The sequence below is a fragment of the Pseudophryne corroboree genome, chromosome 2, assembly GCF_028390025.1.
Source record: "Pseudophryne corroboree isolate aPseCor3 chromosome 2, aPseCor3.hap2, whole genome shotgun sequence".
Lineage (NCBI taxonomy): Eukaryota > Metazoa > Chordata > Amphibia > Anura > Myobatrachidae > Pseudophryne > Pseudophryne corroboree.
The window spans coordinates 361,603,341-361,725,236 of NC_086445.1; the positions used below are offsets into that span (position 1 = coordinate 361,603,341).

General features: G+C 47.0%; 1 protein-coding gene across 3 annotated transcripts; it reads right to left on the reverse strand.

Moving 5' to 3' along the window:
• Positions 1–42,177: 42,177 nt before the first annotated feature.
• Positions 42,178–120,610, reverse strand: NAXD (NAD(P)HX dehydratase). Of its 3 annotated transcripts, XM_063953169.1 has the most exons (11): positions 104,268–105,229; positions 91,998–92,363; positions 79,437–79,587; positions 65,360–65,405; positions 63,242–63,330; positions 62,925–63,033; positions 48,763–48,813; positions 48,580–48,684; positions 45,640–45,760; positions 43,806–43,926; positions 42,178–42,577 (listed from the first exon to the last, which is right to left on the reverse strand). In XM_063953169.1, exons 1-11 carry the CDS (start codon positions 104,899–104,901, stop codon positions 42,427–42,429), a joined length of 1,944 nt encoding a protein of 647 aa, XP_063809239.1. In that variant the 5' UTR covers positions 104,902–105,229; the 3' UTR covers positions 42,178–42,426. The 3 variants fall into 3 exon arrangements, with proteins under 3 accessions (XP_063809239.1, XP_063809241.1, XP_063809240.1); XM_063953171.1 differs by lacking the exons at positions 91,998–92,363; positions 104,268–105,229 and adding an exon at positions 120,539–120,610; XM_063953170.1 differs by lacking the exons at positions 91,998–92,363; positions 104,268–105,229 and adding an exon at positions 120,427–120,532.
• Positions 120,611–121,896: the final 1,286 nt, after the last annotated feature.

The following is a 121,896-nucleotide window of genomic DNA, read 5'->3' on the forward strand; positions in this document are numbered from 1 at the left end:
AGGTGATGTTTTAATGCCAACAAATAGTTCTGAAAAGAACTCAGCAGTACAGCAAGATGTTACAGCAGAATGAAACTGGTATAATACACTTTTCATGGGGCAACTGCCCTCCTTTTATCTTACTCCAATACACAATACCACAGGGGGTAAGTCCGCCCTGTGGTTTACAACCAATCAATGTTTACCCATGGGCTGTGCATGCCTTGGTCACATGCATAGCTAACATTGTCCTCTATGGACAGTGGGGAGTGGTCACTCTCCTTTGACTGTCCCATCCTGAAGGATCAGGATACGCCCCGGTGCCGTTCAGTCTAGGTTGGGGGAAGTTTTCCCGCCTAAACTGACTTCCAGAAACCTGTCCGGGACCTAGCCCACTGTCTGCAGCCTGGATTCGGGCTCCAGAGCTGGGCAGCCTAGATCCCCGGTCTCCACATACCCAGGCACTGCAGTGCCTTACAAGTCATGGAGCTCCAGAAAACCACTCAGCTTGTTTCAAAGCTGAGCTTCTCCTCTCTCTTCCAATGCCACTTTCAAGTCTGAGGCTGGAAGGGAAAGTATTCAGTTTTTGGGGAAAAGGTCTGGGAGAATCCATCAGCCTGCACAGCCCATGGATTCCCCCCTCCTGGGACACACAACCAAGTAAGTGCATTTTACCTTTAAATACATTACATTTAAACACGTGTTTCCCTTTAAATATACACTGAGCCTGTGCCCTGCACAGGCTCCACATACCCAGGCACTGCAGTGCCTTACAACACACTATTTTTATAAATGCCTAAAACAATGTTTTTGTTTTAAATACTGTGCACAGTGCTCAGCGCTGGGCTCCCCTAGCCCTGCAGCCTGGCTGCTATGGCTCTCTCAGTGCTGGAGGTATGGGGCTGGCTTCCCTCATCCTCCAGCCTGCCTGCCACTGGGGTCCAGGGAGCTGGCTCTCCCTGTCCCCCCAGTGTGGCACTCACTTTGTGGCCTCACCGCACGGTGCGGCGCACCCCCCTGATCTAAAGCCCGGCGGCTCAGGACGCTTGTCCCGACCGCCGCAGCTCTGTGTTTCTGGAGCGCTGAGGCACAGCACAGCGCGCCGGGGGGGCTCCCTCACTGCCGCGGTCGCCGGAGAGGTCCGGGACCGTGGCACACAAAATATACTTTGAAAACATTTTAAAAACACGGCGCCTAGCGCCCATTACATGTTAAGTATGGCGCCAAGCGCCCATTATCCCTTAATATGGCGCCGGACACTGAGGGTTAACCCCTTCAGTGCTGCTGCCGACATTGTCCACGTGGCTGGTTAGTCTTTCCGGCCACACCACGTCTCTAGTATTAGCGAGTAGAGACAACTGGTCCTTGGTGGGATCAGATGTGAAACAATGTTCAAGGTTGTCGGCCCAAGTCTCGATGGCCTTAGCCACCCAGGCTGTAGCCGGTCTGGCCGTTGCTCCTGTAAGGGCAGTACGGATGGTGTAATGGTTAGCATTACTGCCTCACAGCACTGAGGTCATTGGTTCGATTCCCACCATGTGTGTGGAGTTTGTATATTCTCCAAGTGCTTGTGCGGGTTTCCTACAGGTACTCCGATTTCCTCACACTCCAAAAATATACTGGTAGGTTAACTGGCTCCCAACAAAAATTAACCCTAGCGTGTAAGGTAATTAACCCGGAATTGGATGTGGAGTCCTTACAGACTGATCTATCTAAACTTGAACTCTGGGCGTCTAAATGGAAAATGAGGTTCAATACAGACAAACGCCAGGTTATGCAATACAGACAAACGCAAGGTTTCAGCCTACATACTAAATGGGGAACGACTAGGTAAAACAGATTTGGAAAAGGATTTGGGGGTACTCATTGATAATAGGCTTAATAACCATACACAATGTCAAAGCGCAGTAATAAAGGCAAGTAAGGTGCTAGCGTGCATAAAACGAGGAATTGAGTCAAGGGACTTGGATGTAATCCTGCCGCTGTATAAAGCATTGGTACGTCCGCACCTGGAATATTGTGTTCAGTTTTGGGCACCACTGTATAAAAACGATATCGGTGAACTCGAAAGGGTCCAAAGGCGAGCTACTAAATTGATTAAAGGCCTAGAGGGACTGGATTATGAGGAAAGGCTTAATAGGTTGCATATGTATACACTAGAAAAGAGGCTTCTAAGAGGGGATATTATTAATATCTTCAAATATGTAGAGGGGCACTACAAAGAGTTATCAGAGGAATTATTTATTAAAAGAACACAGTTTAGGACGCTGTGGCTGGAAGAGAGAAAGTTCCGAACGTGACGGAGGAAAGGGTACTTCACTGTTAGGGCAATTAGGATGTGGAATTCCCTGCACGGAAGGTGGTAATGGTGGACTCTGTAAATGGATTTAAAAAAGGAATGGATACATTTCTGAATGAAAATGATATCCAAGGTTATAATATTTAAAATATCAAAATGGTTAATCCGGGGGTTATATGAGTTAACTAGTCATAACGGGTATGAAGATTCATCACAACTTAATACAGGTTGAACACGATGGGCAAATTGCCTCTTTTCAACCTTAATTACTATGTTACTATGTAATATATGTGTACATGTGATAGGGAATATAGAATGAAGCGCCAATGGGGAAGGGACGGATGTGAATGGCCAAATATGCTCTGTAAAGCGCTGCAGAATATGTGTGCGCTATATAAATAACTGGTAATACAGATTTCAGACACGTATCCAGTTATCTATCCGGCAGTTCCTTAAGAGAGGATGCAGTCAGAATAAGAAGTATGAAACTCTGAAATAAATGTCACAAGGGCATCCACTAGAGCAGGGGTGGCCAACCAGTCAGTGGCAAAGAGCCAGAAAAGATCTGTAGTCAAGGGTAGGAGCCATATCATGCCGAAGGCGCGTGAGCAAAAATAGGATTTTAATACCTACCAGTAAATCCTTTTCTCCTAGTCCGTAGGATGCTGGGGTCCACTTCAGTACCATGGGGTATAGACTGTTCCGCAGGAGCCATGGGCACTTTAAGACTTGTCAAGGGTGTGAACTGGCTCCTCCCTCTATGCCTCTCCTCCAGACCTCAGTATAGGAACTGTGCCCAGGGAGACAGACATTTCGAGGAAAGGATTTACTTTTAATATAACGTTGAGATTCATACCAGCTCACACCTCAACCATGCCGCACAACATGGCATTCAACATAACACACGCCACAGGCATGAACCATTTGCAGCAACATGCTGAAAATAATTGTAACACAAAACTTGTGTAACTACAACAAAATAACTACTGCAGGTAAAGTTACGCACTGGGTCGGGTGCCCAGCATCCTCTACGGACTAGGAGAAAAGGATTTACCGGTAGGTATTAAAATCCTATTTTCTCATATGTCCTAGAGCAGGCATGTCCAAACTGCGGCCCTCCAGCTGTTGAGAAACTAAACATCCCAGCATGCCCTGACACAGCTTTAGCATTCTCTGACAGCAAAACTGTGGCTGGGCATCCTGGGATATGTAGTTTCACAACAGCTGGAGGGCCGCAGTTTGGACATACATGTCCTAGAGGATGCTGGGGTCCACTTCAGTACCATGGGGTTATACCAAAGCTCCAGTACGGGAGGGAGAGTGCGGATGACCCTGCAGCAACGATTGACCAAACTTGAGGTCCTCATCGGCCAAGGTGTCAAACTTGTAGAACTTTGTGACCCTGACCAAGTAGCTGCTCGGCAAAGTTGTAATGCCGAGACCCTCCGGGCAGCCGCCCAGGATGAGCCCACCTTTCTAGTAGAATGGGCATTTACCGACTTCGGTATCGGCAATCCTGCCGTGGAATGAGCGTGCTGAATCGTCCCTCTGATCCAGCGCGCAATAGTCTGCTTAGAAGCAGGACACCCAATCTTGTTGGGAGCATACAGGACAAACAGAGCCTCTGTTTTTCTTATCCGAACTATTCTTGCGACATAAATTTTCAAAGCTCTGACCACATCAAGAGACTTTGACTCAGTGAAAGTTTCAGTAGCCATTGGCATCACAATAGGTTGGTTCATATGGAAAGACGAAACCACCTTTGGAAGAAATTGTTGGCGAGTTCTCAACTCTGCCTTATCTTCATGGAAGATCAGGTAAGGGCTCTTGTGAGACAAGGCCCCCAACTCAGACACCCGCCTTGCGGATGCCAAGGCCAAAAGCATCACCACTTTCCAAGTGAGAAACTTCAATTCTATCTCCTGTAGAGGTTCAAACCAATCCGATTGAAGGAACTGCAACACCACGTTAAGGTCCCATGGTGCCACTGGAGGCACAAATGGAGGCTGGATGTGCAGCACCCCTTTCACGAACGTCTGAACTTCTGGAAGGGGGGCCAATTGTTTTTGAAAGAAAACTGACAAGGCCGAAATCTGGACCTTGATTGAACCCAGTCTTAGGCCACATCCACACCAGCCTGCAGAAAATGGAGAAAACATCCCAACTGAAACTCCTCCGTAGGAGCCTTCTTGGATTTACACCAAGACACATATTTCCTCCAAATACGGTGGTAATGTTTAGACATTACTCCTTTCCTGGCCTGAATAAGAGTGGGGATGACTTCTTTGGGAATACCCTTTCGGCTAGGATCCGGCGCTCAACAGCCATGCCGTCAAAAGGAAGCCGCGGTAAGTCTTGATCCTCACATGGCCCCTGCTGCAGCAGGTCCTCGCGAGGAGGAAGAGGCCGAGGATCTTCTATAAGCAACTCCTGAAGATCTGGATACCAAGCCCTCCTTGGCCAGTCTGGGGCAATGAGGATTGCTCGAACCCTTGTTCTCCGTATGATTTTGAGAACTTTTGGTATCAGTGGAAGTGGAGGGAAGATATATACCGACCAAAACACCCACTGGGTCACCAGTGCATCCACTGCTATTGCTTGAGAGTCTCTCGACCTGGAGCAATATCTCTGAAGCTTCGTGTTGAGACGAGATGCCATCATGTCTACTTGAGGAACTCCCCAAAGACTTGTCACCTCTGTGAAGACTTCTTGGTGGAGGCCCCATTCTCCTGGATGGAGATCGTGTCTGCTGAGGAAGTCTGCTTCCCAGTTGTCCACTCCCGGAATGAAAATTGCTGACAGAGCCCTTGCATGCCTTTCTGCCCCGAAGAGGATCTTTGTCACCTCTGCCATTGCCGCTCTGCTTTTCGTTCCGCCTTGACGGTTTATGTACGCGACTGCAGTTACATTGTCTGACTGGATCTGCGCGGGTTGATCTTGAAGATGATGTACCGCTTGTAGAAGGCCGTTGTAAATGGCTCTCAATTCCAGAACGTTTATGTGAAGGCAAGTTTCCTGACTTGACCATTTTCCTTGGAAGCTTTCCCCCTGTGTGACTGCTCCCCAGCCTCGGAGACCTGCATCCGTGGTTAGTAGGACCCAGTCCTGAATCCCGAACCTGCATCCCTCTAGTAGGTGAGAACTGTGTAGCCACCACAGGAGCGAAATTCTAGGTTTGGAGGACAGGATTATCTTCAAGTGCATGTGTAGGTGGGATCAGGACCACTTGTCCAACAGGTCCCACTGGCATATTCTGGCATGGAATCGGCCAAACTGTATGTCCTCGTAGGCCACCACCATTTTCCCCAACAACTGAATGCATTGATGTATTGACGCTCTTGTTGGTTTCAAAATCTGTTTGACCATTCTCTGGATTTCCAGAGCCTTTTCTACTGGCAGAAATACTCTCTGTACTTCTGTGTCCAGTATCATCCCCAGAAAGGACAATCTTGTCGTCGGTTCCAATTGTGACTTCGGAAAATTCATGATCCAACCGTGTTGTTGGAGTATTGACAGGGAGAGTGAAATGTTCTGCACCAACCATTCCCTGGATCTCGCTTTTATCAGGAGCTCGTCCAGGTAAGGAATTATATTGACTCCTTGTTGTCGAAGGAGGACCATCATCTCCGCCATCACCATGGTGGATACCCTCGGTGCCGTGGAAAGCCCGAATAGCAACGTCTGGAACGGGTAATGGCAATCCTGTACTGCGAATCTCAGATAAGCTTGGTGAGGATAAATGGGAACATGTAAGTAAGCATCTTTTATGTCTACTGATACCATGAATTCCCCTTCTTCCAGACTGGAAACCACTGCCCTCAGAGATTCCATCTTGAACTTGAACCTTTTGAGGTAGAGATTCAGATTTTTCAGGTTTAAAATTGGTCTGACCGAGCCGTCCGGCTTCGGAACTACGAAAAGGCTTGAATAAAAACCTTCTCCTTGCTGTGACAAGGGTACCAGGACAATGACTTGATCCTGACATAATTTTTGAATTGCAGCTGTTACGACTTCTCTGTCTGGAAGAGAAGCTGGCAAGGTCGATTTGAAAATTCGGCATGGGGGGACGTCTTGAAACTCCAGTTTGTATCCATGGGACACTATTTGTAAGACCCATGGGTCCAGGCCAGATTGAAGCCAGATCTGACTGAACAGTTTCAGACGTGCTCCCACCCGAGCAGACAACCGCAAGGGAGCCCCAGCGTCATGCTGCAAATTTGGCAGAAGCAGGGGTTGAATTCTGCTCCTGTGATCCTGGAGACGCTGCGGATTTCTTTCCTTGGCCTATTTGTATTTGTTGGGCCGAAAGAACTGCATGTGAGAGTGCTGTGTCTTTTTCGCCGGTGCAGGAGCATAAGGCAAGAATGTCGACTTACCTGCGGTAGCCGCAATGACTAGCGCATCCAGCCCATTTCCAAACAAGGCCTCACCCTTATACGGGAGAGCCTCCATATTTCTTTTGGAATCTGCATTAGCATTCCACTGGCGAATCCACTACGCCCTCCGAGCTGATACTGCCATGGTAGCGGCTTTTGAACCCAAGAGTCCAATATCTTTGATGGCTTCTAGCATGTATGCAGCAGCGTCTTTGATATGACCTAACATTAGGAGTATCTTGTCTCTATCTATCGAGTCAATTTCCGATGACAAGTTAGCTGACCATTTTTCGATAGCCCTACTCACCCACGCGCAAGCAATGGTGGGCCTGAGCAACGTACCGTTGGCCACATAAATAGATTTTAACGTAGTCTCCAACTTGCGGTCTGCCGGCTCTTTCAGTGAAGCCATCCCAGGTGCAGGGAGAATCACCTTTTTAGTTAACCTTGACAGGGTACTGTCTAATACGGGGGGTGACTCCCATCTTTTCCTGTTCTCTGCCGGGAAAGGATAAGCAACCTGAATCCTTTTGGGAATCTGAAATTTCTTTTCAGGGTTTACCCAAACTCCCTCAAATAGAGTATTAAGCTCATGAGGAGGGAAAGTTACATTAATTTTCCTTTCTTTATGAAAATAAGCCTTCTCCTGAGGTACAGGAGGGGCTTCCGTAACTTCCAAAACTTACTTTATAGCAACAATCATATATTGAATGCTTTTTTCCAATTTAGGATCTATCCCCCTGGAATCACTATTGTCGACACAGGAATCAGAGTCCGTGTCTTTATCAGTATGTACTATTTGTACAAATGGTCTCTTATGTGACCCAGAGGGGTCGCCTGCGGATGAAAAGGTAGAACTATGAAATATCACATCTTCCACTGATTTTCTCCAGCTCTCTGCATGAGACTCAGACTTATCTAATCTCTTACTGATATGATTCACACTATCACGTAATTCTTTCACCCATTCAGGCTCGTGGTGTGCCGGCAGCGCCACCACATTACAACTCTGTGTCCCTAAAATGGCTCCCTCAGGAGATGAGCTCCCTGCCTCAGACATGTCACACACGTGCACAACCACACCACAGACACTCCGGGACTTATAGGGGACAGACCCACAGCAAAATCTGTCAGGAGGACACAGATAGGATTTGCCAGTTCACAACCCAGCGCCAGTAATAAATTGTCTGTGAAACACAAAATGCCCACTGACATGCAGCGCTTTTATAATGGTAATCACACAATATATAGCACCAAATTTCACTGAGCCCCCCGTTTTGCACCCTGATACTTGGTTCAGCAGTGGAGTAGGACCAGCGTTCTTCTCTGCAGCCTGGAAGGAGAGAAAATGGCGCTGAGCAGTGTGCTGGCTGACTGAGGAGGAAGCCCCACCCCCATAATGGCGCATTTCTCCTCAGCATTTATGAGGTATTTTTTTATACTGGTGGGGGTAGGACTGTACCTCAGCATCTTACGTCCCTTTATTTGCCAGTTTTACTAGGTATCATGCTGCCCAGGGCGCCCCCCACGCCCTGCAACCTGCAGTGCCTGTGTATGTGTGGGTAGCATGGCGCGCAGCGTTCCCGCCCGCTGCGCGGTACTTTTTAGCCGTCACGATGTCTGAAGATTTCTTCTTACACTCACCTGTCTTCTGGCTCTGTAAGGGGTTGATGGCGGGCTGTGGGAGTGAGCACATAGCCGCAGCTAGCGTTCAGTTCCCTTCAGGAGATAATGGTGTCCTGTCAGCCAGAAGCAGAGCCATGAAACTATTCAGGAAGTTGGTTCCTACTTCTGCCCCCTAAGTCCCACAAAGCAGGGAGACTTGCCAGCAGTTCTCCCTGAAAATAAAAAACCTAACATAAGTCTTTTCAGAGAAACTCAGTAGAGCTTCCCTGGAGTGCATCCAGTCTGCCTGGGCACATTTTCTAAACTGAGGTCTTGAGAAGGGGCATAGAGGTAGGAGCCAGTTCACTCCCTTGAAAAGTCTTAAAGTGCCCATGGCTCCTGCGGAACCGTCTATACCCCATGGTACTGAAGTGGACCCCAGCATCCTCTAGGGCGTATGAGAAAATGGGTGTGTGGCATGGTTGTCACAAAGCCACACCCCATTTTTATGCGCACACCTTTCGGTTTGACGTTTGTAGTATGACCTTGTGTCATAACCTCATTTTTAGTCATGTTGTACAGTGCCACATAAATATAAAATCACCAAAAAATGGGTGCCTCCACAGTGCCAAATACATATATGCCCCCACTGCCAGATACACGTCCCCCAGTGCCAAATATGCCCCCACTATCAGCTACATGTCTCCCCAGTGCCAGAGACACATGTTCCTCCAGTGCCAGCTATGCCCCCAGTGTAAGATACACATGTCACCACACTGCGACCCCCAAGTGCTGCTCACCGCCGCGCTGCTGCACTGCTCAGTCTGCTGCTTGTGAGGGGAGGAGAGCACAGCATGCGCCTCTCCTTCCCCTCAGTCTCCACTCTCCGGCGGCGTTGATTCTCTCTAATTAGGCGCCGGTCCGTGAGCCAATCAGAATTCACGGACTGGCAGCTAAGACTCCTAATTGGCTGGCGGTCCGCAAGCTCTGATTGGCTCACAGGCCGGCGCCGGGCACTGCAGACTAGGGCAATGGGAGCTTACGAGCTGCATGCGGAGATAGAAAGAGCTGCATGCTGCTCGAGAGCCGCGGATGACCACAGCTGCACTAGAGTCTCCCACTTCCACTGTGGGCAATGGGGAAAAGGAGCTGCGCTTTTTAAGAACCGTAAAATTTCTTAGTAGGTGTTTTCCATGCCTCGTTCATAGCTTCAAAGAAGTGGTCAAAGTGTGGGAACTCAGCTAAGACTACCTTCTGCCATTTGCGCAAATGATCTTTAGTGGCAGGGACTGGTTCATCATCTTGAAGTGAAAATTTGACCGCCAGAATTAATGCAGCCACATGAAATTTAGGTGGGGCCTCCTCATCCCCTGAGGGGGAGTCAGCATCTGAAATCTCATCCTGATCAGTAGTAACTGGTGTTTTGGAATCAGAGAGGGGAGTAGACGGGATTAGTATGTGATCCCAGCGCACGGGATGCTGGCTGTCAGTATACCAACACTGGCATCCTGTGCGGCAGAATGCCAGCAGGGGAGGCAAGCGCAATGAAGCCCCTTGTTGGCTCGGTGGCAAACTACTCTTGCCACAGGTTCTATTCTCCCTCTATGGGTGTCATGAACACCCATAGAGGGGGAACCACCTACCTTGCCGGTATTCTGGCGGCAGTATGGTGACCCTGTCGGAATCTCGGCATCGATATTAAGACAGCCGGGCTTCTGACGAGCGGAATCCTAACCGCATACAGAGTAGACTGTGAGGAATGCACAGTACGCTTAGATGTAGGGTGTAGGCAATGTACCCTGACCCTGCACCATGTTATTAAATGCAGCAGAGGAAGCAGTCAAGCTCTGTATAGAGCAGGCATGTCCAAACTGCGGCCCTCCAGCTGTTGAGAAACTACAGATCCCAGCATGCTCTGACACAGCTTTAGCATTCACTGACAGCAAAACTGTGTTAGGGCATGCTGGGATATGTAGTTTCACAACAGCTGGAGGGCTGCAGTTTGGACATGCCTGGTATAGAGGTAGAGAATGAGTCCAACCACAGAGGAGGGTCGGATGGGGCTACAATGGCTGGTTAAACAGGCTGCAACGGCTGTTGGAGACCCATAGGGGGAGCCGCTGAGGGCTGCAGTGGTTGTGGTATACCCATAGTGGGAGCCACGGGTAGGGTAGCAATATGGTTAGCAATGTAGTGAAAGATGCCCACGGGGGTTCTTGCACAGGTGTTGGGGGGCTGAGGTGCTGGGAGGAACCAGACAGGCTGTGCACTGACCCATCCTGTGACAAATCCTGAGGTAAAACCTCCATATTACAGGTTTTACATGCTACCAAGGTAGGAGCCCCTGTCTGCTTGGTCTCAGACTTGTTAGACATAGCAGAAAGTGTCCACACACATATATAGCAATGTGCAGCATGTAACAGGAACAGTATGTGACAAAGTACGCACACAATGGTCCTCATTCCGAGTTGTTCGCTTGTTAGTGGTTTTCGTAACGGAGCGATTTGTCGCAAACTGTGCATGCGCAATGTTCGCAGTGCGTCTGCGCCAAGTAAATTTGCCAAAAAGTTTGGTATTTTACTCACGGCTTAACGAAGAAATTTCTTCGTTCTGGTGATCGGAGTGTGATTGACAGGAAGTGGGTGTTTCTGGGCAGAAACAGGCCGTTTTATGGGTGTGTGCGGAAAAACGCTGCCATTTCTGGGAAAAATGCGGGAGTGGCTGGAGAAACGGGGGAGTGCCTGGGCGAACGCTGGGTGTGTTTGTGACGTCAAACCAGGAACGAAACTGACTGAACTGATCGCAGTGGCAGAGTAAGTCCCGAGCTACTCAGAAACTGCAAAGAAATTTCTATTCGCAATTATGCAAATCTTTCGTTCGCAATTCTGCAAAGCTAAGATTCACTCCCAGTAGGCGGCGGCTTAGCGTGTGCAAAGCTGCTAAAAGAAGCTAGCGAGCGAACAACTCGGAATGAGGGCCAATATATAGTAAAGTGTGACAAATTCAACCCAAAACACACCAGAAACTGAAGTGCCTGAGCATAGGGGGCGGGGTATGTGTGGAGAGGAGCCCAGTGCTTCGTGGGAGGCTCACAAAGCTGTATTATTTGGTGTCAGTCCTGGTCTCCACCAGCCATACCCAAGGTTAACGCTGTAGAGACCATGGATATGCAATTTGTGAATTTTCCGACAGTCGGAAAATCGGCACTAATTTGACCTATGTGTATTCAGTAGCGGGCGTTTTTGGATCCATTTTAGCCTTTGCCTTTTAGTTTTGTTTTTTTGTTAAATCGGCATGGGCGAGAACGCCCGCAAATTCGACAATCCACATGGTTTTCGCCAGTACCGGATTTTTTGATCAGTAATTTGCCCTAGAAATGGGCGAAAAGTGCATATTTTCCGACTGTAGGAAAATTCAGCACTCATTGAATACCCCCCATTGAAGTTAAAGGGCAGTAGTGCCAAATGTAAAGCATGTTCTTTTGAAATTGATGTGTATATCTCCTAAAAACATGTGCATTCTGTATCTACTCTTAGTAAACTTAGCTGAGTATTGCAATTTTTAAGACATTTTATTGGAGCTGATAAACATTTACTTGTTTCCAAGATGCCGACATCTACTTTTTATCTTTCTACTAGCAGATTAGTGCAAATGCTTATCTGTTCTCTGGCTGTCATGAGTTAAGCCCCAAGATCACCCAGTGCTTGCTACCAAAGCCAAATAGTCGTCACCACCTAGAAGGGTTCCGCTATGAATGGTCGACAGTCATTAGGTCCACCGTGGCATGGTCGACATGGACAAATGTCCGACACATGAAAAGGTCGACATGAATTTTTTTACCTTTTTTGGTGTCGTATTCTGCGTAAAGTGACAGGGAACCCCAATTAGTCCTCGCTCCACTACCGCTGTTTTCGGCCCAGATTACCGTTCCCAATCGTAGTGCACATGGATCATAAAGTATAGAAAAGTTCCCCAAAAGATTAAAAAAAACAAAAAAACAACCCATGTTGACCTTTTCATGTGTCGACCATGTGTTCATGTTGACCATGTCAATGTCGACCAGAACATGGTCGACCATCCAAACGGATACCACCTCGAAGGTGGTACTGCAGTGTGAATGTTCACATACCCAGAAGGGGTTCTAGGTGCTGGAGCATGGTGGTCGCATTACTAACATGCATACAATGCAGGAGTCAGCAATAGGTGTAAAGGTGCATACACACGGTGAGATATTTTGACGAGCTCCGATTTTGACTATGCGATTACCCGTGAACTCCCTAAGAGCCCAGAAGCACCGATTTTGGATATGTGTGATTTTGACTATACTCTGTACACTATATAGTCAGCATTGACTTGCCTTCATAGGCTAACTTTCCATGCGATACTGACCCTGTGGGAATGCGCATCGATATCGCAAGCTGGCTAACTATATAGTCAAAATCGCAAGGATAAATCTCACCGTGTGTATGCACCTTAAAAAGGAATTATTATACCCTATGGCAAGTGAACCTGGTGGTGATTAAGTCATGCAGACACAAGGAGTAAGACCATCTGGTCACAGGAAATAAGAAACTATTCAAGTCTTAGTAGACTGCCTGGCACAGTCTGAAACAGTTTATATTATAATTCAGAAAATAAGCATATAGGAAAATAGGATTTTAATACCTACCGGTAAATCCTTTTCTCCTAGTCCGTAGAGGATGCTGGGGACTCCAAAAGGACCATGGGATATAGACGGGATCCGCAGGAGACATGGGCACACTAAAAGGCGTTGACTGGGTGTGAACTGGCTCCTCCCTCTATGCCCCTCCTCCAGTCCCCAGTTATAGGAACTGTGCCCAGGGGAGACGGACATTTCGAGGAAAGGATTTTTGTTAAACTAAGGGCGAGAGACATACCAGCTCACACCACAAACACACCGTACAACTGGATTATCAGGAATACCAGATAACAGTATGAACTAACAACAGCAACAAGCTGAACATAACTGATACTTGTTGTTTCGGTTACACAAAGGTTGTGTATCAATACAACTGCAAGTAACAGTCCGCACTGGGATGGGCGCCCAGCATCCTCTACGGACTAGGAGAAAAGGATTTACCGGTAGGTATTAAATTCCTATTTTCTTTTACGTCCTAGAGAATGCTGGGGACTCCAAAAGGACCATGGGGTCTATACCAAAGCTCCAGACCGGGCGGGAGAGTGCGGACTACTCTGCAGCACCGATTGAGCAAACATGAGGTCCTTCTTAGCCAGGGTATCAAACTTACAGAACTTAGCAAAAGTGTTTGAACCCGACCACGTAGCTGCTCGGCAAAGTTGAAGTGCCGAGACCCCTCGGGCAGCCGCTCAAGAAGAGCCCACCTTCCTGGTAGAATGGGCCTTTACTGACTTCGGCAACGGCAACCCAGCCAAAGAATGAGCGTGCTGAATCGTATTACAAATCCAACGTGCAATATTCTGCTTGGAAGCAGGATTTCCAATCTTGTTGGAAGCATACAGGACAAACAGAGCTTCCGTTTTCCTAACAAGAGCCGTTCTGGCGACATACATTTTCAAAGCTCTTACGACATCAAGAGATTTTGGGACTGCCACAGCATCCGTAGCCACAGGTACCACAATAGGTTGATTTATGTGAAATGAAGAAACCACCTTCGGCAGAAATTGTTGACGAGTCCTCAATTCCGCTCTATCCACATGAAAAATCAAATATGGGCTCTTGTGAGATAAAGCAGCCAATTCTGACACTCGTCTGGCAGACGCCAAAGCCAAAAGCATGACCACTTTGCAAGTGAGAAACTTTAACTCAACCTTTCTCAAAGGTTCAAACCAGTGAGACATAAGAAACTGTAACACCACTTCAAGATCCCACGGTGCCACGGGTGGCACAAATGGAGGATGGATATGCAGCACTCCCTTCACGAAAATCTGAACCTCAGGAAGGGCGGCCAATTCTTTTTGAAAGAAAATAGATAAAGTCGAAATCTGCACTTTGATGGAACCCAATTTCAGGCCTGCATCCACGCCTGCCTGCAAAAAATGAAGGAAACGACCCAAGTTAAATTCCTCTGCAGGAGCTGTTTTGGTTTCACACCACGACACATATTTTCTCCAAATACGGTGATAATGTTTTGCCGTGACCTCCTTTCTAGCCTTAAGGAGAGTGGGGATTACTTCCCCGGGAATACCTTTACGAGCTAGGATTTGGCGTTCAACCTCCACACCGTCAAACGCAGCCACGGTAAGTCTGGAAACACGCATGGTCCCTGCAGTAACAGGTCCTCTTTTAGAGGAAGCGGCCAAGGATCTTCTATGAGTAATTCCCGAAGATCTGGATACCATGCCCTCCATGGCCAATCTGAAACGACGAGTATTGCCTGAACCCTTGTTCGTCTTATGATCCTCAGCACTCTTGGAATGAGAGGAAGCGGGAGGGAACACATACACCGGCTGAAACACCCACGGGGTTACCAGGGCATCCACTGCACTGGCTTGGGGGTCCCCTGACCTGGAACAATACCTCGGAAGCTTCTTGTTGAGGCGAGACGCCATCATGTCTATTTGAGGAATTCCCCAACACCTTGTCACCTCTGCAAACACCTCTGGATGAAGGGCCCACTCTCCTGGATGGAGATCGTGTCTGCCGAGAAAGTCTGCTTCCCAGTTGTCCACGCCCGGAAGGAAAACTGCTGACAGAGCGCTCACGTGCTGTTCCGCCCAGCGGAGAACTCTTCTGGCCTCCGCCATTGCCGCCCTGCTCTTTGTTCCGCCCTGGCGGTTTACGTACGCCACCGCTGTTATGTTGTCAGACTGGATCAGGACAGGTAGACCTTGAAGAAGGTTCTTCGCTTGCAGAAGGCCGTTGTAAATGGCTCTTAACTCCACAACATTTATGTGGGGGCAAGATTCCTGGCTTGACCATTTTCCCTGGAAACTTCTTCCTTGTGTGACTGCATCCCAGCCTCGGAGACTTGCATCTGTGGTCAGCAGGACCCAATCCTGGATTCCGAATCTGCGTCACTCTAGAAGGTGAGAACTTTGCAGCCACCACAGGAGAGAAATTCTGGTCCTGGAAGATGGACTTATTTTCTGGTGCATGTGCAGGAGAGACCCGGACCATTTGTTCAGCAGATCCTACTGAAACACCCGGGCATGAAACCTGCCAAACGGAATGGCTTCGTAAGCCTCAACCATCTTCCCTAGCACTCGAGTGCATTGATGAATAGACACTCTTGCCGGTTTCAGAATCTGCTTGACCATGGTCTGGATTTCCAGAGCTTTTTCCGCCGGAAGAAACACTCTCCGTAGTTCCATGTCTAGGATCATGCCCAAGAAGGGCAGCCGAGTTGTCGGAATCAACTGAGACTTTGGCAAATTGAGAATCCAACCATGATGTTGCAGAACAGTCAGGGAGAGTTCTACACTTCTTAGCAACTGCTCTTTTGATCTCGCCTTTATCAGGAGATCGTCCAAGTACGGGATAATTGTGACACCCTGCTTGCGTAGGAGTACCATCATTTCCGCCATCACCCTGGTAAAGACCCTCGGGGCCGTGGAAAGCCCAAACGGCAACATCTGAAATTGGTAATGACAATCCTGCACCGCAAATCTTAGGAAGGCCTGATGAGGAGGATATATCGGGACGTGTAAGTAGGCATCCTTTATGTTGACTGACGCCATAAAATCCCCCCCTTCTAAGCTGGAGATCACAGCTCGAAGAGATTCCACTTGAAAGTTTTCAAGTATGGATTGAGAGATTTTAGGTTCAGAATCGGTCTGACCGAGTCGTCCGGCTTCAGCACGACAAAGAGGCTCGAATAGAACCCTTCCACCCGTTGGGACGGGGGAACCGGGACAATGACCCTCTGTTGACACCGCTTTTGTATCGCAGCATTTACTACTTCTCTTTCTGGAAGAGAAACTGGCAAGGCCGATTTGAAAAAGCGGCGGGGGGAGCGGCATCTCCTGAAACTCCAGTTTGTACCCTTGCGACACTATGTCCAAGACCCAAGGATCCAGGGCCGATTGAAACCAGACCTGACTGAAGGTTCGGAGACGGCCCCCCACCGGCACGGACTCACGTAGGGGAGCCCCAGCGTCATGCGGTGGACTTGAAGGAGGCGGGGGAGGACTTTTGGTCCTGGGCGCCAAACACAGCAGGCAACCTTTTTCCCATTCCTCTACCCTTTGAAGCGAGGAAGGACGAACCCCTTCCTTTTTTGTAACAATAAATAAGAAAAAGCGCTAGGAAACTGGATGAGAAATTTCTGACAATTTTAATAAAAAATATGAATTAGTTTACTGTTGCAACAGATGAGTAGAAAATTCATTAGAATAAATTAAAAATAGGGCCTTTTATAGCACTGCAAAATTTTAGAAAGTCCCATATGCTGTATATGGTGTATATAATTAGCCGGTACTCAAATGAAACAGTACATCCCAAAAGCTTGTTTGCCACAGTCCAGGAACAATATTGCGAATGGAAAGAAGAATACTGCAGTTAGTGACCTTACGTAGCTAGGTTCAAGACGCTGCTTGGTCCAGTAATTTTTGCTCCGGTCCAGTGATGCAGTTATCCAAATCGCAGATATAAAAAGTTCCTTTATCCGACTTCTAGGCGTTTGTATAGGGATGTATGGTCAGAGTCCAGCTGCTGCACCGACGCGTTTCGCTGTTTTACACAGCTTTCTCAAGGTGATTGTAATGCAGTGACTAGAAGCCCTTTATATAGCAGTGCTAATGGCCCATTCAAGACAGGTGTTATAAATTAAAAACATCTAAATGTTATTAAAATGAAATTTCATCCAGTTTCCCTAAATAGTGACAGACACTAGGACTCAAATATTCAGAAATAGTAGAATAACTAGCAGTGCAAAACCTTTTTTAAAAGCATTAATATGATCATGAAGATCGGTTTCCGATCACATGATCGCAGGTTCACTTCCTGGATTTGGAACGCAAGCTTGTCTCTACTTCCTGTGTGTGGAACACAGTCTCCACACACAGGAAGTAGAGACAAGCTTGCGTTCCAAATCCAGGAAGTGAACCTGCGATCATGTGATCGGAAACCGATCTTCATGATCATATTAATGCTTTTAAAAAAGGTTTTGCACTGCTAGTTATTTTACTATTTCTGAATATTTGAGTCCTAGTGTCTGTCACTATTTAGGGAAACTGGATGAAATTTCATTTTAATAACATTTAGATGTTTTTAATTTATAACACCTGTCTTGAATGGGCCATTAGCACTGCTATATAAAGGGGTGGTCTTCTGTATGCCGGCGGTCGGGCTCCCGACGCTCAGTATACCGGCGCTGGGAGCCCGACAGCCGGCATACCGACACTTATTTTCCCTTGTGGGGGTCCACGACCCCCATAGAGGGAGAATAAAATAGTGTGGCGTGCGTAGCGCGCCACCGTGCCCGTAGCGTGGCGAGCGCAGCGAGCCCGCAAGGGGCTCATTTGCGCTCACCACGCTGTCGGTAAGCCGGCGGTCGGGCACCCGGCGCCGGGATGCTGGTCGCCGGGAGCCTGACCACCGGCCAGCCGTAGTGAACCCATATAAAGGGCTTCTAGTCACTGCATTACAATCACCTTGAGAAAGCTGTGTAAAACAGCAAAACGCGTCGGTGCAGCAGCTGGACTCTGACCATACATCCCTATACAAACGCCTAGAAGTCGGATAAAGGAACTTTTTACATCTGCGATTTGGATAACTGCATCACTGGACCGGAGCAAAAATTACTGGACCAAGCAGCGTCTTGAAACTAGCTACGTAAGGTCACTAACTGCAGTATTCTTCTTTCCATTCGCAATATTGTTCCTGGACTGTGGCAAACAAGCTTTTGGGATGTACTGTTTCATTTGAGTACCGGCTAATTATATACACCATATACAGCATATGGGACTTTCTAAAATTTTGCAGTGCTATAAAAGGCCCTATTTTTAATTTATTCTAATGAATTTTTTACTCATCTGTTGCAACAGTAAACTAATTCATATTTTTTATTAAAATTGTCAGAAATTTCTCATCCAGTTTCCTAGTGCTTTTTCTTGTTTATTGTTTCAGTTTAGGGTCTAACTAACCCTGTTATATTAGCTGCTTTAAGAAAGACCACTCACTACGAGCGCCAAAGGTTTTACTTGTTAAATCCATTTTCTTACCTTCCTTTTTTGTATTTATTAGGCCGAAAGGACAGCATCTGAGAATGGGGTGCCTTTTTCTGTTGTGCGGGAACATAAGGAAGTAAAGATGACTTACCCGCAGTAGCAGTAGACACCAGGTCAGCAAGGCCGTCACCAAACAAGACACTACCTTTAAAAGGGAGAGCTTCCATAGCTTTCTTTGAGTCGGCATCAGCATTCCATTGATGAATCCACAGCGCCCTCCTGGCCGAGACCGCCATGGCATTGGCCCTTGATCCCAAGAGGCCAATATTCCTCGCCGCATCCTTCAGGTAATCTGCAGAGTCCTTGATATAGCAAAGAGTAAAAATAGGATTTTGGTACTTACCAGGTAAATCCTTTTCTTTGAATCCACTAGGGGGCACTGGAGTACTCTTGGGGATATGGACGGTTCCACAGGAACTAGGCACTGAATAGTTAAACTTTGATTATACCTCCCCTCCATATCCCAGAGTACCTCAGTGTTTTTTTTACTGAGCCGAACTGGAGCTATAGAGGTTGACAATGGAGAAAAACATATAACCAAAAACAAAACGGACAACAATAAAGTTGACACAAAACAAATCTGACAACTAACCGTTGACACCAACCCGATAAATTTCTAATTTGAAACAGTCGGTAAGAGTGTGTTACCATAATATTCCCTGCACTTACCACAACTAGGTAACAACTGCTCTGGGTGGGCGTCCAGTGCCCCCTATGGATTCAAAGAAAAGGATTTACCTGGTAAGTACCAAAATCCTATTTTCTTTTTCATCCACTAGGGGTCACTGGAGTACTCTTGGGACGTACCAAAGTTTCCCCCGTGGGCGGGAGAGCTATTTGGCACCTGTAACACTAAACTGCCAAAGCTAGATGCTGATGCCGCAAAAGTATCAAACTTATAAAAGCGCACAAACGTGTGCACTGACGACCATGTAGCCGCACGGCAAAGCTGTGTCGTAGAAGCTCCACGACCAGCTGCCCATGAAGTTCCCACAGAACGTGTGGAATGAGCGGTTACCGATGTAGGCGGCTGTAACCTAGCCTGAAGATAAGCCTGACGTATGGTCAGTTTTATCCATCTGGATAAGGTCTGCTTAGAGGCTGGCCAACCTCTCTTGGCAGCATCATAGAGAACAAACAACGTATCCGTCTTACGAACTGTAGACGTTCGGGATACATAAACGCGTAAAGCGCGTACCACATCCAGAGTTTCAGAATGTCCTGTCAACACAGGAACTACTATTGGTTGGTTGATGTGAAAAGATGACACTACTTTTGGTAAGAAAGCGGGATTCGTCCGAAGTTCCGCTCTGTCATCATGAAACACCAAATACGGTGGCTTGCTTGACAAGGCACCCAAATCTGAAACCCGCCTTGCCGAAGCCAAGGCTAGGAGAAAAATCGTTTTCCAAGTGAGAAACTTAATATCCACTTCTTGTAAGGGTTCAAAATATGAAGACTGTAAAAAATCTAACACCAGATTCAAGTCCTATGGCGCAGTAGGTGGAGTGAATGGAGGCTGTACTCTGAGGACACCCTGCATAAAGGTGTGTACCGACGGTAATAGAGCCAATCTTCTTTGAAAGTAAATTGACAAAGCAGATATCTGCACCTTGGCCCTCATTCCGAGTCGTTCGCTCGGTATTTTTCATCGCATCGCAGTGAAATTCCGCTTAGTGCGCATGCGCAATATTCGCACTGCGACTGCGCCAAGTATCTTTGCTATGAAGATAGTATTTTTACTCACGGCTTTTTCATCGCTCCGGCGATCGTAATGTGATTGACAGGAAATGGGTGTTACTGGGCGGAAACAGGCCGTTTTATGGGAGTGTGGCTGAAAACGCTACCGTTTCCGGAAAAAACGCAGGAGTGGCCGGAGAAACGGGGGAGTGGTTGGGCGAACGCTGGGTGTGTTTGTGACGTCAAACCAGGAACGACAAGCACTGAACTGATCGCACAGGCAGAGTAAGTCTGGAGCTACTCTAAAACTGCTAAGTAGTTTGTGAGCGCAATATTGCGAATACATCGGTCGCAATTTTAAGATGCTAAGATACACTCCCAGTAGGCGGCGGCTTAGCGTGTGTAACTCTGCTAAATTCGCCTTGCGACCGATCAACTCGGAATGAGGGCCCTTTAGTGTAGATAAACGTAGACCTCCATCTAACCCCATCTGTAGAAATAACAAAAGACGGGATAACTTGAAAGAAGATGTCTGAACCATCCGAGCTTCACACCAACCTATATAGGCACGCCAGATTCTGTAATAATGAGCTGCCGTAACCGGCTTCCTAGCTCGTAACATGGTTGGAATGACTGATTCTGGAATGCCCTCTTTCCTTAAGAGGGCGGTCTCAACAGCCACCCCGTCAAATGCAGCCGTGCTAAATCGGGGTAAAGAAACGGACCCTGTTGTAACAGTTCCGGACGTAGTGGGAGCGGCCAAGGATCGTCTGCGAGTAATCCGCGAAGATCCGAGAACCAAGCTCTCCGTGGCCAATGAGGCGCCACTAGTATGACTGTGACGGACTCTCTTTTGATCCGTTTTAGCAATAGAGGGAGCAGCAGAAACGGTAGAAACAGATACACTAGACTGTATGGCCACCTGACTGTGAGAGCATCCACCGCCACTGCCTCTGGATCTCTCGTTCTGGACACATACTGGGGCGTTTGATGATTGTGGCGAGATGCCATCAGATCCACCTGCGGGCAACACCACCTCTGGACCAGCATGTGAAACACTTCTGGATTTAATGCCCATTCTCCTGGATGAAAATCCCGACGATTGAGATAATCCGCCTCCCAGTTGTCCACTCCCGGAATGAACACTGCTGACAATATCACTTGGTGATATTCGGCCCAATTGAGGATTCGAGCTACTTCCCGCATTGCCATGCGGCTTCTCGTTCCGCCTTGTTTGTTGATGTATGCGACTGCCGTCGCATTGTCTGACTGCACCTGAACAGCTTGAGCCTGCAACAAGTGCACTGCTTGTCGCAAAGCATTGTAAATTGCCCGGAGTTCCAGGACATTTATAGACAGCAATCTTTCGTGATCCGCCCAGAGGCCCTGGAGCTGAAAATTTTGAACTACAGCTCCCCAACCTCTGAGACTTGCGTCTGCCATGAGAATTATCCAATTCCAGGCGCCGAACCGTTTCCCTGCGGTTAGATTCTGTACTTTGAGCCACCAGAGTAGAGATACTCTGGTCCTTGGAGACAACCTTACCCTGTGGTGAATCTGTAAATGCGAGCCCGACCACTGTGCGAGCACGTCCAGTTGAAAAGGACGTGAGTCAAGTCTTCCGAACTGAAGCGCTTCGAAAGCCGCCACCATTGTGCCTAAAAGGCGAATGCACAAATGAACCGATACCGTGCGTGGCTTGAGCACTAATTGTACCAGATGACGAATGACCTGTACTTTCTGTTCGGGTAGGTAAATTCTTTGATCTACCGTATCGAGAACCATACCTAAGAATTGAAGTCGTTGAGATGGAACTAGATGCGATTTCTTGAAGTTGACAATCCAACCGTGGTGAACCAGTACATTGTATGTCAGCAATGCCTGTTGAAGGAGGATTTGTTGAGACGGAGCTTTGATGAGTAAGTCGTCCAAGTACGGAACTATTATCACTCCTAGGGATCTGAGATGAGCTACCATCACATACATCACCTTGGTGAATACCCGAGGCGCTGACGAGAGGCCAAACGGTAGAGCCTGAAACTGGTAATGGTTCTGTCGTATTGCAAACCGCAAAAACCTTTGATGAGGAGGCCAAATCGGAATGTGTAAGTACGCATCCTTGAGATCCAGCGCAATCATGAATTCCTGTGGCTCTAGACCTGCAATTACTGACCGTAGAGATACCATCTTGAATCTGTAGTAAGTGACGTACTGATTGAAGCCCTTTAAGCTCAAAATTGGCCTGACCGAGCCATCCGGCTTCGGTACCAGAAACAGACTGGAGTAATAACCCTGACCCTGTTGGTGCACAGGGACCGTAACCAAAACTGCTGCGTCCAGCAAAGACTGAATGGCAGTCTGCAGAATCGCCCTCTTGCCGTCCGACAGAGACAGTCCTGTCCTGAAAAACCGCATTGGCGGGAGACAGTCGAACTCTATTTTGTAACCTGTTAAAACTAAATTGCGGATCCACCCATCTGTGGACGTCTGAAGCCACGCCAACTGGAATGACTGAAGACGTGCTCCCACAATAGGAGATCCGAGATGGGCTGGGAGCCCGTCATGCCACTGGCTTACCGGTGACTTTAGTATCCTGACGAGTGGTATTGGTTCGTTGGAAACCACGTCCCCGACCTCGTCTACCTGGTGGGGCCGTTCCCCTGCCACGCCCGCGAAAGGACTGAGGTGTAAAGGATTTGAACGCCGGTCCAGAATACCTTTTTCTAGGTACTGTTGGAGGAAATGGTAAGAAAACCGACTTTCCTCCCGTGGCCTCAGAAATCCATTTGTCCAATTCAGGACCGAATAACTTCTCGCCCTTGTAAGGTAACGCTTCTATTCCATTTTTGACCTCTGTCTCCGCTCGCCAAGAACGTAGCCAGAGCGCCCGCCAAGTTGCGACTAGCGACGATGAAAGGCGAGAAGTAAGCTGACAGACGTCAGTAGAAGCTGTACATAAATAGTCAGCCGCTTCCCAGATTTGATCAGCGAGAAGTATAAGATGATCATCAGTTAAGGCAGATCTGAGTTCTGTTATCCATACCATTAGGGCCTTAGTTACCCAGATGCCACTCAACCCAGGTCTTAGCAGCACTCCTGCTGCTGTATACATGGACTTCAGCATAACCTCTATTTTACGATCCGAAGGGTCCTTGAGTGTAGTTGCAGCTGGTACTGGTATGGTTAATTTCTTTGTAAGTTTCGACACAGATGAATCCACCAACGGCGGATTCTCCCATGTAGCTGTCACAGACTCTGGAAACGGATAACTAGACCTAAATCTGTGAGGTACAGAAAACCGTTTATCCGGATTCTTCCTTGTTTCTAGTAATATTTTATTAAGAGATTCTGAAACAGGGAAACATATTGGAGTTCTCTGTCGTTTAGTAAAAACAACCTCATCATTTGTCAGAGGCTCCTCAGTTTCTGTAAAATTCAGAGACTGACGCACCGCTCTGATGAGATTATCAATGCCTGGGCTGTCAAAATGGTCACCCTCTGACTGCTGGTCTACTTCGCCCTCCTCACCCACATCTTGTACAGTGAGGTCTGGCGAAGAATCATCAGACAGTAACATAGCAGAAACCGGTACTTTATAAGAAAAATTAAACTTATCCCCCTTAGTCAAAGAGGATCTGGACCTTTGGTAAGGCTGAGACCCCTCTGGTAGTTCTAGCGGTCTCTCCCTAGATTCAGATCTTGCTGCCTCTCGCTCCTGCCGAGAGGCGGCCAACTCTGATTGCAATCCAGCTAAGACATCTGCTAATATAGCCCATGGTGGGTCCGGGGTTGAAATTAAATTTGAAAACCGGAGCAGAAATTGTATTTGTTTCTGAATTTACAAAACATACTTTACATGTGGTAAATCCATCAGGTAATACACCCTTACAGATATGGCAGTAAAACTGCTTTTTGGACTTTGTTGGTGTTTTACTCATTATGCAAACAGACAAAACAAAATACAAAGACAAACAACCTGCGCGACTCAGTAAATAGCACTAAGGTGTCTCTATATCTCTGGCCAAGTGTGCCAGTAATATGCCTGATCCCAAAATCCCCCTAACACCCCTGCGCCTTCAATGGTGGAGAGATGTAATACAGGAATTCTGGAAAAGAAAACAGGAAAAACAGGAAGCATGGTTTAATATGTCCCCATGCTCACAGAATATCACAAAAGTGCAAACTTATAACTATGTTGCAGATTTAGATTTCTTTTATATGCATTAAAGCACATATATCCTGTTACAAAGGCTTAATCCTCTATGTAGCGCTGCTGGCCTTGTGCTAGGCTTCATACACACTCTATGTATTTAAGTGTGTCTCCCCCTCTCCCCCGTGCTCCGTGTACCGCTCTCTGTACACGGAGACCGGGCTATGACACTGCGCCTTCCGGAAGCGCATCGGAGCAGGTGAACATGCCGCATAGAGCCGTGGAGCGGCCGGCGTGGCTCCGAGCGGCGGGAGAGGCACATACACAGCGGCGCTGGAAGCGGCGGCGGGCGGCACATACACACACAGTAATCCACACAGCGGGGCGGCAGCATGAGTTGACCGCCCCGAACACATACCTGGACCCTGTGGTGAGGGCAATGACGGGGCTTCTCTGTAAGCACTGTCAGCCTTTACTGCAGGTGTCCTGCACGTGGTAGTGAGGGAGCTCTTCTAGAGAGGTCCAACACCCACAGCTGCTTCAGCAGCTTTCACTATCCCAGACCCTCGCCTTCTTGGAAGGGGGAAAGGGATTCCAAAAAAAAATAATCAAAAAATTCAGTAATTGTGGATCAAGTTCCACAAGCCTAGTCTCGGTGAGCACCGAAAAAACACTGAGGTACTCTGGGATATGGAGGGGAGGTATAGTCAAAGTTTAACTATTCAGTGCCTAGTTCCTGTGGAACCGTCCATATCCCCAAAAGTACTCCAGTGACCCCTAGTGGATGAAAAAGAAGATTGTTCTCCTTATCAAGGGTATCCATATCAGAAGCTAAATTATCAGCCCACTTAGCAATAGCACTACTTACCCACGCCGACGCCACAGCAGGCCTGAGTAGTGCACCAGTAGTAACGAAAATGGCCTTCAATGTCATCTCCTGCTTGCGATCCGCCGGATCCTTGAGGGCAGCCGTGTCAGGAGACGGAAGCGCCACCTTCTTGGACAGTCGGGACAGATCCTTGTCCACGTTGGGTGACGACTCCCATTTCTCCCTGTCGTCAGAGGGGAAAAGATATGCCATAAAAATTCTCTTGGGAATCTGCCATCTTTTGTCAGGCGACTCCCAAGCCTTTTCACAAAGAGCGTTCAGTTCATGAGAGGGGGGAAACTTCACCTCAGGCTTTTTCCCTTTAAATAAACAAACCCTTGTATCTGGAACCGGAGGTTCCTCAGGAATATGTAAAACATCTTTAATAGCCACAATCATGTACTGAATACTCTTAACCACTTTTGGATGTAAACTGGCCTCATTGAAGTCGACACTGGAATCAGAGTCTGTGTCGGTATCTGTAATCTGGGTAAATGAACGTTTTTGTGACCCTGAGGGGGTCTGTACCTGAGACAAAGCATCCGCCATGGATTTTCTCCATGTTTGTGTCTGAGAATCAGATTTATCCAGCCTCTTAGACAATAACGCCACGTTTGCATTCAATGTACCCAACATATTTACCCAATCAGCAGTTGGCTGTGCCGACAGAGTCATTCCCAAATCTTTCTCCGCGCCCCCAGTAACTTCCTCCGGGGAGGAACACTCAGCCTCAGACATGTCGACACACAGTACCGACACACCCACACTCACACCGGCCAAAAGGGGACAGACCCACAGGGAAGCCTGTAGAGAGATCACAGAGGGAGTATGCCAGCTCACACCCCAGCGCCCATATACTACTAAATAAATAATATATGATGGCTGCGCTGTAATTATATATACATATATAGCACCAAATTGCTTGTGCCCCCCCCCCCAGTTTTGCTCCCCAGTACTTGTAATGAGTAGAGGTCTGGGCCAGCGTCTGTGAAGAGAGAAAATGGCGCTGGTGAGCTGTGCGGCTAAGCCCCGCCCCTTCCCAGCACGCTGTAGTCCCGCTTAAATTTAAAAAAATTTACATTGGCGGGGGTATCGTACACGGTGCCCGGGCACCGCATATGCCTCTTTTGCCAGTGAAATGACCCTCAGTAACTTGCTGCCCAGGGCGCTCCCCCCCAGCGCCCTGCACCCTGTGAGTACCGTTGGTGTGTGGGAGCATGGGGCGCAGCGCGACCGCTGCGCTGTACCTCCGTTACTGAAGTCTTTTGCAGTCACTGAAGTCTTCTGTTCTTCTAACACTCACCCTACTTCTGGCTTCTGTGAGGGGGGTGACGGCGTGGCTTCGGGAACAAGCAGCTAGGCGCACCAAGTGATCGAACCCTCTGGAGCTAATGGTGTCCAGTAGCCTAAGAAGCAGAGCCTTTGAACTAAGAAGTAGGTCTGACTTCTCTCCCCTCAGTCCCACGAAGCAGGGAGCCTGTAGCCAGCAGGTCTCCCTGAAAATAAAAAATCTAACAAAAGTCTTTCCAGAGAAACTCAGTAGAGCTCCCCTAGTGTGTGTCCAGTCACTCCTGGGGACAGAATCTAACTGGGGTCTGGAGACGGGACATAGAGGGAGGAGCCAGTTCACACCCAGTCAAAGTCTTTTAGTGTGCCCATGTCTCCTGCGGATCCCGTCTATACCCCATGGTCCTTTTTGGAGTCCCCAGCATCCTCTAGGATGTAAGAGAAAGAATAGATACAGCTTGCCTTACACATGCCTACAATAAATAACTTCTTAGGAGGATTTCTGGGGTGGAGAAGATTAGCTGCAAGCAGCAGATATACAGATCTGCAGACGCCACACTGCACATGTGCAGATTTGGGGCTGTGACATCACTTGCAGTGACAAACTCTGTAGCCTGATTAACATGTGCTGGTGTTTGGGGGCAGCGACCAGCAGCATTGCAGAAAATGGGATCATGCGGGATCAGCTATTACTACAGTTACAACTGACATAAATGAGATCATAAGTTGCTCTAGATATCACTTCATTCAACTAAATGCAAATACTTTGCAGGTTAGTTCCTTCTAAACATTCCATTTTGGTTGGTTAAATACAAATGACACTTGCATGTGCTTTGTGGCCAGAAGTCTGGTGCAGTGGTGCTCTGGGTAAACCACATGGTGCCTGCATTACATGTACATAGCAATGGCATAGACCAGAGGTTCCCAAACTGTGTGCCGTGGCTCCCTGGGGTGCCTCTGGACACTTGCAGGGGTGCCCTGGGTTGGTGGTCCAGGACCAATTCAAATTATTCATGGTCAATATAATAGGCAAAACCAGTGCTGGTGGCTGTTGGTCATAAAATATGTGTCCAAACAGAAGCAAATCTTGTCCCTCACCACACAACTGACCCTAAGGATGACATATAAACGCGATCTACTTAATGTAATATTTCTTTCTAATTTTCTCAATAAGAAATTTTTGGCCTAGGGGTGCCGTGAAAAAAAAAATAAGAATTTACTCACCGGTAATTCTATTTCTCGTAGTCCGTAGTGGATGCTGGAGACTCCGTAAGGACCATGGGGAATAGACGGCTCCGCAGGAGACTGGGCACACTAAAAGAAAGATTTGGTACTACCTGGTGTGCACTGGCTCCTCCCTCTATGCCCCTCCTCCAGACCTCAGTTAGGATACTGTGCCCGGAAGAGCTGACACAATAAGGAAGGATTTTGAATCCCGGGTAAGACTCATACCAGCCACACCAATCACACCGTATAACTCGTGATATTTTACCCAGTTAACAGTATGAATAACAACTGAGCCTCTCAACAGATGGCTCAACAATAACCCTTTAGTTAGGCAATAACTATATACAAGTATTGCAGGCAATCCGCACTTGGGATGGGCGCCCAGCATCCACTACGGACTACGACAAATAGAATTACCGGTGAGTAAATTCTTATTTTCTCTGACGTCCTAGTGGATGCTGGGGACTCCGTAAGGACCATGGGGATTATTACAGAGCTCCCAAACGGGCGGGAGAGTGCGGATGACTCTGCAGCACCGAATGAGAGAACTCAAGGTCCTCCTCAGCCAGGGTATCAAATTTGTAGAATTTAGCAAACGTGTTTGCCCCTGACCAAGTAGCAGCTCGGCAAAGTTGTAAAGCCGAGACCCCTCGGGCAGCCGCCCAAGATGAGCCCACCTTCCTCGTGGAATGGGCTTTCACTGATTTAGGATGCGGCAAACCAGCCGCAGAATGCGCCAGCTGAATTGTGCTACAAATCCAGCGAGCAATAGTCTGCTTAGAAGCAGGAGCACCTATTTTGTTGGGTGCATACAGGATAAAAAGCGAGTCAGTTTTCCTGACTCCAGCCGTCCTGGAAACATAAATTTTCAAGGCCCTGACTACGTCCAGTAACTTGGAATCCTCCAAGTCCTTAGTAGCCGCAGGCACTACAATAGGTTGGTTCAAGTGAAAAGCTGATACCACCTTAGGGAGAAACTGGGGACGAGTCCTCAATTCTGCCCTATCCATATGGAAAATCAGATAAGGGCTTTTACACGACAAAGCCGCCAATTCTGACACACGCCTGGCCGAAGCCAAGGCCAATAACATGACCACTTTCCACGTGAGATATTTGAGATCCACGGTTTTAAGTGGTTCAAACCAATGTGATTTTAGGAAACTCAACACCACATTGAGATCCCAAGGTGCCACAGGAGGCATAAAAGGGGGCTGAATATGAAGCACTCCCTTTACAAAAGTCTGAACTTCAGGCAGTGAAGCCAGCTCTTTCTGGAAGAAAATCGACAGAGTCGAAATCTGGACCTTAATGGAACCCAATTTTAGGCCCATAGTCACTCCTGACTGTAGGAAGTGCAGAAAACGACCCAGCTGAAATTCCTCTGTGGGGGCCTTCCTGGCCTCACACCACGCAACATATTTTCGCCAAATGCGGTGATAATGGTTTGCGGTTACTTCTTTCCTGGCTTTTATCAGCGTAGGAATGACTTCCTCCGGAATGCCCTTTTCCTTTAGGATCCGGAATTCAACCGCCATGCCGTCAAACGCAGCCGCGGTAAGTCTTGGAACAGACAGGGCCCCTGCTGTAGCAGATCCTGTCTGAGCGGTAGAGGCCATGGGTCCTCTGATAACATTTCTTGAAGTTCCGGGTACCAAGCTCTTCTTGGCCAATCCGGAACCACGAGTATCGTTCTTACTCCTCGCCTTCTTATTATTCTCAGTACCTTTGGTATGAGGGGCAGAGGAGGGAACACATAGACCGACTGGTACACCCACGGTGTCACTAGCGCGTCCACAGCTATCGCCTGAGGGTCCCTTGACCTGGCGCAATATCTCTTTAACTTTTTGTTGAGGCGGGACGCCATCATGTCCACCTGTGGCCTTTCCCAACGGTTTACCAACAGTAGGAAGACTTCTGGATGAAGTCCCCACTCTCCCGGGTGTAGGTCGTGTCTGCTGAGGAAGTCTGCTTCCCAGTTGTCCACTCCCGGAATGAACACTGCTGACAGTGCTATTATGTGATTTTCCGCCCATCGGAGAATCCTTGCGGCTTCTACCATCGCCATCCTGCTTCTTGTGCCGCCCTGTCGGTTTACATGGGCGACTGCCGTGATGTTGTCTGACTGGATCAGTACCGGCTGGTTTTGAAGCAGGGGTTTTGCCTGACTTAGGGCATTGTAAATGGCCCTTAGTTCCAGAATATTTATGTGCAGGGAAGTCTCCTGACTTGACCATAGTCCTTGGAAGTTTCTTCCCTGTGTGACTGCTCCCCAGCCTCGAAGGCTGGCATCCGTGGTCACCAGGACCCAGTCCTGTATGCCGAATCTGCGGCCCTCTAGAAGATGAGCACTCTGCAGCCACCACAGTAGAGACACCCTGGTCCTTGGAGACAGGGTTATCAGACGATGCATCTGAAGATGCGATCCCGACCACTTGTCCAAGAGGTCCCACTGGAAGGTCCTTGCATGGAACCTGCCGAATGGAATTGCTTCGTATGAAGCCACCATTTTTCCCAGGACTCGTGTGCAGTGATGCACCGATACCCGTTTTGGTTTTAGGAGGTCTCTGACTAGAGATGACAGCTCATTGGCTTTCTCCTGCGGGAGAAACACTTTTTTCTGTTCTGTGTCCAGAATCATCCCCAGGAACAGTAGGCGTGTGGAAGGAACCAGTTGTGACTTTGGGATGTTTAGAATCCAGCCATGCTGTTGTAGCACTTCCCGAGATAGTGCTACTCCGACCAGTAACTGCTCCCTGGACCTCGCCTTTATTAGGAGATCGTCCAAGTACGGGATAATTAAAACTCCCTTTTTTCGAAGGAGTATCATCATTTCTGCCATTACCTTGGTAAACACCCTCGGTGCCGTGGACAGTCCAAACGGTAGTGTCTGGAATTGGTAATGACAATCCTGTACCACAAATCTGAGGTACTCCTGGTGAGGAAGGTAAATTGGGACATGCAGGTAAGCTTCCTTGATGTCCAGGGATACCATGTAATCCCCCTCGTCCAGGCTTGCAATAACCGCCCTGAGCGATTCCATCTTGAACTTTGATTTTTTTATGTATGTGTTCAAGGATTTCAAATTTAAAATGGGTCTCTCCGAACCGTCCGGTTTCGGTACCACAAACAGTGTGGAATAATAACCCCGTCCTTGTTGAAGTAGGGGTACTTTTACTATCACCTGCTGGGAATACAGCTTGTGAATTGCCTCTAGTACAGCCTCCCTGCTCGAGGGAATTGTCGGTAAGGCCGATTTGAGGAAACGGCGGGGGGGAGTCGCCTCGAATTCCAGCTTGTACCCCTGAGATACTACTTGAAGGATCCAGGGATCCACCCGTGAGCGAACCCACTGATCGCTGAAATTTTTGAGGCGGCCCCCCACCGTACCTGGCTCCGCCTGTGGAGCCCCACCGTCATGCGGCGGATTTGGAAGAAGCGGGGGAGGATTTTTTGTTCCTGGGAACCTGCTGCGTGGTGCAGCTTTTTTCCCCTTCCTCTGACTCTAGACAGAAAGGACCCGCCTGTTTTTCTGGGTTCGAAAGGACTGCACCTGATAGTACGGCGCTTTCTTAGGCTGTGAGGGGACATGGGGTAAAAATGCTGACTTCCCAGCTGTTGCTGTGGAAACAAGGTCTGAGAGACCGTCCCCGAATAACTCCTCACCCTTATAAGGCAAAACTTCCATGTGCCTTTTAGAATCTGCATCCCCTGTCCACTGCCGAGTCCATAAGCCTCTCCTAGCAGAAATGGACAATGCACTTATTCTAGATGCCAGCCGGCAGATCTCCCTCTGTGCATCTCTCATGTACAAGACTGAGTCTTTTATATGCTCTATGGTAAGCAATATAGTGTCCCTGTCCAGGGTGTCAATATTTTCTGACAGGGAATCTGACCAAGCAGCAGCAGCACTGCACATCCACGCTGAAGCAATAGCTGGTCTCAGTATAACACCAGTGTGTGTATATATAGACTTTAGGATAGCCTCCTGCTTTCTATCAGCAGGTTCCTTTAGGGCGGCCGTATCTGGAGACGGTAGTGCCACCTTTTTAGACAAACGTGTGAGCGCTTTATCCACTCTAGGGGGAGTTTCCCAACGTGACCTATCCTCTGGCGAGAAAGGGAACGCCATTAGTAATTTTTTTGAAATCACCAATTTCTTATCAGGGAAAGCCCACGCTTCTTCACACACTTTATTTAATTCTTCAGATGGGGGAAAAACTATTGGTAGTTTTTTCTCCCCAAACATAATACCCTTTTTTGAGGTACCTGGGTTTATATCAGAAAGGTGTAAAACCTCTTTCATTGCCTCAATCATGCCACGAATGGCCCTAGTGGACATTAAATTTGACTCATCGTCGTCGACACTGGTATCAGTATCCGTGTCGACATCTGTGTCTGCCATCTGAGGTAGTGGGCGTTTTAGAGCCCCTGATGGCCATTGAATTGCCTGGGCAGGCACAGGCTGAGAAGCCGGCTGTCCCGTATTTGGCCTGTCGTCAAATTTTTTATGTAAGGAGTCGACACTTGCACGTAATTCCTTCCATAAGTCCATCCACTCAGGTGTCTGCCCCGCAGGGGGTGACATCACATTTATAGGCATCTGCTCCGCTTCCACATAAGTCTCATCAAACATGTCGACACAGCCGTACCGACACACCGCACACACACACACAGGGAATGCTCTTAAAGGAGACAGGACCCCACAAAAGCCCTTTGGGGAGACAGAGATAGAGTATGCCAGCACACACCAGAGCGCTATATAATGCAGGGACTAACTGAATTATGTCCCCTATAGCTGCTATAATATTTACTGCGCCTCAAATCTGTGCCCCCCCCCCCTCTATTTTTTACCCTTTTCTGTAGTGTAGACTGCAGGGGAGAGTCAGGGAGCTTCCTTCCAGCGGAACTGTGAGGGAATAATGGCGCCAGTGTGCTGAGGGAGATGGTTCCGCCCCTTTTTCGGCGGACTTTTCTCCCGCTTTTTTTCTGTATTCTGGCAGGGTAATTACCACATATATAGCCTCTGGGGCTATATATTGTGGTTATTTTGCCAGCCGAGGTGATATTATTGCTGCTCAGGGCGCCCCCCCCCCCCCCCCAGCGCCCTGCACCCTCAGTGACCGGAGTGTGAAGTGTGTATGAGGAGCAATGGCGCACAGCTGCAGTGCTGTGCGCTACCTTGGTGAAGACTGAAGTCTTCTGCCGCCGATTTTCCGGACCATCTTCTTGCTTCTGGCTCTGTAAGGGAGACGGCGGCGCGGCTCCGGGAACGAACACCAAGGACGGGTCCTGCAGTCGATCCCTCTGGAGCTAATGGTGTCCAGTAGCCTAAGAAGCCCAAGCTAGCTGCAAGCAGGTAGGTTCGCTTCTTCTCCCCTTAGTCCCTCATTGCAGTGAGCCTGTTGCCAGCAGGTCTCACTGTAAAATAAAAAACCTAATATATACTTTCTTTCTAGGAGCTCAGGAGAGCCCCTAGTGTGCATCCAGCTCGGCCGGGCACAGAAATCTAACAGAGGTCTGGAGGAGGGGCATAGAGGGAGGAGCCAGTGCACACCAGGTAGTACCAAATCTTTCTTTTAGTGTGCCCAGTCTCCTGCGGAGCCGTCTATTCCCCATGGTCCTTACGGAGTCTCCAGCATCCACTAGGACGTCAGAGAAATTCTGTTACTCTAGGGCGCCGTGATTCAAAAGTTTGGGAACCACTGGCATAGACACTCATCAATCCTGCAGACACACTTCTGGCATTATATCACAGGAATGACGTCTTTATATGCAGCAGATCAGAGTTTTCACTGTATTACTCTATACATTTATATACACAATGTGGTCACACCACGGTTTTCTATCCAGTCATTAAATAGTTGTGGGAGAGCACAAGGCTCTGTAGTTTTTGTGATAAAACCATTATTGTGGGGCCCTCCCCATGCAGGTGTCAGCTGATTTTTTTCTGTGTGTTTAATTAGAACTGCTACTGCTTGGGCAGTACATGCCTTTATATGCAGGGAGGACTAAACAAATAGCAATGATCATGTTGCATTAATGTTTATATTACATGTAAAACAAGCCAGAAGGGGAAGACTTTACTATGAGATTGTCAGGTTACCATGTATTGCAATCTGTGCTTTTAGTAGCTAGAACAGCACTGTGTTTGAGCATGTGTAGATGACACAATGCCTTTTTGCCTACACAATGTGGCCACAGCACTTTTGCACCCCAATTCTCAGTTCATTATATCCATTAATAGCAGTAGTGTTGTTTCTCTCTATAAATGTTTATTTGCATAAGACAAAGGACTCCAGAGTTTTGTATATTTGCCATTAATTCACATGGGAGCTGCTTGCCGTAATAAACCTGCAGCAGGCTTTGAACCACTGCAGGAAACAGGAACTAAACAGCGAGCCAGCACTGTGATTTGGGAAAATGCTGGCTACACCTCTGCCATCGACTCATTGGCTGTTGGAGATCACTGGCAGTCTACTAATCACGTTGCTGGTTGTTTGAAAAGGTGGGAGTAAAACCCATAATCGTGGGTAAGAAAAGCAGCACTGCAATAGATAGGCATTGTTAGACTGTGGTCTCTGTAAACTTGCCAAATGGGTGCAATGTTACATACTATGCTATGTATGGGGTACAACACAATTTTGAGCTACTGCTCTTAGTGTACCTAGCGTATAGCCACCTACCATGGCTTTGATGTGGGAACAGGCACTGTTTCTCTGAAAACTGCTGGTATACCAAGTGATAACTGGAAAAGGCAGCATTCATTATTCATAAAAGTACCAATCTGTTACACAAGAACATTATTTTCAAATGAATGGGCTCAATGGTGACACATTAAACCAGTACATGAACTGCCATTGTGCAATATGTTATGTTCAGAATCTAACCGATGCTGTGACGGAAGGGGCATTGAAGTAGCTGCACTATGTATTCCTTGCAGAAAGGGCTGTTTGTATTATTGGAGCTTTGTGCTACATTTCTTTATTACAATCAATTTTTGCCTTCATGAAACAAAATAATTGTGATTGTCCCAAAACATTATGATGTGTTTTAAGAGAACAGAACGGTATAAACTAGAACTTTAGGGTACATGGATTCCATATCAGTAGTTTGTTGGAAAGCAGTTCTGCATTTCATGGGGTTAAAGCTATTAAATATCCTACAGCACACTCTGAAAATACTTACGAGGTAGTTAAAAATACTGGGGCAGATGTATTAAGCCTAGAGACTGCATAAAAAAGTGATAAACCAGTTATATGTGCAAGGTGATAACGCACCAGCCAATCAGCTCATAACTGTTAATTTACATACTGGAGCTTATTGGCTGGTGTGTTTATCACCTTGCACTTATCACTGGTTTATCACTTCCTTATGCCTTCTCCAGGTTAATACATGTGCCCCATTGCCCTAGAACATGCAGAGGTGGTCTCATGACAACATACATTGAAATAAAATACAGTTCCTGAGATCAGCAAATATAAAGTACTGCTGCTCTAATGTTATATATTTCTGCAGTTGTAGATCTAGAAAAAGGCTATATGCAAGGGTATGGGTCATTAAGTCGACTACTATTAGTCAACATGGAAAAAGGTCGACATGAGGTTTTTTTTTTTTTAAACTTTTTCGGGTGTCGTTTTCTTTGTAAAGTGACGGGGAACCCAAATTAGTGCACCGTGTACCCTCGCAATGGCGAGCATGCTTCGGGCAAGGTGTTGCGCTGCGCTCGCCAAGTTGGCACAGGTTACTATTCCCAATTGTAGTCCATGTGGATCGTAAAATATGAAAAAGTAAAAAAAAAAAGAATAAATAAGATTTTACTTACTGGTAAATCTATTTCTCGTAGTCCGTAGAGGATGCTGGGGATTCCGTAAGGACCATGGGGAATAGACGGGCTCCGCAGGAGATAGGGCACTTTAAGAAAGCTTTGGATTCTGGGTGTGCACTGGCTCCTCCCTCTATATCCCTCCTCCAGACCTCAGTTAGAGAAACTGTGCCCAGAGGAGATGAACAGTACGAGGAAAGGATTTTTGTAAATCTAAGGGCAAGATTCATACCAGCCACACCAATCACACCGTATAACTTGTGATAAACTACCCAGTTAACAGTATGAACAATAACATAGCCTCGGTTCAAACCCGATCAACTATAACATAACCCTTGTGTAAGCAATAACTATATACAAGTCTTGCAGAAGAAGTCCGCACTTGGGACGGGCGCCCAGCATCCTCTACGGACTACGAGAAATAGATTTACCGGTAAGTAAAATCTTATTTTCTTTAACGTCCTAGAGGATGCTGGGGACTCCGTAAGGACCATGGGGATTATACCAAAGCTCCCAAACGGGCGGGAGGGTGCGGATGACTCTGCAGCACCGATTGAGCAAACAGGAGGTCCTCCTCAGCCAGGGTATCAAACTTATAGAACTTTGCAAAGGTGTTTGACCCCGACCAAGTAGCAGCTCGGCACAGTTGTAGTGCCGAGACCCCTCGGGCAGCCGCCCAAGAAGAGCCCACCTTCCTAGTGGAATGGGCCTTAACCGATTTAGGCAATGGCAATCCTGCCGAAGAATGCGCCTGCTGAATCGTGTTACAGATCCAGCGAGCAATAGTCTGCTTTGAAGCAGGAGCGCCAACCTTGTTGGCCGCATACAGAACAAACAGAGCTTTGGGTCTTCCTGACCCTAGCCATTCTGGTCACATAAATCTTCAAAGCCCTGACCACATCCAGGGACTCGGAATCCTCCAAGTCCCGTGTAGCCACAGGCACGACAATAGGTTGGTTCATATGAAAAGATGAGACCACCTTGGGCAGAAATTGAGGACGAGTCCTCAACTCTGCCCTATCCACGTGAAAAATCAGGTATGGGCTTTTATATGATAAAGCCGCCAATTCCGAAACCCGCCTTGCACAAGCTAAGGCCAACAACATGACCACTTTCCAAGTGAGGTATTTCAACTCTGTTTTGAGTGGTTCAAACCAATGTGACTTGAGGAAACTTAATACCACGTTAAGGTCCCAAGGGAGGCTGAATATGCAGCATGCCCTTCACAAAAGTCTGTACTTCAGGAAGAGAAGCCAATTCTCTTTGAAAGAAAATGGATAAGGCCGAAATTTGAACCTTTATGGACCCTAATTTTAGGCCCAAATTCACTCCCGTTTGAAGGAAGTGAAGCAGACGGCCCAACTGGAACTCCTCCGTAGGAGCAGTTCTGGCCTCACACCAAGAAACATATTTTCGCCATATACGGTGATAATGTTTCGACGTCACATCCTTCCTAGCCTTGATCAAGGTAGGAATGACCTCCTCCGGAATCCCTTTTTCCGCTAGGATCCGGCGTTCAACCGCCATGCTGTCAAACGCAGCCGCGGTAAGTCTTGGAACAGACAGGGCCCCTGCTGCAGCAGGTCATGCCTTAGAAGAAGAGGCCACGGATCTTCTGTGAGCAACTCGTGCAGATCCGGATACCAAGTCCTCCTTGGCCAATCTGGAACAATGAGGATTGTTCTGACCCTTCTTATTCTTATAATCCTCAACACCTTGGGTATGAGAGGTAGAGGAGGAAACACATAGACCGATCTGAACACCCAAGGTGTCACCAGAGCGTCTACCGCAACCACCTGAGGGTCTCTTGGCCTGGCGCAATACCTCTTTAGCTTTTTGTTGAGGCGGGACGCAATCATGTCTATCTGAGGCAGTCCCCACCGATCCGTGATCTGTGTGAAGACTTCTTGATGAAGTCCCCACTCTCCCGGATGCAGGTCGTGCCTGCTGAGAAAGTCCGCCTCCCAGTTGTCCACCCCCGGGATGAACACTGCTGATAGTGCGCTTACATGGCCTTCCGCCCAGCGTAGAATCCTGGTCACCTCTGCCATGGCCACTCTGCTCCTTGTGCCGCCTTGGCGGTTTACATGAGCCACTGCCGTGACATTGTCTGACTGAATCAGAACCGGTTTGTTCCGAAGCCATTCCTCCGCTTGGCGTAGGGCGTTGTATATGGCCCTCAACTCCAGGACATTGATCTGGATACCAGTCTCTAGGCTTGACCAGAGACCCTGGAAATTTCTTCCTAGTGCGACAGCTCCCCAACCTCGAAGGCTCGCGTCCGTGGTCACCAGGACCCAGTCCTGAATGCCGAACCTGCGACCCTCCAGGAGGTGAGCACTGCGCAGCCACCACAGGAGACACACCCTGGCCCTGGGAGACAGGGTGATCCGTTTTTGCATGTGTAGATGGGACCCGGACCAAGGGGATGGCCTCGTATGAAGCCACCATCTTCCCCAGAACCCTCGTGCAATGATGCACTGAAACCTTTTTTGGCTTCAATAGGTTCCTGACCAGAGCTACGAGCTCCTGAGCCTTCTCCACTGGAAGAAAAACTCTTTTTTGGTCTGTGTCTAGAATCAGGCCAAAAAGGTCAGACGCGTTGCAGGTACTAGCTGGGATTTCGGTAAATTGAGAATCCAGCCGTGCCTCTGCAACGTCTTCACGGACAGAGACACGCTGTCCAGCAACTTCTCCCGAGATCTCGCCTTTATGAGGAGATCGTCCAAGTACGGGATAATTGTGACGCCCTGCCTGCGCAGGAGCACCATCATTTCCGCCATTACCGTGGTGAAAATTCTCGGGGGCCGTGGAAAGACCAAACGGCAACGTCTGAAATTGGTAGTGACAGTCCTGTACTGCAAATCTCAGGAACGCCTGGTGAGGAGGGAAAATCGGAACATGAAGGTACGCATCCTTTATGTCCAGGGACACCATCCAATCCCCTCCCTCGAGGCTGGCGATGACCGCTCTGAGCGACTCCATTTTGAACTTGAACCTCTTCAAGTACAGGTTCAGGGATTTCAGATTTAAAATGGGTCTAACCGAACCGTTCGGTTTCGGTACCACAAACAGGGATGAATAATAACCCTCTACTTGCTGGAGATGAGGAACTTTGACTATCACCTGTTGAATGTACAATTTGTGAATTGCAGCTAACACCAGCTCCCTCTCCGACGAGGAAGCCGGCTGAGCCGATTTGAAAAAACCGGCAAGGAGGCATGTCTTCAAATTCCAGTCTGTATCCGTGGGAAACAATCTCTATTGCCCAGGGATCCACCTGTGAGAGAACCCAGACGTGGCTGAACAGACGAAGACGTGCCCCCACTTGATCTGACCCCCCCCGGAAAGCCCCAGCGTCATGCGGTGGACTTTGCGGAAGTAGGGGAGGACTTCTGCTCTTGGGAACTAGCCCAGTGCAGCTTTTTTCCCTTTACCTCTGGCAACAAAGGACCATCCTCGTACCTTCTTGCTTTTATTGGAACGAAAGGACTGCATTTGATAATGCGGTACCTTCTTAGCATGCTGCGGGGGAACATAAGGTAAAAAATTCGATTTACCGGCCGTAGCAGTAGAGACAAGGTCCGAGAGGCCTTCTCCAAACAACTCCTCCCCCTTGTAAGGCAATGACCCCATATGCCGCTTTGAGTCGGCGTCTCCCGTCCACTGTCGGGTCCACAAGAGTCGCCTAGCAGAAATAGACATAGCGTTTATTCTGGAGCTTAGTAAACAAATGTCTCTCTGAGCATCCCTCATATACAAGGCAGCATCTCTGATATGCTCAATGGTCATTAGAATGGTATCCCTATCTAAGGTATCAATCTCCGCAGATAAGGAGTCTGCCCATGCCACGACAGCACTACAAACCCAGGCCGACGCCATGGCCGGTCTGACGATAGTTCCTGAATGTGTATAAATGTGCTTCATGGTAATTTCCTGCTTGCGATCAGCAGGATCCTTGAGGGAAGCAGTATCCGGAGAAGGCAGTGCCACCTTCTTGGATAAGCGTGTCAGTGCCTTGTCTACTTTAGGCGAAGATTCCCATCGTATCCCATCCTTCTGTGGAAAAGGATACGCCATAAGAATCCTTTTGGGAACATGTAGTCTCCTATCTGGAGACTCCCATGTCTTTTCGCACAATTCGCTTAGCTCAAATGAGGACGGAAACGTGACCTCAGGCTTTTTCCCTTTATACATGTGAACCCTCGTGTCAGGGACAGGGGGTACCTCAGTGATATGCAAAACCTCTTTTATGGCAATAATCATGTATCGAATACCCTTTACCACCTTCGGCTGTAATTTTGCATCCTCATAGTCGACACTAGAGTCAGTATCTGTGTCGGTATCTGTGTCAGCGACCTGGGATATGGGGCGCTTTTGAGACCCTGAAGGTCCTGGCGCCACAGGGACAGGCACGGTCTGGCTACCTGACTGATCCCTAGCCTCAGCCTTGTCTAACCTTTTATGCAGGAGATTCACATTTGCATTTAAGACATTCAGCATATCCACTCAGTCCGGTGTCGGCGTTGCCAACGGCGACCTGACATTCAAACACTCCCCCTCCACATTAAGCAATCCTTCCTCATCAAACATGTAGACACACACGTACCGACACACTTCATACACACAGGGAAACTCTTTTCTGAAGACAGTATCCCCTTTAAGGCCCTTTGGAGAGACAGAGAGAGAGTATGCCAGCACACACCCCAGCGCAATGACACTGGAGACCAACACAAAATGTTTTTCCCCAGCAGCGCTGTATAATATCTTATCCGCCAATTATGTGCCCCCCCCCCCTCTTTTAAACACCCCTTCACCGTGTGTAAGCAGGGGAGAGTCCGGGGAGCTTCCTCTCCGCGTTCTGTGGAGAGAAAAATGGCGCTGGTGAGTGCTGAGGGAGAAGCACCGCCCCCTCGGCAGCGGGCTTCGGTCCCACTCAAATTTGTGTAAAAATGGTGGGGGCTCTTTTATATATATGTACAGTGCCCAGCTGTACATGTATATATCTTTTTGTCATGTTTTGAGGTGTTATTATTGCTGCCCAGGGCGCCCCCCCTGCGCCCTGCACCCTTACAGTGACCGGAGTGTGTGAGGTGTGTGGAGCAATGACGCACAGCTGCGGTGCTGTGCGTTACCTCAGTGAAGCCGCTGAAGCCTTCTGCTGCCTGATACGTCTTCTTGCTTCTGTTCTTCTGGCTCTGTGAAGAGAACGGCGGCGTGGCTCCAGGGGTGGACACCCAGGACGAACCTGTGTTCACCCCCTCTGGAGCTAATGGTGATCAGTAGCCGAGGAAGCATATCCTATCATTTAAGTAGGTCTGCTCCTCTCTCCCCAGTCCCTCGATGCAGGGAGCCTGTTGCCAGCAGTGCTCCCTGTAAAAATAGAAAAATCCAAACAAAAATGCTTTCTAATGCAAAGAACTCAGGAGAGCTCCTTGCAGTGCACGCATCTTCCTCTGGGCACAGTGTAAAACTGAGGTCTGGAGGAGGGACATAGAGGGAGGAGCCAGTGCACACCCAGAATCCAAAGCTTTCTTAAAGTGCCCTATCTCCTGCGGAGCCCGTCTATTCTCCATGGTCCTCACGGAGTCCCCAGCATTCTCTAGGACGTTAGAGAAAGAAAAAAAAAAGTATGTGGAAAACACGTCAACCTTTTTCCATGTTACCTAGAGACCATATCGACCTAATGCATGTCAACCAATAGTGGAAGACCTAATAACCGTATCCCATATGCAAGGGCTGATTCAGATCAGCATAACAGAGAATTCACTCACACCACAAACAGGAGGACACAAAGCTGCACTGGAAATATGGCAGGCCCCGGGAATAATGATCATAGGGGCAGATGTACTGTATTAAGCCTGGAGAAGTGATCAAGCAATGATAAGTGGAAGGTGATAACGCAGCAACCAATCATTTGAATCACGGGTTTGAAAAATGAGAGTTAGGAGTTGATTGGCTGGTGTATCAAGCCTGTAGAAGTGATAAAGAAGTGATAAGTGAGGGGTGATAACACACCTGCCCCATTATTCTTGTACTCCTCTACCAGATTTTCTGAACAAGGCCTTAATCGAGTCAAAACAAACAGCAGAGCAATTGCAAAAGCCTCTACTAGGCATAAAAACACAAGATAAAAAAAATGTACGTGTCCAAATCTTAAACATAGTGGAACTGGATTTCTGCATTTAGCACAATATTTTATAATGATACTCTGCAATGCTTATACACACATACTCTTCAATTCACAAAGGTATAATCTCCCATAGCACTGGACTAATCATCTATGTATATTTGTAATTAAAGGTCTTGTAGAATTGTTTTAAATGTAGCGTACATTTACTGGGTTTACCTAGAATGATTCACTGTAAGGGAGAAACAGAAAAGTTTTGGTGAACAGTCCAGTTTTTTTTCCCATTTGTAGAATTTGATACATACTAAAAGGCCAGACAATAGTTTACAGTGCCCAACAAACAACATAGGAGGCAGAACAATAGCAAAATACATTACTCTTGAGATAAATATTGTAACCCAAACACTTGCCAGGGTGTACCACAAGGGGCTCTAATGGTCTCCGATGGAAGTAGACAAGCCACATCTAGGTGTCCCCCACCACCCACCTTTCCTGTAGTGGAACACCATTCTATTTCCAGAGCACCAGTAGTGCACTGTACTATTGCCTGTGAATCGCCTAATAAGTTCCGCACTCAGCCAGAATGGGGGGATCCAGTCACACTTTTATTGTGATTGTTTCAGCAATATCCAAAATTCTCTGTTTTTGTATTTTGTTTTTTTAAAAATGTATCTACAATCTTTAATAGGTATTTCTCTAGCCAAACCAAAAAGGATTACTTCTGCCTTGCATGTTTTACATGCTGCTACAGCACAGGTAGAGGTGTCTTTTGTGCATCCTAGTATAAATCTTATGAAGAAAGTCAATCGTTCACATTAACCATATCAGTAGTATCATGTTTCAAAGAGCTTGTTAAAAGCTGTTCCAACTTCTGAAATCATGTCGCCTGTAGTCATTGATCGTCCGTACTTCTGAAAAGCTTGGTGGTTGCATTGTCTTGTGAGAGAACAGGCACCGAATGCTGCCACCACAAAGGGATTTTGACTGTAATAAAGGACAACCACAGTGGAGTTAATAATATTCCCTTTTATGTACAGATTATTGTAGTTATATGGGATAGAAAAGGCACTGCAGACTATTTGCTAAAAGACACAATCTGTCATGCCACAGTTCTATTGAAGCTATACAAATACTTAAGTGACTGACAGAGACAGCTAGCGCGAGAGATGTACATAGAAGTACACACACAGATCAACCATAACATTACAACCACCGGCTAATATTCTGTAGGTTCCCCCCCGTGCCACCAAAACAGACCAGTAAGTTTCCAGGTGGAGCCTCCATGTCTGGGACCTGTTTCCAGCACACCCGATAGATGCTCATCTTCTTGAAATTTGGGGAATTTGGAGGCCAAGTCAACAAACACCTTGTACTCTGTGGGGTCTAATTCTTATTTGTACACAAACCCAATGGTTTCACAATGTACGATTACTTTATGATCCGGTTCTCATGCTCACGTGCCCATTGTAGGAGCTTTCAGCGGTGGACAGGGGGCAGAATGGGCAGTCTAGCGCCATACACAGCAAGCTGCGATGTACTGTGTGTTCTGTCGTGTTTCTATCATATCCAGCATTAACTTTTCCAACAGTTTGTGTTACAGCAGCTCTCTGTGGGATTGGACCTGACAGGCTAGTCTTTGCTCCCCACATGCTTCAATGAGCCTTGGCTACCCATGACACTGTCACCGGTTGCCCTTCTTTGGACCACTTTTAATAGGAACTAAACAATGCACACCGGGCACACCACGCTGGAAATGCCAGTCGTCTAACCATCACAATTTGGTACTTGTCAAATGGGCCATATCTACCGTCTGAGTGAAAGGAATCATAACCTTTATTTGCAAATGCCTGGCCTCTACCTTTCACAACCAGTAGTAGTTTTGGACAAGGAAAGCGATGGCATGGCTGTGTACTGAGAACATTCAGTCTGCCCTTGGTACATCCCTTGAGCATGGAGGAAAAGCTGTGAGAGGGCCTAGCGCAGTAAGTGTTCAGTTTATTGCAGTAATAAAGATAAACAATTACTCTGTCACATCAATAGTCACCAATGTTAAAGACTTTGTTCAAATCTACTTATTCACATCACCCACATATTATACTCTGTAACTGGCCTTTCCACTTATACATTTATATGTTATCATCACAATTGTTTCAGCAAAACTATAGTTCATACTTATAGTACTAGAATTTAACGGTGATCCCTTTTAACATACCCATTTATCTTTTCTGGTCCGGCAAGAAATGCCCAGTGTACCAAGACTCCCAGGGATCCAGCCAGGAGATCTCCCTGTCCTCCACAGCGCCGGCTGCTCCCTTCATGAGTGCACACCAAGACTTTAATATAGAAGAAACTTAATTAGCAGGTAAGTTGATATCATACAACTATATATAAAACAGAAATTAATATAAATACCAAACTAAGCATATCTAATTACAATGGCCTGGCTTAGTTACGAAATCCTATCTTTAGCTTTCAAATTTATTAAGTAGATAAATGTAAAAGGGAGAATGCAGCAGTAAGAGTGATGGACCCCTACCTTCGGGTGGACTCTATGTACCCTACTGATATGTCGGAGCTAGGCATGGGGAATGTAGTAGTTAGGGCCCACAAAGAGTTAATAGAAAACGTATATGGGAAAAAGACCTTGTGTCCATCCAGTGTTGTGTGCAGGACAAACTCATCCACTCATATGGTTATACAGCAAGTAGTAACGTGGAGTCTAATTAATCAGAATATAGCCTCTGATACTCCTCAAGCTGTGCTGGTCTTTTTCCATTAAAGCTGTTCTTCAGTCCCCTCTAAATTGCCTTCATCTAGTCATATTTCTATTTATAAATATGTCAGAGTACGAATGGGCCATTCTAACAAATACTAATTGTGCATGGCAGACAATCCTCAATACATGGCCAATGTTGGGGAATGTGAGAAGATCTGCTTTACAAGACACAGCTTTACTTACCAAACACACAAGCAAAATATATGTCCGATAAAACACCAATCTGCATCGGCTAAGCACTCGGGAACAGTCAATCACCTCGTTCCCTGGGGCAGGCAACTGTCATGTTGATCATCCACTATCTGCACTTACCCGACCACCCACAAGTAATACAACAGAAATGTCAGACATAATGGGTGGAATGCAATCGTTATCCTGCCCTCCCGCACCCGCCAGCAGCTATTCAATTGTTTCTGCTGTTGGGCGTGATAGCATCATTTCAGCTCGCTACCCCCAGGGATAGCGAGCTGATATGCAAAAAGAGTGACACGTTTGGGCACCCAAATGGGACTTTTCGCGATTGTGCCCATGTCTTTAGTTGGGTTTTGCCGCTTTATGCGGCTAAAGCAGACTGATATGGGCGCAATCAGCACAATAAGGGGGAACAATTGTCTATCGCCCTGCGATCTCCTGTCACTTTAGGCAGGAGATTGGTTGCAAGTAAACAATTGAATTCCGCCCACAGATTTTTTTATATTCTTGTATACCAGTTCATACATCGATATTAGCCATCTCTTTTAAATAAAACTGACCCATAGAAAAACAATATTTTTTAATTTTTCAAAATACAGGTTGAGTATCCCATATCCAAATATTCCGAAATACGGAATATTCCGAAATACGGAATTTTTTGAGTGAGATACTGAAACCTTTGTTTTTTGATGGCTCAATGTACACAAACTTTGTTTAATACACAAAGTTATTAAAAATAATGTATTTAATGACCTTCAGGCTGTGTGTATAAGGTGTATATCAAACATATATGATTTGTGTGAATGTACACACACTTTGTTTAATGCACAAAGTTGTTAAAAATATTGTCTAAAATGACCTTCAGGCTGTGTGTATAAGGTGTATATGTAACATAAATGCATTCTGTGCTTAGATTTAGGTCCCATCACCATGATATCTCATTATGGTATGCAATTATTCCAAAATACGGAAAAATCCGATATCCAAAATACTTCTGGTCCCAAGCGTTTTGGATAAGGGATACTCAACCTGTATCACCATGTAACTATGGCTAATTACACTAGGCATATGTACAAACCTTTATCCCCATCTGATATCAGGTCCCACTCTCCTTTCTGAACAATCGTTATATTTCCCATTGCTTGGCTAAGTCTTAGTACACTTCCATGCTGGTCACTGCTATCCACTGGCTCAGTCAGCTGGAAGGGTAAAATACATTTATTTTACACACATTTTTAATAAAAAAAAATATTAACATTAACTTTTAATATATGATCATTACATTTTTATAATATATATATATATATATATACATATACATATACACATACATACATACATACACTGCTCAAAAAAATAAAGGGAACACTAAAATAACACATCCTAGATCCGAATGAATGAAATATTCTTATTAAATACTTTGTTCTTTACATAGCTGAATGTGCTGACAACAAAATCACACAAAAATTATCAATGAAAATCAATTTTATTAACCCATGGAGGTCTGAATTTGGAGTCACCCTCAAAAGTAAAGTGGAAAAACACACTACTGGCTGATCCAACTTTGATGTAATGTCCTTAAAACAAGTCAAAATGAGGCTCAGTAGTGTCTGTGGCCTCCTCGTGCCTGTATGACCTCCCTACAACGCCTGGGCATGCTCCTGATGAGGTGGCGGATGGTCTCCTGAGGGATCTCCTCCCAGACCTGGACTAAAGCATCCGCCAACTCCTGGACAGTCTGTGGTGCAATGTGGCATTGATGGATGGAGCGAGACATGATGTCCCAGATGTGCTCAATTGGATTCAGGTCTGGGGAACGGGCGGGCCAGTCCATAGCATCAATGCCTTCATCTTGCAGGAACTGCTGACACACTCCAGCCACATGAGGTCTAGCATTGTCTTGCATTAGGAGGAACCCAGGGCCAACCGCACCAGCATATGGTCTCACAAGGGGTCTGAGGATCTCATCTCAGTACCTAATGGCAGTCAGGCTACCTCTGGCGAGCACATGGAGGGCTGTGTGGCCCCCCAAAGAAATGCCACCCCACACCACTACTGACCCACTGCCAAACCGGTCTTGCTGGTGGATGTTGCAGGCAGCAGAACGTTCTCCTTGGCGTCTCCAGACTCTGTCACATCTGTCACATGTGCTCAGTGAGAGCCTGCTTTCATCTGTGAAGAGCACAGGGCGCCAGTGGTGAATTTGCCAATCTTGGTGTTCTCTGGCAAATGCCAAATGTCCTGCACGGTGTTGGGCTGTAAGCACAACCGCCACCTGTGGGCGTCGGGCCCTCATACCACCCTCATGGAGTCTGTTTCTGATCGTTTGAGTAGACACATGCACATTTCTGGCTTGCTGGAGGTCATTTTGCAGGGCTCTGGCAGTGTTCCTCCTGTTCCTCCTTGCACAAAGGCGGAGGTAGAGGTCCTGCCGCTGGCTTGTTGCCCTCCTACGGCCTCCTCCACGTCTGATGTACTGGTCTGTCTCCTGGTAGCGCCTCCATGCTCTGGACACTACGCAGACAGACACAGCAAACCTTATTGCCACAGCTCGCATATATGTGCCATCCTGGATGAGCTGCACTACCTGAGCCACTTGTGCGGGTTGTAGGGTGGTCATACAGGCACGTGGAGGCCACACACACTACTGAGCCTCATTTAACTTGTTTTAAGGACATTACATCCATGTTAGATCAGCCTGTAGTGTGTTTTTCCACTTTAATTTTGAGTGTGACTCCAAATCCAGACCTCCATGGGTTAATAAATTTGATTTCCATTGATAATTTTTGTGTGATTTTGTTGTCAGCACATTCAACTATGTAAAGAACAAAGTATTTAATAAGAATATTTCATTCATTCAGAACTAGGATGTGTTATTTTAGTGTTCCCTTTATTTTTTTGAGCAGTGTATGTATGTATGTATGTATGTATGTATGTATGTATGTATGTATGTATGTATATATATATATATATATATATATATATATATATATATATATATATATATAGTACTTCAAATAAAAGCAACATTTATTATTATCAGGTTATTCTATAGCTCAGCAAATAAGCTACATAACATTTGCTTTTACAGCATGGCGACCGCTTCCGCATACCTTACAGAATACCAAGTATTACATGTGTACGTTGCTATTGGTTTTAACGTTTTAGCATTAAACCATGATAAATGTAACAGGTGGTATTTTTTAGATTCATTACACCATTAGGGTGAAAACTGACATTATACTGTACATAAAGTAACAGACAGACAGCCTCCATACAGTATCAGTATCTAATATAGCTATTTCCATGAATCGGTTTTACAAGGTAGGTCTATTGTAATTTCAAAGACAGCTGAGCCCATATTAAGGGGGGGGAGAGAGTATAGCAGCTGTCCGATCAGACTTTTGGATCCCTTTCCTGCATTTATTCTTGAGCATAGGTCCTCAGTACTACAGAGAATACAGCTGACAGGTAGTGGGGTTGTCACTGAAGGGAACAGTGTACAACAGAAATATTTTACATACCTACTAGTTTGCAAATTAGAATATGCACCGTTTTATTAAAAAACAAACAAACCATAAGTAACATTTTGATTAATGAAAGGTATCCCCAAATCTGAACCATTTCCTAGAGTAATGTGGTTGGTACTTGTCATACAGTTATCTGGAGACGCATCACTAGCCCACTGGAAAATAATGTGTTGGCGTCACTGCGACTGAAATAAAACAACTAGTCACAAGCTTCCAAGGAGCTCATTAACTTTATACAATTTATATTTATGAATTCTTAGTATTTAAGGTCTGAACTGCCTTCTTTTATGTGACCCACCACTGCTTACCCATCGAGATACAGCGAGTTACCCTACCTAGTTTGTTGATTTCTTGCTCTGTGTTGTTCTTAAGATATGTCAACTTACAAGTACTTGACCTATGATATAATCAAGCTTCACTCACTTCATATATTATTTGTACTTTAGAGTATATGGAGCTTTAAAAATAAAAGATAACTATGCATTTACCATAGCTTCATACAGTCGGCTGAATTCCATAAAATTTGGAGTGAGGACAGCCCTCTGATAGCCTTGAATAATAGAAGGTTGTTGGGCAATTAGCCAAAGTCCATCCTAAAATGGGAGGCAGCATCTGCTTAGTATTGTGCCAAACACGGTAATCTTGTTGAGTAACAGACGTGGGATACTTACTGCATCTATCACAAGAGGAATACCTTTCAACTTGGCTTTTTCAATAATACCCTACAAATTAAGCACAAACATTACAGCAGTTACACAAACTACTATTAAAGAGAAATAAAACATGTACCTAATGTAATGCCAACAAATACAATTCATTTGGATTGGAATAAATTAAAACCCAATAAAATACACAGTTCTGCGCCTCATACTATAAACTGAACACCACCAAATCTGATGCCCGCCCTATTAATGCTACTACAGCCTTGAAGTCCTTAAAGACGTGTTTCCCATTTACGTGGAAGGATTCTTCCTTAGTATATTTGGGAGTTTCAATTCCTTCTCATATTCAGAATGTACTTACTGTTAACTATGTACCTCTTCTCCCTGTACACAAATGACTGTACCTCAGAGGCACAATCAGTAAAGATCATCAAATTCGCCGATGACACCACAGTCATCGGCCTCATCAAGGACGGGGACGAATCGGCCTATAGACGGGAAGTAGACCGGCTGACCCAGTGGTGCATCCACAACAACCTTGAGCTCAACCCCCTTAAAACTGTTGAGATGATAGTGGACTTCAGGAAGAAGTCATCTAGTGCACCTCCGCTAACGATTGCTGACAGTGTGGTATCGCTAGTGGACTCCTTCAAGTTTCTAGGGACTACAATCTCCCGGGACCTTAAATGGGGGTCCAACGCTGATGCCACTGTTGGGAAAGCGCAGCAGAGGTTGTTCTTCCTCAGGCAACTAAGGAAGTTCAACATCCCACAGAAGCTTCTGCTCCTCTTCTACTCCGCGATTGTGGAGTCGGTACTGTGCTCCTCGATACTCGTATGGTACAGCTCCGCCAGCGCGAGGGACAGATGCAGGCTCCAAAAGGTGGTCAGAACCGCAGAGAAGATCATCGGGGCCGACCTTCTCTCAGTCCAGGACCTGTACCTTTCCAGAGCTAAAAAGCAGGCAATGAAGATAGTAAAAGACCAGCTACACCCCGGCCACAGCATGTTTAACTTGCTTCCTTCAGGCAGGCGTTACAGGGCTGTCCCCGCCAGGTCCACCAGAAGCCTCAAAAGTTTCTTTCCCCAAGCGGTCCGCCTGCTGAACTCCTGAACATTGACTGACTAGACGTACATGTAACTAACTTGTGTCCCTACGGTATACCTGTCTGTGTGACTTTACTTGCCCCCCCCCCCCCCCCCCCACCTGCTTATCTGTTACCTACTTGGCTGTTGTATAGCAAACCGAAGACAAATTCCTAGTATACGCAATTATACCTGGCCAATAAAGCTGATTCGGATTTATTGACTCAGTTGACTTATTTAACTTCTACCTGGATGAACAACGAAGTCTCTTGGTTGGGCCACCTAGCGGCATTTAAAATGATGTTGCTAGCAACATTGATGTACTTATTTTGCGCTATCCCTTATGCTATTCCCTGTATACTATTATGACAGAGGAGACAGTTGATGTTGTCTTATGTGTGGAAACGTAACCCTTCCCGGTTGGCTAATACTTGTATTACTCGCCCTAAATCACAAGGAGGCCTCACCCTTCACGATTTAACCAGATATCATGAGGCCTCTATGCTTTCTCAGTTATGTCACCTGTTTCTTCCCCCTCATTTTAAGTGTAAATTTGGAACATGCCCTTTATCAAGATTTCCCCCTTGCTGATCTTCTCTGGCTCCCTTGACAACTCCACCCACACTTCCCATTATCCCCTTCTGCTGTTCGTGACCCTAACAGTCTGGGATCTAAGAACCATGGCTCATTTTGATCTTACTCTCCCTACTAGCAACCTTTCGAGCATTAGCGATAGCATTGCCTCATCTTCACATTTCCTATTGTAGGAGTCTAGGCATTGAGTCTCTTGCTGATGTTTTTCCCCAGCCTCTATTTTATAATTTACAGATTTGAGTGTTAAATTTAATCTTGACCCTCAGCTTGGTTTTATTATTTTAAACTTAAGCACTGGTTGGACGCCTTGACTACTAGTCCCAATGTCTTCCAAATACTTTCAGGACGTGTTTTGAATAGATTGACTAGATCTTAAACCCATGGTTAAATCTTCTGCTCAAATTAAATGGGAGACTGACATCCATCGCATATTTCCTCTTAAACAGTGGGAATCCTTCCAGCTCTCCTCTTTCTCCTTATCTAAATGGACCAATCACGCTGAAATGCATATTAAACTTTTACATAGATTGCACTTTGCTCCTTACACAAGATGTGCCCTCTACTACTAAATTTTGATGGCACCGTTGACATTGTAAAGGTACAATTTTACATTTTTGGGGAATGCACTGCCCTACGTCCCTTCTCGGTTAAAGTGTTCGGCCTCATACAAGCTCTTATTGGCCTTACATTAATCAGAGATCCTTCTTAGCTCTTCTACATTGGTACCCTAATATTGTTCCCAAATCCTTCCTTTATGTCCTTGGTCACATTTTAATATCTGCCAGAGCCACTATTACCCAGCACTGGAAATCTCCTTTCCCTCCCCCATTTGAGAAAGTTCTCTCTAAAATCCAATTCCACTTTGAGATGGAGACTACGGAGACTGCATATTCTACTGCCCTCTCTTCCCCTATTGTGAAGTGGCTTCCGTTGCATATGTTACAGTATAATCAGAGGGTAAGGGAGCACCCCCTCCGCACCCTATTTCACAGAGCCCTCCTTTTGTTTTAAGCGAACCTCCGACAGAGGAAAATACTTGATTTGTATGTAACCTTTTGTGTTTTACTTGATGCTATTGGATGACCTGCCCTCCCCTCCCCTTATATTTTTGCCTCCCCCCTATTGTTACCTTCTTTCTTTTCTGTACCCCCATTTTACCTGCATAATCTTAATAAAGATCTAATTATATAGTTCTGCAAAACTTTAGTGGATGTTCTTGTCAGAGCCAGTGCCCAGCTGGCTCGTGAGGAGTACTTTTGCAGCCTGTTTCTACATTCAGTGCGCAAGTGCATATAGTGGGAGACTATAACTGTACTTTATAGTATGCCGCACACTACCTGCAGTGACTATGGAGTTTTGACTTGCCTAATGTGGCAGACATTAACTGGACGGTATATGGTTAATCTCTGACCTGTCATTTACTAGATACATTACAGTTTGCTATATGCCTTAGATGTGAGAAATAATCCTTCTTTCTATACAAGTATTGTACATATCAGTGAACAATATCTCTAACCTGATATGTGTCTTATAGAATGGGATCTGGTCTCTAGGTCGACATGAGTTTTTCACAATTTTTTTTTTTTATATACTTAACGATCCACGTGGACTACGACTGGGAATAGTAACCTAGCCTGAAGCATGGCGAGCGGGCCATGCGAGGGAACATGGTGCACTAATTGGGGTTCCCGGTCACTGTACGGAGAAAACGACACAAAACCCCCCATAAAAAAAACTCAACATAAAACACATGTCGACCTAGGCCATGTCGACCTAGAGACCCTGTCGACTAATAGTGGTCGACCTAGTTACTGTCAACCTAGTTACTATTGACCTTCCATAACACAACCTTTAGAATGCCTATAAGTGTTTATACATAAGGTATTGAATATTGTGTTATAGTTTGTAATATAATGTTTATTAGTATAGGATGTGAGAGACTGGGACATTCCACAAAGTCAGTCTTAGATTACCAGCACATACAACCCCCCTCATTCTCCCGCACACAATGGATTCAAAAAGACATTTTATAAAATAGGATTTTAATACCTACCGGTAAATCCTTTTCTCTTAGTCCGTACAGGATGCTGGGGATGCTTCAAGAACCATGGGGTAGAGACGGGATCCGCAGGAGACATGGGCACTTTAAGACTTTAAATGGGTGTGAACTGGCTCCTCCCTCTATGACCCTCCTCCAGACCTCATTTATAGGAACTGTGCCCAGGGAGACGGACATTTAGAGGAAAAGGATTTATTGTTAAACTAAGGGTTAGATACATACCAGCTCACACCACAAACACGCCGTACAACATGGGATTAAACAGAATTCCAGTTAAAGGCATGAACAAAATCAGCAACAGGCTAACCATAACTGAAACACAACCTTTGTGTGACACAAGCAATAACTATTAAACAAGTACTGCAGATAGTGTCTGCACAGGGACGGGCGCCCAGCATCCTCTACGGACTAAGAGAAAAGGATTTACTGGTAGGTATTAAAATCCTATTTTCTCATACGTCCTAGAGGATGCTGGGGATGCTTCAAGAACCATGGAGTTGATACCAAAGCTCTAGAACGGGCGGGAGAGTGCTGATGACTCTGCAGCACCGATTGACCAAACAAGAGGTCCTCCTCAGCCAGGGTATCAAACTTGTAAGACTTCGCAAAGGTGTTTGATCCCTACCAAGTAGCAGCTCGGCAAAGCTGTAATGCCGAGACCCCTCGGGCAGCTGCCCAGGATGAGCCCACCTTTCTGGTAGAATGAGCTTTCACCGATTTCAGTAACGGCAGTCCTGCCGTAGAATGAGCCTGCTGAATCGTATTACAGATCCAGCGTGCAACAGTCTGCTTGGAAGCAGGAGCCCCAATCTTGTTGGGAGCCCACAGGACAAACAGAGCCTCTGTTTTCCTAATCTGAGCCGTTCTGGCGACATAGATTTTCAAAGCTCTGACCACATCGACAGACTTCGAGGTCTGAACTTTTGGAAGGGAGGCCAATTCTTTCTGAAAGAAAATAGAGAAGGCCGAAATTTGTACTTTAATGGAGCCCAACTTTAGGCCCGCATCCACACCTGCTTGCAAAAAATGGAGCAAAACGCCCCAGCTGAAATTCTTCCGTAGGAGCCTTCTTGGATTCACACCAAGACACATATTTTCTCCAAATACGGTGGTAATGCTTCGCCGTTACTTCTTTTCTAGCCTGAACTAGTGTGGGAATGACTTCACTGGGAATACCCTTTCGGGGTAGGATTTGGCGTTAAACCGCCATGCCGTCAAACGCAGCCGCGTTAAGTCTTGATACACGCACGGTCCTTGCTGTAACAGGTCCTCTCGTAGAGGAAGAGGCCAGGGATCTTCTATGAGTAATTCTTGAAGATCTGGATACCAAGCACTCCTTGGCCAGCCCGGAACAATGAGGATCGCCTGAACCATTGTTCTTCTTATGATCTTTATCACCTTCGGAATGAGTGGAAGTGGAGGGAACACATAGACCGACTGAAACACCCACGGTGTCACCAGGGCGTCCACCGCTATTGCTTGAGGGTCCCTCGACCTGGAACAATATCTCTGAAGTTTCTTGTTGAGGCGAGACGCCATCATGTCTATTTGAGGAATTCCCCAACGACTTGTCACTTCTGCAAAGACCTCTTGATGAAGACCCCACTCTCCTGGATGGAGATCGTGTCTGCTGAGGAAGTCTGCTTCCCAGCCGTCCACTCCTGGAATGAAGACTGCTGACAGAGCGCTTGCATGTGTCTCCGCCCAACGAAGAACTTTTGTGGCCTTCGCAATCACCGCTCTGCTCTTTGTTCCGCCTTGGCGGTTTATGTACGCCACTGCTATTACGTTGTCTGACTGAATCAAGACGGGCAGACCGCGAAGATGATGTTCCGCTTGCCGAAGGCCGTTGTAAATGGCCCTTAATTCCGTAATGTTGATGTGCGGACAAGCTTCCTGGCTTGACCATTTTCCCTGGAAATTTTCCCCCTGTGTGACTGCTCCCCAGCCTCGGAGACTTGCATCCGTGGTCACCAGGATCCAATCCTGGATCCCGAACCTACGTCCCTCTAGGAGGTGAGAACTGTGCAGCCACCACAGGAGAGAGATTCTGGTCCTGGAAGATAGGATAATTTTCCGGTGCATGTGGAGGCGAGACCCGGACCACTTGTCCAACAGGTCCCACTGAAACACCCTGGCATGGAACCTGCCAAACTGAATGGCCTCGTGGGCCGCCACCATCTTCCCCAGCAACCGAGTACATTGAAGAAACAACACTCGTGCCGGTTTCAGAATCTGTTTTACCATGTTCTGTATTCCCAGAGCCTTTTCCACTGGAAGAAAAACTCTCTGTAATTCTGTATCCAGAATCATACCCAAGAACGACAGCCGTGTTGTCGGAACAAACTGTGATTTTGGCAAGTTTAAGAGCCAACCATGTTTTTGCAGAATTGCCAGGGAGAGCGTAACGTTGTTCAGTAATTTCTCCTTGGATCTCGCCTTTATCAGGAGATCGTCCAAGTACGGGATAATTGCGATTCCCTGCTTGCGCAGAAGAAACATAATTTCCGCCATAACCTTGGTGAAAATCCTCGGAGCCGTGGACAGACCAAACGGCAACGCCTGAAATTGGTAATGACAATCCTGAACAGCAAACCTCAGATAAGCCCGATGTGGAGGATATATGGGGATGTGCAAGTAGGCATCCTTTATGTCGACCGAAACCATAAAATCAACCTCCTCCAGACTGGAGATCACTGCTCGGAGAGATTCCATCTTGAATCTGAATTTTTTCAGATAGAAATTGAGGGATTTTAGGTTCAGAATCGGTCTGACTGAGCCATCCGGCTTTGGGACCACGAACAGGCTCAAATAAAAGCCTTCCCCCTGTTCGTGACGGGGGTACCGTGACAATGACTTGATTTTGACACAGCTTTAGTATTGCAGCTGGCAAGGCCGATTTGAAAATTCGGTGAGGGGGCACGTCTTGAAACTCCAAACCATAACCTTGGGTTACTATTTCCAATACCCAAGGATCCAGGGCCGAGCGAACCCATACCTGACTGAAGAGTTGGAGACGTGCCCCCACCGGTGCGGACTCCCGAAGAGGAGCCCCAGTGTCATGTGGTGGATTTGGTAGAAGCCGGGGACTCGGAGGACTTCTACTCTTGGGAACTTGCCACAGCCTGTGACCTTTTTCCCCTTCCTCTTGTAGCAAGGAAGAAAGACCCTCGTCCTTTTTTGTATTTATTGGGCCGAAAGGACTGCATCTGATAGTGGGCCGTTTTCTTTTGTTGTGCAGGAACATAAGGTAGAAACGATGACTTACCCGCGGTAGACGTAGATACCAGGTCAGTGAGGTCGTCACCAAACAAGACACTACCGTTGAACGGCAGAGACTCCATAGCCTTCTTAGAGTCAGCATCAGCATTCCATTGATGAATCCACAATGCCCTCCTAGCCGAGACCGCCATGGCATTGGCCCTTGATCCCAAAAGGCCAATATCCCTCGCAGCTTCCTTTAGATAGGCTGCAGCGTCCCTGATATGACCCAGTGTCAAAAGCACGCTATCCCTGTCCAGGGAATCCATATCAAATGACAAGTTATCTGCCCACATTTCAATGGCGCTACTCACCCATGCCGATGCCACGGCAGGCCTGAGCAGCGTACCTGTAGTGACATAAATGGATTTTAGTGTATTTTCCTGCTTACGATCCGCAGGATCCTTTAGGGCTGCCGTGTCAGGAGACTGAAGCCCCACCTTTTTGGACAGACGCGATAGAGCTTTGTCCACCGTGGGGGTTGACTCCCACTTTTCCCTGTCCCCAGAGGGGAACGGATATGCCACCGGAATTCTCTTGGGAACCTGTGACTTCTTGTCAGGATTTTCCCAAGCTTTTTCAAAAAGAGCGTTCAGTTCATGAGAGGGAGGAAACGTCACCTCGGGTTTCTTTCCCTTAAACATGCAGACCCTAGTATCAGGAACAGCAGGGTCTTACATAATATGTAATACGTCTTTTATCGCCACAATCATGTACTGAATGCTCTTAGCCAGTTTAGGATTCAATCTGGCATCACTATAGTCGACACTGGAATCAGAGTCCGCTATCTGGGTAAATGAATGCTTCTGTGACCCCCGAGGGGGTCTGAACTTGTGATAATGCATCCTCCATGGATTTTCTCCATGTCTGGTTCTGAGACTCAGATTTATCCAATCTTTCGTTCAATCGAGCCAAATTAGCATTCAAAACATTTACCCAATCAGCCGTCGGCGGTGCCGACAGTCACTCCCACAGCCTTTTCTGTCCCCACTCCAGCCTCCTCCTGGGAAGAGCACTCGGCCTCAGACATATCGACACACGCGTACCGACACCCACAACACACTGGGGCTATAGGGGACAGACCCACAGCAAAGCCTGTTAGAGAAACAGAGGGAGTTCTGCCAGCTCACAACCCAGCGCCTATCCCGGCTCTGAAGCGTGTAATATACTGCCCAGACCTGTTAGTGCTTTTAATATCAATAAAATAGCACCAAATCAACTGTGCCCCCCCCCCCTCCCCCCCCCCCCCCGTTTTGCACCCTGTTACTTGTAAAGCAGTGTGGGAGGCCAGGCTCAGCGCCTCTGCAGCTGTGAAGAGAAAATGGCGCAGGTTGCAGCTGTGAGGGCTAGGCCACGCCCCCTTTATGGCGCGCTTCAGTCCCGCTTATTTTTATATATTTATACTGGCGGGGGGGTCTGTATTTAGTGCCCAGGCACTGTATACTCTTATGCCAGTTGCTATTGAGATTTTATGCTGCCCAGGGCGCCCGCCCCCCCCCCCCCCCTGTTCCCTGCAGTGCCGTTTTGTATGTGGGAGCATGGTGCGCTGCGCGGTACCTCAAAAGCGGTCACTGAAATCTTCTGCCGTCACTGAAGTCTTCTGATCTTCTTCTACTCACCCGGCTTCTGACTTCTGACTCTGCAAGGGGGGTGACGGTGCGGCTCCGGGAACGAGCATCTAGGCGTACCAGGCCCTCTGGAGCTAATGGTGTCCAGTAGCCTAAGAAGCAGAGCCTTGAAACTCACAGAAGTAGGTCTACTTCTCTCCCCTCAGTCCCACGATGCAGGGAGCCTGTTGCCAGCAGGTCTCCCTGAAAATAATAAACCTATCAAAGTCTTTTTTCTGAGAAACTCTGGAGAGCTCCTCAGTGTGCATCCAGTCTCACTGGGCACAGACTCTAACTGAGGTCTGGAGGAGGGGCATAGAGGGAGAAGCCAGTTTACACCCATTTAAAGTCTTAAAGTGCCCATGTCTCCTGCGGATCCCATCTATACCCCATGGTTCTTGAAGCATCCCCAGCATCCTCTAGGACGTATGAGAAACCTAATTAAATGTCCATTGTTGTGGAAGGGCCCACAGCAGACGTGCAGGCACCGATCTTATAGGGGATTAAGGCTATACCTGGGCACATTTACATGCTGGATTGAAATGTCATCCAATCCCTGCATAGGGCTGATCTGTTAAAAGCAGCTGCTTCAGTTACTGGAGGTCATTTATTGGAGGTGGAATTGCAGTTCCTTCCAACAGCGGTGGGCCCATCTCCAAGCAGGAGAAGCCCACTGACCAGTGATCCAGTGTACCCACAGGAGGTGGGCTGACTGGTAGCTGGTTACTACCAAGATTGGTAGGCAACTATCAGAGTGATTTGGAACCCGGTATCTTCACATTAGGTGGCAGCAGTGGGAACACTCAGGTTACAAGCACGGAAGCAAGATATTGCAGTAGAATGGAGGCAGCAGCACAAACCTACAAACACAACAAGAAGGGAGTCCTGCAAGAACGGTGTCATTCAAGAAAAATTGTAATCAACGCAGTGGATACCAAGGGGTACCTAATTGGAAAATTGGCTCAATGGGACTTGGAGCACCTGTGTGATGAGGAGGAAGAGGAGGATATGGTCCAGGACCCAGCAGAGGGGACCAGTGATGGAACCAAGGCAGTGGCGCTTGTGGATGTAAGTTCGTCAGCATATCGGCAGGTTGGGAAGCCGGAAAAGTTATTTATATTTACCAAGATGCAGTACATTTGGGAGTACTGGAATGAAGCTCAGCAGGTGGAGAGTATCCAGTATACAGGACAATTGTGTCATCTGGGGAATGCATTCATGCACTGCAGAAGTGAAGCAGCCCCATGGAATCTGCTGGGGGAGCCAGAGTTTGTGGAATTCAGGGAGGAAGTGATCGCCACAGTGGCCCAAATGACACAAAGAATACAATATACAGAGATGGAAGGGCAAGTCCAGGGTAAATGGTCTTCCTGGACAGAGCCAGACAAAGTGGCATTGGATCAGAGGTCCCCTGGATACCCCAGCATGGCGAGACCAGTGTCGCAGGGTTGATGCTGAAAGGCACCATCTGCAACAGCTTCTCCCATACCCAAGGGAAGAAGCTACCCAGTGTTCTATATGGAAAGTGGCTAGCGCTGAAGTGAAAAAAGCAGTGCCCACAATCCAGGCACCCAAGGATGAACTGCACTACAACTTCCCTTTTGCAGAGATGGAAGTTGAGGACTTAGTGAGAGAGTGCCAAGAACTGTGTGCCCAGTATGTTACACTGGGGAAGGCTGACCTTGACCAAGTGGATGCTATGAAGCACTGCTTGCAACCTCTTATCTCCTCCCTGGGGGAATGTCACAGCGAAACATTCTGTGACCAGCCTGAGCTGTGTTACAGCTGGCACTTTGCTGGCTCGGAGGATATGGAAACCATCGCAGAGTGCCAGTGAGACATTGAGGAAGAAGTCACCATGGTCACCCTATCATCACTCGAGCAACAGAACCTCCAAGGGAATTCCTCAGGTGAGCACTTACCAGTCCTGGCTACTGAGCCATTCCCAGTGTTGTGCTTGGGGGAGGAGGAATTGGCTTTTGAGGGAGAAGACCTGACCAGGGATCAGTCAGTCCTGTCCGTTCCTCTGCAGCCACATGGTGAATTACCTGAGGGAACAGTGGTAGTGGCTTTTGAGGGGGAAGAGTTGAGAGTCAAATTGTCGGATTTTGCTACTTTCCTGCAGCCTAAGTTCAATTTGCTTTTGGCAATAGGGCAGGAGCCCGAACATGGTACTGCCATTGGGTAGATTTTGGCCATGCAATCCGGGGAGGGGGGAGGAGAGCACAACACTGTATCTGGAGCCATGGCCAAGCGCCAGCATGTGCCCGTCCTTATGCAACTGACAAATATATGTTTGGGACACATGGATAAAATACCCACTCCTGAAGTGCCAGAGGCGAGGGATGTAATGCACCACCAGGAGGGAAATCGATCTCAGCCAGCATCCCATTATTTGTTTGTTCTCAGGTGGGAGACCATGGAACGAGTGGGAGAGGAGCATTTACAAGTATGTTTTGGGCCCAGAGTTATTTGCTACTGTGGACATTTAATTGGGAATCTGGTGAAGAACTGAACAGTTGTGGATTGCTAATCATAATTCCACCAGACCCAAAAGGCCGGTCACTAGACTCTTCAGGAAACATGGCCCTCAGTCCTTTTGACCCAGGTGGTATTAAAGTGCCAGCTAGTTTGTACTGCCCAGGCAAGGGGCTAAAAAGTTGTGAAGGAACGCCTGAACTGCTAATCACACAGCCTCGCTTGGACATTGAGGACTTTACCTACAGTTTGCTGGGACATTGGGTCTAAAAAGTGGGAGAGGAAATGAGAGGTCTGTGACAATTAATATAGCTATGCCTCATTTCCCTTGTCAACTACAGATGGGTCCACGGTTATCTTGACAAATTTTCTGCGCCTAGGCACAACATGACTTATTAGCATAAACCCTTCATCTATTGTTCTCAATTGCAATACAATACAGAGAACAATACAGCAGGGGATTAAGTCCGACTGGCCAGTCTCAGTTAATCCTATTAAAAAGGTAAAGATAAATGTGGACTCATCTGTATGTACCTTTTATACCCATATCTGTATACCGGTGATCGCAAAAACGCGCTATGGCTCGTTTTTTTTACCCGTTCTTGAAGACATGGGACTCCAGTTTACAAAGTGGGAGGGTCCCCGGGGACGCGCTCCTCATTAGCCAAATCCTAAGGGGGATTTGTTTTAACTGACACGCTGGCCTCGGGCTGAATGATATAAAGAGGAGGTGGGGCCAGTTTCCCCTCCTCTTTGGCGCCTGGCTGCTTGCGGAGGCCGGGTGACTCGGTGTCGGTGAGTGAATAGTGCAGCTGGTGGATGGGTTGGGGGGTGAGGTTGCCACAGGGACTCTGAGAGGTGCTGGCAAAGTGCAGGGATCGGCGTCCTCCGTGATCTAGTGGGTAAAGCTGGGCTTTGTGACTGGGGCTTCCCGCGGTGCCGTCTGAGGCAGTGGCCGCGCTGCCGCTCTTGCTTTGAGGTGTTCAACCCCTCGAAGCAAGAGCGGCAGCGCGGCCACTGCCTCAGACGGCACTGCGGGAAGCCCCAGTCACAAAGCCCAGCTTTACCCACTAGATCACGTGCAATAACTGGCGCAACGTGTATAAGTCCTCTACCTGGTGCAAAGTGTATAACGTTCTGTACTTGGTGCAAAGTGTATAACGTGCTGTACCTGGTGCAAAGTGTATAACGTGCTGTACCTGGTGCAAAGTGTATAACGTGCTGTACCTGGTGCAAAGTGTATAACGTGCTGTACCTGGTGCAAAGTGTGCATAGGAGGTTCTACCTGGTGCAATATGTATAAGCGGCACTACTGTGTGGTGTAATGTGAATTGGCACTATTATGTGGTCACGCTCCTTCCCCATGAAGCCACGCTCCTAAAATTTTGTGGCGCGCCTTGCCTATACTTTGCGGTCTGGGAGGTGGGACACCAATTCACTTTCTGCCTAAGGGCACCAAAATGTCTAGTTACAGCTCTGGTGCAGGGTGTCCTTCATGCTACACAGCCCAGCAGCATTGTCGCCCCATCCTCCCACCTTGCAGCACTTTTGTAGTGTCCAAACAAGATTAAGTTTAAAAGAACCTTCATTCCGATGGGACCCAGAAAAAGACCGGTAGGACCCCAATTTTCAAAAGTGAGGGGTCCCTGGGACCCACTTTTTTTTTGGCTCAGCGCGATCACTGTATACATTCAATTAGTCTGTTTGTTCATTCTCCATAACATGTCCATTGCTGCTCACCTAATATTGTGTTTAAATCAACCTTAATATTGTTAATATATGCAATTGTGTCATGTTATCCCTTACCCTTTAGATAATGTATTCATTTTAGACCTAGTTTCCTATTGTTTACTAACACCACAGTGAACACTCAAAGGGTGAGTCATATAAAGGTACCATTGTCCCTTTTTGTTTACTCCCTCTTGTCCAACAGTGAACTGACCAGACATGGTGGCTCTCTGGCTGATGTAATCACCTTGATTAGAATATGTATTGTATTCCAATGCTTTAAGATCCTAAGGCAAAGAAGTCACACACCCCTGCAATATGAAGCTTCTGGGGGTAGAATAGAGCTAACCAGAGAGCTGAAGGAGAGATTCTGTGCTCCTTGACTAAGAAGTAATGTTCTATCAGGAGTTTGTGGTGGGAACTGTGGTGGGAACTGTCGTGTGGAATTGGATTACAGACGTGTGCTGAGCTGTTTAGAACCCATTCTGTTTAATAAACCACTGTTGGTTTTTCATCTACCACCGTGCCTGAGTGATTTGGAACCCGGTATCTTCAGAGTCCTCATATACCAGAAAGTTTAAAACTCAGTGATGTTGTTGATGACCCTTATGTTATGCAAGTTCTTAGAAAGTTTATGGGGAGATGCACTGACAGGGTAGTAGTAGTAAAAATAAGAAGAGCACCAATACACTGCTAAAGCATCATGAGAAGAACTATATTTTACCATGTCTTTGGGAAATCCATCCAAAATATAATTTTTACATTTTAGGCGAAATCATTTGAGTTTTAAGTACGAATATGACAAAAAGTAAAAATAACCAATTTTGCCCATCCTTGCTTCCTAGTTCCATCTCCTGGCTGTGGCTGTAGTTTTTGAGGAAACACCAGCAATGGTGCCACAGAATCCTGTTGCACAACAGCACGTGGACAGCTACATTTTAAATTTTTGGACGGTTTTACTATGGATTCAATGCACTTGTATCAAGCAGTTTTTCTGGTAATTACTGGACATTCAGGGAAAGACGTTCCTTAGACATGGCATGCAGCATACTGAAATGTGTTAAGTAAGTTAGCAATGGAACTTCTTTACAGAAAAGGATCTGCCTGTGTCATGTAAAGTCTTGCCACGGAAGGAAGCCACAAATAAAGTTACAGGAGGGCAAGTACAAAACAATATTTTAAAGTCATTTGAAGCTGGGGAACCAGGCTGTTAATATTCTTGCTTCAGCCTCAGCAGTGCTCATGAATGTGTTGTACAATCAGTTCACTAGTCAGCTGTTGTTTATAATATAATTTAGAAACCAATGAAGATTTCCATATGACAGCAAAGCTTTGTGTTTTGTTATTAAGTGCCATTACCTTTGCTGTTTCCAGTATCGAAATATCTCTTCCCAACCCTGGTCCTATAACAAGGGTATGCAGTCTTGGGAGCCATTTCTCAATCTCTTGTAAAGCATTAGGATGGTCCCTGTGCGAATATAAAAGGTCACGCAGAAGGAGAAGTGATTAAAAAAAAAAAAAAAAAAAACAAGCTAAAACATATGCTGGCATGTTTGCTAAGCCTTCGAGCAACAGCTTGGTTTGTATTAAATATTTAAACAATATGTGCTAAGAAGCACAGGCTATTTTGGCTAGCCAGCATTTGGTCAATAAGGAGCAGAAAAGGTTAAACTTACAAGACTGGATGTACAATCAGCTCCGGACTGTACGACTTAATGACACTTGCTGCATCTTTGGTACAAAATACTTGGGATAAATCTGCACCCTATGTAGAATAAAGTACAGGAGATCAGAGAGAAACTGACTTTGGGGTATATTCAATTAGCGTCAGATCCATTCCGACATGTATTTGTAGGACTGGATCAGACAACCCCTATTCATTCTCATCTCAATTCGACTTTTTCAATCGAATCAATCGAATTGCGATGAGGGACGCAGAGGAGGAGAGGGGGGGCGAGCTGTGGGGAGACCAGCTGGGACAGCCGGCGGGCAGACGGAGATCAGCACTACAGTAGTGCTGCAGGAGGATGTCACATAGCCGCCCGGCCTCACAGCAGTGTCCACCTGGCTCTAACAAGCGTGACCTCTCCTGCTGGAGCCGGGTGAAAGCTGCCGTGAGCGGCGTGGCTGTGCGACATCCTGCTGCAGCACTACTGTAGCGATGATCTCTCCTGTATGCCCGCGGCTGTCCCCCCGTCTCCCTGCAGCTACCCCCCCCCCCCCCTCCTCCTCCTCCTCTTGGGTCCCACATCTCAGTCCGACATTTTTTTTATGTTGGACTGAGATGGTCGAAAAGGGGGCCAAAACCATTTTTATTCCGCCGATCCACGTGCTTTTCGGCAAGTCGAATTCCTCGATTCGACCTTAAAAAGTCAAAAACTGACGTCTTTTCGACAGACTGCAGTTTTCGACACCAATTGAATATACCCCTTTGTATGTAATAAATCCTGGCAAGGTAACATTCATGAATTACACGCTGCTCAAGTAAATCCTTAGAGGTTTAGCCAATAGTCACAGACATCTAGTGAAGAAATGTTACATACAAGTATTCAACTATGATCAAATTAAATTCTTGTTCTATGTATAGAAGAAGTATCCACCATTTTATAATGCATTACAGTATGATGTGTGTGTATGCTGTATACAATGAAAGTAAAAATCAAGTAGAATGAATAATTTAATATGATTAGATTTGTAAAAGGATAGTGAAGATAAATGACTATTACAAGCAATACCTATGTGGGACTGCTGCTCCAACCCTCATCACTAACTTTCTCCACATTAGCTTTTCTGGGAAGATTTTAACTGCAAGGTTTAAAATAAATAAAAACAACTAAACCTGTTTCTATGCTCTCATCTGCTTAGTTACACAAAATTAGAATACCAAGTGTGCCAACTATGTGTACTTTTCATATATTACAACGTACAAGTCCTCCTGGTATTAGTAGGGTGGTGCTCTCATCCCACACTGGTTACTGTTGCCGGCTTGTTCACTACATCTTACTTTAAGGCTTCTCACCACGCGGCAGCAGATAACATATACTGAGCAACTTTATATTACAACGTGCTCTTTGTGACATCCACTTGTCGAGGTAAAATAATCTCAGCTCAGATGAGCAAAAGCAGGAGCTGTCAGTGGTACTTGAAGATTGTAGCCAAGAACCCCTGTACTAGGTTAAAGGGAAGATCTACGGAAAGGCTGATGTGATACCAGTGCTTTATTACTGCAAACAGTGGCGGTTGCACTGCTGGGTCTACCAAATGTACCAGAAGAGAGCTGAATGTGGGATAACCATACCTACAAACACCTTCTTGATGGGAGTCTGTAAGCTCACCAGCATTCAGCGCCTTGTAGGACAACTTCATCAGGGCAATATGCGGCCTCCCAGTTGTACCTGCCAGTCCCCCAGACTCCTGTGTGAACTAGCGAATGGGAGTCTTACAGACACAGGGTAAGAAGGCGTTTGTAGGTACAGTTAATCAGTTAAGATTTTTCTATTATCCCGGCTTCGGCCTCCCTCTGGTACATTTGGTATGCGCGGCGGTCCCGGCAGTGCAACAGTCACTGACTGCAATAACTTTTGACAATGCGTGTGACGCTAGACAGATTTGCATCCATGTAAATGGAATTTCAGCAATCTGTCTGTGTTCCAATATACTTTAATGGTTCTAATTATCAGCACAAGTATGCTGCTTTTTACACACACCTAAAACGCTGCTTAAAAATAGAGTTTGACACCAATCCTATTAAAATAACATAAAACACAAACAAATAGTTTTAAAAATGTACTTACCACTTTGAGAGCCGAAATTGCTGCAAAATATGGAGCCCCAGTATATCTGTAAAAAGAACGTGATATTACAAGTTCATCTCACAATAGTTTGTTAGTACCTTAACACATAATGGGGGGGGGGGGGAATTCAAATGTTATCACCGCCAATCTCCCATCTAAAGTGAGGGGAGATCGCAAGGGGGCAATATACAATTGATGTCCCCCATCGCGCACCCATTAATGTCGGGTTTAGCAGTGTAAAGTGGCTAAACCTCACTAAACTAATGGGCACAAATCGGGAAGTGTGCAGTTTGGGCGCCCACTGAAATGTAGAGGCAGGCAGCAATTGTGCCTAAATGGGGATACATTTGAATATCTCTGTTCGACGCCATCTAGGGGCTGCCGCCCGGAATATGATTTGAATTCCTCTCAATATGTTTAAAGGTTTTTAAGATACAGGAATCCTGGGTACAAACAGAAGTTTATTTGAAACAAACTGCATCATACCATCTGCTTTAACCTGTACAGTTAGGGTAGTTGCGGAAATACTAGGGATATAACAAATCCTGGATTATATTTGGTGAATCTTTGCCTGAGGCTGAATCCATTTGCAATCATTATTCCAGGTTACGGTGGTCTATCCCGGGATCTGTTTTTTCAAGATATATATATATCTATCTATCTATCTTGAAAAAACAGATCCCGGGATAGACCACCATAAATATATATATATATATATATATATATATATATATATATATATATATATATATATATATATATATATATATATATATATATAGATAGATAGATAGATAGATAGATAGATATAATAAGAATTTACTTACCGATAATTCTATTTCTCATAGTCCGTATTGGATGCTGGGGACTCCGAAAGGACCATGGGGAATAGCGGCTCCGCAGGAGACTGGGCACAAAAGTAAAAGCTTTAGGACTACCTGGTGTGCACTGGCTTCTCCCCCTATGACCCTCCTCCAAGCCTCAGTTAGGATACTGTGCCCGGACGAGCGTACACAATAAGGAAGGATTTTGAATCCCGGGTAAGACTCATACCAGCCACACCAATCACACCGTACAACTTGTGATCTGAACCCAGTTAACAGCATGATAACAGAGGAGCCTCTGAAAAGATGGCTCACAACAATAATAACCCGATTTTTGTAACAATAACTATGTACAAGTATTGCAGACAATCCGCACTTGGAATGGGCGCCAAGCATCCACTACGGACTATGAGAAATAGAATTATCGGTAAGTAAATTCTTATTTTCTCTGACGTCCTAGTGGATGCTGGGGACTCCGAAAGGACCATGGGGATTATACCAAAGCTCCCAAACGGGCGGGAGAGTGCGGATTACTCTGCAGCACCGAATGAGAGAACTCCAGGTCCTCCTCAGCCAGGGTATCAAATTTGTAGAATTTAGCAAACGTGTTTGCCCCTGACCAAGTAGCTGCTCGGCAAAGTTGTAAAGCCGAGACCCCTCGGGCAGCCGCCCAAGATGAGCCCACTTTCCGTGTGGAATGGGCTTTTACAGATTTTGGCTGTGGCAGGCCTGCCACAGAATGTGCAAGCTGAATTGTACTACAAATCCAACGAGCAATAGTCTGCTTAGAAGCAGGAGCACCCAGCTTGTTGGGTGCATACAGGATAAACAGCGAGTCAGATTTTCTGACTCCAGCCGTCCTGGAAACATATTTTCAGGGCCCTGACTACGTCCAGCAACTTGGAATCCTCCAAGTCCCTAGTAGCCGCAGGCACCACAATAGGCTGGTTTAAGTGAAATGCTGAAACCACCTTAGGGAGAAATTGAGGACGAGTCCTCAATTCTGCCCTGTCCGTATGAAAAATTAGGTAAGGGCTTTTATAGGATAAAGCCGCCAATTCTGAAACACGCCTGGCTGAAGCCAGGGCTAACAGCATTACCACTTTCCATGTGAGATATTTTAAGTCCACAGTGGTGAGTGGTTCAAACCAATGTGATTTTAGGAACCCCAGAACTACATTGAGATCCCAAGGTGCCACTGGAGGCACAAAAGGAGGCTGTATATGCAGTACTCCCTTGACAAACGTCTGAACTTCAGGAACTGAAGCTAGTTCTTTTTGGAAGAATATTGACAGGGCCGAAATTTGAACCTTAATGGACCCTAATTTTAGGCCCATAGACAGTCCTGTTTGCAGGAAATGCAGGAAACGACCCAGTTGAAATTCCTCTGTAGGGGCCTTCCTGGCCTCACACCACGCAACATATTTACGCCAAATACGGTGATAATGTTGCACAGTTACATCCTTCCTGGCTTTGATCAGGGTAGGGATGACTTCATCCGGAATGCCTTTTTCCTTCAGGATCCGGCGTTCAACCGCCATGCCGTCAAACGCAGCCGCGGTAAGTCTTGGAACAGACATGGTCCCTGCTGGAGCAGGTCCTTTCTTAGAGGTAGAGGCCACGGGTCTTCCGTGAGCATCTCTTGAAGTTCCGGGTACCAAGTCCTTCTTGGCCAATCCGGAGCCACGAGTATAGTCCTTACTCCTCTCCTCCTTATGATTCTCAGTACCTTGGGTATGAGAGGCAGAGGAGGGAACACATACACTGACTGGTACACCCACGGTGTTACCAGAGCGTCCACAGCTATTGCCTGAGGGTCCCTTGACCTGGCGCAATATCTGTCCAGTTTTTTGTTGAGGCGGGACGCCATCATGTCCACCTTTGGTTTTTCCCAACGGTTCACAATCATGTGGAAGACTTCTGGGTGAAGTCCCCACTCCCCCGGGTGGAGGTCGTGTCTGCTGAGGAAGTCTGCTTCCCAGTTGTCCACTCCCGGAATGAACACTGCTGACAGTGCTATCACATGATTTTCCGCCCAGCGAAGAATCCCTGCAACTTCCGTCATTGCCCTCCTGCTTCTTGTGCCGCCCTGTCTGTTTACGTGGGCGACTGCCGTGATGTTGTCCGACTGGATCAACACCGGCTGACCCTGAAGCAGAGGCCTTGCCTGACTTAGGGCATTGTAAATGGCCCTTAGTTCCAGGATATTTATGTGAAGTGACGTTTCCATGCTTGACCACAAGCCCTGGAAATTTCTTCCCTGTGTGACTGCTCCCCAGCCTCTCAGGCTGGCATCCGTGGTCACCAGGACCCAGTCCTGAATGCCGAATCTGCGGCCCTCTAGAAGATGAGCACTCTGTAACCACCACAGGAGAGACACCCTTGTCCTTGGAGACAGGGTTATCCGCTGATGCATTTGAAGATGCGATCCGGACCATTTGTCCAGCAGATCCCACTGAAAAGTTCTTGCGTGGAATCTGCCGAATGGAATCGCTTCGTAAGAAGCCACCATTTTTCCCAGGACCCTTGTGCATTGATGCACTGACACTTGGCCTGGTTTTAGGAGGTTCCTGACTAGGTCGGATAACTCCCTGGCTTTCTCCTCCGGGAGAAACACCTTTTTCTGTACTGTGTCCAGAATCATCCCTAGGAACAGCAGACGTGTCGTCGGAATCAGCTGCGATTTTGGAATATTTAGAATCCATCCGTGCTGTCGTAGTACTACTTGAGATAGTGCTACTCCGACCTCTAACTGTTCTCTGGACCTTGCCCTTATCAGGAGATCGTCCAAGTAAGGGATAATTAAGACGCCTTTTCTTCGAAGAAGAATCATCATTTCGGCCATTACCTTGGTAAAGACCCGGGGTGCCGTGGACAATCCAAACGGCAGCGTCTGAAACTGATAGTGACAGTTCTGTACCACAAACCTGAGGTACCCTTGGTGAGAAGGGCAAATTGGGACATGGAGGTAAGCATCCTTGATGTCCAGAGACACCATATAGTCCCCTTCTTCCAGGTTCGCTATCACTGCTCTGAGTGATTCCATCTTGAATTTGAACCTTTGTATGTAAGTGTTCAAGGACTTCAGATTTAAAATAGGTCTCACCGAGCCGTCCGGCTTCGGTACCACAAACAGCGTGGAATAATACCCCTTTCCCTGTTGTAGGGAGGGGTACCTTGATTATCACCTGCTGGGAATACAGCTTGTGAATGGCTTCCAATACTGCCTCCCTGTCGGTGGGAGACGTTGGTAAAGCAGACTTCAGGAACCGGCGAGGGGGAGACGTCTCGAATTCCAATTTGTACCCCTGAGATACTACCTGCAGGATCCAGGGGTCCACTTGCGAGTGAGCCCACTGCGCGCTGAAATTCTTGAGACGGGCCCCCACCGTGCCTGAGTCCACTTGTAAGGCCCCAGCGTCATGCTGAGGACTTGGCAGAAGCGGAGGAGGGCTTCTGTTCCTGGGAAGAGGCTGTCTGCTGCAGTCTTTTTCCCCTTCCTCTGCCCCGGGGCAGATATGAGTAGCCTTTTGCCCGCTTGCCCTTATGGGGACGAAAGGACTGAGCCTGAAAAGACGGTGTCTTTTTCTGCTGAGAGGTGACCTGGGGTAAAAAGGTGGATTTCCCAGCCGTTGCCGTGGCCACCAGGTCCGATAGACCGACCCCAAATAACTCCTCCCCTTTATACGGCAATACTTCCATATGCCGTTTGGAATCCGCATCACCTGACCACTGTCGCGTCCATAACCCTCTTCTGGCAGAAATGGACAGCGCACTTACTCTTGATGCCAGTCGGCAAATATCCCTCTGTGCATCTCGCATATATAGAAATGCATCCTTTAAATGCTCTATAGTCAATAATATATTGTCCCTGTCCAGGGTATCAATATTTTCAGTCAGGGAATCCGACCAAGCCACCCCAGCACTGCACATCCAGGCTGAGGCGATTGCTGGTCGCAGTATAATACCAGTATGTGTGTATATACTTTTTAGGATATTTTCCAGCTTCCTATCAGCTGGTTCCTTGAGGGCAGCCGTATCAGGAGACGGTAACGCCACTTGTTTTGATAAGCGTGTGAGCGCCTTATCTACCCTAGGGGGTGTTTCCCAACACGCCCTAACCTCTGGCGGGAAAGGGTATAATGCCAATAATTTTTTGGAAATTAGCAGTTTTTTATCGGGGGAAACCCACGCTTCATCACACACCTCATTTAATTCATCTGATTCAGGAAAAACTACGGGTAGTTTTTTCACACCCCACATAATACCCTTTTTTGTGGTACTTGTAGTATCAGAAATGTTCAAAACCTCCTTCATTGCCGTGATCATGTAACGTGTGGCCCTACTGGAAAATACGTTTGTTTCCTCACCGTCGACACTGGAGTCAGTGTCTGTGTCGACCATCTGAGGTAACGGGCGCTTTAGAGCCCCTGACGGTGTTTGAGACGCCTGTACAGGTATTAACGGATTTGCCGGCTGTCTCATGTCGTCAACAGTCTTTTGTAAAGTGCTGACACTATCACGTAATTCCTTCCATAAGACCATCCAGTCAGGTGTCGACTCCCTAGGGGGTGACATCACTAATACAGGCAATTGCTCCGCCTCCATACCATTTTCCTCCTCATACATGTCGACACAACGTACCGACACACAGCACACACACAGGGAATGCTCTGATAGAGGACAGGACCCCACTAGCCCTTTGGGGAGACAGAGGGAGAGTTTGCCAGCACACACCAGAGCGCTATATATATATACAGGGATAACCTTATATAAGTGTTTTTCCCTGATATAGCCGCTGTATAGATTTATCTGCCAAATTAGTGCCCCCCCTCTCTTGTTTTACCCCGTTTCTGTAGTGCAGGACTGCAGGGGAGAGTCAGGGAGCTTCCCTCCAACGGAGCTGTGAGTAAAAAATGGCGCCAGTGTGCTGAGGAGATAGGCTCCGCCCCCTTCTCGGCGGCCTTTCTCCCGCTTTTTTAAGGAAAAATTGGCAGGGGTTAAATGCATCCATATAGCCCAGGAGCTATATGTGATGTATTTTTTGCCATATAAGGTGTTTTTATTGCGTCTCAGGGCGCCCCCCCCCAGCGCCCTGCACCCTCATTGACCGGAGTGTGAAGTGTGCTGAGAGCAATGGCGCACAGCTGCGGTGCTGTGCGCTACCTTATTGAAGACAGGACGTCTTCTGCCGCCGATTTTCCAGAACTCTTCAGTCTTCTGGCTCTGTAAGGGGGCCGGCGGCGCGGCTCTGGGACCCATCCATGGCTGGGCCTGTGATCGTCCCTCTGGAGCTAATGTCCAGTAGCCTAAGAAGCCCAATCCACTCTGCACGCAGGTGAGTTCGCTTCTTCTCCCCTTAGTCCCTCGGTGCAGTGAGCCTGTTGCCAGCAGGTCTCACTGAAAATAAAAAACCTACTTTAAACTTTTACTCTAAGCAGCTCAGGAGAGCCCCTTAGTATGCACCCTTCTCGTCCGGGCACAAAAATCTAACTGAGGCTTGGAGGAGGGTCATAGGGGGAGGAGCCAGTGCACACCAGGTAGTCCTAAAGCTTTTACTTTTGTGCCCAGTCTCCTGCGGAGCCGCTATTCCCCATGGTCCTTTCGGAGTCCCCAGCATCCACTAGGACGTCAGAGAAATATATATAAATAAAGCTTATGTTGGTGGACACTAATGACTGACAAATCAAATTCAAATAGTTGGGTGCCTGAACAAAATGAGAATTCAGACAGAGAGGAATGGCGCTCCAAGCGGGAACATTTACAACAACTATAGTAGTTTATTTGCATGGAAATAGAAGTGTTCGGCTCTGTATTAGACCCTTTGTTAAAGAGTCTGATGGCTGCACTTGTGGACACATTCAGACATACACTGTGTCCTTAAGAATAACATTTCCTTTATTGGGCTTTCATCAGGAACACCACATTCATGTATTACACTAAGAGAAGAACCCCATGATAGCCAAAGGGCACGTGTTCCCCAGGGAGCTGATGTCACAGGGGAGTGCCATTTGACACAATGTGTCATGACCCACACCTTACTCCACACCCATGGGGATGTAGGTACATGGCTCATATGGAAGACAATGTATCAATAAAAATAGCCCACACATATTGATACTAACAATAAGTCCAGAGCACTAATGAATGTGCACCTTCTGACCAAAAAAAAAAAAATGCAAACAAACAATGAAATACAGTCAGACACAGAACTTACAGGTTTACACACTGGCTGTGACTGTATCTAATTATAGTCACAGTATGTATGTATGTTCATCATAGGCTCCTACATGGCTTGATGGATCTGAACCAAACTCATACCCTTCATTCTTACAATGTGGCTATGCCAGTGGTTCTCACACTGTGTGCCGTTGCACCCTGGGGTCAGTGACGTAATTAGAATTTTTTCTCCCCCAAGCCAAAAAATCCTTCGGCGCGCCGCGCCCCCCCCCCCCCCCCCCCCCCATAATTGGCACTAGTAAAGGGACAAATATGTGCGCGCCGCCAAAAAGGGTGTGTGGCTTCGTTGACATGGGCGTGGCTTTGCGTAAAGGGGCGTGACATTGCAGGAAAAGACTACCTTATACCCCAGTTTTGCAACCTGCACGCCCAGACGTTAGCCACCACAGGAAAGAAAAATAATCCTGATTCATGCCCCTTACATTATTTGTCATTTTTCCTCCTTATAGTAATGCCCAGTATACATTATGCCACATACTGCAATGGCCCTTAGACATTATTCCACGCACAATAATGCACATGACACAATATGCACACACCATAATGCCCCCGACACATTATGCCACACACCGTAATGCCTGTGACACATTATGACAGGAATCGCAATGCCCGTTATACATTATGCTACACACTGCAATGCCCCTGATACATTATAGCACATACAATGTCTGTGACACATTATGACACACACCACAATGATCCTGAGACATTATACCACATACCACAATGCCCGTGATATAGTATACAACACACCGTAATGCCTGACACCTGACACATTATGACACACACCGCAATGTCCGTGATACATTATGCCAAACACTGCAGTGACCCTGAGACATTATACCGCATACCACACAATGCCCGTGATATAGTATACCACACACCGTAATGCCCATTACACATTAAGTTCTACAGTAAGGCTTCCAATTACTTTTAAATTACCTGCTCGTTGCCAGGAGTTTCATGCTCTTGGTTCCATGCACGGTGCCAGGGGTTTTCATGCTCAGGGTGTCATGCTCGTTGCCAAGGGTTTCATGCACTGGGTGTCATGCTCGTTGCTAGGGGGTAGTGCTTGTTGCTAGGGCCGTGCTCCCAGTGCCACATATGCTCCCAGTGCCAGATATTCCCCCACAGTGCCAGGTATATGCACCCAGTGCCAGATATTCCCCCACAGTGCCAGGTATATGCCCCCAGTGCCAGATATTCCCCCACAGTGCCACATATGCCCCCTCAGTGCCAAATATTCCCCCACAGTGCCAGGTATATGCCCCCAGTGCCAGATCTTCCCCCACAGTGCCAGGTATATGCCCCCAGTGCCAGATCTTCCCCCACAGTGCCAGGTATATGCCCCCAGTGCCAGGTATATGCCCCCAGTGCCAGATCTTCCCCCACAGTGCTAGGTATATGCCCCCAGTGCCAGGTATATGCCCCCCCCCCCCAGTGCCAGATATTCCCCCCCCAGTGCCAGGTATATGCCCCCCCCCCCAGTACCAGGTATATGCCCCCCCAGTGCCAGGTATATGCCCCCCCCCAGTGCCAGGTATATGCCCCCCCAGTGCCAGGTATATGCCCCCCCCAGTGCCAGATATTCCCCCCCAGTGCCAGATATTCCCCCCCAGTGACAGGTATATGCCCCCAGTGCCAGATATATGCCCCCAGTGCCAGATATTCCCCCCCAGTGCCAGGTATATGCCCCCAGTGCCAGGTATATTCCCCCCCAGTGCCAGGTATTCCCCCCCAGTGCCAGGTATATGCCCACAGTGCCAGGTATATGCCCCCCCCCAGTGCCAGATATTCCCCCCCAGTGCCTGCTTCCCCCCCAGTGCCAGGTATATGCCCCCCCAGTGCCAGGTAGTGCCAGGTATATGCCCCCAGTGCCAGGTATATGCCCCCCCCAGTGCCAGATATTCCCCCCAAGTGCTAGGTATATGCCCCCAGTGCCAGGTATATGCCCCCAGTGCCAGGTATATGCTCCCCCAGTGCCTGCTTCCCCTCCCCCTCCTTTGTGTTGGAGGGACACGGAGCGCATAGCGCGCCTCTCCAATGTCCCTCCTGGCTCTCCCCCGGCCGGTCTAATAAAGGAAGTGCCGGTTCGTGAGCCAATCAGAGCTCACGAACGGCACTTCCTTTATTAGACCGGCCGGGGGAGAGCCAGGAGGGACACAGGGGGGCGCGTGATGTGCGCTCCGTGTCCCTCCGTACACAGTAGGCAGCAGCGGAGGGAAGGAGGGAGAGGAGACCGCAGATTGACATGCGGACGCTCGTCCGCATGTCAATCTGTTCTGTCAGTGGCACCCCCGCAGCCCCTCGCCCCCAAGCCACCGCGAGGGCTGCGGGGGCAGTAGTTACGCCACTGCCTGGGGTGCATCAGGACACTTACAGGGGGGCCTTGGATTGGTGGTCTAAGTCCAATTCCAATTATTTATGGTCAATGTAATAGGCAACACTATAACTTAAACACAGACTTCTTGGTACAGGAATTATATCTATCATATTTTATACCTCATTTAAAAAAAGAAAATAAAGTGCAAAATCTACAATACTATACGCTGCCTTATTTTGGTATCTGTGTAATTGTTATTAGATACTGTAAGTAATTTATCTGTGTATTAACATGCAGTAATTCAACCATGTGAACCAAGTCAGATTATAGCTGATAAACGTTTAGTTATAAAGAACAGACTTTTTATAGAACACCAACAAAGTCTTACTTTAGAATTCGAAACACGTCAAATGACATAATGGGACCAGTCTCTCATAATCAGAGCTCCCATTGGGTGTTCAGCTTCTGGTGTTTGTTATAGGCCCTACACACTGGCCGATTTTTTTGAAAGATATGAACGATCTCGTTCATAAATTAACGAGAACTCGTTCATATCTTTCAGTGTGGAGGCTCCAGCGATGAACGATGCGCGTCCCCGCGCTCGTTCATCGCTGGTCCCACGTCGGCTGTACATGCAGGCCAATATGGACGATCTCGTCCATATTTGCCTGCACTACAATGCAGCCGGGTGACGGGGAGAGTGAAGAAACTTCACTCCCCCCGTCACTGCCCCCCCGCCGCCGGGTCGCTCGTCGGCCGTATCCGCCGTCGAGCAGCTCGGTGGCGGATCGGCTAGTGTGTAGGGCCCTTTACTTCATCAAGCCTTAATGCATCTAACATACAACACATAACACCTAACCACTGTCACACAAAACGTAAACATAATCAGAAAGGTGCAGGACATTCTGCTAAATCGTACCTAATGTGGTAATTATATCAGCACACATTTGGACTTCACATGAACAAGGATACACTGCAACTACCGTATATACTCGAGTATAAGCCGACTTTTTCAGCACTTTTTTTGTGCTGAAAAAGCCCCTTCGGCTTATACTCGAGTCAGTATTTAGGAGGGACACGGAAGGCACAGCGCGCAGCTCTCCTGTGTCCCTCCTGCGTCTTCAGCGGCAGCGGCGTGTGAGTGTTAAAGGAAGTGCATGAACCGGCACTTCCTTTAACACACACACACACACACGCCGCTGCCGCCGGAGACGCAGGAGAGCCGCGCGCTGTGCCCTCCGTGTCCTTCCTTCAGAAGACAGCGCGGGAGCGACGGATGGGTAAGTAACTGGCACTGTGGGGCATATCTGGCAGCATGAGGGCATATCTGGCACATCTGGCACTGTGGGGCATATCTGGCAGCATGAGGGCATATCTGGCACTGTGGGGCATATCTGGCAGCATGAGGGCATAACTGGCACTGTGGGGCATATCTGGCAGCATGAGGGCATATCTGGCACTGTGGGGCATATCTGGCAGCATGAGGGCATATCTGGCATATCTGGCACTGTGGGGTATATCTGGAAGCATGAGGGCATATCTGGCACTGTGGGGCATATCTGGCAGCATGAGGGCATATCTGGCGCATCTGGCACTGTGGGGGCATATCTGGCAGTAAGAGGGCTGTGTACGGCTAGAGCTGCATTTCCCACCCTAGGCTTATACTCGAGTGAATAAGTTTTCCTAGGTTTTTGTGGTAAAATTAGGTGCCTCGGCTTATATTCGGGTCGACTTATACTTGAGTATATACGGTATATTTGTGGCATTGCTATGCCAGTTATCCATATGGATTAGAAGCAATGATATTATGCATAAACTAAACTGGAATTTTATCAGAAAATAAAAACTACCAACATGCTGTTAATTAGATAATGCTTATAGGCAAAGTTTTGTTTTGTTTTTGTTTTTTAAGAATTTTTTTTTAAATATATTGCCCAAATTGAGAGTATATACAGTATATTTTGTAATAAACAACCTTTTTTGTAATTTAGAGTATAAGTTTCACATAGGTGTGTGCACATATATTTTTATAATCTGTACGGAATTGCATGTGGTGCTTCTCTAATATTTTATTGTAGTTTTGTGTGGAGTGTGGCCAACTCCGTAAGCAGCTGCAAAACATTCTATAAAAATATAATTAAAATGATCAGCTCCAAAAAGGGTTTCTTTATAGGGGATGCGGATGTTGGAGGGGAGTTTAGGCCCCGCCACGGGGAGGTTAGGGGTTAGGCACTACAGGGGGAGGTTTGGGTTAGGCTGCAGTAAAGGAGGGTTAGAGGAGAACAGCCCCAACTCACCCCTGTCGGCATTGGAGGCTTCGGGATCCCAGCGTTGGGATTCTGACTGTCCAGATCCCAAGCGCCGGCATATCACACTGAATCCCTTTATAGTGTTCTGGTATTTCATTTTGAACCATAATGTAAGCAAATTAGATTCCAAATGAGATTTCACTTTTAGTAGGGAATTCAATTGTGCCAGATACAAGAAAAGACCTTTACAGCGATTTTTTGGCCAATGTTTTTAAATCAGACAATCTAATTGCAGCCCGTTTTTATCATGTGAAAACACACAAAGATCTAGGATAAGATCCCGGATTCATGTGTTATCGTGGCCACTATTGCAAAAACGGGTTCGTCATCAGAAATTTAATTATAATTTGTAGCTGGCAGATTGTAGGAAGGTGGGAGAGCTCTGTGGCAATGCATTAGATGGCTAGATTTATCGTCTCAGCAATGCTTGGGGAAGAAGTGGGGAGCGTGTATTGGGGTTTCTGATCAAAAGGGTGAAAGGCAACTTTTTCGGCAACATATACAGATGTAGCCACACTCAGCTTTGCGCAATGCGTATGCATTACGGCATAGCTGGCGCAACTATTGTGCCCTTGGCTAGGACACACACACGTGTCCGTAGGTATGAATGCCGCGATCGCTAGCTGTGAATAGAGGCAGCCTGGCATGTCCTGTAGCATGATGCATCGCGGCAAAGCTGAACAGGACTACATCTGTAGGTACAAATGGTGAATGAGTATTTCTATGCAACATATTGCATTATTTGTCCCTGTAAAATATTTAAGGTGATGTTGGCCAATTTGGTCTTTAGGACAATGCTCGTTATTAATAGTTATTAACAGAGTGGAGCTCCCCTCTGAATTTGGGAAAACCTAAATTCACAACCCTATTTCTACCAATATGGGGTATATGTCTGACAGGCAGCGTAGCAGATTTTCTACAGTTACACACTAACATCTACTCGAACGGTCCATGGATCCAGATTAAGGGCCTAATTCAGATCTGATAGCAGCAGAAAATGTGTTAGCTAATGGGCAAAACCATGTGCACTGCAGGAAGGGGGGCAGATATAACATGTGCAGAGAGAGTTAGATTTTGGTGGGTAATTTTGTTTCTGTGCAGGGTAAATACTGGCTGCTTTATTTTAACACTGCAATTTAGATGTCTGTTTGAACACACCCCACCCAAATCTAAAGGGGGGTACACACAGAGATCCATGCTTGAATTATAAGCAATCTGAATAGAGTGCTTAGAAATTTAGCACGGATCTCTCCGTGTGTATGCCCATAGCGATGAGCGGCAACCACGCGTCTCTATTGCTGATTCTAGATTTGGCATGCATGCATGCCAAATCCAGTAGATCGCTTACTTCACTGCTGTGTGAAGTGAGCGGCTCCCCTGCACGCCACACATCGCGCTGAGTGGGGGGAGACGTGTGCTGAGAGGTCTGTACTAGATCCCTCAGCACACATCTCCCCCGTGTGTACGGGGCTTAACTCTCTCTGCACATGTTATATCTGCCCCCCCTTCAGTGCACATGGTTTTGCCCATTAGCTAACAAATTTACTGCTGCGATTAGATCTGAATTAGGCCCTAGGCTTTCAGCTTTTAGGAACAGTAACTTTGGCTGCATTGAGAAGGTCGGGAATTAAGGTCTTCTTATATTGTGACAGAGGAGTAACATATTTAGGCAATAGGATGGTGCCAGGTGTCCATGAAGGTGTATTTAGTACATGTAACTAAATAGCCCAGGTGACAGAACTAGACCACAAAATGTGAGCCCTCATGCCTGCTGCACAACAGTGTCACACCATTTCTTGGAGCAAAAGATGATTCTTACTCAACTTTAGGGGGTCATCCAGTTACAGTAAGAGCATAGATACACTTTTGGCATCTGCTACTTCTCTCTAAATAAATGTATTTTCCAGACTCCCAGCCATATTGTTCATCAGGGAGAATTGTTGTCAATTTCTTGTCCTACTCTTCCACAAAATAGGGAAGCAAGCATATAAATTACAGCTTGTATCTAACTGAAACGCCGGCATTTGGGATCCCGGCGGTCAGAACACAGACACTGGAATCCCGACCACAGACAATGCAGACAGCCGGAACCCCGGCTAACAGGGGCTATTCCCATGACAACCAGAGTGGGAATAGAACCTGTGGTGAGCGTAGCGAGCCACCGAGCCTGCAAGGGGCTTCAATGCGCTTGCCCCCCTGCGGGGATCCTGGCGTCGGTATGCTGACCGCCGGGATCCCAGGCGCCGGCATACCATACCCAATGCATTTATTTACTCATGATTTAACTATCCTAAAGCAAAAATAGATTATTGAAATTAAAGTAAATTATAATACATATTAATATGCAATTTTACCAATCTCACTCATAGGGATGTACTCACTCTTGGCAGCCTCCAACAATACCAATCTTTCCATCCTGTCCTTTGTGCTTTTTAGAAGTAAGCGGGGGGATGACATTCCTCACCAGCTGGAAGATATTCTCCATATCCTTTGATGGGCGTGTTGGACGCAGGGAGAAGGATCTCTCCAAAACTAAATAAGAAAGTACATTACTGTTTTTCATGGCATTTACACTCTCACATAATGGTGCAAAGTTAAGAACTACTTATGTTTGATGGTGTGCTTTTTAAAAAACATGGTTTTATTCCTGTGTTATTGCATTTACAACTGACACTGGCCATCTGGCAAATGCCAGAACAGCCGATGGTCAGATGGGCTGGTCTGGCTTTCTGCTTGGTCAGCCCTAATCTGCCAACCATCCCGCGTCTGGTATAGAGATATATGGTGGCGTACCATAAGACCAGGTTCCCTTGACTCGAGCAAAGCCCACTTGAGCCATGGGCTGATTCATGCCCCCAGTCTGTCCCCGACTTCAGATCAATCTAAATAACATATGCAGAGATCCAGTCAAATGAAAACCCCAAAACATAGCATAAAGACCATGCCAGCACAAGCATCTCCCAAATGTTGCCAGTTAGAATAGTGAGAAAATATACAACAGCAAAAGGCTATAGTGAAAAATGTTTATACAGTGTATAGCCCAAGTGATCTGAACAGTACACCAAGCTTACCAGCTACTTTCCATACCACAGTAGAGGCAAGCAGTGTGCCTGCTACTGAACACAGGACAGCAGCCAGGGCCACTCCCCGAGTAGGATAACAGCCAGGGTCCTCCCCTCTCTGGCCACACTATAGCACACAGACCGCTCCTGCATACCCTGCTGAGCTACTCAGGGATATCATATAATATGAGCTATCAATAGCATGTGTTAGTACTTAACAGCACCAGTGGGTGTAATGGGTACATTAGTTTGCCAAACAAGTTTAAACTTCCTTCATGCAACCCACCGACTGTTCCTTACATGCCGGCAGTAGTTATAAATGTCTAAGTGTCAGTGCCAACATGTCACCTTGCCACTACATCCAGAGGAGAGTTCCGATTCGGAAAGATTCAGACATCAGCTAAGACAGGCCTGGCCAACCTGTTGCTCTCCAGATGTTGTGAAACTATACATCCAAGCATGCTTCAGTTTTAGCATTCCCTAATAGCAAAATTGTAGCAAGACATGATGGGACTTGTAGTTTTACAACAGCTGGAGAGCCACAGGTTGGCCAGGCCTGACCTAAGGGGTACTAGGCAAAGCACTTTCATTCTGCAGGAATATTTACAAAAGAATTCAGTTGACACATTGAGGGATGCTACTCTGCTCACTTGATCAGGGCACAAGCCAGGATTCAGTGGAGGCAAGATATGGAAAGAGTACAATATGCATCTTGCCCATTACCCTAGAACAGTGATTTTCAACCTTTTTTTTTTTTTTTTTTACTCGCGGCACACCGAACAATATTTTAAAATTGCCAAGGCACACCATCAGTTCCCCACAGAAAAAAACAAAAACACACACATTGGACCTCACAGTAAAAAAAAAAAAATCCACACATACATTGGCCTACACATTGCTCCCCACATAACTCCTATTGCTCCAAACATAAATCAATCACATTTCTCCCCACATAAATCCTATTGCTCCCCACATGAATTATTCACATTGTTCCCCCCCCCATAAATTCTTATTCTCCCCACATAAATTCTATTGAAATACTATTATTCCCCACAGGAGAAATAAAATAAATATTTTCAGCTGTCCTCCTCCCTGTCCCTCGGTGGCGGGGGCTGTTCATAGTGGAGTTCTGCGAATACTGAGCAGCGGGCGGTCGGGCAGGTGTGGATGTGGGTGGGCAAGGAAAGCTGTGTATGCAGGCGGGAACTGGAAGATGTGTATGCAGGCGGGTGGGCTGGCTGGGTGGTGAGACGCGACGGCTGTGACCTATGATATCACATAATTTTCAAGGCATAGGTCATGGCCAGAGTATGACTGGTCCTTTAAGAGGAGACCGGGCCAACAGTTCACTCTGAAGGTGCAGGAAGCTGCTCTGGCTCTGCGGCACACCTTGCAACTGGTCGCGGCACACTAGTGTGCCACGGCACACTGGTTGAAAAAGCCTGCTCTAGAAGATGTGAATGAAAAGCATAGGGAAGCTTCCCCATTCCTCATCTCCACCATACTTCTTGCTGTGTCACGGCTGTGCCAGGCATAAGGTCCAGAACCATGGGGAAAATGCTAAAGACAGATGTAAATAAACTTTTATAAATGTGTTGATTATATACAGTACATAAATGGCCGATTCAGGCCTCTGTGTATTAGCGGAATATGTAAAACAAAATCTCTAGGAGGTAAATAGATTACTGCATTAACCGCAGTAATTCATGTGCTCCTCCTGTTCAACTACAAAGATCACGCAACTACAAAAGCCTCTGCACATCATTTTAAAGTCCACAGTACTAATCTGTTTCCACATAATCTAATTCACTGTACGGTCACTGCTCTCCTGTGTTATTTAATATTTATCCTCAAGTTAACATACCGTATATACTAGAGTACAAGCCGACTTTTTTAGCACTTTTTTTTGTGCTGAAAAAGCCCCCTCGGCTTATACTCGAGTCAGTCATCCCCGCTCCGGCGCTCCCCCGCAGTCTTGTGAAGGAGGGACACTGAGGGCACAGCGTGCGGCTCTCCTGTGTCCCTCCTGCGTCTCCGGCGGCAGCGGCGGGTCTATTAAATGAAGTACTTGTTCGTGAGCTCTGATTGGCTCACGAATCGGCACTTCATTTAACACACACACGCCGCTGCCGCCGGAGGGACACAGGAGAGCCGCACGCTGTGCCCTCCGTGTCCCTCCATCACAAGACTGCGGGGGAGCGCCGGAGCGGGGTTGGTAAGTTGTTACTTTCACTGGGGGAAGCGTTTTTGGCACTTGGGGGGGGGGGGGGGGGGGGGCATACCTGGCACTGTGGGGGCTGTGTACGTCTAGAGCTGCATTTCCCACCCTAGGCTTATACTCGAGTCAATAAGTTTTCCCAGGTTTTTGTGGTAAAATTACGTGCCTGGCTTATATTCGGGTCGACTTATACGGTACATTTTTCTGTCCCTTAATGATTAGTACCACAAAATACACTAACATTCTTCCAATGTACGACCAGTAAAATTTGCCCTTCCACTTAGGGTGGGTTTTTCTTAGGGGGGTACACACGGAGCGATATCAGCCTATTTTCTAAGTGATCTGTCTAGATCGCTTTTAGAAATTAAGCACTGATCCCTCCGTGTGTACACCCCATAGCGAAAGGGCCGCGCATCGCTATAGCCGAATCAGATCTTAACTGCATGCACAACAGAGTGCAGATATTGACTGCAACAGAGTATATAGGGCAGAACCTAGGAACATGGCCATCTTATCGTTGCAGACGGTGTATTGCCAAAATTTTTTCCAAATTATATATTATTATTATTATGGGACACTGAATGGGCTGCACATACCTGCTTCTGCTCTTCCTCATCTCTTTCTGCGACTTGGAGAAAGGTACTAGGAAGAGCTATTGGTCTCATATCATCATCATCATGACACAAGACTGCCTTTCAGTCTCCCCCAGACAAAGACAAACTAGGAGAGGCAGCCTGCATGTGCTGTGGGATCTGCGCTTAGTGAAATAAAATTTTTAAAAAAAGCAGAGGAGTGGGCTTATTGTCCCTTAAGGTGCATACACACAGAGAGATATTGACTATACGATTTTGACTATACGATTTCCCTTGAACTCCCCAGAGCCCAGATTTTGAGTATGTGCGATTTTGACTAAGTGCCAATTTTGACTATACTTTTTACTAGATAGTACACTATATAGTCAAGACTGACTTGGCTGCACAGTATATCTAGCCTGATACCGAACCAGGAGTGTGCATAGGTATCGCAAGCTAACAGTGCTATTTGCACTAACTTTTCTTGCGATTTTGACTATATAGTCAAAATCGCAAGGATAAATCTCACCGTGTGTACACACCTTTGAACAGTGTAGTTTATGACATACAGTATGAGTGATTTTTATACGTTACAGCAGAGGTTCTCAAAAGCGGTCTATATCCATGGCTCAGCACAGATAGTCAAATCAAACTGACTGAGGTGCTAACACAGCGCCTATTCATGCCAGGAGAGGGGGATGGGGGCATGCCAGCAGCTCCCAGAATGCTGGGCATGCACCCACAGTGTTGGAAAAGAGACGTGGCTCACGCGCACAGTATTCCTGTGAAGTCGCACACCCCTTTTGAACAAGAGCGTCTTCTGCATACACAGGAGTCCTGGGTCAAGTAGTCCAGATGTTAGGAGGTATGAGATAATATTGTCCTTAACCACTTGCCTGGCATGGTCGCATCAGATGCGACCATGCCTGCAAGTGCTCTATCTGACCTGGTCGCACAGGATGCGACCAGTCAGATGGAGAGTGTTAGCAGTGGCAGGGAAGAGAAACTTCCCTCCGCTGCTGCTGTCAGAGGGACCGGAAGGTCCCTCTGCCTCCCTGCACTCTCCCCCTGTGTATGCCGTGCTGCTGATCGGTCAGCACGGCAGGATCCCCCCCTCCAGTGGCTGCAGACAATGGCAGCCGCTGGGGAGAGTAAATGAACCCTCCCAAGCTACCCCCAGAACCCCCCCTGCATACCTGCAGGCTGTCCCGGTTTTCAAAATGAAACCGTGATAGTCGCGATGTTCCGATGGTCGCGATGTCCCCGAACGATGTTTCGATGTTTACAGAATTTCTTTTTAAAAATCCCCTTTTTTTTTTTTTTTTACTAAAATCATTTGGGATAGGGTTAAAGTCATGTTCTTCACTTAATTCACTCATAAAAAAACCCTGACAATTTCGGAGCGGTTTTCGGCGAAACAAATAATAAGAATTTACTTACCGATAATTCTATTTCTCGGAGTCCGTAGTGGATGCTGGGGTTCCTGAAAGGACCATGGGGAATAGCGGCTCCGCAGGAGACAGGGCACAAAAAGTAAAGCTTTAGGATCAGGTGGTGTGCACTGGCTCCTCCCCCTATGACCCTCCTCCAAGCCTCAGTTAGGATACTGTGCCCGGACGAGCGTACACAATAAGGAAGGATTTATGAATCCCGGGTAAGACTCATACCAGCCACACCAATCACACTGTACAACCTGTGATCTGAACCCAGTTAACAGTATGATAACAGCGGAGCCTCTGAAAGATGGCTCACAACAATAATAACCCGATTTTTGTAACTATGTACAAGTATTGCAGATAATCCGCACTTGGGATGGGCGCCCAGCATCCACTACGGACTCCGAGAAATAGAATTATCGGTAAGTAAATTCTTATTTTCTCTATCGTCCTAGTGGATGCTGGGGTTCCTGAAAGGACCATGGGGATTATACCAAAGCTCCCAAACGGGCGGGAGAGTGCGGATGACTCTGCAGCACCGAATGAGAGAACTCCAGGTCCTCCTTAGCCAGGTTATCAAATTTGTAGGATTTTACAAACGTGTTTGCCCCTGACTAAATAGCCGCTCGGCAAAGTTGTAAAGCCGAGACCCCTCGGGCAGCCGCCCAAGATGAGCCCACCTTCCTTGTGGAATGGGCATTTACATATTTTGGCTGTGGCAGGCCTGCCACAGAATGTGCAAGCTGAATTGTATTACACATCCAACTAGCAAAAGTCTGCTTAGAAGCAAGAGCACCCAGTTTGTTGGGTGCATACAGGATAACAGCAAGTCAGTTTTCCTGACTCCAGCCGTCCTGGAACCTATATTTTCAGGGCCCTGACCACATCTAGCAACTTGGAGTCCTCCAAGTCCCTAGTAGGCGCAAGACACCACAATAAGCTGGTTCAGGTGAAACACTGACACCACCTTAGGGAGAGAACTGGGGACGAGTCCGCAGCTCTGCCCTGTCCGAATGGACAAACAGATATGGGCTTTTTTGAGAAAAAAACCACCAATTTGACACTCGCCTGGTCCAGGCCAGGTCCAAGAGCATGTTCACTTTTCATGTGAGATGCTTCAAATCCACAGATTTGACTGGTTTTAAACCAATGTGTTTTGAGGAATCCCAGAACTACGTTGAGATCCCACAGTGCCACTGGAGGCACAAAAGGGGGTTGTATATGCAATACTCCCTTGACAAACTTCTGGACTTCAGGAACTGAAGCCAATTCTTTCTGGAAGAAAAATCGACAGGGCCGAAATTTGAACCTTAATGGACCCCAATTTGAGGCCCATAGACACTCCTGTTTGCAGGAAATGCAGGAATCGACCAAGTTGAAATTTCTTCGTGGGGCCTTCCTGGCCTCACACCACGCAACATATTTTCGCCACATGTGGTGATAATGTTGTGCGGTCACCTCCTTTCTGGCTTTGACCAGGGTAGGAATGACCTCTTCCTGAATGCCTTTTCCCTTAGGATCCGGCGTTCCACCGCCATGCCGTCAAACGCAGCTGCGGTAAGTCTTGGAACAGACATGGTACTTGCTGAAACAAGTCCCTTCTTAGCGGCAGAGGCCATAAGTCCTCTGTGAGCATCTCTTGAAGTTCCGGGTACCAAGTCCTTCTTGGCCAATCCGGAGCCATGAGTATAGTTCTTACTCCTCTACGTCTTATAATTCTCAGTACCTTAGGTATGAAAAGCAGAGGATTGAACACATACACCGACTGGTACACCCACGGTGTTACCAGAACGTCCACAGCTATTGCCTGAGGGTCTCTTAACCTGGCGCAATACCTGTCCCGTTTTTTGTTCAGACGGGACGCCATCATGTCCACCTTTGGTAATTCCCAACGGTTTACAATCATGTGGAAAACTTCCCCATGAAGTTCCCACTCTGCCGGGTGGAGGTCGTGCCTACTGAGGAAGTCTGCTTCCCAGTTTCCATTCCCGGAATGAAACACTGCTGACAGTGCTATCACATGATTTTCCGCCCAGCGAAAAGTCCTTGCAGTTTTTGCCACTGCCCTCCTGCTTCTTGTGCCGCCCTGTCTATTTACGTGGGCGACTGCCGTGATGTTTTATCCCACTGGATCAATACCGGCTGACCTTGAAGCAGAGGTCTTGCTAAGCTTAGAGCATTATAAATTTACCCTTAGCTATATTTATGTGGAGAAAAGTCTCCAGACTTGATCACACTCCCTGGAAATTTTTTCCTTGTGTGACTGCTCCCCAGCCTCTCGGGCTGGCCTCCGTGGTCACCAACATCCAAAACTGAATGCCGAATCTGCGGCCCTCTAGAAGATGAGCACTCTGTAACCACCACAGGAGAGACACCCTTGTCCTTGGATATAGGGTTATCCGCTGATGCATCTGAAGATGCGATCCGGACCATTTGTCCAGCAGATCCCACTGAAAAGTTCTTGCATGAAATCTGCCGACTGGAATTGCTTCGAAGGAAGTCACCATTTTTTTACCATGGCCCTTGTGCAATGATGCACTGATTTTAGGAGGTTCCTGACTAGCTCGGATAACTCCCTGGCTTTCTCTTCCGGGAGAAACACCTTTTTCTGGACTGTGTCCAGAATCATCCCTAAGCACAGGAGACTTGTTGTCGGGATCAGCTGCGATTTTGGAATATTTAGAATCCACCCCTGCTGTTGTAACAGTATCCGAGATAGTGCTACTCCGACCTCCAACTGTTCCCTGGACTTTGCCCTTATCAGGAGATCGTCCAAGTAAGGGATAATTAAGACGCCTTTTCTTCGAAGAAGAACCATCATTTCGGCCATTACCTTGGTAAAGACCCGGGGTGCCGTGGACAATCCAAACGGCAGCGTCTGAAACTGATAGTGACAGTTCTGTACCACGAACCTGAGGTACCCTTAGTGATAAGGTCAAATTTGGGACATGGAGGTAAGCATCCCTGATGTCTCGGGACACCATATAGTCCCCTTCTTCCCGGTTCGTTATCACTGCTCTGAGTGACTCCATCTTGATTTGAACCTTTGTAAGTGTTCAAATTTTTTTAGATTTAGAATAGGTCTCACCTAGCCTTCTGGCTTCAGTACCACAATATAGTGTGGAATAATACCCCTTTTCTTGTTGTAGGAGGGGTAATTTAATTATCACCTGCTGGGAATACAGCTCGTGAATTGTTTCCCATACTGCCTCCTTGTCGGAGGGAGACCTTGGTAAAGCAGACTTCAGGAGCCTGCGCAGGGGAAACGTCTCGACATTCCAATCTGTACCCCTGGGATACTACTTGTAGGATCCAGGGGTCCTGTACGGTCTCAGCGTCATGCTGAGAGCTTGTCAGAAGCGGTGGAACGCTTCTGTTCCTGGGAATGGGCTGCCTGCTGCAGTCTTCTTCCCTTTCCTCTATCCCTGGGCAGATATGACTCTTATAGGGACGAAAGGACTGAAGCTGAAAAGACGGTGTCTTTTTCTGCAGAGATGTGACTTAGGGTAAAAAACGGTGGATTTTCCAGCAGTTGCCGTGGCCACCAGGTCCGATGGACCGACCCCAAATAACTCCTCTTCCTTTATACGGCAATACACCTTTGTGCCGTTTGGAATCTGCATCACCTGACCACTGTCGTGTCCATAAACATCTTCTGGCAGATATGGACATCGCACTTACTCTTGATGCCAGAGTGCAAATATCCCTCTGTGCATCTCGCATATATAGAAATGCATCCTTTAAATGCTCTATAGTCAATAAAATACTGTCCCTGTCAAGGGTATCAATATTTTTAGTCAGGGAATCCGACCAAGCCACCCCAGCTCTGCACATCCAGGCTGAGGCGATCGCTGGTCGCAGTATAACACCAGTATGTGTGTATATACTTTTTATGATATTTTCCAGCCTCCTGTCAGCTGGCTCCTTGAGGACGGCCCTATCTATAGACGGTACCGCCACTTGTTCTGATAAGCGTGTGAGCGCCTTATCCACCCTAAGGGGTGTTTCCCAACGCGCCCTAACTTCTGGCGGGAAAGGGTATACCGCCCATATTTTCTATCGGGGGGAACCCACGCATCATCACACACTTCATTTAATTTATCTGATTCAGGAAAAACTACGGTAGTTTTTTCACATCCCACATAATACCCTCTTTTGTGGTACTTGTAGTATCAGAAATATGTAACACCTCCTTCATTGCCCTTAACGTGTGGCCCTAATAAGGAATACGTTTGTTTATTCACCGTCGACACTGGATTCAGTGTCCCTTGGACCGGTACTAATTGTTTGTCGGCCGTCTCATGTCGTCAACCGACCTTGCCGCGTGTTGACATTATCACGTAATTCCCTAAATAAGCCATCCATTCCGGTGTCGACTCCCTAGAGAGTGACATCACCATTACAGGCAATTGCTCCGCCTCCTCACCAACATCGTCCTCATACATGTCGACACACACGTACCGACACACAGCACACACACAGGGAATGCTCTGATAGAGGACAGGACCTACTAGCCCTTTGGAGAGACAGAGGGAGAGTTTGCCAGCACACACCAAAAACGCTATAATTATATAGGGACAACCTTATATAAGTGTTTTCCCTTATAGCATCTTTTTTATATATTTCTAACGCCAAATTAGTGCCCCCCCTCTCTGTTTTAACCCTGTTTCTGTAGTGCAGTGCAGGGGAGAGCCTGGGAGCCTTCCCTCCAGCCTTTCTGTGAGGGAAAATGGCGCTGTGTGCTGAGGAGATAGGCCCCGCCCCTTTTTCGGCGGCCTCGTCTCCCGCTCTTAACGGATTCTGGCAGGGGTTAAATATCTCCATATAGCCCCCGGAGGCTATATGTGAGGTATTTTTAGCCAAAAATAGGTTTTCATTGCCTCCCAGGGCGCCCCCCTTCCAGTGCCCTGCACCCTCAGTGACTGCCGTGTGAAGTGTGCTGAGAGGAAATGGCGCACAGCTGCAGTGCTGTGCGCTACCTTAAGAAGACTGAGGAGTCTTCATGCCGCCGATTCTGGACCTTCTTCTTGTTTCAGCATCTGCAAGGGGGCCGGCGGCGAGGCTCCGGTGACCATCCAGGCTGTACCTGTGATCGTCCCTCTGGAGCTAATGTCCAGTAGCCAAAGAAGCCAATCCATCCTGCACGCAGGTGAGTTCACTTCTTCTCCCCTAAGTCCCTCGTTGCAGTGATCCTGTTGCCAGCAGGACTCACTGTAAAATAAAAAACCTAAGCTAAACTTTTCTAAGCAGCTCTTTAGGAGAGCCACCTAGATTGCACCCTTCTCGGCCGGGCACAAAAATCTAACTGAGGCTTGGAGGAGGGTCATAGGGGGAGGAGCCAGTGCACACCACCTGATCCTAAAGCTTTACTTTTTGTGCCCTGTCTCCTGCGGAGCCGCTATTCCCCATGGTCCTTTCAGGAACCCCAGCATCCACTAGGACGATAGAGAAAGTCAGTTAAGTGGCTAATGGAGTTTTTATCACTGTCTTACACAATGAATCATATGCTTAACATGGACAGTAACAACATCTAAAAGGACAAAAGGTTTTACAGTTCGTAGCTATAGCTCTCAACAGGGTTCAAACACAGGACGCCAAACAGGTAGAACAGAGAGTATCTAAGCAATGGCCTGAGGAGGAGCGCTAGGAAATTCCCTTTCTACAATGACATATATCCTTACTCCAATCTATATCCTTCATACCATAAGTATTTATATCACATTAAGCTATACACCTCTACCACCCCTCATACTGTAGTGTTCATTCTGGAAACCCTGCACCTGTCACAACCTGTACAGTTCCTCTTTCCTGCCTGGGATATCACTCTCTGCTCTGGTGCTTCTAGGCTGTCTATATCAGAACTGAGAAACAGACCAGAGTGTGCTAGAAGCAACAGAGCGACACCCCATGCAGGAAAAAGGAACTTCACGAGTAGCAACAGGTGCATGGGGACTAGAATGAACACAATCTATTATATTATATTATTGATAAAGGTGTTTGTTTTGAGTAGCTTTAGCGTATACTGACTGCCGTCCTCTGCATATTTTAGAGGACAACACTCGGTGCAAGTCCTACTCTATAATATAAATTTTCACATAGATTTTTTCAGAAACGTAGCAACTGCTATGTGAAAATTTATGTGAGAGTAGGACTTGCAGTGAAATGGGGTCCCTTGATGTGGGCTGCAAGCTTAAATGCATTGTACAATTCATGAACTAAACCCCCATTATTTATCCAGTTATGCATTAAAGTATTAAGGTGAATGAAATTACTAAGGAGAGTGCGGGGTTCTCAGTATATGTACATTTGAGCCCACTGCACCCCAACCTGCGGGTGGGGAGTACATGAGTGCACCCCTTTCCAGGGAATGGCGAGTGCAGTGGATTGCTATAGAGGGAACTGGCAGATTCCACAAGAGGATTGGTGAGGGGGGGGGGGGAAGGGGGGTGTATATTATTATTATATATATATATATATATATATATATATATATATATATATATATATATATATATATATATATATATATACACACACACACACACACACACACACACAATCATCCACTGCTATGTTGTTTTGAAAACTGTTTTCCTATCTAGGTTTATAAACAATACTTTCATGTATTTTGTTTGACGGACAATGGTTTGACTCATAAGCCTTCAAGCTCAATCTTAGGTTTACCAAAAATAATAATAATAATAATAATAATAATAAAATATATATATATATATATATATATATATATATATATATATATAATAAAATTGTTGAACCCTGGCAACATCCATAAATGTGGCCTTTATCTTTTCACAGAGCCAAAAAAAATATTAAAAAAATCAATTCAACAAGCTTTCTCTAATATAGCTAAATGACCATAATGAATCACACTACTAATATTAAGTCTACAATTATATACATACATTTTTAATTAAAAAACAGTACCAGGTATTAATCGCCATCGACGATTCGCAATCATCGATGGTTTATGACGAGAACCAGATGGTTTCCCTCCATAGATGGCACAGCATAACCTTTTTTTTTTTTTTTTATACAAGGTGTCAGGACACGGAGCATAACTCCACCCCAAAAACAATGGAGCCCTGCCCCCATTGTCTAATTGGCCCACGTGCCAGTCAGTGAAAGAACAGGGAAGACCATCTGTTGATGAAACTATGGATGGTCATCCATTGCATAGTTAGCAGCCATCGATGGTCGCTTGTCATTTCACCATCAATGGGTAACAACACCAATGGCCATCCCTAGTACCAGGACATTTACCACAAGAACACTATTTGTAGCAATGTAAAAACTAGTACCTAATTCTGTGCCAGAATAACAATATTCAGCAGCTGCATTCTCATATTACTGTTAGTAATACCTAAACAGTTCAGATCTCTTGCCATAATAGCTTTAAGAACATTCAAGATTCATAACACTAATAAATGCCCAAATTCAAAATACACCCCAATCCCAATGTAAATATTCCAAAGAAGAACATTGTCTGATTACTGCCTGGAAAGTAATTAAACCTTACAGAAAATAATTTAAAAAGAAGTTAGGACTTCTGCAATGCACTGAACCTACACTTCTAGCGAGAACAAGATGCAGGTAAGGGATTTTATTTTACAAAGCTACTGGGACTTTGATATACCTATTGGAGGAGAAAAAGATGTAGCCGTATTAAAGTGCAATGTATCTGCATACGTTCTGACGTTTCCTCTGATGGGGCTGCTCACACGGCCTGGCACAGCCATCTGAGAAGTGGAGGAGATGTTATTCAACATTTGTCCCAGCATCTGCAACATCTGTATCTCACGGCTATGCTCAGCCTCTCGACGTTTATCCTCAATCTGTAGTCGCTGTTCTTCATATCTGTAAAACTTGTCTTCAGCATCCGCACTCTGCTGCAAGAAGCGCTCCATCATCTTATCCAAAGTCAAACTTGAGTGGCGCTTCTTAGACTTTTTGAGCTGAGGTACCTGAGATGAGCTTGCTTTTGCGTGAATGGGTTTATAACCTGAGATGAGAAGCAAGTTAGATGCTGGTTATTTGTACATTACAGTTTAAATATATCTATGACATAACTAAATATATAAAGGAGAAAAAAAATAATAAGATTTTACTCACCGGTAAATCTATTTCTCGTAGTCCGTAGTGGATGCTGGGACTCCGTAAGGACCATGGGGAATAGCGGCTCCGCAGGAGACTGGGCACAACTAAAGAAAGCTTTAGGACTACCTGGTGTGCACTGGCTCCTCCCACTATGACCCTCCTCCAGACCTCAGTTAGGATACTGTGCCCGGAAGAGCTGACTCAATAAGGAAGGATTTTGAATCCCGGGTAAGACTCATACCAGCCACACCAATCACACCGTATAACTCGTGATACTATACCCAGTTAACAGTATGAAATACAACAGCCTCTCAACAGATGGCTCAACAATAACCCTTTAGTTAGGCAATAACTATATACAAGTATTGCAGACAATCCGCACTTGGGATGGGCGCCCAGCATCCACTACGGACTACGAGAAATAGATTTACCGGTGAGTAAAATCTTATTTTCTCTGACGTCCTAAGTGGATGCTGGGACTCCGTAAGGACCATGGGGATTATACCAAAGCTCCCAAACGGGCGGGAGAGTGCGGATGACTCTGCAGCACCGAATGAGCAAACTCTAGGTCCTCCTCAGCCAGGGTATCAAACTTGTAGACTCTTACAAAAGTGTTTGAACCCGACCAAGTAACAGCTCGGCAAATTTGTAAAGCCGAGACCCCTCGGGCAGCCGCCCAAGAAGAGCCCACTTTCCTCGTGGAATGGGCTTTTACAGATTTAGGGTGCGGCAGTCCAGCCGCAGAATGTGCAAGTTGAATCGTGCTACAGATCCAGCGAGCAAAAGTCTGCTTAGAAGCAGGAGCACCCAGCTTGTTGGGTGCATACAGGATAAATAGCGAGTCAGTTTTCCTGACTCCAGCCGTCCTGGAAACATATATTTTTCAGGGCCCTGACTACGTCCAGTAACTTGGAATCCTCCAAGTCCCAAGTAGCCGCAGGCACCACAATAGGTTGGTTCACATGAAAAACTGATACCACCTTAGGAAGGAATTGGGAATGAGTCCTCAATTCTGCCCTATCCATATAAAAAAATTAGATAAGGGCTTTTGCACGATAAAGCCGCTAATTCTGACACACGCCTGGCCAAGGCCAACAGCATGACCACTTTCCACGTGAGGTATTTTAGCTCCACGGATTTAAGTGGCTCAACCCAATGCGACTTCAGGAAATCCAACACCACGTTGAGATCCCACGGTGCCACTGGAGGCACAAATGGGGGCTGACTATGCAGCACTCCCTTAACAAAATTCTGAACTTCAGGCAGTGAAGTCAGTTCTATTTTTGAAGAAAATCGATAGAGCCGAAATCTGGACCTTAATGGAACCCAATTTTAGGCCCATAGTCACCCCTGACTGTAGGAAGTGCAGAAATCGACCTAGCTGAAATTCCTCCGTTGGGGCCTTCCTGGCCTCACAGCACGCAACATACTTCCGCCATATGCGGTGATAATGGTTTGCGTTCACTTCTTTCCTAGCTTTAATTAGCGTAGGAATAACTTCCTCCGGAACGCCCTTTTCCTTCAGGATCCGGCGTTCAACCGCCATGCCGTCAAACGCAGCCGCGGTACGTCTTGGAACAGACAGGGCCCCTGCTGCAGCAGGTCCTGTCTGAGCGGCAGAGGCCATGGGTCCTCTGAGATCATTTCTTGGAGTTCTGGGAACCAAGCTCTTCTTGGCCAATCCGGAACAATGAGTATAGTTCTTACTCCTCTCCTTCTTATTATTCTCATTACCCTGGGTATGAGAGGCAGAGAAGGGAACACATACACCGACTGGTACACCCACGGTGTTACCAGAGCGTCCACAGCTATCGCCTGAGGGTCCCTTGACCTGGCGCAATATCTTTTTAGCTTTTTGTTGAGGCGGGACGCCATCATGTCCACCTGTGGCCTTTCCCAACGGTGTACAATCATTTGGAAGACTTCTGGATGAAGTCCCCACTCTCCCGGGTGGAGGTCGTGTTTGCTGAGAAAGTCTGCTTCCCAGTTATCCACTCCGGGAATGAACACTGCTGACAGTGTTAACACATGATTTTCCGCCCATCGGAGAATCCTTGTGGCTTCTGCCATCGCCATCCTGCTTCTTGTGCCGCCCTGTCGGTTTACATGAGCGACCGCCGTGATGTTGTCTGATTGGATCAGCACCGGCCGGTGTTGAAGCAGGGGTCTAGCCTTTTGACCTATGGCATTGTAAATGGCCCTTCGTTCCAGACATTTTTGTGTAGGGAAGTCTCCTGACTTGTCCATAGTCCTTGGAAGTTTCTTCTCTGTGTGACTGCCCCCCAGCCTCGAAGGCTGGCATCCGTGGTCACCAGGACCCAGTCCTGTATGCCGAATCTGCGGCCCTCTAGAAGATGAGCACTCTGCAGCCACCACAACAGCGACACCCTGGCCCCTGGAGACAGGGTTATCAGCCGATGCATCTGAAGATGCGACCCGGACCACTTGTCCAACAGATCCCACTGGAAGATCCTCGCATGGAACCTGCCGAATGGAATTTCTTCGTAAGAAGCTACCATCTTTCCCAGGACTCGCGTGCATTGATGCACCGACACCTGTTTTGGTTTCAGGAGGTCTCTGACCAGAGATGACGACTCCTTGGCCTTCTCCTCCGGGAGAAAAACCTTCTTCTGTTCTGTGTCCAGAAACATGCCCAATATCAGCAGACGCGTCGTAGGAACCAGCTGCGACTTTGGAATATTCAGAATCCAGCCGTGCTGTTGTAGCACTTCCCGAGATAGTGCTATTCCGACGAGCAACTGCTCCCTGGACCTCGCCTTTATAAGGATATCGTCCAAGTACGGGATAATTATTGGTAAATACCCCCGGTGCCGGGGACAGACCAACGGCAACGTCTGGAATTGGTAATGACAATCCTGGTGAGGAGGGTAAATAGGGACATGCAGGTAAGCATCCTTGATGTCCAGTGATACCATGAAATTCTCCAGGCTTGCAATAATCGCCCTGAGCGATTCCATATTGAACTTGAACCTTCGTATATAAGTGTTCAAGGATTTCAATTTTAGAATGGGTCTCACCGAAACGTCTGGTTTCGGTACCACAAACATTTTGGAATAGTAACCCCGGCCTTGTTGAAGGAGGGGTACCTTGATTTCACCTGCTGGAAGTACAGCTTGTGAATTGCCGCCAGTACTACCTCCCTTTCTCCAAGGGCAGCAGGCAAGGCTGATGTGAGGTAACGGCGAGGGGGAGTCGCCTCGAACTCCAGCTTGTATCCCTGTGATACTACTTGCAGAACCTAGGGATCCACCTGTGGGCAAGCCCACTGGTCCCTGAAGTTCCCGAGACGCGCCCCCACCGCACCTGTCTCCACCTGTGGAGCCCCAGCGTCATGCGGTGGACTCAGAGGAAGCGGGGGAAGATTTTTTTATCCTGGGAACTGGCTGTCTGGTGCAGCTTTTTCCTTCTTCCCTTGTCTCTGTGCAGAAAGGAAGCGCCTTTGACCCGCTTGCTTTTCTGAAGCCGAAAGGACTGTACCTGAAAATACGGTGCTTTCTTAGGCTGTGAGGAAACCTGAGGTATTTTTTTTTCCTTCCCAGCTGTTGCTGTGGATACGAGGTCCCAGAGACCATCCCCAAACAATTCCTCACCCTTATAAGGCAGAATCTCCATGTGCCTTCTAAAATCAGCATCACCTGTCCACTGCCGGGTCTCTAATACCCTCCTGGCAGAATGGACATTGCATTAATTCTGGACGCCAGCCGGCAAATATCCCTCTGTGCATCCCTCATATATAAGACGACGTCTTTAAAATGCTCTATGTTAGCAAAATATTATCCCTGTCTAGGGTATTAATATTATCTGACAGGGTATCAGACCACGCTGCAGCAGCACTATTCATGCTGAGGCAATTGCAGGTCTCAGTATAGTACCCGAGTGTATATATACAGACTTCAGGATAGCCTCCTGCTTTTTATCAGCAGGCTCCTTCAAAGAGGCCATATCCTAAGACGGCAGTGCCACCTTTTTTGACAAATGTGTGAGCGCCTTATCCACCCTAGGGGATATCTCCCAACGTGACCTATCCTCTGGCGGGAAAGGGTACGCCAGCAGTAACTTTTTAGAATTACCAGTTTCTTATCGGGGGAACCCACGCTTCTTTACACACTTCATTCACTCATCTGATGGGGGAACAAAACACTGGCTGCTTTTTCTCCCCAAACATAAAACCCCTTTTATGTGGTACTTGGGTTAATGTCAGAAATGTGTAACATTTTTCATTGCCGAGATCATGCAACGGATGTTCCTAGTGGATTGTGTATATGTCTCAACCTTGTCGACACTGGAGTCAGACTCCGTGTCGACATCTGTGTCTGCCATCTGAGGTAACGGGCGTTTTTGAGCCCCTGATGGCCTTTGAGACGCCTGGGCAGGCGCGGGCTGAGAAGCCGGCTGTCCCACAGCTGTTACGTCATCCAGCCTTTTATGTAAGGAGTTGACATAGTCGGTTAATACCTTCCACCTATCCATCCACTCTGGTGTCGGCCCCACAGGGGGCGACATCCCATTTATCGGCCTCTGCTCCGCCTCCACGTAACCTTCCTCATCCAACATGTCGACACAGCCGTACCGACACACCGCACACACACAGGGAATGCTCTGACTGAGGACAGGACCCCACAAAGTCCTTTGGGGAGACAGAGAGAGAGTATGCCAGCACACACCAGAGCGCTATATAATGCAGGGATTAACACTATAACTGAGTGATTTTTCCCCCAATAGCTGCTTGTATACACATATTGCGCCTAAATTTGGTGCCCCCCCTCTCTTTTTAACCCTTTGAGCCTGAAAACTACAGGGGAGAGCCTGGGGAGCTGTCTTCCAGCTGCACTGTGAAGAAATAATGGCGCCAGTGTGCTGAGGGAGATAGCCCCGCCCCTTTTTCGGCTGACTTTTCTCCCGCTTTTTTCATGGATTCTGGCAGGGGTAATTTATCACATATATAGCCCTGTGACTATATATTGTGATGATTTGCCAGCCAAGGTGTTTATATTGCCCTCAGGGCGCCCCCCCCCCCCCCCCCCCCAGCGCCCTGCACCCATCAGGGACCGGAGTGTGAGGTGTGCATGAGGAGCAATGGCGCACAGCTGCAGTGCTGTGCGCTACCTTGTTGAAGACTGAAGTCTTCTGCCACCGATTTTCCGGAACACTTCTTGCTCTGTAAGGGGGCCGGCGGTGCGGCTCCGGGAACGAACACCAAGGTCGGGTCCTGCGGTCGATCCCTCTGGAGCTAATGGTGTCCAGTAGCCTAAGAAGCCCAAACTACCATCAGTTAGGTAGGTTCGCTTCTTCTCCCCTTAGTCCCTCGCTGCAGTGAGTCTGTTGCCAGCAGATCTCACTGTAAAATAAAAAACCTAAAATATACTTTCTTTCTAGGAGCTCAGGAGAGCCCCTAGTGTGCATCCAGCTTAGCCGGGCACAAGATTCTAACTGAGGTCTGGAGGAGGGTCATAGTGGGAGGAGCCAGTGCACACCAGGTAGTCCTAAAGCTTTCTTTAGTTGTGCCCAGTCTCCTGCGGAGCCGCTATTCCCCATGGCCCTTACGGAGTCCCAGCATCCACTTAGGACGTCAGAGAAACAACAAATAAAATGAAGCCATAAACTCGTGATCACTATCCTAAGGTAGACTGTGTGCTACAGAAACAGACTGAAATTGATTTACTAAAGATGCCATCAGCCAACTCAAAATGGAGAACTTTTGTGCCTCTAATTATGTAACATAACTGATGTTCTACCTTTTCCGCCACAAAGTTCTAGAACATTTGAAAAGAAGGGATCATGTATTAGGAGTTTTCACTCAGGGGTAGATTTATTAAGCTCGGTAAGGTGATAAAGCAGAAGGTGATAAAGGACCAGCCAGTCAGCTCCTAACTGTACTTTCTCTATCGTCCTAGTGGATGCTGGGGTTCCTGAAAGGACCATGGGGAATAGCGGCTCCGCAGGAGACAGGGCACAAAAAGTAAAGCTTTTCCGATCAGGTGGTGTGCACTGGCTCCTCCCCCTATGACCCTCCTCCAGACTCCAGTTAGATTTTTGTGCCCGGCCGAGAAGGGTGCAATCTAGGTGGCTCTCCTAAAGAGCTGCTTAGAGAAAGTTTAGCTAGGTTTTTTATGTTACAGTGATTCCTGCTGGCAACAGGATCACTGCAGCGAGGGACTGAGGGGAGAAGGAGTCAACTCACCTGCGTGCAGGATGGATTGGCTTCTTGGCTACTGGACATCAAGCTCCAGAGGGACGATCACAGGTACAGCCTGGATGGTCACCGGAGCCGCGCCGCCGGCCCCCTTGCAGATGCTGAAGACAGAAGAGGTCCAGAATCGGCGGCTGAAGACTCCTGCAGTCTTCTAAAGGTAGCGCACAGCACTGCAGCTGTGCGCCATTTTCCTCTCAGCACACTTCACACGGCAGTCACTGAGGGTGCAGGGCGCTGGGAGGGGGGCGCCCTGGGAGGCAAAATGAGTACCTATAAAGGCTAAAAATACCTCACATATAGCCCTAGAGGCTATATGGAGATATTTAACCCCTGCCTGATTTCTCAAAATAGCGGGAGACGAGCCCGCCGGAAAAGGGGCGGGGCCTATCTCCTCAGCACACGGCGCCATTTCCTCTCACAGCTCCGCTGGTCAGGACGGCTCCCAGGTCTCTCCCCTGCACTGCACTACAGAAACAGGGTAAAACAGAGAGGGGGGGCAAATTTATGGCGATATTTTTATATAACAAAGCAGCTATAGGGGAGCACTTATTATAAGGCTATCCCTGATATATATATAGCGCTTTTGGTGTGTGCTGGCAAACTCTCCCTCTGTCTCCCCAAAGGGCTAGTGGGTCCTGTCTTCATTAGGAGCATTCCCTGTGTGTCTGCTGTGTGTCGGTACGTGTGTGTCGACATGTATGAGGACGATATTGGTGTGGAGGCGGAGCAATTGCCAAATATGGGGATGTCACCTCCTAGGGGGTCGACACCAGAATGGATGCCTTTATTTATGGAACTACGGGATAGTGTCAACACGCTAAAGCAGTCGTTTGACGACATGAGACGGCCGGACAATCAATTAGTGCCTGTCCAGGCGACTCAAACACCGTCAGGGGCTGTGAAACGCCCTTTGCCTCAGTCGGTCGACACAGACCCAGACACAGGCGATGACTCCAGTGGTGACGGTGACGAATCAACCGTATTTTCCAGTAGGGCCACACGTTATATGATTTTGGCAATGAAGGAGGCGTTACATTTAGCTGATACTACAGGTACCACTAAACAGGGTATTATGTGGGGTATGAAAAAACTACCTATAGTTTTTCCTGAATCAGAAGAACTAAATGACGTGTGTAATGAAGCGTGGGTTGCCCCTGATAAAAAGCTGATAATTTCAAAGAAATTATTGGCATTATACCCTTTCCCGCCAGAGGTTAGGGAGCGCTGGGAAACACCTCCTAGGGTGGACAAGGCGCTAACACGCTTATCTAAACAAGTGGCGTTACCCTCTCCTGAGACGGCCGCACTTAAAGATCCATCAGATAGGAGGATGGAAAATATCCAAAAAAGTATATACACACATGCAGGTGTTATACTACGACCAGCTGTAGCAACTGCCTGGATGGGCAGTGCGGGGGTAGTTTGGTCAGAATCCCTGATTGAAAATATTGATACCCTGGACAGGGACAATATTTTACTGTCGTTAGAACAAATAAAGGATGCATTTCTTTATATGCGTGATGCACAGAGGGATATATGCACACTGGCATCACGGGTAAGTGCTATGTCCATTTCGGCCAGAAGAGCTTTATGGACGCGACAGTGGACAGGCGATGCGGATTCAAAACGGCATATGGAAGTTTTGCCGTATAAGGGGGAGGAGTTATTTGGAGTCGGTCTATCAGATTTGGTGGCCACGGCTACAGCCGGGAAATCCACCTTTCTACCTCAAGTCACTCCCCAACAGAAAAAGGCACCGACTTTTCAACCGCAGCCCTTTCGTTCCTTTAAAAATAAGAGAGCAAAGGGCTATTCATATTTGCCACGAGGCAAAGGTCGAGGGAAGAGACAGCAACACGCAGCTCCTTCCCAGGATCAGAAGCCCTCCCCGGCTTCTACAAAAGCCTCAGCATGACGCTGGGGCTTCTCAAGCGGACTCGGGGACGGTGGGCGGTCGTCTCAAAAATTACAGCGCGCAGTGGGCTCACTCGCAAGTAGATCCCTGGATCCTGCAGATAATATCTCAGGGATACAGGTTGGAATTAGAGACAGATCCACCTCGCCGTTTCCTGAGGTCTGCTTTACCAACGTCCCCCTCCGAAAGGGAGACGGTGTTGGAAGCCATTCACAAGCTGTACTCTCAGCAGGTGATAGTCAAGGTACCTCTTCTGCAACAAGGGAAGGGGTATTATTCCACTCTTTTTGTGGTACCGAAGCCGGATGGCTCGGTAAGGCCTATTCTAAATCTGAAGTCCTTGAACCTGTACATAAAGAAGTTCAAGTTCAAAATGGAGTCACTCAGAGCAGTGATAGCGAACCTGGAAGAGGGGGACTTTATGGTATCCTTGGACATCAAGGATGCGTATCTCCACGTTCCAATTTACCCCTCACACCAGGGGTACCTCAGGTTCGTTGTACAAAACTGTCACTATCAGTTTCAGACGCTGCCGTTCGGATTGTCCACGGCACCTCGGATCTTTACAAGGGTAATGGCCGAGATGATGATTCTTCTTCGAAGAAAAGGCGTATTAATTATCCCATACTTGGACGATCTCCTAATAAGGGCGAGGTCCAGAGAACAGCTAGAGATGGGATTAGCACTGTCTCAAGAAGTGCTAAAACAGCACGGGTGGATTCTGAATATTCCAAAATCCCAGTTAATGCCGACAACTCATCTGCTGTTCCTAGGGATGATTCTGGACACGGTTCAGAAAAAGGTTTTTCTCCCGGAGGAAAAAGCCAAGGAGTTATCCGAGCTTGTCAGGAACCTCCTAAAACCAGGAAAGGTGTCTGTACATCAATGCACAAGAGTCCTGGGAAAAATGGTGGCTTCTTACGAAGCGATTCCATTCGGCAGATTCCACGCAAGAATTTTCCAAAGGGATCTGTTGGACAAATGGTCAGGGTCGCATCTTCAGATGCACCTACGGATAACCCTGTCTCCAAGGACAAGGGTGTCTCTTCTGTGGTGGTTGCAGAGTGCTCATCTATTGGAGGGCCGCAGATTCGGCATACAGGATTGGATCCTGGTGACCACGGACGCCAGCCTGAGAGGCTGGGGAGCAGTCACACAAGGAAGAAACTTCCAGGGAGTATGGACGAGCCTGGAAACGTCTCTTCACATAAACATTCTGGAACTAAGAGCAATATACAATGCTCTAAACCAGGCAGAACCTCTGCTTCAGGGAAAACCGGTATTGATCCAGTCGGACAACATCACGGCAGTCGCCCATGTGAACAGACAGGGCGGCACAAGAAGCAGGAGGGCAATGGCAGAAGCTGCAAGGATTCTTCGCTGGGCAGAGAATCATGTGATAGCACTGTCAGCAGTGTTCATCCCGGGAGTGGACAACTGGGAAGCAGACTTCCTCAGCAGACACGATCTTCACCCGGGAGAGTGGGGACTTCATCCAGAAGTCTTCCACATGCTGGTAACCCGTTGGGAAAGACCAATGGTGGACATGATGGCGTCTCGCCTCAACAAAAAACTGGACAGGTATTGCGCCAGGTCAAGAGATCCGCAGGCAATAGCTGTGGACGCGCTGGTAACGCCTTGGGTGTACCAGTCGGTGTATGTGTTTCCTCCTCTGCCTCTCATACCAAAAGTATTGAGAATTATACGGCAAAGAGGCGTAAGAACGATACTAGTGGTTCCGGATTGGCCAAGGAGGACTTGGTACCCGGAACTTCAAGAGATGATCACGGAAGATCCGTGGCCTCTACCTCTAAGGAGGGACTTGCTTCAGCAGGGTCCCTGTCTGTTTCAAGACTTACCGCGGCTGCGTTTGACGGCATGGCGGTTGAACGCCGGATCCTAAAGGAAAGAGGCATGCCGGAAGAAGTCATTCCTACTTTGATTAAAGCAAGGAAGGAAGTAACCGTGCAACATTATCACCGAATTTGGCAAAAATATGTTGCGTGGTGCGAAGATCGGAGTGCTCCGACGGAGGAATTTCAACTGGGTCGATTCCTACATTTCCTGCAATCAGGATTGTCAATGGGTCTCAAATTGGGATCTATTAAGGTTCAAATTTCGGCCCTGTCGATTTTCTTTCAAAAAGAATTGGCTTCAGTCCCTGAAGTCCAGACCTTTGTTAAGGGAGTGCTGCATATACAGCCTCCTGTGGTGCCTCCAGTGGCACCGTGGGATCTAAATGTGGTTTTGGACTTCCTAAAATCTCATTGGTTTGAACCACTAAAAAAGGTGGATTTGAAATATCTCACATGGAAAGTGACCATGCTTCTAGCCCTGGCTTCTGCCAGGAGAGTGTCAGAATTGGCAGCTTTATCTTACAAAAGCCCATATCTGATTTTCCATTCGGACAGGGCAGAACTGCGGACTCGTCCGCATTTTCTCCCTAAGGTGGTGTCAGCATTTCATCTGAACCAGCCTATTGTAGTGCCTGCGGCTACAAGTGACTTGGAGGACTCCAAGTTACTGGACGTTGTCAGAGCATTAAAAATATATATTGCAAGGACAGCTGGAGTCAGAAAATCTGACTCGTTGTTTATATTGTATGCACCCAACAAGATGGGTGCTCCTGCGTCTAAGCAGACGATTGCTCGTTGGATCTGTAGCACAATCCAACTTGCACATTCTGTGGCAGGCTTGCCACAGCCTAAATCTGTAAAGGCCCACTCCACAAGGAAGGTGGGCTCATCTTGGGCGGCTGCCCGAGGGGTCTCGGCATTACAACTTTGCCGAGCAGCTACGTGGTCAGGGGAGAACACGTTTGTAAAATTTTACAAATTTGATACTCTGGCTAAGGAGGACCTGGAGTTCTCTCATTCGGTGCTGCAGAGTCATCCGCACTCTCCCGCCCGTTTGGGAGCTTTGGTATAATCCCCATGGTCCTTTCAGGAACCCCAGCATCCACTAGGACGATAGAGAAAATAAGATTTTACTTACCGATAAATCTATTTCTCGGAGTCCGTAGTGGATGCTGGGCGCCCATCCCAAGTGCGGATTATCTGCATAAGTTGTACATAGTTATTGTTAACTAATTCGGGTTATTGTTGAAGGAAGCCATCTTTCAGAGGCTCCGCTGTTATCATACTGTTAACTGGGTTTAGATCACAAGTTGTACGGTGTGATTGGTGTGGCTGGTATGAGTCTTACCCGGGATTCAAAATCCTCCCTTATTGTGTACGCTCGTCCGGGCACAGTACCTAACTGGAGTCTGGAGGAGGGTCATAGGGGGAGGAGCCAGTGCACACCACCTGATCGGAAAAGCTTTACTTTTTGTGCCCTGTCTCCTGCGGAGCCGCTATTCCCCATGGTCCTTTCAGGAACCCCAGCATCCACTACGGACTCCGAGAAATAGATTTATCGGTAAGTAAAATCTTATTTTTTCAAACCCAGCCTGTGACATGGCAGTAAGGATCCGATTGGCTGGTACTTTATCACCTTCCACTTTATCACTTCACCGAGCTTAATAAATCTGTCACTCATTTACTTAACTTTTTTTTTGTGTAGGGATTCCAAATAAATACATATTTTATTATTAGTTTGGCAGTTTCAGATATATTTTTTTAAGACATGAGATGAAAAAGATTTGTGAAGAATATACTTAATAACTGGCCGCCAGTACTCACCATCGTTAGGGGGCAGCGGGATGGCGAAGCTGGGCCCATCCTCCACCTTTATGGGGTGCTCGGTGTAGCAGGAGGAACCCTCCCCCGAGTCCTCGGTGAAGTTGTCCTGGGAGGATTCGGGCCCCCCTTCCCCGGAGCCCACGGGCTCCTCCTCATCCTCCAGCTCCTCGTCCTCCTCCTCCCCCTGCACCAGCAGCCGCTGCTCCGCGGGCAGCTCCTCCCTGCACGGCGGCTCCGGGCGGAGGAGGAGGATGCCGGGGGGCTCGGGCAGGTGGCCGAAGGGATGCTCCCCGCTGGAGGCCGGGGCCGGCCGGCTGCTGAGGATCCGGTCCATATCGTCATAGTAGCGGCAGATCTTGCGAGCGTGCCCATTCTTCTTGAAGCCCTCCCGGGCCTGGTAGTACTGGCGCTTGAGGCCCTTGATGCGGATGCGGCACTGCTCCGGGGTGCGCTCGAAGCCCATCTCGCTGAGCCGGCCGGCCACGTCCCGGTACACATGGCTGTTCCGGAAATTCCCGTCCAGGGCGGACTGCACGTCTGCCTCCCCCCAGATGTTCAGCAGGGCCCGGGTCTCCATGTCCGACCACAGGAAACCCCGGGTGTTGGTGATTAGCCGCCGCATGCACACCGACATGCCGCCGCGGGCGCAGCCCTGGGACAGAGAAGGCAGGGCGCAGGGGGTGTGCGGGCAGAGCGGCTGCTGTCACTCATTCACTGGCGGCAGCTGCAGGATCCCGGCTCCGAGCAGCGGGCACATAGCCGGCGGCGCATACAGCGCGTCAGCAGCAGCAGCACGGCGCACACACACACTGCAGTCACACAGCAGCAGCAGGCACCATGCATTACCGCACTGCCAGCAGCCGCCTCACTTTTGGGTTAGTATTCCATGTTGCTGCTAGCGCTGTCACTTGTCAATAAAGCTTCAAAGAGTCAAAACAATGTGACAGGGTAAACAAAAACAACATCACGAGTGTGCGGCGTGCATGACGTCATGGCGCCGCCTTTTCCCTCTGTGTGCTGCGCTTATGCAAGAACGCAGAGCTACCTACTCATTCCCCGTCCCCTATACGCGGGGTTGCAGGACGTGCCGCAGTCACTCCCCTGTGCCTCATACAGTATATCGTGTTACACAGCCCCGGTCTCTCACACATTCCTTGGAGAGAGATAAATGACCATCTAATCGGCTTCTAGCTGCCATGTCACAGGCTGTGTTTGAAAAATGACAGGAGCCGGTTGGCTGGTACTTTATCTCTCTCCAAGGCTTAGTACATAGACCCAATAGTGATTATTTCAATCATGTACATACTAAAGGGGAATTCAATTAGTGCTGGATTCCCCAACACTGGCACACTTTACGGGGGGCAGGGATATCTCACAAGTGCTTGCTACTTTCAGGCAAATATGGCATTCGGCCGGTGAAGGGGGGGCAAAATGAGCTGCGGTTGGTGGCTATTAAACGCTGCTGGAATGGTACTTCATCCCCTCCACCCACAATTGAATTCACCCCTAAGGCAACGGGAAAGCATTTCCACCAATGGCCGACCACACCACCTATGGGGCATGTAATGCTGCCAAGTTTACCAATTTTTGGGAGATTTGCTCCCACAGCTAGGTGTGGGCTACACATCATAAAGCCAACCCGGCAAAATATGTGATTAATGAATATGAGATTAATGATAAATAGACCTATGAGTACTCTGATGTGGGTACCCATCCATTCATCAAGTACCAAAATAAAATTTTCATAGCTTGACTGCAGGATATACTGTAGCACCATCTTCCTGCTGAGCACCACTCCTACCCTACCTACTGCGGTGATCTGGAGCATGAAGCAGTAGGGATGGCCATCGGAGCAGCCTCCAGCAATAGTTACCATTGATGGTAGTAAACTATGTGATGGTTTTAACCATGAAAGGTTTGCGCATGTGCACCAACACTGAACGGCAGTGCAAGCTTTCACTACAACTTATTAGCAGCAGAAGTGTGTATTTTAGGAATTACTGGATAGCTGCTGTTAAGAGTAACTGATCCAGAACTGGAGCAATACTGAATAGCTCAAGAACATTGGTATCTGCAGCAGGCATAATTAACATTGGGCCATTACGTCCTAATAATGACTGTGTGCAGAATCATATTCTGAGAAAACTTCAGTGAAGGACAGAAGATCCCTTTCCTGCAAAAATGGCTCCAGAGGCACAAAGCAAACCAAACTCCAAATAGCTACACTTTTTGGTACTTACAGTCAGACTGCCATTCCCATTGCAGGAGATTGCTGTGATATGTAAATGAAGCAGCCCTCAGCCCCCTTTGTTTACCAGGCAGCTGCAAAGAGGTACAGCCACAGCGGAAATGTAAAGCCACAATGTTCCATTAATCAATATAGCAGCGGCTGATATTTTGAAAAAAAAAGAATTATAAAATTGTGTTGGATAAGTTTTAAGTAGATGTTCTTAACCTAATTCGGTCATAAACAGAAGCAACAGTTTCTGAGCAGTTTTTGGAAAAAAATTTTACCAGTTAAATGAACTGATGAAATAAGGTTACTATATGTGGGGCAAGCAGCATTTTGCTTCTTTTAACTAATACATAAAATGTTATACACACACACACACACACACACACACACACACACACACACACACACACACACACACACACACACACACACACACACACCAAAAACACCAAAAAGCGAGAGTGACAAATGATGCTTAACTCGAATCATGTAAACGTTTTTTCAAACATCTTTATTAAACTTCATTTTTTAATCTTGAAAATGTAATTAAAGTGTGCATCAGCTGTTTATATATTGTGTAATTACAAAATTAAATAGTTGGGCTTAAATAAGCAATACATTGTTTCTTACACACAGTGTTATATTGAATATGGTCATTTTCTGGCAAATAACAGGTTTCCTTTGCATATATTATTCCTTTCATTTAGAAAATCTGTAGTAATCTAAACCTTATACACTGAGCACCTGGTAATGTAATAGGTTATTGTGACAGCACCACTTACATAAGGATATAGAAAGGGATGCAGTCACGATATTAACAGTGACAATATCGAGCCCTTAAGGTCGGCAAACACCATAAATCAATTTACTTTGCATTAAGGTCAGGGTTACTTTTATGGATGGAAATAGTAAAAAGACACTGCTGACATTTCATAAATGTCAGCAATCGGGGAAGTGCAATAGTAGAGGCCCATGCCACCGGACAGGCTCGGCCAGCCATTAGAGAGACATAACCTGCAGCTGACATGGACACTACAGTACATGGTCTGGGCCCCTTTATAAATTTCACGTTTTATATATGTAAATAATTATGTATCACATGATTGTGATCTTGTCTATATATACTAATAGAGTGATCATATATAATTTGATTACACAGTCTGGAACCTGTACCACTGTGGGCCAGTCCAACCCTGTCAACATTACATTAGAGTCAACAAGGTCATTGTCAAAATTATGACCATGTCCACATACTCATGTCGACACTGAACGGAGCCATAATATACTACACTGTTAGCATCATTGCATGTCAAGTATAAACAGATTGCCTCTTGCATCAGTTCACTCTGCGAGACAATCGGCAATCTGCTGCAGCCCCATAAATTAGGCCAGGAAAGCTGCGGGCCCTGGCCTTAGAACCCCCTTCCCCCCTTCCCAAAATGGCCGCAGCCTGTTAATCAGCTCTCTCAATCAGGCTGCAGCTGTCAGGCGCTGTGTGATCGCAGGACTCGTTCTGCATATGCGCAGAAAAGGTACTGTACACACGCAGATCAACCGCCATCAGATTTGTTCTTAACCCTTCAGATTTGCGTACAAATTCTAATCAGGCCTCAGATTAAGAATTTTTAATGCTTATTTGATTGTTCTTCCAGATCTATACACACACAGATAGAACAGTAGAATTGTGTCTTGCCACAATAATGGACCAATGCCCTATTTTTCTTCATTTCTCAGAAGAACACATGAAAACTTTTTTGAGAAGGAACACTGGGGAAACACACCAGTAACGGAGGTATAACAGGTATTGAAAGCCAAGTCACACATTACCAAGTAATAAACATACCTCTCCCTGCACAAAGAAACAGTACAAATTACAATACACATTCTCGCAGATAATCCATTTCAATTAGCAGACAAATCCCTTAATGATTTATCATTTCCTTATTTCAAATTCCTGAAGGATTAACACATAATGCTTCATCTCTAATATACAATGAGCAGCTTACATTCACCTTGAGTTTCTGTTAGGACGTTTTTACTGCACAGTGAATATCTAATGAAATTTGTGAATATAGATTCCTTAGAGATTAATGGTCCTTATATCATAGATAAATACACTAATATTCTAGATATAAAAAAAACCCCATAGAAACAGACCTTTAATCCAAGTCTCGATTGCATACACAACAGAAAGTAATTATCCATTCAACAGATTTTTGCAGCATGATCAGTATCACAGAGTCAGAAGCCAAGTAACAGCAACATAAAGCATAGATAAAGTCTGCCCTATACACATGTACACACACTCACTTACACGCTAGGGTTATTTTTTTAATCAGGAGCCTATTAACCTTCCAGTATATTTTTGGAGTGTGGGAAGAAACTGGAGCACCCGGAGGAAACCCACGCAAGCACTGGGAGAATATACAAATTCCACAGTTTGGCCTCTGGCAGCAATAGAACCCATGACCTCAGTGCTGTGAGGCACTAATTATTATTACCAGTTATTTTTATAGCGCACACATACTCCGCAGCGCTTTACAGAGCATATTTGGCCATTCACATCAGTCCCAGCCCCAGTAGAGCTTACATTCTATATTCCCTGTCACATGTACATACATTCATGCTAGGGTTCATTCTATTGAGAGCCAGTTAACGTACCAGTATATTTCTGGATAGTGGGAGGAAACCGAGCACCCAGAGAAAACCCACGCAAGTACGGGAAGAATACACAAACTCCACACAGTCAGGGTCATGGTAGAGATGCTGTGAGGCAGTAATGCTAACCATTACACCATCCGTACTGCCCAAACATGCTTGGTAAACTGTAAATGTACAGGACTTGAATTTCATGAATAAATTAAACAAATGAATCAAATTATACAAGGTTGCAACACCGAATAAAACAAAGTACACAGTATATATTTGTAAAACATTTCAAAGAATCATTTCAGTGACTCAAATTGGGATATTCAGTTTGGCAAGAAAAGACATCAGGAGTAAAAACCCCCGATGTTTCATCGGGTGCTGCGGTCGGGCTACTTGATTAGCTTGGCCGATAAAACGTACTGTTTCACCCGTAAACACACAGGATCAGTGAAACCTGTGTGTTTATGAGTGAAATATCCCGCTTTCGGATGAAAACGGGGCTGTTATCGGGGATTTTGCTTCGCCTGCTGGAGGCAGGTGAAACAAAATCCCCAATAAGCCGCGGCACGCACCGGCTTATCTAGGCTAATTAGATAGCACCCGGCTGCGAGACATATCACCCGACTTGCTGTCGGGGTAATTGAATATAGGTGAAACATGCAATTAGTTGGTGTGAGGCACAGTGACAGTCCTACAGGAAAAGTCACAAAGCGTTGTGCTGGACATACTGTACCAGTGATACTACACACTTTTCCCACGTTTGTTTTACAGTGGCTGAGTTTTAACCAGTCTCAATATTGATTTTGCCTGCTTTCCTAGTTATCCCTTTCCAAATTTTGCAGAATCATACCGCTGTATACCCGTTCTAATAATATAAAAGAGCAAATCTATCAAATGTTACTTTTCTGGGTGGGTTTGAAATCTCAGAACAGTGCAGATTTTTTTTGCTCTTCAAACCATTGGATTTATTAGGTTAAAACACATCTCTCTAATGAGGTTGGGTACAAAATCCCAGCAGTTACTATCCAGACGATCAGGATGCCAATAGCGGCATCCCGACGGTAAAAATCCAGATGGATTCCGGTAAGCATTTTAACCCTAACCCTACCAAAGCCTAACCTGGTTGGCGAAAAGGAAAGGGGTGTCTAGCAAGTATATATTGGCACACCAATTAACGAACACAACAGCACCACTAGTACAAGCCTGAGCAAGGTCATACAAGTTTGAAGCCAGCAAATTTCTAATTAGCAATTGTTCATTTTAGGAATATTTTCTAGGTACATATAGAGGCACAATGGAACGAAACCTAGCTTCATACTCAATAATAGTCAGCACTTATATACCAGCCTGTGGCTTATACACAGCACTTTGCACCAGTGGCACACTTAGGTGGGAGATTTATATGCCGCTTGCTTTTATAATCATTATAGGGATGGGATACACAAAATATGATATACATTTTTAAAAAAATAACTATGCTAAATGGCATCTAGCCATAGCTACAAATTCCACTTCCAAAAAAGTGAAACTGGGCTTGATTTTTCTTGATTTTTATTTCTTTTTACCCTGCTAAGGGTTGTGGTTTTATTGAGGTTTTTTTTTGCATGCAGCAGTGTAATGGGCCCTACACACATACCGATCTGCCGCCGAGCTGCCCAACAGCGAATACGGCCGAAAAAGTTTCTTCACTCCCCCTGTCACCTGGCTCCATAGCACTGCAAGCTAATATGGACAACCTCGTCCATATTGGTCTGCATGCATAAGCGACGGGGCACCAATGATTAACAAGCGTGGGGCCGTGCATCGTTAATCGTTGGTGCCTACCCACAGAACGATATGAACGAGTTCTCGTTCATTTATTAACGAGAACGTTCGTATCTGCCTGTGTGTAGGGCCCATAAGTCTCAGGACGTTAATTGGAGGAGTTTATCTCTGCGTCTGTAGGTAAAGATGATTTAGTGGACAGAATCTTCTGGAGCCACCTTTATATATATATATATATATATATATATATACAGGGCCGGAGCTTCCACTAGGCAGCTTTAGGCAGCTGCCTAGGGGCGCCGGGACCAGAGGGGGCGGCCTGCTACAGTTGCTTGAAAAAGGTTGCATGGTCCTACCTTTCACAGCCGCTGCAATCCCCCAGAACTCTTATCTTACAGAAGCCGCAACTGCTAAACTCCCGTATTGCAGCCTCCAGCTCCACCTCCACCCGGCACAGGCAGTAACTTTGACAGCTCCTGGAGTCCTGGCTGGGGGTGACATGCAGCACTGCTCTTCATGCCAGGCTCTTTCACAGACTACTCAGGGGAAGATTTATTAATCTCGGTGAAGTGATAAAGTGGAAGGTGATATAGGACCAGCCAATCAGATTTTAACTTCCATGTCACAGGCTGGGTTTGAAAAATGACAGGAGCTAAATGGCTGGTCCTTTATCACCTTCCACTTTATCACTTCACCCACAGTCCCAACTCTGCACTGCAGCATGCAGGTACGGTGGTTGCACTGTGCATTCTCTGCATTGATAAGGAAAGAGGGCGAGAGCAGCAGTGTGGTGAGGGGGGGGGGGGGGGGGGAGATGAGGAGCAGGCATGCACACAGTCTAGGGGGATGAGCAGCACCATGCACACAGATTGTGGGGGGGATAGAACATCAGACATTTATCAGAGTAAGGGGGAGGGGGTGAGAGCAGCATGCCTTTCATCTGAAGGGTGGGTAGGGGGAAGGGGCAGTAGGCAGAAGTTTTGCCTAGGGTGCCGAGAAATCTTGCACCGGCCCTGTATGTATATATATATATATATATATATATATATATATATATATATATATATATATATATATATATATATATATATATATATATATACACACACATACAGGTTGAGTATCCCATATCCAAAATGCTTGGGACCAGAGGTATTTTGGATATCGGATTTTTCCGTATTTTGGAATAATTGCATACCATAGTGAGATATCATGGTGATGGGACCTAAGTCTTAGCACAGAATGCATTTACGTTACACATACACCTTATACACACAGCCTGAAGGTCATTTTAGCCAATATTTTTACTAACTTTGTGCATTAAACAAAGTGTGTGTACATACACACAATTAATTTATGTTTCATATACAGCTTATACACACAGCCTGAAGGTCATTTAATACAATATTTTTAATTACTTTGTGTATTAAACAAAGTTTGTGTACATTGAGCCACAGAAAACAAAGGTTTCACTATCTCAGTCTCACTCAAAAAATTCCGTATTTCGGAATATTCCGTATTTCGGAATATTTGGATATGGGATAGATATATATATATATATATATATATATATATATATATATATATATATATATATATATATAGATATATATATATATATATATATAGATAGATATATAGATATATAGATATATAGATATATAGATATATACCCACTGGCCTGTGCATGTTTTGGGATTCCCGGTTGTTTCTTTTCCATATCAGAATGAGCAACAGTGCATCTTCCCCCATCTGCAGATACTGCAACCATTTTCCAGCAAACTGACCCACATACACATCATTACCATGATGTGCTATTATAACTGTTAGAACCACTCTCACATACTGTAACACCTAGTTATGAGGTCACCTGTTTTCCAGTCGAAACATGCCAGTAGGGCTTACAGCTGTAATAGCAATATGAGCTCACCTATAGAAGAATTATTAATTATGAAGACAATATTAATAAAAAAATCATTATTTCAATATCACGGACACCTTGGAAGACTGGCTTATACACACATGCCAGGTTTCTGCAGGTGATCGTGCACCAAACCTGGATTTCTGTATGTATTAAAAGAAAACAACCTGGGACTAAAGGTGCATACACATGGTGAGATTCTTGCTATGCCTGATTTTTACTATGCGATTTCCCTTCAACTCCCCCAGAGCCCAGAAGCACCGATTTTGACTAACTGTACTTTCGATTTTGACTAAGTGCCAATTTTGACTATACTTTGTACTAGATAGTACACTAGATAGTCAAGATTGACTTGCCTGCACAGTATATCTAGGCTTGCGATATTGACCCTGCGGGACCGCGCTTCGGGATCGAATCGGCAAGCAGCATAACACCTTCCGATCTGCACTAACTTTCCTTCCGATTTTGACTATATAGTCAAAATCGAAAGAATTTCTCTCACCGTGTGTACAAACCTTTAGTCACGGGTCCATGACCCTGCTCCTGACTAAGGTTATGGAGCAGAGACTAAGGAATTTGCCGGCTTGTCAGACACAGCAAATTCCCGGGTCACATGTCTGAAAGCAGCATTATATTATCCTTTGAACGATATTCAATTGTTTTCACGCCTGCAGCCACTTGATGGCGCCCGACAGAAAAATTGAGCTGCAATGCTCAAAAAGTGCCCATTAGTTTGGTCGTGTTTAGCTGATGTAAGCGGCAAAACCCGACCTCTATAGGCATGCTCAGCGCGATAAAAGAGATCAATTGAATATGGCCCCGTAATCTCCCTTCACTGTAGATGGGAGATTAAGTGCAATATAACTGAATATCGCCCTCTGACTTCCATTTTTTTGTATAATTTAGCACACACACCTTCATGATTAATGTAAATGTTTTACTTGGCTGTTTCTATCAAGTGAACGCTTCTATTATTTCATATAACATTTTCACGTTTTATTTAATGAGGTGCAATTTTTGCAGCATTATATAAAGCAACTGTAGTATCAGGTTGAAAAAAAATTTTTTTCCCCAACTCAAAATAAGAATTTACTTACCGATAATTCTATTTCTCGGAGTCCGTAGTGGATGCTGGGGTTCCTGAAAGGACCATGGGGAATAGCGGCTCCGCAGGAGACAGGGCACAAAAAGTAAAGCTTTAGGATCAGGTGGTGTGCACTGGCTCCTCCCCCTATGACCCTCCTCCAAGCCTCAGTTAGGTACTGTGCCCGGACGAGCGTACACAATAAGGAAGGATTTATGAATCCCGGGTAAGACTCATACCAGCCACACCAATCACACTGTACAACCTGTGATCTGAACCCAGTTAACAGTATGATAACAGCGGAGCCTCTGAAAGGATGGCTCACAACAATAATAACCCGATTTTTGTAACTATGTACAAGTAATGCAGATAATCCGCACTTGGGATGGGCGCCCAGCATCCACTACGGACTCCGAGAAATAGAATTATCGGTAAGTAAATTCTTATTTTCTCTATCGTCCTAGTGGATGCTGGGGTTCCTGAAAGGACCATGGGGATTATACCAAAGCTCCCAAACGGGCGGGAGAGTGCGGATGACTCTGCAGCACCGAATGAGAGAACTCCAGGTCCTCCTTAGCCAGGGTATCAAATTTGTAGGATTTTACAAACGTGTTTGCCCCTGACTAAATAGCCGCTCGGCAAAGTTGTAAAGCCGAGACCCCTCGGGCAGCCGCCCAAGATGAGCCCACCTTCCTTGTGGAATGGGCATTTACATATTTTGGCTGTGGCAGGCCTGCCACAGAATGTGCAAGCTGAATTGTATTACACATCCAACTAGCAAAAGTCTGCTTAAAAGCAAGAGCACCCAGTTTGTTGGGTGCATACAGGATAACAGCAAGTCAGTTTTCCTGACTCCAGCCGTCCTGGAACCTATATTTTCAGGGCCCTGACCACATCTAGCAACTTGGAGTCCTCCAAGTCCCTAGTAGGCGCAAGACACCCCAATAAGCTGGTTCAGGTGAAACACTGACACCACCTTAGGGAGAGAACTGGGGACGAGTCCGCAGCTCTGCCCTGTCCGAATGGACAAACAGATATGGGCTTTTTTGAGAAAAAAAACACCAATTTGACACTCGCCTGGTCCAGGCCAGGTCCAAGAGCATGTTCACTTTTCATGTGAGATGCTTCAAATCCACAGATTTGACTGGTTTTAAACCAATGTGTTTTGAGGAATCCCAGAACTACGTTGAGATCCCACAGTGCCACTGGAGGCACAAAAGGGGGTTGTATATGCAATACTCCCTTGACAAACTTCTGGACTTCAGGAACTGAAGCCAATTCTTTCTGGAAGAAAAATCGACAGGGCCGAAATTTGAACCTTAATGGACCCCAATTTGAGGCCCATAGACACTCCTGTTTGCAAGAAATGCAGGAATCGACCGAGTTGAAATTTCTTCGTGGGGCCTTCCTGGCCTCACACCACGCAACATATTTTCGCCACATGTGGTGATAATGTTGTGCGGTCACCTCCTTTCTGGCTTTGACCAGGGTAGGAATGACCTCTTCCTGAATGCCTTTTCCCTTAGGATCCGGCGTTCCACCGCCATGCCGTCAAACGCAGCTGCGGTAAGTCTTGGAACAGACATGGTACTTGCTGAAACAAGTCCCTTCTTAGCGGCAGAGGCCATAAGTCCTCTGTGAGCATCTCTTGAAGTTCCGGGTACCAAGTCCTTCTTGGCCAATCCGGAGCCATGAGTATAGTTCTTACTCCTCTACGTCTTATAATTCTCAGTACCTTAGGTATGAAAAGCAGAGGATGGAACACATACACCGACTGGTACACCCACGGTGTTACCAGAACGTCCACAGCTATTGCCTGAGGGTCTCTTAACCTGGCGCAATACCTGTCCCGTTTTTTGTTCAGACGGGACGCCATCATGTCCACCTTTGGTAATTCCCAACGGTTTACAATTATGTGGAAAACTTCCCCATGAAGTTCCCACTCTGCCGGGTGGAGGTCGTGCCTACTGAGGAAGTCTGCTTCCCAGTTTCCATTCCCGGAATGAAACACTGCTGACAGTGCTATCACATGATTTTCCGCCCAGCGAAAAGTCCTTGCAGTTTTTGCCACTGCCCTCCTGCTTCTTGTGCCGCCCTGTCTATTTACGTGGGCGACTGCCGTGATGTTTTATCCCACTGGATCAATACCGGCTGACCTTGAAGCAGAGGTCTTGCTAAGCTTAGAGCATTATAATTTTACCCTTAGCTATATTTATGTGGAGAAAAATCTCCAGACTTGATCACACTCCCTGGAAATTTTTTCCTTGTGTGACTGCTCCCCAGCCTCTCGGGCTGGCCTCCGTGGTCACCAACATCCAAAACTGAATGCCGAATCTGCGGCCCTCTAGAAGATGAGCACTCTGTAACCACCACAGGAGAGACACCCTTGTCCTTGGATATAGGGTTATCCGCTGATGCATCTGAAGATGCGATCCGGACCATTTGTCCAGCAGATCCCACTGAAAAGTTCTTGCATGAAATCTGCCGACTGGAATTGCTTCGAAGGAAGTCACCATTTTTTTACCATGGCCCTTGTGCAATGATGCACTGATTTTAGGAGGTTCCTGACTAGCTCGGATAACTCCCTGGCTTTCTCTTCCGGGAGAAACACCTTTTTCTGGACTGTGTCCAGAATCATCCCTAAGCACAGGAGACTTGTTGTCGGGATCAGCTGCGATTTTGGAATATTTAGAATCCACCCCTGCTGTTGTAACAGTATCCGAGATAGTGCTACTCCGACCTCCAACTGTTCCCTGGACTTTGCCCTTATCAGGAGATCGTCCAAGTAAGGGATAATTAAGACGCCTTTTCTTCGAAGAAGAATCATCATTTCGGCCATTACCTTGGTAAAGACCCGGGGTGCCGTAGACAATCCAAACGGCAGCGTCTGAAACTGATAGTGACAGTTCTGTACCACGAACCTGAGGTACCCTTAGTGATAAGAGCAAATTTGGGACATGGAGGTAAGCATCCCTGATGTCTCGGGACACCAGATAGTCCCCTTCTTCCCGGTTCGTTATCACTGCTCTGAGTGACTCCATCTTGATTTGAACCTTTGTAAGTGTTCAAATTTTTTTTAGATTTAGAATAGGTCTCACCTAGCCTTCTGGCTTCAGTACCACAATATAGTGTGGAATAATACCCCTTTTCTTGTTGTAGGAGGGGTAATTTAATTATCACCTGCTGGGAATACAGCTCGTGAATTTTTTCCCATACTGCCTCCTTATCGGAGGGAGACCTTGGTAAAGCAGACTTCAGGAGCCTGCGCAGGGGAAACGTCTCGACATTCCAAACTGTACCCCTGGGATACTACTTGTAGGATCCAGGGGTCCTGTACGGTCTCAGCGTCATGCTGAGAGCTTGTCAGAAGCGGTGGAACGCTTCTGTTCCTGGGAATGGGCTGCCTGCTGCAGTCTTCTTCCCTTTCCTCTATCCCTGGGCAGATATGACTCTTATAGGGACGAAAGGACTGAAGCTGAAAAGACGGTGTCTTTTTCTGCAGAGATGTGACTTAGGGTAAAAACGGTGGATTTTCCAGCAGTTGCCGTGGCCACCAGGTCCGATGGACCGACCCCAAATAACTCCTCTTCCTTTATACGGCAATACACCTTTGTGCCGTTTGGAATCTGCATCACCTGACCACTGTCGTGTCCATAAACATCTTCTGGCAGATATGGACATCGCACTTACTCTTGATGCCAGAGTGCAAATATCCCTCTGTGCATCTCGCATATATAGAAATACATCCTTTAAATGCTCTATAGTCAATAAAATACTGTCCCTGTCAAGGGTATCAATATTTTTAGTCAGGGAATCCGACCAAGCCACCCCAGCTCTGCACATCCAGGCTGAGGCGATCGCTGGTCGCAGTATAACACCAGTATGTGTGTATATACTTTTTATGATATTTTTCCAGCCTCCTGTCAGCTGGCTCCTTGAGGACGGCCCTATCTATAGACGGTACCGCCACTTGTTCTGATAAGCGTGTGAGCGCCTTATCCACCCTAAGGGGTGTTTCCCAACGCGCCCTAACTTCTGGCGGGAAAAGGTATACCGCCCATATTTTCTATCGGGGGGAACCCACGCATCATCACACACTTCATTTAATTTATCTGATTCAGGAAAAACTACGGTAGTTTTTTCACATCCCACATAATACCCTCTTTTGTGGTACTTGTAGTATCAGAAATATGTAACACCTCCTTCATTGCCCTTAACGTGTGGCCCTAATAAGGAATACGTTTGTTTATTCACCGTCGACACTGGATTCAGTGTCCCTGTCTGTGTCTGTGTCGACCGACTAAAGTAAACGGGCGTTTTAAAACCCCTGACGGTGTTTTTGAGACGTCTGGACCGGTACTAATTGTTTGTCGGCCGTCTCATGTCGTCAACCGACCTTGGCGCGTGTTGACATTATCACGTAATTCCCTAAATAAGCCATCCATTCCGGTGTCGACTCCCTAGAGAGTGACATCACCATTACAGGCAATTGCTCCGCCTCCTCACCAACATCGTCCTCATACATGTCGACACACACGTACCGACACACAGCACACACACAGGGAATGCTCTGATAGAGGACAGGACCTACTAGCCCTTTGGAGAGACAGAGGGAGAGTTTGCCAGCACACACCAAAAACGCTATAATTATATAGGGACAACCTTATATAAGTGTTTTCCCTTATAGCATCTTTTTTATATATTTCTAACGCCAAATTAGTGCCCCCCCTCTCTGTTTTAACCCTGTTTCTGTAGTGCAGTGCAGGGGAGAGCCTGGGAGCCTTCCCTCCAGCCTTTCTGTGAGGGAAAATGGCGCTGTGTGCTGAGGAGATAGGCCCCGCCCCTTTTTCGGCGGCCTCGTCTCCCGCTCTTAACGGATTCTGGCAGGGGTTAAATATCTCCATATAGCCCCCGGAGGCTATATGTGAGGTATTTTTAGCCAAAAAAGGTTTTCATTTGCCTCCCAGGGCGCCCCCCTCCCAGCGCCCTGCACCCTCAGTGACTGCCGTGTGAAGTGTGCTGAGAGGAAAATGGCGCACAGCTGCAGTGCTGTGCGCTACCTTAAGAAGACTGAGGAGTCTTCTGCCGCCGATTCTGGACCTCTTCTCGTTTCAGCATCTGCAAGGGGGCCGGCGGCGAGGCTCCGGTGACCATCCAGGCTGTACCTGTGATCGTCCCTCTGGAGCTAATGTCCAGTAGCCAAAGAAGCCAATCCATCCTGCACGCAGGTGAGTTCACTTCTTCTCCCCTAAGTCCCTCGTTGCAGTGATCCTGTTGCCAGCAGGACTCACTGTAAAATAAAAAACCTAAGCTAAACTTTTCTAAGCAGCTCAGGAGAGCCACCTAGATTGTACCCTTCTCGGCCGGGCACAAAAATCTAACTGAGGCTTGGAGGAGGGTCATAGGGGGAGGAGCCAGTGCACACCACCTGATCCTAAAGCTTTACTTTTTGTGCCCTGTCTCCTGCGGAGCCGCTATTCCCCATGGTCCTTTCAGGAACCCCAGCATCCACTAGGACGATAGAGAAAATATCACTCTTTGGGGAAGATGTATTAAGCCTAGAGACGGCATAATTAAGTGATAAACCAGTGATATGTGCAAGGTGATAAACTCACCAGCCAATCAGCTCCTAACTGTTAATTTACATATTGGAGCTGATTGGCTGGTGAGTTTATCACCTTGCACATATCACTGGTTTATCACTTCCTTATGCCTTCTCCAGGTTAATACATCTGCCCCTTTGTACCAACCCCTTTATAATACTGCTATAAATGTACACAAGTATATTCTCGGCACACAACTGCAGGAAACTGGATTCATTCTATTACAGGTATATTCTAACATCTTTATACAGACCCCCCCAGCTGAAACGCATGTATTAACCGGGTGTTATAAAGAAACCAATGCAATATTGGAGATGTAGTTATCCCCACATTCAGGATCCCGACCCCGGAATCCCGACAGCCTCTCCAGGGCTATTCCCATGCCACCCACAGAGTAGGAACAGAACCTGTGGCGAGCACAGCAAGCCCGCAATGGACTTTATAGCATTCACCCCACTGCCGACATTCTAGCAGATGGGATGCTGCTGTCGGGATGACAGCCGGCATCCTGTCCACTGGGATTTCATATCCAACCCCAATATTGCTCACAACCCATTTGATTCAGATCTGACATATAGCACTGCACGGGTAACTGCTCCAATGATGTGTGTTGCTAGAATAATTACCTGCATTCTTATTATTAAGCAATGCTAAGAAATAAAAAAGTAGAAACTACCAAATTATTGGATGCATAAAGGGAAAGTCTGTAATACATTGTGTTAGAAAAGTGTAAACAGCATGGCACTGGTGTCGCAGCTACGCTGTACTATATGGGAGCGATTACAGTGAGTAGTTTATTACAAGCATCAGTCAGTAAGATGGAGGGAGCGCCGATCGCAGCAGCAGCACACGTGTGCACAGGTGTTGGTGATAGGTGGCAGCAGCAGCGTCCCCGGAAGTACCTGCTTCCTGTAGACAGTACAGCAGAGCTGCAGTCAGGACCCCCGCACTGGCCGCCACTGTCAGAGCAGTGAGGGAGCCGCAGGCCGACATGACGACACCGCCGCTTCTTACCTAGAGCCGCGCACCTGGCTGCTAAGGGCATCAGGACACTTCCGGGAGGTTTTCCGCAGTGAGGCGGGCTTATAGGAGTGACAGAGCCGTTAGCCAATCACAGAGCTCTTCTCTATATAGACATTAACAGTAGCGTGTTAGTGAGCGAAAGCTAAGCATGACAAGACGGTGTCAAGGTGATAGGGTGTGACAGCAGCAGCAGTAGCGTTGTGTTAAATTGTATAGATTACGGTGACATTGTGAAATGCTGTGACATACACATACATTACACATAAATTAATAAGGAACAGCTGACACAGGTTTAGTACAATTGAGTTTACATACTGTAGGGGTGCATGAAAAAGCTTGTGGCCACAGTTAATAAAATTTATCAGCCAGTGTCAGGTGACTAGTGTACCTTTAAAAGCCATAAGGTATATGGCAGGTACACATTAAACCTAGTGGGCATATTTGCAGTTATATTATGTGTGATACAGTTGGCAGGTTTTAATTTTTAAGACTCTGTGATAGTGTACAACCAGGGCCGGTTCCGGGGCTTCTGGCGCCCCGGGCGGCATTAGGGGCGTGGCTTCATACAGGGGGCGTGGCCAGTTACGCCCCCTGTACTGTTGTAGGATGTGTGGTGCGCGATGACGTCATCGCGCACCGCACAGCAAAGGTCCTCTCCACGAAGGTAAACTAGGCGCTAAGCGTCTAGTTCCCTTCGTGGAGAGGACCTTTGATGTGCAGTGCGCGATGACGTCAACGCGCACCGCACATCATTACAGTGAAGGTCCTCTCCAGAAAAGGAAGCTAGACGCTACGCGTCTAGTTTCCCTTCACAGCGGGCAGCCCACGAAGGGAAACTAGACGCTACGCGTCTAGTTTCACAGCGGACAGCGGGGGGCACCACAGCAGCAGCGGATCTTGCCATGGTGCGGCGCCCTCCGGAAGGCGGCGCCCCGGGCAAAAGTCCTGCTTGCCCGTGGCAAGATCCGCTACTGTGTACAACCTGCAAGAAGGTGGGGTACCTTGGCGAGCGGTTTGCAGGCTTCCGTGCATTGGCCAATTCACTAACTCACAGGTTCTCAAACTCGGTCCTCAGGACCCCAAACAGTGCATGTTTTGCAGGTCACCTCACAGAATCACATGTAGTGGGGGTACCGCAATAAGATCCTAATGCAGAGAGAAAGCCGCTGGATTCATGTTTTAAATACAATTTCTCCAGGTGGCTTGAATGAGACCTTGGGTCTTCAGTGTTTTTTATAAGTATTCTAGTAGTTTGGCAGCGCACAGGACAGGGCCAACATACAGTATACTCTGGCAGCGTTGAGGGCTTGTGAGTTATGATTTTAATGCTTTCTTGGTTTTCTTGATAG

Excerpts from the sequence above, each read along its gene's own strand:
- NAXD (XM_063953169.1), bottom strand. The coding sequence starts at position 104,901 with ATGTCGGTGTGCATGCGGCGGCTAATCACCAACACCCGGGGTTTCCTG. Across the intron at positions 92,364-104,267 it reads CCCGCTGCCCCCTAACGATG|GTTATAAACCCATTCACGCA; the intron begins GTGAGTACTGGC and ends TTCTCATCTCAG. Across the intron at positions 48,814-62,924 it reads CGATACTGGAAACAGCAAAG|GGTATTATTGAAAAAGCCAA; the intron begins GTAATGGCACTT and ends CTTAATTTGTAG.